The sequence below is a fragment of the Xenopus tropicalis genome, chromosome 4 (assembly GCF_000004195.4).
Source record: "Xenopus tropicalis strain Nigerian chromosome 4, UCB_Xtro_10.0, whole genome shotgun sequence".
Taxonomy (NCBI): Eukaryota; Metazoa; Chordata; class Amphibia; order Anura; family Pipidae; genus Xenopus; species Xenopus tropicalis.
The window spans coordinates 106,736,174-106,844,584 of record NC_030680.2 but is presented as its reverse complement, the minus strand read 5'-3'; the positions used below and the strand labels follow the sequence as shown (position 1 = coordinate 106,844,584).

The following is a 108,411-nucleotide window of genomic DNA, read 5'->3' as shown; positions in this document are numbered from 1 at the left end:
TCTAAAGGTATAGCTCTTTGACAGGTACAGGAACTGTCCAGCAGGTGGCGGTCTTGTTACAAAATTAACTATATTGGTAGTTATTTAAAACTTAAATAGTGTAGCTCTAAAATTGAAAAATATAATGAAAAGCACCCTGAGCAATTTTACCTTCATTATTTTAAAGGTTTACTTACCCTTTTAACTGGTTTTATAGATCCCTAGAAGAGATTTCACAGAACTGGTCCTAGTCAATATTAAATTTACTTTAAGATCTTGAATTGCATTTTTTTTTTTTTAAATGGCTTGTTTTAAAATGTTACGTACTTGCAGCCCTGTATTTCTATTTAATAACACTTAATTTTACAAATGTAACCAATCATTTAGTTTTTTGTTTTATTTTTTAACCTAAGTAATAAAGTAATCTTATTAAAAGTAAAATATTACTGTTTGTCTCAGGTTGGCCTTGCTGTGGTGAATGGACAGCTAATGGCAGTAGGAGGCTTTGATGGAACAACATATTTAAAAACCATAGAAGTGTTTGACCCTGATGCTAACACTTGGAGGTAAGTTCTCTAATTTGCTACTGCTTTAATGTATATATGGTAACTGAAATCAGTGATTGTTTTAGATTTGAGCTTCAATTCACCTTGTAGAAATCCAATAAACAAATTCATTGCATTCAGTAAAGATACGGTCCTTCTCTTGCACTTTTATTATTTTGTATTTATCACATGACACCAAAATACAATTACACTGTGCAATTTTAATACATTAGGTTGATCTGAGAAGTAAACAGTTGCACACATAAGCAAAAGAAAATCGTATTGCAAACCCTGCTTGTTAGCCTAATTTTCAGAATGATTTAAAAAGAAAAAAAAAAGTTACTCAGTTAACACAAATCATTTTAAAGATTTGAAGACCTCAATAGTAAAGTTCAACTATAACAAAATGAGCAGAAAAAACCCTCTTTATGGTCTCTGTGTGAATACAATATAAAGTGCATATGCTTTATGTATACATTTGATAACTGGTGATAAAGTCACTAGTGCTCAGTCAGTGCTAAAAGAGACTCTTTGATCCCAATTTCCAAGTAAATTAATTGAATAAAGATTAAGAAGACTGATAATTAGAAAAGTGATTGAATGGTGTATGTATATATATATATATATATATCGAACCAAGGATGGCACACCGCTTCAATTCTTGTCCCTGGTGCACGGTAACAAAATTTAAGTATTGAAAAAAAGACCAGCAACACCGGATCTATTGTGAATAGGAGATTATATTAAAAAATGCATGAACAGCCAACGTTACGTTTCGATCCCCATCGGGACCTTTCTCAAGGCAACTGTTTGATCCCAATTTCCAAGTAAATTAATTGAATAAAGATTAAGAAGACTGATAATTAGAAAAGTGATTGAATGGTGTATGTATATATATATATATATATATATATATATATATATATATATATATATATATATATATATATATATATATATATATATATATATACACACACACACACACAGGGGACTTAAAAAAGAAGTGGCCGATTTACTAATTCGCGATCGGATCGAAAGCGTCCAAATGCGTTTTTTTCGTAATGATCGGTATTTTGCGATCTTTTTTTTGTAATTTGTCGCGACTTTTTCGTAGCCGTTACGACTTGCGCGAATTGTCGCGACTTTTTCTGGTTCTCACTTTTGCTGGTTGTGTTTTGTTCGGTATTTATATTGTATTCTGTGCATAAGGGCAGCTACATGGCAATTATTTTGGAATGAGGTGCTGTCATGTGGACTTTTTTTTATATATATATATCTATATATCTATATATATATATATATATATATATATATATATATAATATATATATATATATAATATATATATATATATATATATATATATATATATATATATATATATATATATATATATATATAATATATATATATATATATATAATATATATATATATATATATATAAAGCTCTTACTCCTCTTTGATAAAGGCAGTTTTGTTAATAAATTTCGTTTTTTCATCATAAGACCTGTGAGTGCGGTACCTTCCTACTTTATATATAGATATATATATATATATATATATATATATATATATATATATATATATATATATATATATATTGATATTGTGGGAGAAGGCAGGAATTCTAGAGCTTTGGTCTCCGTTTCACATTATACCCTAGGTACCTTGAATACTAGAAGGAAGGAAGAATAAATAAATTGTCTTGAAATTCAATTAATAGATTGAATAAAAATGACCAGTATAAATCATGTACAGGTGCCTGCCAATAGCTTTCCATTACCTCAGTGTCTGGCAATTCATAAATAATACATTTTAAAAACAAAGTTATTTGATCTCACAAGATTATACACCAAAATTTGCTATTGTTTGCTGCTTGACATTTTAATCTGTTGTTGTTTTAAAATCATGATGCTTACCAGTATCAACAAATCTTATGTTTGCTTATATTATTTTAACTTCAGTATGCTAGTAAAACTGTATACTTATTTATCAGCTGTTATTGACTAGCATAAGCTAATCCTTTCCTTATGTTACTACATATCTCCTTGTGCATTATTTTCAGCTTTTAAATTCTCAGTTTCGTTGTGTAAAACTGCTTGTGCATTGGATAGATTTCCCTAATCTTCATTTTTGTTCTCCCTTCCTTGTCGGTAGGTTGTATGGTGGCATGAACTACCGAAGGTTGGGTGGAGGTGTTGGAGTTATCAAAATGACACACTGTGAATCTCATATCTGGTAAACTATACAAAGTGCATTAGGACCTCTTCCCCAAGCAAGCCTCGGACATGGACATCCGGCTCCACGATAAGAAGCTTTCATCTTTAACAAGTCGCCAAGGAACATTACTCATTATACATAGGGGCACATTTACTATGGGTCGAATCCGAGTCCGAATTGGAAAAATCTGATTTGAAAACGAACATTTTTCGACTTTTTCGTATTTTTTGCGATTTTTTCGGTAACGAAAAAGTCGCGATAATCTTCCGAAAAAATCGCAAAATACCGATCATTACGAAAAAAACGCAATCGGACACATTCGGCCCGTTCGTGGGTTAGTAAATGGGCCCCATAGTTTTTTTATTTTCCAGTTTATTTGAAAGCTAACTTTAAGAAGCTACTCCCTATAAACACAGGTGGTTTATAGGAAGAATGAAGTATGCATTATTTGGAGGACATTTTGTCTCCTTTAGGCCAGTTGCAGTCATTGTTGTGGTGTCGGTGGTATTGTCAGTAGGGCCATATGCATTGCACCTTAATTAAAGATGCCTTTTAGACCTCCATATATTTTTAAAAACCTAATACTGGGATGGGTTTCTGTGTCCTTCAGATGTTACTAAATGTAATATTTGGACATTTGCTCATTGCCCTTTAGGGGCAACATCTGGAGAGCTGTAGGTTTCCTATCTTTGAAAATATATACATGAATTTGATTGCATACAGTTGAAAATGAGATGCAGAGGAAATGCTGATAGGGCAAATATGCCCTATTTAAAGCATGGTTTGCATTTATCTTTTCTATAAACTTTCAATAGAATAAACTGGCATGGGTTATTGTGCACAGGGGGCCTTATTTATATAGATATTTACATTTACTACTATTCATGGAAGCCACGGTTACTCTGACAGAGTAAGCTCATCCAAACACTTCAGTAAAACAGTGTCCTGTGATCAGTCCAATAGCTCTCTAAGATATTACATGCATCTTACAGGAGGAAACTCTGATATTACTGTAGAGGTTTGGAAAGGAATATGTTAAACAATATAGGGTCCTTGAGTTGTCAAACAATTCTTTATTCTAATGGCAAAAATATGTCAGGTCCTGAAATACATTACTGGAAACATGCATAAGTGTGAAAAAAAAATTAAGTGGTCATGTGAGCAAAAATGGCATTGCTTAACTTGACCACAGTTGCTCAACCTAATCATTAAGGGGCTCAGCCTGCATCTAATTTTACCACATGCAAAGAGCCTGTTTTTTCTGTTTAATGTACATAATCAATTGTTTTCAGTCAGACAAATGGCTGGACCACTGGCGGTACTGGTAGACTGAGCAGTTAAAGGAGAAGGAAAGCTACTTGGGTATTTTATTGCCAATAGATTAGTCACAATAGTGCAAGCTCGAACACTATATTTATTCTGCAGAATGCTTTACCATACTTGAGTAAACAGCCCTAGAAGTTCCTTCTGTTTTTTTAAGATAGCAGCAGCCATTTTATCTTGGTCTAACTTCACTTTTAGGCAGGGAACAGCTCTGAGCTCAAATTACAGCAGAGAGGGGAGGGGAAGCAAACTGAGCAGGCTCGTGCCATGTGCCCTGAAGGATTTTTCTAAGAGAAGGAAGTCTGACACAGAAGATCATGTATACAAAATAAAAGGAAAGAATTGGGGTGTTTCTTTTCGCTGAGGACTCAGAGTACCAGTTCTGTAAGTGTTTATTGGCTGTATTTACACAGACCTTTCTGATAAAGCTTACATAGTTTTTGCCTTTCCTTTTCCTTTACCTTTAATAACAGCATATACCAGCCAGTGCGATACGCATACCCCTTTTGCCAGTGGGGTTGTTTTGGGCTATATTTGGAATGAACAGAACAGGTTAATGCAAAATGAGGCTGCTTCTCTACCTGCGTATAAACACAGGCAGAGATAAAGCAGTCCTGGTCCTATTTTTCTTGCACTGAAATTCACTCTGTGTGTCTTCACACAGGCCAACGCCGTACCTAACAGATAGGAGCTGATCTGCGTTTATATGCAGTGGATAAACAGCCATGTCTGGCATTAGCCATGCTCTTGACCATAAAGTTTATTGAGCTAAAACCTTTTAAGGGCAATGCACCTTAGTTTGAGTTGGGTGGTGGAGACAAAGTGCTTGGCTTTGCTTCTATGTCTATGTCATTTTCAAACATGGGTGCGATTACTTGTCAGGTGAAGACTTTGCTCTTGTGTTTGTAGGCGATTGCAGGAGCAGTGAATGGTAGGCTATTTAGAGTTTCTCAAGTTGTTCATTGTTGCTGGGATAAAACTCTTCAGATCATCACATATATCTTCGCTATTAAAGCTGGCAGTCCACAGACCTGTTCCAGTGCAGTACGTAGTTGTTCATTCAGTAGGATCATTTATACCTGCTTTTCTAAACATGCTTTGCAAAGGCATTGGTCTCCATTTTCACACTCCTTATTGCGAAACCAAAATAAAGAAAAGTACTGTCGTAATGATTATTGCAATGTATATAATTTTATGAAGGTAATGTTGCTCTAAGCTTATAACTTATACTTCCACTCTGGATCATACAAAAGGGCTCATCGCCCCAGGAGGTGAAAGTACAAGAGCGCACACTTAGTGCTTATTTAAAGGAGAAGCAAAGTTACAGTCACTGGGGTTCCAAATATTAGTATCCTCCCAGTGTTTGTAATCACTTACCTGATACTCCAGGCAGTTGCTCCTTTTAGCCAAAAACTGCACCGGACCAAGCTCCATGCATCCGAGCAATCCTCTTCCATCCCTCTTCTATATTTTCGGAATCCCGAGTGAAAAAGCAGACTTTCTTGTTTAAGTTCGGCTTTTTACTCTACTGCTCATGCACAAGCGGCGTGAAGGCAGAAAAAGGAAGAGGATCGTTTGATCGCAGCTACCCCAGGCTGGTGCATTTATTTTGTTAACAGGAGCAGCTGCCCGGGTAAGTAAATGCAGTATCTAGAGCCCCTAGTGATCGAGACTATCCTTCTTAAACAGAATTTGTGCCCACCACAGGGTTGTTGCTCTGGGTGCAGGTAAAGGTATCCATAGAATTAACCACAGTATCACACTCAACAGAATTGTTAATGATATTGTGCAAAGAGAGTGTTGTATTGTGATTATTTTTATATAGAGCCCTCCACTGACTTACACTAAAATGTTTTAGTCTGACCGGTGAACTTCTGTTACATGTAAGTCTGCACCTTCTCTTTCACACACACACATATATATATATATATATATATATATATATGTACATGGACTTATATTAAGCAATAATTGCACACTGTCAAGGTCTCAGTCAGACTGAAACATTTGAGTTTTAAGTCACAAAAGCCTTTTGGGCAGCATTTTGAATATATTCTGAAATATGTTCTCTCCCCTCCATTATATAAAGAGAACAAAAGAACATCTGAAAAAAATTGCTTGGTGCTTTAAATACACTTTAGAATTTTTTTTTCATGTGTCATGGGGAATATTTGTCAATGCTGCATTGTGTTGCAAGGAAAATGTATATGCCAAAATGCCCAGGTATATATCTATACTATTACCATTTGTGGATAGTTATTTTGTGTGTGTGTATAATGAAACGTTAGGAACTGCGCAGATTATCTGCTGCATCCTTTGGATTGCCACCTAACTAAAAGTATGAAGGAGGAATTTGCCTACTTTTGTGTTTCATTTACATTATGGAAGTAAAAAACTTATTATGCCCTAGGAAGACATGAAGTATATGAAGAAGATATCTTTACATTGAAATGCATTGGGAAAGAAAGAGACGTATAAAACGCAGAAGGCTGTGATTTTGCCTTTACGTTTTCTATAATATGGAGGGCTTCTTGCATAGTATAAGATTCTACATTGGTTACTTTCCCTTACAATGTTAAACACTAATGGCACCCATAGTTTTGTAGGATGATAGCAGGCCCGTAATTATGGAGAGCAATGTTCTTTCTGGAACGGCTTCAGTAGTATATGGCTAGGCATTCTGATATAGTACAGTTTACTTTGGCTATCACATTTAGTGTTGCCAAATGGGCCAGACTCAGGATTATTGGGGGGGGGGGGGGGGGGGGTTCTCATTTTTATTTCATACTGCTTTTTTTTGTATGTCCATGTATGATAGCCATTTGTGTGAGCCAGATGCTGTGACACATCTGAACATTTCACCTGTTTCCCTACTTTCATCCTTGAGATTTATGTTTTCCAACCAGTGAACTAATAAGTACAAAATGTACACATAGCGACCACAAACTCCGGTGTCAGGGATGAAACGATTGCGTTCTCTGTTGCAGCTGTCAAGATACATATGTATGTTCATGCAATAACCCTTACTATTTTAAAATGTTTACAATAAATCTTTGTAGGATTGAAATAATATGTTACCAGTTTGTATACTTTCTTTACTCCGTTCTACTGTATGGCAGTGCAACTCATTAGTGGATTGTGTCTTGTGCAATGCAGCCTGACCTTGCCTTCTGATACTTCTTCCCAAATGCAACAAAATGTCATACCAGATGAGCAAAAAAGCATGTGTACAAAACCGCAAAGTCTTTTCCATTGTTTGCACCTTTTTATAAAGTGTTCTGTAAATAATTTTGTCATTGAGAATTTTTAGCATGTATAAATTGTATAATATTAATGTTAGTGTAAAATAAATGTCCTTTTTTAATTTTGTTTCATTTCTGGTTCTGTAAATTTTTTGCATTTTTTTTTATCTCTTCAGTACTAAATGTGGGAACCTTTGCTATACATGAATCTGTACTGGAAAATGGTTTGGTTGCGTGGTGTGCACATGTGTGCATGGCATTTATTATAGAGCTAGCAGCTTGCATGGTGCCCATAGTTATGGTGGTAAATAGAATCTTTCTTTATGCTTTTCCCTCTAACCTGGATGTTTGAAGTTAGAACTTCACTTTATAAATGATCACATGCAGTAGGCTTACTGGGTTAGTGAGCAGTATGTCACCTAGAGATATGTGCACCAGTACCCCAGTTTGACGTGAGGCTCATTTTCTAATATACCTTCATGTAATAAAAAGCACTAAGTTTGCCCAGTAGCAGTAACCTATAGCAACCAATAAGATGTTTTCTTTTAAACAGGTGACCAGTAGATTCTACCTGCTGTTTGGTTGGAGTTACTACACCTGGGCAAAAATAGTGCCTTTTATTACATAACCCTGATAGAATCTAAATTGTGTTAGGGAAGTTATTATAGCGACCAACTGCTGCTTAGTTAGAAATTAAAACCAAAGAGTATCTGTTATGCCCCTAAGACGAGCATAACATGTTCAAAGTGGCAACTGAGTGCAAATAAAATGCAAAATAGACTAACCAGCATAATCAACTATACCCATAATTAGCCTTGCTTTGTCTTCTAGCAAAACGCCTTTCACAAATAAAAATAAATTCACCTGCCTCAGCTTCCTACTTCTGGACTTTCACATTCTCACCTATTTACCATGTATTTCCCACTAACCTTGCTAAAAAAGCCAGACAGTCAGCTGGTGCACCCCTTTAATAACATGACAGCGTGACTATTCCTATATTAGCACCACTACTAAAGGAAGTTCAGACTGATGTAATGTTCTATCAGGACAAGTAGAAATATTATGATTTGCATAAGTAACAAAGCACAAGTAGAAATATTATAATTTGCATAAGTAGCAAAGGGCACACTATATGGCAGGTCAAAGGATTGATTTATTGGTCCCCGTCTATCTATAGCTGTATTTCTCAATTGCTATTATTGTTCTTATAGCATGTAATGTGCTACTATATTTATTGCTACTCATCTGTGCTATCAATGCACTGCAAATATGTACAGCACTCTGGGTAGTTATAAACATAAAGGGGTCTGCCTATACATTACGTTCCACACATGACTGAATCATGGCCGATTGGACATAAATGGAAAGGCCAAGGTTTTGGTATAAAGGTTTATATCCTGTAAGCTATCAATACGAAGTTTACATTTTCCTTTTGGCACATTTAGGTCAGCTCCCAGCTCACAGCATATTACATTTTACAAACAATATCTTTTTCTCTGGAAAGAAGGGTTTACCCTTTTTAAGAATGATTACTTTCTACCTGCATGAAAGTTAATGGTGGCATGGTTAGAATGTAAAACTGGCTTATTGTGATATCGCTCTATGAGAGTCATTTACTAACATTTGAATTTTTTTTCCACAATTAGTATTTTTTGTGACAAAATATGATTTTGTTGTGGGAAATTTTGTTTATTTTTTTCACAATTTAATATGCAACAAACGTGAAAGCAAAAACACACCACCTAAAACCTGTCGAGATCATGGAGAAGTCAACTGGAAGATCTTTCTTTGCTTTTGGTTTTATAGGTTTTTGGGGTTTGTACTGGCTATGTAGTAAAGAGCACTGCTGTTACATTAAAGTTAGTCTTTTCATATAGGAAGACATGTTCAGTTGGCTTTCTGTTAAGCTTCTTGAGCTACATTTGTAATAAAGAAGTAAGTCCATACTTAATCCATTTTAAACAGTAGTTTAAAAGTAGTCTATTTCCATTTTTAGACCCCTTCTTTATGAGTGTCAAGGCCTAGAGGGCCTTACCAGGTTGAAGTCTGGACCAAAGAGGAAGCTGAGTTTAACAAAGTCCAAGGGTTATCCAAGGGGTTAAGAAGGCTCAAAGTCGTAATTCAGGCAAAAAGTCAGGCAGACAGCAATCAGTGTAGTTAGAAACAAACCAGAAAGTCAGGAACCGGAAGAGCAAGCCAAAACGGCAATTTAGGCTCACCCAGGAACTTCACGAAGAGAGACCTATTTATTTTGATATTTTGCACTGAAGCCTGGCACAATGATGTCTTGCTGCACTGCTGTGCTACACAATGCACCAACATGATGTTGCGCCCATGGGCACCTCCATCTTGACTCAGAAGCGGCGTGCTGACACTGAGTCTCTTTTGCCTCATTACCAGAAGCAGTATTGTTTTAATTAGCCTGGCACAAAAACCTGTTAGCAATTTGCTTGCAATAGTAATTGTGTATTTACATGTGATAGATGATTTATTACTTAATGATCTCACGGGATTATTCTTTAAAATAATACTTCAGCAATATTTGTTTATGTTATATGCTTCCATGCAGCATGCAGTAAAAGAGACAAAGTTCTTTTTCGTTTTTGACTTTCCTGGGCTGCAACATGGATTTCCTGTTTATCTTACTATATAAAAATCTCTTTTAGCCTTTTTGTACAAAAGCCAGACTGCATTGGCATAACCATTAGGGGGCCATTTACTAACATTGGTGCATTGTGTAGCGCTGCAGTGCAGACATCATTTTGCCAGGCTTCAGTGCAAAAATTCAAAATAACGTCAGAGACCTTTGTGACTTTTCTGCAACTTTACTCGTGCTGACTTTTTCATTTCAGACTTTTCAGTAAATGTAAAACATTTGTGGTCTCAAGTGAGTTTTGTCTTGTTCTTTCCAGAAAAAAAACTGTGTGAGTATTGCTTTCTGCACTCTTAAAATAAGGTAGTGGAAGTCAGCTCTCCTCTTGCCAAAACTATTTCTCACTATGCCTCCCATACTTCTTTACAGATTTGGTAATCAGATACATTGTATCAATAATCAGGAGAACCATCAGAGCATAGAATTATAAGGGGCAGACAGGCACTGCTTTTAAGAGCAGGGCCATTTTGACCTATGTGGCAATTTGCTATGGGGCAATTACATCCTTTAGATCAGTGCTGTCTTGTGGTGCCAAGGGCCGGAATTTCTCATTCTCTGCCTGCCCTTATCTGCATGTGTGTGTCATGCTGTGTTGCCCCCATGCTGCCTGTGTGTGCCATACCCTTCCTGCTCTTAGCTGCCTGTTTGTGCCATACCCTCCCTGTCCTACCCTGCCTGTGTGTGCCATACTCTCTCTGCCCTATGCTGCCTGTGTGTGCCATGCACTGTCTGCCCTATGCTTCCTGTGTATGCCATGCACTGTCTGCCATATGCTGCCTGTGTGTGCCATACACACAGGTAGTACATACAATGACACAATGCTGGCACTGCACCTACACTCTGTCTGAGGTGCGAAGAGGTGAACAATGTGATGCTTAAAGCCTGAGCCTGTGGTGTGAACACTGCTGTGTGTACCTTACTCTGCCTGTCCTATGCTGCCTGTGTGTGCCATGCTCTGTCTGCCCTATGCTGCCTGTGTGTGCCATACTCTGTCTGCCCTTAGCTGCCTGTGTGTACCATACTTTGCCTGCCCTTAGCTGCCTGTGTGTGCCATGCACTCTCTGCCCTATGCTGTCTGTGTGTGCCATACTCTGCCTGCCCTTAGCTGCCTGTGTGTGTCATGCTCTGTCTGCCCTATGCTGCCTATGGGCCATACTCTGCCTGCTCTTAGCTGCCTGTGTGTGCCATCCACTGTCTGCCCTATGCTGCCTGTGTGTGCCATACTCTGCCTGCCCTATGCTGCCTGTGTGTGCCTTACTCTGCCTGTCCTATGCTGCCTGTGTGTGCCATACTCTGTCTGCCCTTAGCTGCCTATGTGTGCCATGCTCTGTCTGCCCTATGCTGCCTGTGTGTGCCATGCACTATCTGCCCTATGCTGCCTGTGTGTGCCATACACACAGGTAAGTACATACAATGACACAATGCTGGCACTGCTCCTACAGTCTGAGGTCTGAAGAGGTGAACAATGCGATGCTTACAGCCTGAGTCTGAGGTGTGAACACTGCAGGTGAACAATGTAGAGATTAAAAGGTGTGAACAGTACAGGGGATTACATGTTTAAACAATGCAATACAGATTACAGCCTGAATCTGAGGTGAGAACCATGCAAGGGGCCAGTTAATCTCAGTACTGATACCATTTAAAGTTTACACAAAGGTAAGCCATCAAAGCAGCCAGACAGGTGGGGTGCCACACAGAGGGGGGTCGTGGGCTGCCAGTTGGACAGCACTGCTTTAGATCAACACAAAGAAAAGACTTATGGAGTTCAACGTAAATGATAAAGTAATTTACTTAAGTCTGACTTCTGTATTTGTGGACTAAAATTGGCAGGCAGGTTTATGTGTGTACTGCTTTCTTTTGTAAAACGTGTTACATTTTAGTAATCTTTATTATATTTAGGAGGCATTTACTAACCCGCAGCGTATTTGTGTTGGGGTCTTTGACACGGAAATGTGTGCAGAAATTCCCTGACACCTTATCTTCAATCACATATAATCATTTAGGTAGAACCTTTCCGGTATAATTATGGTCATACACGTTTACATGATTTCACAATTCTCTTATCTAAGTGTTCCACTTTCCCTTTTGTATTAATGCATTTCAGTCAAATAAATGATTACTTAGTAATGTATACTTAATTCTACTCTGTTTTGGTCATTTTAATAATTCATGAACTGTGTTCAGGGTCGGACTGGGGGTGCTGGGCCCACCTGCAGGTGCCCCCGCTGGCCGCGTCCCCTAACCTCCCCCCACCGCAGGGGCCCCCACCAGACGTCCTACCCTGAGCGAGCGTAAATTTAACACATCAGGGGGAGCGCCGCAAGGGTCAGGTCTGGGCCGCTGGGGCCCACCGAGGGCCCAGTCTGACCCTGACTGTGTTTCTTACTTGCTTATTGAGAGATGGGACTTTTAAAGATTTATAGTGCCAGACCTAGCAGAATATATTTTAAAGGGGTTGTTCACCTTTAAATGAACTTTTAATAAGATGGAGACAATGATAGTCTTCTTTCATTTTTTGAGGTTTTTAAGTTATTTAGCATTTTGTCCAGCAGTTCTCCAGTTTAGAATTTTAAGCAGCTATCTGGTTGATAGGGTCTTATGTACCTTAGCAACCTGACATTGGGTTAAATGAGAGACTGGAAAATGAATAGACAAGGGACTGAACAGGAAGATGAGTAATAAAAAGTAGCAGCAATAATAAAATTGTAAGCTCACAGAGTAATAGTTTTTGGCTATCAGGGTCACTAACGCCCCCATTTGAAAGCTGGAAAGATATAGAAGTGGAAGGCAAATAATTAAAACATATAAAAAATAAATAATGAAGACTAATTGCAAAGTTGCTGGGAATAGGACATTCTATAACATTCTAAAAGTTACCATAAAGGTAAACCACCCCTTTAAGCCCTGTAATTGCTTAATGAATCTAAGGTCTTGAACAAATAACTGAATGAGGTACATACTGTAGGAAGGTAGTACAGGTGCCCTGAATTTATCCCTTCCCAGGAACAACATAGGGATTGTAGCATGAGTTTGTCTTCTGCGACACAAGCTTCAAGAAGCCGGACGCATTTGCTTCATGTTTCTTGTAGACTGTGTGCATTGAGTGAAAGCAGTGGGGGGGGGGGGGGGGTTAATCATGTAAATATTCAATTTAGCAACTGGCACCACACACTTCTGTGCACATCAGCATGGAACTAACAGCAGTGCACAGTTCTGGGTAATAATGATGGCAAACCAGTGTTGTTTGTTTCAGGGAAGCAGATGTCTTGCAATAAATTTCTACTTTTGTTTATTTTGGAGCATTCAAAGCTGTTTCCTAATTTTTTGGGTATTTGTGCCTTGCAAACTGTGTTTGCTTGTATGCAGAAGAGTTACCCTGCCCATGAAACTTATATATCACTGCTCTGTAGACCATAGTAGCAGTTTTGAGGGATAACAGCTATTATGGCTCAAGGTGGCCATGAATGCCAATTCACATTGTTTAATGAAGATCACTCATAACAAAGAGAGCAATTAAGCAGTTCTCAGGATCCATTAATCCATTTGGAGAAAGGATCTATCTTTGCTTATTGATTAAATGCCCCCTTTAAAATATAAATACTGATCCATACTTCATTTCTGCCTACCTCTACTTACATGTATCATGAAATCTGTGAAAGGTCAGTCCTGCAGTAAGTGATCCATAAATATTAACTTACTGCCTTCTGTTACATTGCTACCCTTACAAGATTCAAAGCTATTTTAACTTCTTTACATGGGGAGTGACTCGGTTTGGCAATGCTAACGAAACATGGCAAAGTCCATTTAAGATAATAGATAAGGGTTTGGAAAGGTGGTGTGTCTGTATATAAATGTGCCTCGAGTAAGCCTACATCCATCCATTCATTGGGTAGATGAAAAGTGCACAATGTCTTTTTGTAATTTTTTTACATTAATTTTAACTTTTCATCTTTTCTGTGTATCTGGCACTTCAATGGTCAAACTTCAAAATGGTGGCTATGAAGACCTTGTTTTTGCAATTAATCCAGGACTGCGAGAGAATGTCAAAATTATTGACAATATTCAGGTAAGTTCAAACTAAAATCTGTTGTCATATTCTTATATCACTCCCATGTTTAGGCCGTACTGCCTAATTATTTAGTGTTTATTTCAAGTGCTTTTAATGAACATTTTCTATAGAAGGATAAGGATAGTGTCACATAATTCCCATAATTCCCATACAACAGACAAGTTGCTGTTTTGGTACATGCAGAAGGGGGGTTTGTTGAAAAGCCACTAGGTCTATATTGGTGCCCATCAAGCTGTGGTTTAAAGATAGGCAAGAGATTAATTACATAGTTACATAGTTACATAGTTACATAGGGTTGAAAAAAGACCATTGTCCATCAAGTTCAACCCATCCGAGTAAACCCAGCACACAACCTATACTAACCAATCTATACACTCACATACATAAACTATATATATACAACCAGTAATACTAACTGTAGATATTAGTATCACAATAGCCTTGGATATTCTGCTTGTTCAAAAACTCATCCAGGCCCCTCTTAAAGGCATTAACAGAGTCTGCCATTACCACATCACTAGGAAGGGCATTCCACAGCCTCACTGCCCTCACCGTGAAAAACCACCTACGCTGCTTCAAATGGAAGCTCTGTTCCTCTAATCTATAGGGGTGACCTCTGGTGCGCTGATTGTTTTTATGGGAAAAAAGAACATCCCCCAACTGCCTATAATCCCCTCTAATGTACTTGTACAGAGTAATCATGTCCCCTCGCAAGAGCCTCTTTTCCAGAGAAAACAACCCCAACCACGACAGTCTAACCTCATAGCTTAAATCTTCCATCCCCTTTACCAGTTTAGTTGCACGTCTCTGCACTCTCTCCAGCTCATTAATATCCTTCTTAAGGACTGGAGCCCAAAACTGCACTGCATACTCAAGGTGAGGCCTTACCAGGGACCTATAAAGCGGCAAAAATATGTCCTCATCCCTTGAGTCAATGCCCTTTTTTATACAAGACAGCACTTTATTTGCTGTAGTAGCCACAGAATGACACTGCCTGGAATTAGACAACTTGTGATCTACAAAAACCCCTAGATCCTTCTCCATTAAGGATGCCCCCAACACACTACCATTCAGTAGATAGTTTGCGTTTATATTATTCCTACCAAAGTGCATAACTTTGCACTTGTCAACATTGAACCTCATTTTCCAGTTTGCTGCCCAGTTTTCCAATTTTGTCAAATCGCTCTGCAAAGCGGCAGCATCCTGCATGGAACTTATAGTTTTGCACAATGTAGTGTCATCAGCAAAAATAGAAACAGTACTCTCTATGCCAACCTCCAGATCATTAATAAACAAGTTAAAAAGCAAAGGACCAAGGACTGACCCCTGCGGTACTCCACTAACCACACTGGCCCAATTAGAAAATGTTCCATTTACCACCACTCTTTGTACTCTATCCTTCAGCCAGTTTTCTATCCAATTACAAATATTATGTTCTAGGCCAATATTCCTCAATTTGATCATTAACCTTCTGTGAGGTACTGTATCAAACGCTTTAGCAAAATCTAAGTAGATGACATCAACTGCCATTCCAGCATCAAGGTTCCTGCTCACCTCCTCATAAAAGGCAACTAAATTAGTCTGGCAAGATCTGTTACGCATAAAACCATGCTGGCACAAACTAATAGTATTGTGAACTGCAATGTATTCAACTATCCTATCCCTTATTACCCCTTCCAGAAGCTTTCCTACTACTGATGTCAGACTAACAGGCCTATAGTTTTCAGGCTGAGAACGAGATCCCTTTTTAAATAACGGCACCACATTAGCAATCCGCCAGTCTCTCGGCACCATGCCAAACCTCAACGAATCCTGAAAAATTATGTGAAGAGGCTTGGCAATCACAGCGCTCAGCTCATTTAATACCCTGGGATGAATCCCATCCGGTCCTGGACCTTTGTTTACCTTTACATGTTCAAGTCTCTTTTGAATTTCCTCCTGAGTGACCCATGCGCCAGTAGCTAAATTACTAGCACTGGGTATATTAAAAGGGAAGCCTTCATTATCTGGCTCCTCAGATGTATAGACAGATGAAAAATAAGAGTTCAAAATTTCAGCTTTTTCCCCGTTCTCATCAACCAACGTACCTCCCCGTGATAATAAAGTTCCCACCCCTTCTTGCTTCATTTTTTTACTATTCACATAATTAAAAAATAATTTTGGATTCTTTTTACTCCTAGCTGCAATATCCCTTTCCATCTCTATTTTAGCTTGCCTGATAGCTTTTTTGCATGCTTTATTTGCTTCCTTGTACCTGATGAAAGTTTCCGCTGTCCCAGCTAACTTGAATGCTTTAAAAGCACGTTTTTTATTACCAACCTCGACCTTAACTCTTTTATTCAGCCATAAGGGTTTTGCTTTGCGATGCCTCTCCTTGCTTACAAGGGGAATATACTGTTGTGTATACCTGCAAAGCAATGTTTTAAAGATGTTCCATTTTCCTTCTGTGTCTAACCCCATGAAAAGCCTTTCCCAGTTGACACATTGCAGAGATGCCCTTAAACTGGCAAAGTCTGCACGTCTAAAATTGAGCGTTTTAGTTACTCCCTTATAGAGCTGTCTCTGTAGCATTATCTCAAAGGAGACCATGTTGTGATCACTGTTCCCCAAATGCTCACCCACACAAATGTTAGAGATAAGTTCAGTATTATTAGATATTACCAGGTCCAAAATAGACTCATTCCGAGTAGGTTCTTGAACCACCTGAAATAAAAAGTTGTCATTTAGCATATTTACAAACCTACTAGCTTTTTCTGACTTAGCCACCCCATTACTCCAGTCAATGTCCGGATAATTAAAGTCCCCCATAATAACAACTTGACCCAATTTTGAAGCCTCCTCCATTTGCAACAATAGCTGGGCCTCATCCCCCTCATCTATACGGGGTGGTTTATAGCATACACCAATGATCATTTTCTTTGTGACCTTCAGCCCTACTGAAATTTCTACCCAAAGAGATTCAACGTTTTCATTGGTAATGTCTTTATTACATGGCTTTAAATCTGACTTTACATAAAGACAAACCCCTCCACCCTTTTTAATCCCTCTGTCCCTCCTAAAAAGCGTATACCCATTTAAATTCACTGCCCAGTCGCATTTTTCATCCCACCAGGTCTCAGTGATACCAATTAAGTCATAATTTTCAATACATGCAATAGCCTGCAGCTCCCCTATTTTTCCCGACAAGCTACGCGCATTAGCCAGCATGCAGCGGAGATTACTACTTCTTCCTCTACAGCTTACATTAGCTAAAGGACAGTTAGAGCTAAGGTGAAAATTAGTCTGTTTCCCTTGTAACAATGGAAGCTCCTTATCTGATAAACTATATGCCCCCCTCACTCCTCCCCCACAACCCTTTACTGGTCCCACTGCCCCATCTACACTAGCTCTCCCATAAGACTTTATAAGTCAATATGAATTGTAAGGCCATTGGCTTAGGTGCTGCACAATGCTTTATCCTCCACTAGTATTTTAAACATTAAATAGAGGCCTTAAACAAAGTCTGACTCTTGATTATTTATTCCTTGTACATTTCATGACTAGCAGATCACCCTGTGTCACATAAGCTGATTTAAAAATATAATTTTACCACTATTTTACAAATGTGTGAAAATGTCAGTTTATACTGAAATTCATTTGACGCTGCACAGGCGAAAGCTACATTTCAATATTACATATATGCAATATCTTTGAATCAAGCTATACATCTTAAAAGGAGTTGTGAGGTTACAAATACATAAATAAAGGAGGCATTGTGAGGTTACAAATACATAAATAAAGTTGTGTGAACCATTCTACTATAGTTGCAATAATATCAATGTTCACCTGAAATCTCAACTTTATTCGTCTCGTCTTTAGGCTTGTTTTATAGGAATATTTAGAACCTAAAATAAGCATGCATTCCAAATATCACTCTGACTGGCCTTCTGACTGTACTGCCCCCATTCACCTCTCAGACCCACCTAGAACGCCAGTCCCTATTTAGATATGAATGCTTCCATCAAACATAACTTAAACACAATTTGATACTAATATTTTAATTTTAGTCTATTAAATGAACATTTTTTCTCTCCATGTTTGATGTGTCTTCTAGAATATGATAACAGAGGCTTCTCAGTATTTGTTCAGTGCTACAAAGAACAGAGTCTATATAAGAAATGCAAAAATCTTAATTCCTATGGCCTGGTCAAATAATAAATATACAAAGGCAAGAACGGAAACCTATGATAAGGTAAGTTTCATAAAAAAAATTAAAAGAACAATTAAATCACACACACACATTGCATCGAAATATCCACCAGATATGTGCAGATGTAATAAAGTAACTTGAAGTTTGTCTATGAAGATTTTCATTCATCCAGGTCATGGTATATCTAGTATAAATAAATTTGAAGCAACTGGACTTGTTTAGTAATCATTGAAGACGTTTCACTACTCATCCGAGCAGCTTCTTCAGTTCAACTGACTGGTATGGAAAGTCCTCAGCATATATACTCTTCCACTAATCCAATCACAATGGCACTATGTAACTCTTCAAAAAGGTGACATCTGAAACTCACAGAGGTGTGAATGCTGTGGAGTTACTTTGAAAGGATTACCAAAGTATCATGCAACTCTTCAAACAGGTGTTACTTGTTAGAGTTGCATGAATGGATGTGTGAAGAGTTCTGAAACTGCCGGGGTACAGATGTTAGAACAGCATTGTATGTAGCAGACAGATGGTGTCGAAGTCCCCCGCCTCTGTTGAGGGATGGTTTCTCCACTTTGACATGAATGGTCTCTTTTACACCTCTTTCAAACCAGCGGTCTTCTTTAGCCAAAATTTGGACATTGCTATTTTCAAAGGAGTGTCCCTTGTCTTTTAGGTGTAGAAAGACAGCAGAGTCCTGGCCTGTAGTGTTCGCCCTCCTATGCTGAGCCATTCGCTTAGAGAGCAGTTGCTTTGTCTCACCAATGTAAAGGTCTGTGCACTCCTCGCTACACTGGACTGCGTATACAACATTGCTTTGTTTTTCCTTTGGTGTTGGATCCTTTGGGTGTACAAGTTTTTGTCTCAGTGTGTTGCTAGGTTTGAAAAACACAGGGATGTGGTGCAACTCTAACAAGTAACACCTGTTTGAAGAGTTGCATGATACTTTGGTAATCCTTTCAAAGTAACTCCACAGCATTCACACCTCTGTGAGTTTCAGATGTCACCTTTTTGAAGAGTTACATAGTGCCATTGTGATTGGATTAGTGGAAGAGTATATATGCTGAGGACTTCCCATACCAGTCAGTTGAACTGAAGAAGCTGCTCGGATGAGTAGTGAAACGTCTTCAATGATTACTAAACAAGCCCAGTTGCTTCAAATTTATTTATACTAGATAACTTGAAGTTTGCATAAGTGACTTCCAGATCAATACTGAAGACAGAAGAGATAATCTGATTTGCTAAAGCAGCAAACAAGTGCAAAGCATTTTGTTTTTACTTCTGTTTTAGAGCCTGGGCATATGGAAGGGTTGCCACCTGCCTGGTTTTGACCCGGACAGCCCAGTTTTTGGGAGGTCAAAACCTCCTGCCTGGGTTTTCAAACTAGGAAAACCGGGCAGAAATCACTGAGATTGATGTGGTGATCAGCCAATCGCCGCATTGTAGCCCTGCCCAGTGACATCACTGCCCACCCCCATGACATGACACCTGCAACTTAGAGTGTATGCTCCTCTTCTCTCATACTGTGTTTTTCCTTCAGGCATAGAGCCTATGCCTAAGTACCCTCTAGGTACAAAACGCGTAAGGCTACTGCTGTTGTTGTTTTATATGGATTGAAATAAAACATTAACTTTTATCAAGACTACAAGCTGTCTTTCTAGACTTTATTCACATTTTTCGGATACCAGATGTGCCTGCCTGCTGTTTTGTTCCTGTATATCTGCTTAAAGCAGTCAGCAATTTTTAGTCACACAATTATATTTTTGTTTTATTTAATTTTTAGCCTCACAACTAAAAAACATCCTTCTGCTTTAATAAATGTACCGTTTGTTTAAATGGTATCCTTTAGGATTCCCTAGTTCAAATGTTCTTAAATCTGCCCCACATATGCTATGGCTTTATAAGGTACTGTACTCTATAAGGGAAAATATATTACAACCAATAAAATAGTTAGTTTTGCCTTTGATACTAAGAAGAATACACAAGTGTTTGTGCAAAAAGGAAATTACACAGATGTCAGATATTTTAGTAATAAACTGTTAAAAGTTCTTAGACTGTTTATAAATGATCTTGTGCTGACTGGTCTTAGATAGAGATGGTCAGTTAAGCTGGCCATACACGCACCGATAATGTGTATGGCAAGTCGGCGAGTCGACCGGTATCGCCGATCGGCCAGGTCAAAAAATTTTGATTGGGCGCCATAGAAGGCGCCTGAGCAAAATCTGCCGTCAGGGCTGAATCAGCAGAAGGAGGTAGAAATCCTATTGTTTCTACCTCCTTATCTGCCGTTTCAGCCCTGAAGGTTAGTGACGGGTCTGACGATCTTTTGTGCGACCGATGGTCGCACGAAAGATCGCAGATCGCCACGTGTGTGGCCACCTTTAGTTAAGTTTGTAGCATTGAAATTAAAATCTCCTGTGTGAACTCTTAAATGCATAAATCGTGTCAGGGCACAACTCCCTTCCATGGCCAGATTATTGCAATTTGACCATTTATATGCATGACCAACCAGCGCACAGCTGACTCCTGGTGGCCATTTGGTTGTGTCAGATTGGCCATAAATTGACATATTTAGGTTTTGTTTGGTTTGTCAAGTGGGATGTTCAAGTTAGCGATTGAGGTCTCCGCAGAGGACAGTAGGCTTATTTACAAATGGGTCCACAATTGTGGGTAATCTAAAATGCAAACAATGGAGAGAATATATTGACATAATTTATCAAGGTAATTGTGACCAAACATGGTCTTGCACTTTTACATGTTTGCCAATGCATCTATCCTGCCTCTTTTGGTAAATGGTGCATAACTGTGCTTATTGACATTGGGGAACCCTGGATCCACCTCCACCCAGGACCTTGGGTAGCTCTAGGCATTCCACAGTAAGTTTCTTCAATGGCGTAGCAAGCTTGTACCCACTAAAATGACACTGTTTTAAATGCCTGCTTCTGAAGTGATGCATGTTAAAAATGCATCTGGGTCAAATGGAATTATAGGAGCAATGCAATCTGGGTCAAATGGGTTTATAGGAACACTCTGCATTATGTGTAACAAACCCAAAGCAAAATACATTTGAAATTTTACTTTTCACACTGCATTTGCATTTGTAAATGTCCCTTCAAGTTACTGATCAAACACAAACCAAGATGTTTTAGTGTAGGTGTTTGCTGTAGGCAAGACACATAACTAACAAGCCCTATATAATATTTTATTTGTGTTTCAGCTGACTAAAATGGGAACAGTTCAAATAATCATCATATATTAGAATTTCTTTAACATTATTTTAATCATAAATGTTGTATAATACAGAGTAATGCCATTATTATAATAAGAGTTACATATACATAAAGAAAAGTGTCATTCTTTATTTCCCTGCCCAACAGGCAGATGTGATCATTGCCAGCTCTCACGTCAAGTTTGGAGATGACCCATATACCCTGCAGTATGGTAGATGTGGGGAGCCAGGAAAATATATTCATATGACACCAGACTTCTTGCTAAACGACAGTCTGATTTCAACTTATGGACCTCGAGGTAAAACATCTATATTTAATTTTTATTGGTTTTAAAAACATATAAACCGATTTGAAATTAGAGATTTTTGACGATCTTGAAACACAGAATGCATTTGTTAGCTCAGTTTACTTTTGTTTATCCCTACTACTTTCGAAATCGCAGCTACTCTGCCAGTCTGTTTATGAAACCAGGCCTTGAGCTTAGTTACAGATCATAACAGGCAGCCTAAAGCTGGCCATACACACACCGATATAACATAGATTCAAACGGTTTTCGGAGCTCAGACTGGTTAGGAAATTTTGCTCAGATAATGATAAAATCTGTGCATGTGACAATATCCTTGGGGGACCTACAGTACATTTCCAGGAAGTCACTTTCGTACGATGATGCCAAGAATTTCATGTTCAGAACATCCTCCGATTTGTTATTTTTAGGACGTTACTTTAAGAAGCAAACCTGCAATTAAGATGTCATAGGGGGTGATACCATTGCCTCAAAGTGCACCATGTACAGTATATGGTCTAACAAACAATGAACATGAGATTTTACATGCAACTGACTGCAGGGAAATTGCAGGTACTGCACTTGCCGATGTAAATAAGGCCTTAGGTCTGTTACTTAAGTCAGCTACTGTGCCATTTTGCTTATTCCAATGTGTTTTTTGTCCTGCTTGTGGTTGGTTGGAAACAGACCAAATTGTTTTGCATGCCCTGTCCAGTGGTTTTTGTACTTTTTTTTCAGTTCAAACCCTGTTTGGGATTTAACCTTTGATTAGCATATATATCAGTTACAGACAATAAAACACTGCTGTATCAGCCATTCACCCATAATTCAAAAGAAACATTTTCTACAAATCTCACCCTTTATGACCTTCAAGCTGGACTATCTATGAGAGTGAATAAATATTCTCCCACAGTCTAATGGATCTTGATCATATTTTGGTTTGTTTTTCATAATATATATTATCCAGGATGTTGAGCCTAGAATCATGCTGAACCTGCAAAAATGCTTTTAGTTCTCCCACAGCATTTTATACCAGTCCAACTCTCTAGCTCACTTTTTGTCAAAGAGTTCATTTTCACAGCATTGCCACAAGATAACAGCACATCTGACAAAAGGTGGCATATATATATATATATATATATATATACTGTATATATATATATATATATATATATATATATATATATATATATATATATATATATATATATATATATATATATATATATATATATATATATATATATATATATATATATATATATATATAGGAACAATGTGCATGATATACAAACATTCAGTGTGCAGAACAAATGGATGGATACCATAAAGGGGGCCACACACATGGATTTATTGTGCCAAACACACAGGTGGGTGGGCAATCAGACTGCTTGGCCACATTTCCACACCAAATCTGAGTCTGTATAGCAAGTCTTATATTTTTGTTGATGGTTCTTATTGTTTAATAACTACCACCATTAGCCTGTTTGACATTCTCCTTACTGTACTGGTACAATAAAAAAGCAGATCTGTTGCTTAATAAGTTCTTTAATTATTATTTTGTTCTTATTATTTAGTTTTAATGTGATAATTACTATACTGTGCATGGGATGAACAGGCTGTTTTCTTCCAAGCTGAATTCATGAAATCTTGTATTGAAGATACAATTAAATACTGTATGTATTTTTAGGTAGAGCATTTGTCCACGAATGGGCACATCTACGATGGGGCGTATTTGATGAATACAACTATGAAAAACCTTTTTATATTGCTGGAAATAAGAATATAGAAGCAACAAGGTATTTTATATTTTACTATGACATAGTCACATAGTGAAATTAAGTAAATGCTAAATTATTTTTATCTTATAAATTATTTGAATTGCAGTGCTTTATAAATTTGATAAACATTTAAGATTAAGAATTTTAATGGGAGCTCTAGGTTACTTGCCACTATAGAGGAATGCCTGCGCCATTGAGCTTACGAATTTATATTGGAATTATCCATGCAACCGAGTGCCTTCTGGATGCACAGTCCAACCATTGTGCTATAATGCATTACATTGTAAGTAATGTTGAAAAATAACAGACTGTAAAAGCCTTACTTAAGAAACCAACTGCAACGTGCAAAGTACACAAATGAGGGCACATTGACATTATTCTGAGAGGGTCTTTTGCCCATACACATTCCTTTCAGGCTTGCAGAGAGCCCCTGCCTTCATTAATGCAAGGGATACCTTAGTTTACCATTATCCTGGATTCACCTACTTTATAGCAAAGCCATTGTGCTATTTCCTTCTAACGAACAGTTTGATGCCTAGTATGCAAAGATTTACTTATGTGGCTTTTAAGAAAACTTTTGCAGACACAGCCCCTTGTCTGTGTATTGTGTGTCTTAACACTGTACAACCCCATGATATTCTATATCATTCGACATTATACAGTATATATATATATATATATATATATATATATATATATATATATATACATCAGGAGAGAGCCGGCACTCACGTCAATCGGGTCACTATAGCCTGGGTGCAGGTCCAGGTGAAGAACTAGATACAGCAACGAAGAGATTCGCAGTCACAGAGATTATAGAATTAGTATGGTGTTTACTGAGAAGACTAAGTCTTCTCAATAAACATATTTATATATATATATATATATATATATATATATATATATATATAATGCACAGAAAGATAGGCAATCACATTTAAGTTGACAACTTTGCCTGGGTGCAATCAGCGCTGGATTTCACTATAGGGCGCCCATAGGCTGTCCGCCTTCTCTGCCCCCACCCCCCTCCTGGGTGCTATTTCACAAATATAAAGAAGTGGAGGGATAGTATTCCACTGTATCCCTCCCCAATTCTAGCACTGCTTTAATCTTTGGGATTTGGATGTTTGGGTAGTCAGGGTCATGTAAAAACACTAGGCAAATGTGTACCTGGGCAGTAAACCATAACAACCAATTAGATGATCGCTTTCACTGTTCAACCTGCCGCTGGATGAGAAAAGCTAATTGGTTTCTATGGGTTACTGCCCAGGTTCTAATTTACCCTCTGTTTATAAATGAGCCCCACAGTGATGATTTGAGTGATTATCAGTGATAGTCATGTTGCTATACTGTAACTCTACAGTACAACTTTCTTAAGTTCAGGGAGAGATGACCTACCAGAGTTCCCATAACTAACATAAAATAGAAATCTGTTATAAAGATTAAAAAAAAGCCATAAACTAGCCATGTAATCACAGTTCACAATAATTGCACAATTAGTTTTTTGCCTGGGTTCAGATTTGACTGTGCAGCATAAAAGCTGGAGGGCTCTTTGTTGCATAAATTTACTGCACTCATTATAAAGTTGAAGGCAGCAGGTTCATTTATAACCCATATAAGTGATGTTGTGTTTCCAACAATGACTAAACATTGTTTAACCTTTATTCCCTTCAACAGTAATTTATTCTTTGTATTTATATGTATATCAGTAACTGCTGCTCCGTTACTATTGCTTTCTGCTGTCCAAAGGTCTAACTGCTATTATCTAGCAAAAGTCAATCACGCTGTATATTTAGGGGGGCATTAGGCGTGCAGGTTCAATATGGATTTGAAAATTGTTTTAGATTTGAAAACAATTCTAAAAAATGAAATGAAATGAGTGTTTTCCATCCCTATCTTTGCACCCACCCTTGTTTGAATTCTGGATTTGGACTAAGCTAGAGGAGAATGGCTTCCTTTACTCTAGTCATACTTCTAGAACCCATTGCAAGCATGGATAATAAGTGTATCTGACCATGACCTCTCACCGTTCTTTCTTAGGCATAGCAACAAGTTCATCAGACTAGAAATTGTGAATTGGACCAATGGACAATAAGTGACCTTATGTTGCAGTACTCCCTTCTGCCCTGATAGATCCACAGAACCTTCCTTCTTAGTGCACTGCTATAAATACACACTAGAAGACATTGTCAGTCAATTGTCAACCAAACTAGCCAAAAATGTTTATGTATAGGAATCCTAAGTGGAATCTGCCTGTAATGCCAGGTGGATGTGTTTTTAACTCTATATAGTAAATCATCATTATCACCACATTTATACATCACCAGCTAAATGGGTGTTTTCACTATTGCCATTGCCACTATTTTCTTGTTTAAACTCAAAGTACCATGTTGATCCAGGGACCAGGTGATATAGCAACGGTCTCTTTTCCATTCTAAGGCAAGTAAGCGGCAGCTTTATTTTAGGGTTTTAGCCTTCACGTGTATCATTATAAGCTAGCTATGAATTATTTGATTGCAGATTAGGAGAATTAAGTTTCAGTTATGGCGGCATCATCTTCCGCTGCCGCAGCTGGCAAATTGTTTGCTTTTCTTCCAAAAGCAACTTCTCCAATAATTTTTTATTTATAATGGTCAATCTAATAGAACACAGAGTAAAATCTTTCTTTTCTTTTTTTAGATGCTCTGCTGATATTATTGGTACCCACATTAAACAGTGTCAAGGAAAAACCTGCAAATGCGCCCGTGACCCCCAAACAGGCCTTTATGAAGATGGTTGTGTCTTTGTACCTGACAAGAACCAGGTTCCCAAGGCATCTATCATGTATTTACAGGCACTGCAATCTGTGAGTAAAAAAAATCGTGTGATGAATATTTATCTTGCTGCCCTAGTTCTCTTCCTGCCTTTCTTTTTGTTTCTTTAGTGTAAGGGGGTTCCTCGGGGTTCTGTAGTTGGCCCTTCACTGTTCTCCCTTAACAGGGAAACCTTTTTTTCTCATTTGGCCTTAGATATCACTCATATGCCGATGACACCCTAATATATTTAGACACAACTTCAAATACAGTGAACCTCGCTAAAAGGGAGCTCATCATCTTTCTAACCAAACCTGTCCCTTCACCTGCTTTTACCATTACTACTAAATGGCTTGTGCCCTGTTAATTCAGTACACTGTCTAGGAGTAATTTTTGACCAGATCTAATCCTTTCACGATCATATTAATGCCACTGCAAAACCCTGACATATTTATCTTCACAATATTGCCAAGATGCACCCGTTCTTCCTCAAGCAACTGCTAAAACATCTATAAATGTCCTTTGTAAAAGTTTGCATGCTTTTGGATTTGTGTTAGACGCAGCCTGGACCTGACTGTCAGGAAGCCACCTTTTCAATCTACAGTATTCTTAGTTGCTTTAGTATACAAACAGCTTGGTTAACTACAGCCAAGTAATTTTTGTTCTCAAGTCCCAAAAATAGATTATAAAAAGTAGGAATAGGGCCTCCAAGGCACAAATTCTACTCACACTACTGTCTACAAGTGTATAGCCATGGGCGTCCACAGAAGGGGGCAAGAGGGGGCACTTGCCCCCCCCTGGAAAAGTAGCAAAAAAAACCTTACTTTCTGCACTGTCTCCTCAAGCCCGTTTTTGCTGTGCTCCGATTGGATCTTTCTTCTTGTGGATTCTCCAATCAGAGCACAGCTTCCTTGACAGACAGTAAAATTGACCAATCAGAGCACAGATGCACACAGGGATCGGGAGATTTTGCAAACTGGAAACAAATGAAGACTGAAAAGAAGAATCTGCAGCTGTAACTTTACCTGAGAACCAACTCTCAACTTTTGCTGCAGATTTCATCCCACAGGCACTATACACAGGTACTATACACAGGCACTATACACAGGTACTATACACAGGTACTATACACAGGCACTATACCCAGGTACTATACCCAGGTACTATACCCAGGCACTATACCCAGGTACTATACCCAGGTACTATACCCAGGCACTATACCCAGGCACTATACCCAGGCACTATACCCAGGTACTATACCCAGGTACTATACCCAGGCACTATACCCAGGCACTATACGCAGGCACTATACCCAGGCACTATACCCAGGCACTATACCCAGGCACTATACGCAGGCACTATACCCAGGCACTATACGCAGGCACTATACGCAGGTACTATACGCAGGTACTATACCCAGGCACTATACACAGGCACTATACACAGGTACTATACCCAGGTACTATACCCAGGCACTATACGCAGGCACTATAAACAGGTACTATACCCAGGTACTATACACAGGCACTATACACAGGTACTATACCCAGGTACTATACACAGGCACTATAAACAGGTACTATACCCAGGTACTATACACAGGCACTATACACAGGTACTATACCCAGGTACTATACCCAGGTACTATACACAGGCACTATACACAGGTACTATACCCAGGTACTATACACAGGCCTCTGTTCTGCCTCTATACAGATTTCAAATGGGGGCCAAAAATATTGCTCTGTGAGGCTACAATTTTATTATTATTATAATTTTGTATTACTTATTTTTCCAAGTAGGCCCCTTAACTATTCATATTCCCATCTCTTGTTTAAACCACTACCTGGTTGCTAGGGTAAATTAGACCCTAGCAACCAGATAGCTGCTGAAATACCAAATGGAGAGCTGCTGAACAAAAAGCTAAATAACTGAAAAACCATTAAAAATAAAAGTGAATTTGAATGCGAACTAGCCCTGATCACAAACACAAATGTTTGCAGATCCCCTCACAGAAATGCGCGTATAAATACTTTAACATACTAAACATTTTAGGGTAAAAACAAAAAAGCCCCCCCCGCACTTTTGTACAGTATCCCTGGGAGTCAGTGGGAACGGCAAGAGGTAGTTGGGAGGTTAACTTTTTACGCCAGCAGCGAATCCACTAAGTGTCACATTAGCTGTAGGTCAGTCTGTGTATGGGCCATCTTTAGCCTCCCCTAGTATCATCCTGCAAAAAAAAAATATATATTTATATATATATATATATATATATATATATATTTGTCTGTTGCAGGATGATACTAGCTTACTTGCCCCCCCTTGGAAAATTTTCTGCGGACGCCCATGTGTATAGCCATTGAAATTTCAAAATGTCCATCCAATGATAATCATAATGACACTGGGAAAAGAAGGAAATGACAAGACAACATAAGGATTAATCATGTAGGGAATTTCCACTCCCACGTTTACCTGTACCTTATTTTGCACAACTTTATTGTAGGTTTTAACTGGTTATTCCTACTGATAACAACATATGTTTATGAGCATTGAGCTGTATAGAACACCTTGGGACTACATAATGACAGCTAATATTGCAGTAAAAAACAGACTTGTAGGAGAAGGAAACATATATATATACTTTTCAGGCAAAATGGTTTATCAGTTATAAGTTACCTGATAAGGATTTTTCTTACTTAATTTGGATCCCATTTCCTTATAACTATTGCAAAAAAAATCAAACATGAAATAAACCCAGTGGGATTGTTTTACCCCTGTTATGGATTCATGCAGCATAGTTACCATCAATTTGAATAGTCTAGTAATCCAGACCATGTTTGCTTTCAAACAAGTGACCAGTGACTTAGGTTCCGAGCATTTTGAATAACAGGTCCCATACCTGAAGTAGGTCTAATAATCCAGACCATCAGGCCCAGATTTGTGGCAAGGCCACAAAGGCCCGGGCCTAGGGCAGCACTGGCAGGTGACCAGTGAAAGTTACATTCTGAATGGTTTCTACAGGTTACTGTCCAACTGTGTGCTATAATACATTACATTGTAAGTAATGTTGAACATTGTTGCATCTGTGCATCTGTCTGTACCTCCAACAGTATCTGTATGTATGAAACCATCCATTTTGTTTATGTTCTTTTATTTGAAGGGACTCTAATGGATTTTATATCTCTATCCTCATTCTATATACTCTTCACTCACAAAGAAGTGCATCAGTTGTTTTTTTGGTTTTTTTTTAAACATCACTATTTAAATTTAAACCATACAGTAATAGCTGCTTTTGCTGTTTTCAGGTTACTGAATTCTGTGACAAGAACCATAACACTGAGGCTCCAACATTACAGAACCGGATCTGTAACTCACGTAGCACATGGGACGTCATTATGAACTCCACGGATATAAAGTCCACTCCTCCACAGGCTGACTCTAATCTCCCAGCAGTCCCCTCCTTCTCGCTGCTACAGAGTTCTGAAAGAGTTGTGACTCTGGTGCTTGATGTGTCTGGAAGTATGGCCAGTGTAGGTTTTCCTCTAGTTAACTTATTAACTGCCAAAAGTAATCTGTATGCGCTGCCCCTCGGCCAGGCAGCCTTTGTGCTACATTAGTAGCAGAGCTGAAATTTGCAGAACTACAACCTGCTGATTCATAAACTTTAAGGCATAAAAGTTTTTTTTTGTTACTTTTGTTGTTTTAGAATGAATCCACTTTTGCATTAGCAAACGCATTTAAATAGCTTTAATTCTGTTATAAAAGGGGAAAATACACCCCACTCACTCATAAGTTAATTCATTGGTATTATGTAGAAAAGGTGCATAAACGCATCTAAACTGCCAAAAGTTAATATGAATGTATATTTTTTAAACATGCTTAATTAAACAAATTGAAAGAAAACCTTGATACTCGTACAAACCATTTCCCACCTCCCCTTAGAGTTACACTATGATGCAGCCCCTTTCTCACCTTGCTCCAATGTTTAGTGAATAATTCCCTCAGTGTAATGAGTAAATGAACCCTACCATAACCATTCAGGATACGATTTCTGCCCATCCTGGTTAAGGGGTAACGGGTCACTTGAGATGTTCAGGTTTCCCTGTACCTGGTTCATCACTCCCAACTCTTTCTCACTCACTGCAGATCCCAGTGAATAAATGTTTTATTGTTTTATTAGTTTTTTTACCTAAAGCGCAACATCCCCTGGTCGTACAGGAGAACTTTTCCAGAGTCACTTACATCTACATGTTCTTTAAAATTTAGTAGTTTAAAGTTTTTATGTGCAGGGTAGGTAGGACTGGGAATGGAGACTTGGCCAACAGATTGAAAACGAGGTCTGTGCAAAACTAAAATTTTCACTCATCCCCAACCTACTCACCAGGTAGGGGAGCACTAAGGACCTGAACTATTTTAGAGAAAACTCCAGACTAGGAAAAGATGTAATCAATAATAAGGGAGCAATTTTTATTGACATCTGTAGATACGGAATGTCAGAGATTATTTTTATCACCAAAACATTGGCCATTGTTGCAGGCAGAAAAGCCATTAAAAGAAGTCTGATTTATTTAAACTAAAATGGAATTAAACTGGTCTGGTCTGCATCTGACAACGTTTCTGCTTTGTAATTTTATTTTATTTACCAACATATCATTTTCCCTATTCTCTGCAGGGTAATCGAATTGGGCGGCTGTACCAGGCAGCAGAAGTGTTCGTTATGCAGATCGTTGAGATGGGCTCTTATGTTGGGATTGTGCAGTTCGAAAGCACTGCATCTGTCCGTTCCAGTTTGTTGCAAATAGTTGATGACACTCAGCGGAATCGGCTAAAGTCTCTCCTCCCAAAAACTGCGACTGGAGGAACAAACATTTGTGCAGGAATTCGTGAGGGCATCAAGGTAATGACTCTTTTGGGCATAAAAAGGTTGGGTTATGGTGCTATCATTTTCTGCAATCATCTTTCCTTTAAGGATGCAAATCTAATCTAAAAGTATAATATTTAGAAGACATTTACAAGGAGAAGAAGTAGAAAGTAGAAGTAAAAATCAAGCAAAGGGCACAACTTCAGACTTGTCACTTAATCTTAATCTAGCCAGTGGCCACTCACTGCCTCAATCTGCTTCTATAATTGTGCCTTCTCTGCCCTAGATGTGTGATCATTGTTTTTGTTGAATGGCCCCATCAAGAAGCCTGATATCCCCTGAGATGATTCAAATGAGGCAATCTTTATACTGTAACACTATAGGACAGGGACTTTGGAAAATTTGGAAAATTGGTAGTGCTAAAATATCATGAATTATTTCTAAATGTGCAAAAATCCACACAAATAATCTGCAAAGAAAATGTGCAGAGTATAAGGAGATTTATGCAATGTTCTACATATCTAAAAGTCATTCAGAAGTTTGCAGTGGTGTTTCTATGTACTCCAAATGCTCCAAAGGCCCAGGCCCCCAACCACAGATTGTACACATATCCCCACTCTCCAGCTTGGATTTCTACTGGGAAACTGGTTAGGCCATTGCTAACACTGACATTTCTGGTAGTGCTTGCTACAATGCCCTTTATCTGGTGCTCAAAAACCCCTGTGTTGATTAATACAAAAATACAATTTTAAATTGCAGCAATCTGTAATAAATGCATTTTTAATAACTAGAGTGAAAAATGTAGCAATGATGATATCTGTCAAAATGTTCCAATTCCAAATATAGGTAAACAAAAAATATGATGGATCCTCATACAGCACTGAACTAGTCCTTCTTACAGATGGAGAAGATAATTACGCCACATCTCTTTGTTTTCCTGATGTAACCAATAGTGGATCGATAATTCATGTCATTGCTTTGGGTCCAAATGCAGCCAAGGAACTTGAAACGATTGTAGACATGACAGGTAAAGAGCTAAACTTGTAACAAGAAAGGAATTTATCCTATTATTGCATTTTATAGTATGAAAATAGGGTACCAATTTTGTTACTGTAGAGCAGGATCCCCAACCTTTTTTTACTCATGAGCCACACTCAGATGTAAAAAAGTGTTGGTGAGTCACACAAGCAAGAAAAAAGTTCTTTGGGGATGCCAAATAAGGACTGTGATTGGCTATTTGGTGGCCCCCTGTGGCCTGCTGGCCTGTAAGAAGCTCTGCTTGGAGCAAAACTGCATCTCTGTGCTTCCAAAACTTGTCTCCAAGCCAGAAATGTAAAAATGGCACCTACTTTGAGGCCACTGGGAGCAACATCAAAGCGGGTGGTGAGCAACATGTTGCTTATGAGCCAAGGGTTGGAGATCACTGCTAGTGTAAGTCACATTGAAATATTCCTTTATTATTTTTTCTTTACAGCTTATAATGAGGGCCAATAATGCTTCCTTTTTGCATCCCCTAAGGGGGCCATTTACAAACGGTCGATTTTTTTAGTGCTAAAGTCGCAGGAAAAAGATTTGTGACTTTTCAAAATTTACTTTACAACAAAACTAAAAATCCCAATTCGATAATTTGCCAGCTTAAATTTGTCAAGATCACATAGAAGTCAATGGCAGATGCTCTTCCTTTCCCTGGAGGATCCTGCTTGGCTTCAAAACCTTTTTTTCGGATTTTTTTTTGGATTTTTGCCGCTGTTTTTTGTGAGACAATGAGAAACTAGAAATTAAATAAACGTCTTACGACTTTTTTACAACTTTTTCTAACACTTTTTCTAACACTTTTTCAGTTCAAACGTTATAATAATTGTCAGACCTTTGTGGAAATTAGTTTATTTGCATTTTTAAAAAGAAAAAAAATGAGTAATGTTTTTGTAAATATGCCCTTAAGGGTGTGATTTATCAAAATGTGAGTTTAGAGCTTAATACATATAAAACTTGCCCAAGTTCTATTCATTCCTATGGGATTTTTAGAAGCATATTTATCAAATAGCGAACTCTAACTTTTACCCATAAATCTGCTAAATAAAGTAAGCTAATAAATCTAGACACAATTTCAATCTGCAGAGCAGTCAGATGATATTTTAAATATCAAAATATCAAATACCAAAATGCAAAGATAATTTGAAATCCACAAAATAAAAAGTAAAGAATGCAAAGTCTACTAGGGTTATATACTTTATACTAAGAGGCTTATTTAACAATTTTCAAATTTGTGGATTTTATAGTTTTTTTCAATTGGAATAAACTCAAATGTTTGCTTATTTATTGAGAAATTCAAATGTAAAAAACTTGACTAAATTAATCTGTGAAAAAACTGAAATGCATCAAATTCATATCCGTCATCATTTTCAATGGATCTACAAGCTCTCAAAAGTTTTGCATAGGACAACTTCCCTTGATTTCTACATAAACTCACAAGCTTTTAGATGCCGAAGTTTTACATTCAAGATTTTTTTTTTTTTTTTTAATCTTAATAAATTAAATATCAAACATTCAAGTTTTTTAAACTATAATTTGAATTCATGTGTTTCAAGGCAAAAAAATTCAAATTGGGACAAACATTTGAAGTGGAGTGTTGATAAATCATCCATTTATAGTTAATTTAAAGGAATACTGCCATGGGAAAACATGTTTTTTTCAAAACACATCAGTTAATAGAGCTTCTCCAGCAGAATCCTGCACTGAAATCCGTTTTTCAAAAACACAAACAGATTTTTTCACCTTCTTCATTTCCCAGGGTGCCACAGCCATATGGCCTGTGCTCTGATAAACTTCAATCACACTTTACTGCTGAGCTGCAAGTTGGAGTGATATCACCCCCCATTCCTTTTTCCCCAGCAGCCGATCAGCAGAACAATGGGAAGGTAGCAAGATAGCAGCTCCCAGTAGATATCAGAATAGCACTCAATAGTAAGAAATCCAAGTCTAACTTGGGACTCCTCCAGTTACATGGGAGTAGGAGAAACAATAGGTTACCTGAAAGCAGTTCTAATGTGTAGTGCTGGCTCCTTCTGAAAGCTCAGACTCAGGCACAATGCACTGAGATGGCGCCTACACACCAATATTACAGCTAAAAAAATACATTTGTTGGTTCAGGAATAAAATTTTAAATGCTAGAGTGAATTATTTTCTATGTAAATAGTGTGATTTAGAAATAAAAAGTACACCATAAAAATCATGTCAGAATACCTAAAGATTTTGAATTTTACCTCAAATATTATTCTCTTTTATGAATAAGTGAACAGTAATGTAAAGTATGACACAAGAACAAATGTCATTTCTCAACTACAGGAGGATTACGCTTTCTAGCGACAGATAAAGTAGATGCTCAAGGATTAATTGATGCTTTCATCGGCCTCACAGCTGGAGATGGGGCTACTACCCAGCATGCTATTCAGGTGATAATATTATAGAAATATTATTAAATAAAAGTCATATCAAAACATTGTGAGTTTTTGTAAATATTTACAATAATATTTGTTATCATTACCAGCTGGAGAGCTCTGGCTCAGTTCTTAAGTCAAAGGATTGCTTAACTGGCACTGTCTTTATCGACAAGACAGTGGGGAATGGAACGTTCTTTCTTGTCACATGGGTAAACTTGGTACCAGCCATCACTCTAACAGACCCAAATGGAAAGATATACACATCTAACGATTTTGCCTCCGACGCAACTTCAAAATCTTCTAGACTTGTGATCCCCGGAACAGCTGAGGTAATGAACTCTTCTTTTTGAAATAGGTATTACTGTGCATTTATAAAGTATAAATCTGAGGGAGAGTGAAAACAGAATTAAAAAGCTGGAGGATAATTTACAGTTTACACTCTCCCCAAATTATATTCTTGTGAATTTATACTTATTGTATTATTATTATTGTGCATCATGAGCAATGCTGAGAGATTCTCTATCTAATAGCCCATACCAACAAATCAGCAAACAGTATTTACTGGTCTTGTGCAGGTCTGGACTGGGATTCAAAATATTTTTTTCAGAAAAAAACATATTTTTTCTAATTTTTAGAACTTTTTGTACTGACCACAATAATATTGTTAAAATTACACAACTTTTTCGAGGTTTGCATTAATTTGCACGAAAAAATCATATTTTTTGCAATGACTACGAACATTTCGAAATTCATTCAAGCTTCGGTATCGTGACTTTCCTTGGGCCAGGTTGGAGCTGCAGAGTGCCATTGAGTCCTATGGGAGACTTTCCTTGGGCCAGGTTGGAGCTGCAGAGTGCCATTGAGCCCTATGGGAGACTTTCCTTGGGCCAGGTTGGAGCTGCAGAGTACCATTGAGCCCTATGGGAGGCTTTCCTTGGGCCGGGTTGGAGCTGCAGAGTGCCATTGAGCCCTATGGGAGACTTTCCTTGGGCCAGGTTGGAGCTGCAGAGTACCATTGAGCCCTATGGGAGGCTTTCCTTGGGCCGGGTTGGAGCTGCAGAGTGCCATTGAGCCCTATGGGAGACTTTCCTTGGGCCAGGTTGGAGCTGCAGAGTGCCATTGAGCCCTATGGGAGACTTTCCTTGGGCCAGGTTGGAGCTGCAGAGTGCCATTGAGCCCTATGGGAGGCTTTCCTTGGGCCAGGTTGGAGCTGCAGAGTGCCATTGAGTCCTATGGGAGGCTTTCCTTGGGCCAGGTTGGAGCTGCAGAGTGCCATTGAGCCCTATGGGAGGCTTTCCTTGGGCCAGGTTGGAGCTGCAGAGTGCCATTGAGTCCTATGGGAGGCTTTCCTTGGGCCAGGTTGGAGCTGCAGAGTGCCATTGAGTCCTATGGGAGGCTTCCAAAATCATGCATTGAATTTTCAAAGCCAGAAAGGTTTTTGCGCCGTTTTCGGATCGCAACCACAATATTTTCGTACAACCGCGACACAAATTTTCGTGCAAGTTACGCACATCAGAAATTATTGTGGTTACTACAAATGTTTTTCAGTTGTGCTTTTAATTAGCGAAAATTTGTACTTTTATGAATGGGCCCCTAAAGCTGGCCATACAAGTGGCGATCTGACGATGTTTCGTGCGTCCATCGGTCGCACGAAACATCGTCAGATCCGCAACACAACATTCAGGGCTGAATCGGCAGGTAAGGAGGTAGAAACAATAGGATTTCTACCTCCTTCTGCCGATTCCGCGCTGAAGGGAGATTTTGGTCAGGCGCCTTCTATGGCGCCCGATCAAAATTTTCAAACTGGTCCGATCGCCGAGTCGGCCGATATCAGCAGCTTCCTGCGATATCGGTCAACTCGCCGACATACCATACACGCACCGAATATCGTACGAAACGAGGTTTCGTACGATATTATCGGTGCGTGTATGGCCACCTTAAAGGGACAGTAACACCAAAAAATGAAAGTGTATAAAAGTAATTACTATATAATGTAATGCTGCCCTGTACTGGTACAACTGGTGTGTTTCCCTTAAGGTGGCCATACACGAGCAGATCCGCTCGCTTGGCGATGTCGCCAAGCGAGCGGATCTTCCCCCGATATCCCCACCTACGGGTGGGCGATATCGGGGAGCATTTAGGTAAAAAAAATAATAATCCGATCGTTTGGCCCTGGGGCCAGACGATCGGATTATGTGGGCGGCAATGGGGCAGTCGGATCGGGGACCGCATCAACGAGCCGATGCGGTCCCCGATCCGACCAGATTTTCTAACCTGGCCGATCGAGATCTGGCCAATTTCAGGCCAGATATTGGTCGGCCAGGCCGATCTGCTCTCCCCATACACGGGCCGATTAGCTGCCGAATCGGTCCAAGGGACCGATATCGGCAGCTATAGTCGGCCCGTGTATGGCCACCTTTAGAAAGACTACTATAGTTTATATCAGTGCTGTCCAACTGGCGGCCCGCGGGCCGCATGCGGCCCGTGACCCCCCTCTGTGTGGCCCCCCACCTGTCTGGCTGCTTTGATGGTTTACCTTTGTGTAAGCTTTAAATGGTATCAGTACTGAGATTAACTGCCCCCCTGCATGGTTCTCACCTCAGATTCAGGCTGTAATCCCCCTGTATTGTTTAAACATGTAATCCCCTGTGTTTTTCACACCTTTTAGTTTCTGCATTGTTCACCCCCTGCAGTGTTCACACCTCAGGCTCAGGCTGTAATCACCCACATTGTTTAACTATGTCTTACTATGCTGTTTAACTATGTTTAACTATGCTGCCTGTGTATATGGCACACACAGACAGCATAGGGGAGGCAAAGTATGGCACATAGGCAGTATAGGGCACGAAGGTATGGAACACACAGTCAGCATAGGGTAGGCAGAGTATGGCACACACAGGCAGCATAGGGCATGTAGAGTATGGCACACATAGGCAGCAGAAGGGAGACAGAGTGCTGCCTGTGTGTGCCATACTCTGCCTGCCCTATGCTGCCTGTGAGAGGTGAACCTGGCAGGGGTGTGTTCTGGGAGTTTGTTAGTAGTTGGAAACAGCCATTAAATGGTCCCTAAGGTGTGTAGTTATGTTGCTGGGGGTTGCTGTGCTATCCACAGGGGAGGAGGAGGCATATGGATTTAAGGGTGTGTCTTAATATGACATAATATAATTCTTTCATATATGAATAACTGTGTATATCCGCGCAATGAGGACCACACATTTGGGTTTTTGCTGCACTACCACCATTGTGATAAAATGGGTTTGGTTTGAAGTGGGTGTGGTTCAAAAAAAGGGGAGTGGCCAAAACTGGTTTCCATTAGCGGCCCTCCACCATGTATGCTAGAGAAATTCCGGCCCTCAGCACCGCAGAAGTTGGACAGCACTGGTTTATATAATAAAGCTTCTGTGTAGCCCCGGGGGCAGCCATTTACAGGAGAAAAGGCACAGGTTACTTAGCAGATAACAGATAAAACCCCATTATATTCTACAAAGCTTATCTGTTATCTGCTATGTGCCTATGCCTTTTCTCCTTTTTCCCAGCTTCAATGGCTGCCCCCATGGCTACGCAACAGCTTATTATATATAAACTATAGTAGCGTTTCTGTTGCAAACTTACCAGTTTTACCAGCGCAGGGCAACTGTACATTATATTTTAATTACTTTAAAACACTTTCATTTTTTGGTGTTAATGTTCCTTTAAGTGTCTGAGGCATCTTACAAGTGGCGATCCTGGGGCTGCTGCCTCCGCTTTTACAACTTTAGCATTGGAGCAGGTCCACAGGGGGCTGAATTGCTAGTGCAAAACATGCTATTGTGCTCTCTTCACTAGTAGAGCTGAAATTTTGTTTTTAAAATAAATTTGGCTCTTAAAGTTACAGGGACAGCTTTTTGCCACCCCTGATAACTGCCGCTCACTGCAGCATGAGGCAAGGTTCTTACTTTTCCTCATGGCAGGAGTGACCCTGCATCTTACAACAGGTCCTCTGGCATTTTCCAGAATCCACAGATTGCTAGTCCACCCCGGGTCTTTGTTTGAAATTAAAAATCTTGTTGCTATGGGCTACTGCACCTGGGCAGATTTTACCACATTAATGGGCTACAACAAATGAAAAACAAATTTTCTTATCTTCTTCTTTGTATATAAGACATTACAATACTCAAAAAGTTAAAATAATACTTAGGGATAATTTGCACCTTACTGTTTTAGAGATAGGACATGACTTGTGAAATTGTAAACATCATATCAGGTGTTTTCCAGGATTATGCATTTTCACTGTTTTATCATTGTTGTTTTACTAGAGAGGAGCTTGGCAGTACAACCTGTGCAATACTCACACAGCAAATCAGGCCATAGGCTTTGTGGTGACATCTACAGCAGCGGATGAAAATGTACCTCCAATTACAGTGAATGCTCATATGAATCAAAATACAAATAACTTGAAAGAGCCAATGGTTGTCTATGCATCAGTAAATCAAGGACTATTGCCTGTCATAGGCGCCAATGTAACAGCCATTATTGAGCCAGTAAATGGAAATCCAGTCACTTTAGAACTCTGGGACAACGGAGCAGGTAATGTAAATCTCAAAGCCACATGTACGTGTGTATTGTTCTGACACATTAAATTTGGTGTACAATTGTGCACTGACACTTAGGGGCAGATTTATCAACATTCGGATTTAAGTGGATTCGGATTTAAGTGGATTCGGATTTTTTATACCACAAATAAACTAATTTCCACTAAACCATGAATGCTTAGTCATTTATTTAAATATCTGAACTGAAAAAGCATAACTAAATTAAAATGCACAACAAAAAGAACACGAAAACCACACATTTTTCATGGTTTTCCTATGAATCTTTGTGGACTACGCCCCCCCAAAAAAACTATTAAGCCTCTTAAGCTACAAATTAAATAAAGGATGTTACAATTTGCCTAGGACAGATCCAATTGGCTTCTATATGACCTCTACAGCTTTTAGCTGCTTTTAGTTTTGTCTTTTTTTTCATGGTTATTTTCTCTTAACAAATCATACATTTTTTGAGTTTTAAATAGTAAAATCCATGAGTTTTAAAATGATAAAAATACAAGCGTAAGTAAATGGGCAGCACAATGGCACAGTGGGTAGCACTTCTGCCTTGCACGGCTGGTACTTTATAGTATTAGTCAATAACTAGTTATCAATGTCTTTCATAATCCTACGCTATGTATAATTTAGTATAATGTCTTGCAATAATATTTGTGCAGTATGGAGGATATGGCCTGCTTGTAATACATGTGATATTCTAACTTAAATACCTGCTGGCTTCTAACTTACAATCAATTTAAAAAAAAGACTGGGATAACAGAGATGATCTGGGAAAGAAAGGTACAGAAAGTGCTGTAACAAAGGTAGCAATGGTGAACAAAAGAAAAAGTATCAACTAGAAAAAGGGAAATTTGGAAAACAATGAGGGCTCATGTATGTGTGAGTTATTCAGGTGAAAAGGTTGAGGATAGCAGGCAAGTTAGGTGCAAGTGAACAGTAAGGGGGAGATTTACTAAGGCACGAACGCTCCGAATGCGTTTTTTTTGCGACAATTTCGTTGCCATCGCGACTTTTTCGTATCTTCCGCAAATTTTTCATCGCTGCAGAGTGCCATTTATTCCTTTAGGAGGCTTCCAAAATCATGCACAGAAGGATCAAATTCGGAAAGGTTTTCCCGCCGTTTACGATCGTTCAATACGAAAAAGTCGCGATCTTCAGAAATTATCGTATCCAATCCAAATTTTTCCCATTCGGGATTCGAACTCGTGTTTTAATGAATCGGCCCCTAAGTGTACAATTTTTATTATTATTAACATTTATTTATAAAGCGCCAACATATTCCGCAGCGCTGTACAATAAGTGGGTTTCATACATTGGACATACAGAGTAATATATAAAGCAGTCAATAACCGATACAAGAGGTGAAGAAAGCCCTGCCCAAAAGAGCTTACAATCTACAAGACAATGAGGGTAATAGTAGTAGGGTCCAGAAATAAACAGAAGGAAGGTTTTTGGTACAGAAAAGACCCCTGCATTAGAAAGCCAAGTTGTGTTTTTCTTTTCTTACAGCCAAAACATGGTAAGTTTCAGTAAGCGGGAACTGTGAGGACACAATCACTGGTTCTGTAAAGAGGCAGAAGACTGAATTGCTAATAATGTAACCATTCTGGCTGTATATTAGGCAACAAGTTAATTATAGGTCAGGCTGCACGTCTCCACTAAGCCAGAAACAGTGGTTAGATGCCCATTTATGAGCCATGAGATATTTTCTTTCTGAGGACTCTTCACATGGAAGTATGAATTCTCTAGTCTCCCTTTTTCTTAAGCTTGGGTCCTAAATGATTCAGAACTACAATTTCACTACAATTAGTATGCCCTGTCCTTTAATTCTATGTTGAAAAAATGCTAGTTATAAAAAAGCAGCTGGGAATCCAATCCAAGGTTAAGAAACAGTGCTTTAGCCTCTAGCAGAATGCTTCAGGAAAATATGAATGTGTTTATCTCATACATGTAACATTTAGCTGCACTTTAAATAAATATGTGTGTGTGTACTGTGCATTTATGTATAGGTACATTACATTTGCCTCGATTTGCCTTGATAAAATTCTTCAATCTACTTAGATAAGTAAGATAAGATAAATGCTTCTTAGATAAGATAAGTTCTATGGGTCAGGAACCTCCATCCTCCTGTGTCTTATAACATGTCTCTTAATCAGTATGTCTGTTTATTTTCATTTGATGCAATGTTTTGCTACTTGTTTGCACTATAACTGTACTCTAACAATATACAGTGCTAGGTACAGTATATAGTAGTACTATATAAATAAATAGAAACATCCATTTACAAAATTGGATTCCTACATTCTTATCTATACCTCATTCCTTGCTTGATATTTTGTAGCCCAAAAGCCAAGATCACACAATTAAAACCCTGTTTATTTATATCTTCACACACAATGTACAAAGTAATTTTTGTCTTTGCTCTTTCAAGGTGCTGATATTGTAAGAAACGATGGAATCTACTCAAGATATTACACAGCATTTCAAGGAAATGGAAGATATGGTTTAAAAGTGCGAGTGGAAAACAGCAACAAAAAAAGCCGACTGGCACTGCCAAGGGGCCGAGCTCTTTATATTCCCGGTTATTTGGAGAATGGTAATGAGAACTTTTTTTTATTGATTTCCCTAATGAACAATACTATTTTTTAATTTCTCTATGTATTCTCTGAAATTTTGGATTTGCACATGTAACTTTTAAAGGGTATAACAGTTTTTTAAAAAGGTGCAAGAATTTGGATGTTGAATGTTATATTCTAGAGCAAATATATTAGCACTTATGTATTGTGATTCTCATAAAGAGCTTATTACTGCCATTTTTCTACAGGATGTTGCACTCAAAATCAAATCTTTTACTGATGTTTTACAAAATCATTTTGCTGAAAACATTTTCAGAATTCTTTGTCTTTTTTCTTTAGGGCAGATAACATTGAACCCATCACGACCAGTTATTAATGATGAGGACCTTAATCTGGGGGAATTCAGCAGAACAGCTTCCGGTGGCTCTTTTGTAGTATCTAATTTACCTTCAGGTCCTCAGCCAGACTTATATAAACCTGAGAAAGTAACTGACTTGGAGGCAAAAATAGAAGAGGGTACAGTTGTGTTGACCTGGACAGCAACTGGGGATGACCTGGACCAGGGAACTGGTATGTAACTGGATTTCTTATATTTTTTTAAAAACTGTATTTTAAGGACAAGGAAAGGCAATTGATAGTTATGAATATTGGGCATTGTGAATTGAGTATCTATAGTATAACTCACTAAGGCTAATTTATCAACACTGGGCAAATTTGCCCACGAACAGTAATCCATAAAAAACAATTATTGACCCCTTTTTTAAAGCCGCTGCAGGTAGAATAATTAATGCAATGGTTGCTTTGAGTTATTCATTCTCTATTTTTTCTAAAACCAGAAGCAACAGAACAGGAACATCTGTTACTGAGTTCTGTTTCTTTACACAGCAGAAACATTCATTTATTAATATGACTGGAGGTTTAATCAAATTTCCATATTTCAGTTTCAGGATACGACTTTAGAATGAGCACAAATCCCAGTGAGCTCAGGAACAATTTTGACAATTCTATAGCAGTCAACACTTCCAGTCTAACACCACAGATCGCTGGATCCAGTGAATCATTTACATTTGTTCCAGATGAGATAACAATAGAAAATGGCACCATCCTTTATTTTGCTCTCATTGCTTTTGATAAAGTTGCACAGAAATCAGATCTGTCAAACATAGCACAAGCGGCTCTGCTTATTCCTCCAACTCCTGCTCCTACTACAGTTCCTACTACAGTTCCTAATACAGTTCCACCCTCAAATGGCAGTTCTGGGAGCCTGGACATAACATCCCTGTCGCTGATAGTTTGTTCATCTGTCATTGTTATTTGTATTATTATAAGCATTACTGTGTGTGCTGTGAGATGCTGTGACAAGAAGAAACATAACCCAGAAATGAAACTGTAAACAAAATACAGTATTACAGAAAATAACATTTGGCAATATTAAACACAAAAGATGAATTAATAAATGAATAGCTACTATTGCAGCCAGAGCCAGGCTTTGTTCACTCATTTTATACACCAAGAAGGCGGTTATATTGCAAAGGGTCGGTAGTGCCTCTCCTACATTGGACTTCTGGTGGCAAATGGTTAATGGTTCTCTGCAATTGATTAAGTTAACTTATGAGGAATATGTAAATTGGGCAAAAGTTGACAAAATTAAGGGACCTTGGTATGACCCAGCCATCTTGCCTTATTATGCTCGAAATAAGGCAGTATCACCACTCAGTGGAATTCAAGGGAATCTATGCCGATTGTGCGAATCTCATGTTGATTTTGTTGTGTATTAGTGCAATTGTACCATTCAAATTGATGCAATGCATGTATGTATGGTTTTATGTAACAAAAAAATAAAATACCTTTAGAAAAAAGTCTACATGCTTTAGATTGCATTGGCTTCTGTGGAACAAGGTGGTATATTGCCTCTTTATAAATGAATATGCAGGTTATCCAGTTAGAAGACCAGCAATAAAAGGTACAGCCTTTGGACTTTCACAGAGAACAGTGGCAAAGATAAGGCATAATAAAACAGGGGCAATGGTGGAGGAAAAGACCCAATTCTCTGCTGTGTAACTAATCACTGCAGGATACAACAGAGAAAGAGTTAGGAATAAACTGATCAGATATCAGTGAAAGACTTAAGTAGATCAATTTATCAAGTTCTATCCACTAGAAAGAACATTGAAAAGGAAGATTATATGGTTGTGCTCTGATATATAAGGCCCTTTGGACTTCAAGTGAAAATGACATGTTGAAAGGGAATGTCTATTTTATGACCAGATGAGCTATCTTTCATTGTGTTCAGAGATGCATGAGTATCTATGCTGCACAGCAAATAGAAACCTTGAATACAAGTTTCCCATGAGTTTTGCAGACTTTATTTTGTGCACCTATTTTTAGCATCTGTAAATGCCTTACAGAATATATGATACTATGCACTGGAACTATTTTAATGGTACCTCGTGGTGTTCCTTGATTTGGATGATTATAGACAGAATGTCTTCAAAGTTCAGACAGGAGTAAGCCTTTGTCAGTGAAAGCTACTGTATCTCCAGATGATACATGGCTTACTGTCACTCAGGAATGTGTTGGCATAGTTTTATTGTAGTATATTTTCATCAAGCCCATTTATTACATTGGGTCCTTTAAATGGGACAGTAATACCAAAAAATGAAAATGTATCATTACCATACACTGGTAAATGCTGTGTGTTTGCTTCAGAAAAAAGGAGAAAAGGCACAGGTTACATAACTGATAACAGATAAGCTCTGTAGAATACAAGAGCTCCTCAATTTGTGCCGCCCTAGGCCCGGGCCTATATGGCCTTGCCACAAATCGGGGCCTGGTAATCTACTATGTAACCTGTGCCTTTCCTCCTTTTTTCAATTTCAATGGCTGCCCTCATGGCTACACAGCAGCTTTGTAATAAATTATAGTAGGGTTTCTGAGGCAAACACATAGCTTTTACCAGTGCAGGGCAATCGGTGCATAATATATTAATTACTTTTATACACTTTCATTTTTTGGTGTTACTGTTCTTTTAAAAAGCTATATTTTAATCTTTCTCATCATGTAGACAGGAAAGTTCATTATATACCATTCTCTGACTCAACCAATTATAAAACATTGTTACTGCTTCATGAGCATGACTAAATCGTGTAGTGTGCATGTGTAGTTTCCAAAAGCAACCAACCAGTAGTTAGTTCTGAACACTATTTAATACACAAATTTAGAAAATGAAATCAAAGATCTGATTAGTTCCTACTGGAAAATGCACTTGTGTAATATTGTACCTATGTCAGTAAATCAGTGCTCTTAACACATTTAATAACAGCGCCTTCATAAAATATTACCATCAAATAATGGTTGTATTTGGGCTAAAAGCAAACCAAAGTGCTTTGGGGTAAAGCATCACAAAATCCGCTGAATCCATCAAAAACCAGCACAAACCAGCACAATGAAAATTCCATGGATATTGTAGTATAAATGAGTTTGCAGCTATGGGTTTAGTTTGGTTTATACAGCTCTGAATAATAGAAAAGCAAGTTCTAACTTGATGGCAGAGCTGAGCTGTATTCAGGGCCTAACAATAAAACAGAACCATCACATAATTTTAGTGACAGGGTCAGTGATCCGAAATCCGGATAGCATCTTCAGTTGCTGGTTGGAATTAGGCAGAAAGTAAAAAGTATGCTAAAGTAGCTTTTTCTAAATTATAGAAGTGAATGAAAAGGTGACATTCCCCTGTAAATCATTGTACAGTAGTTGTACAGATTGTATTTCTGTAAGCAATGTATATATTATAAGATAACTGTACTCCTGGTAAGTTCCTGCAGGTTTGTGCTACTTGCAGTGTAATATTTCATATTAATATGAAATATAATACAGGTATGGGATCTCTTATCTGGAAACCCGTTATCCAGAAAGTTCGAATTACGGAAAGGCAATCTCCCATAGACTCCATTATAAGCAAATAATTCTATTTTTTGAAAATGATTTCCTTTTTCTCTGTATTAATAAAACTGTACCTTGTACTTGATCCCAACTAAGATATAATTAGTCCTTATTGGGGGCAAAACAATCCTATTGGGTTCATTCAATATTTAAATGATTTTTAGCAGACTTAAGTTATGGAGATCCAAATTCCCAAATATCCCTTATCCGGAAAACCCCAGGTCCCATGCATTCTGGATAACAGGTCCAATACCTGTATTCATAAAGGCACTTTATGAATACAAAGGCAGGTTGAAGGATCAGTATACAGAATAAACTAGTGTATATATTTCCAGTTCTAAGCTGGATTACAATGGTAATATTTAATTTGAGATATTAAAAGTTTATGTTGAACATATCCTTAATATTGCTTCCCTCTCTTTCCTACCATGTCTGTTTTTAAATCATATGCCCAGGACAGGAGTACCAGCCAGGGATATCAGGTAAGTGATTGCAATCACTGGGGTGCCTAACATTTGGAACCCCAAATTAAAAACATTAGAGCCTTATTGCCGTGCGCGTTTTGGGTACTACCACCCAAAGGCCTGTGTCCCATATGGGAGCTCTTTAAAGGAAAAGTAACACTAAAAAATTCATTTCATTTGAAATAGGGCGATACAGCGATGCAGGGCCAAATCCACCATGCGTTGATCGACTCCTTCCTATACAGAAGAAAGGCTAGGATCGATCAATCGATCGTCGCATAGAGGATTCTGCCCTGCATCGCCTTATCGTCCTATTTCAAATGACCGGAAGCCAAGTTTTAGCAGGTATTTTCTAATAAAGCATTCAAAATAATAAATGGTGTGCAGAATAGGGCAATTATTGGGGCAGGGTAGAATTGATTTTTTACTTAAAAAATTTTAGTGTTACTTTTCCTTTAATGCAATTTGTGTGCTATCGCCATCTTGTGGTTACATTTAAAACAAGAAATAACATATTTTAAAGACCATAGAACAATATATTTCAAAAAAGTCCATCAACACATGTGACATAACAAGGCAATATGTAACTTGGGCTGCACTTTCTTCCCCAGGTCCCAGTGGAACCTGCAGTTGTACTTGTTGAAGTTATAGCTGTTGCTCTGTGGCCAAGTCTTCCTGCTCTGCCAATATAAATTTTAGAGGAATATGTTAATTAAAAGGCCAGATTGAAACACTTATTACTATGTCAACCATTCACATTGCCAGGGCTGCTTAAGAAATGTATGGAACTTTAAACAGGTCTGGTCTGGGGGGTGGGTAGTGGTATTTTTGAAAAAAGGGAATCAGGTGCTTCTCCTTTCCGTGTGATAATGACAAGGTCTTATAAATTATAGGGATTGTTACCTTAATTGTTGAGAAAGTTTAGATCTTCTGTACCCACTGAAGCCTATGGTTAAGGGTTTTTCCTGAAACACGCCTGGCTGTTTGCTTCACAGTAGCCACACATGTTTTTATACTTAACGCAATAAAGGACTTTTTTTTTTTAGAAGAAGGAGTGTGGATTTTTCTTGTTTTACTGTATTATAGCAGCTATGGAGAGCGGCATGTAAATGGACCTGCATCCATCTTCAGCTTTTTTCCCTGTACATTGTGGCCGCACAGAGCTACTGTTTTATTTTCCCACTGAAGTTAGTACTTTCATGGTGTTAAAGGAGACATATTGCATCATATTCATTTTTTGGTAATATGTTCCCCTTTTAGTAAAATGTGGTTTTAAAAACGTTTTACCTGCTAAAAATTTAATTATAATAAAGCTGCAGAGAGATCCTTGCTCCCCTGCGTCTAAGCTGAAATGAGGACTGGGTGTGCCCTCTCATTCTGCCTCAGGGAGTGCAGGACAGAATGGCACAGCGGTGGGCAGATAGAGGTGATCATCAGGGCTGGCTGGCAGGCGAGTGGCTGAGGGTGCGAATCTGTGTGCAAGCAAATACAGACTGCAGTAAACTAAGGTAAGTCTATCCCAGCTGTCAATCATATATCGCCATCCACGTCCCTATGCCTTAGGGATAGAGGCAGAGCAGACAGTTACCTTCACTTTCTATTCAGCATCCACTTTCCCCCTTCCTCTTCACCATCTAAATGTGTAGCCAGTGTATGTGTATGTGGGCATCAGGTCCTCCATTCTGGCACATAAACTAGAATTTGGGGCGATACAAAGTTTGTCTTAAAGGAAAGTCAAAATCTATTAAGCACACTATTAAATAGTACTACTATTGCTATGTAAAAACGCTATATTTCTGGCTTGCCTAATGAAAGATTTACAGAGATACACACACCACTTGCTTGCCGCTTGCCTCTCCCCACCTTGCCTCTCCCCCTACCAGCACCGGCTTGCCGGCTGTCTTCTGTGCCACTGCCGCTTCTGTTCTGTGCCACTGCCGCCATGGCAACCGGACGCTAGGGGGGGTGCGCATGCGCCGCCTACAGTCCCAAGTCGCCAAGTCTGGGAAGGTGCGTTGCATTATGGGAATCTTCTCTACCCAGCTCAGCGTTTTTTCTAACTGTTTGGCTTCAGATCTTCTGAATGGGAGAAATATGGGGAGACTTAAGGGCACTATTGAGAGAACTGAAGGTATGCCTGCAGCTTGAGATTAACTCTTTACTTCTCCTTTAATTACAATATCCACAAAATGGCACCTGCCTGCTTGCCATGATTGTATAATTCCAAGACTGGAGGAAACAAGATTTATATTATTTAAATAGTGTAAGTGAATTTGACAAACACAATAGAAAAGAATTTGAAATTATTTTTTTAGTATGACAAATCCCCTTTAACATAGCATTTAACACAGATGTCTACTCCCATGGGTATAGACCCAAAGGATAGACTGAGATCTATTGCTGTTTGCTGTGTGTAATGGAATGCATAACAATCCACTAACCTCCTTGGGATGTATGTTTAAATTAGGTACACGGGACAAAAATAATGGAAAAATGGAGGTTCTGCCATTAACACCAATCAGCAAAGCTGGAGTTATAATCTCACGTTTCCCAGTCCCAATCTGTTCTCACAGAAGCAGATATCAACCCTGAATGCAAATGAAATAAATATTTCCAACTATATGGTTTCCCTATGTACTTGTCACTTCAGGACACGGTGAGTAATATTGCTGTAATTTAATGTCATTTACTGTTATAATACATGTTAATGTTTAGTGAATGAATATTATTTTATTCCACTACAATAAATCCTTATGATTCTGCATCACGTGAAACTGGGACCTTGCAGTCTCATAAGACTAGTAATATCAGCAGGATGAAGGCCCCTTTGCTGAATGAATATAATTTAGTTAAAATAGATTTTACTTTTCATAACTATTCTAGGACAGCTACAAAATTCGAGAGAAATTCAGATTCATGACAGGTATTGTTTAAGAACTTCAGATTAACAGACAGACAGAAAATATTTTTCACTCAAACTCAAGTTGCATTGCATTGAATACATTTTAAATGGCTGTTTGAAAATGAAAATATGAATCCTTGTGAAACCATCAATCTTCCCCTATTAACAAGTCTAAAACACTTACTCAGGCCACCTGAAAGTGGATAATTGTGCTTTCTTTTTGTGTCTGGGTCTTCATAAAGCACCTACCTGACCCTCCCTCAACCCTCCCACCTGCTCATGTCCCCCGCTCCCCGGCCTCTTGCACTGGGTATATAAGAGATCGGTTGGGTAGGGCCCTCCGGGGCCTATGACCCTGCTTCCACTATAGTTACGCCACTGCTCCTGCTCCAGTATACAAAACTTCTACTTTTATCAGAATGTGACATTATGGCTATTTCTGTATAAGCAACTCCACTACGATGTGCATGGAGAAGTAAAGTTTTACCAGATCAAGATAAAACATCTAAATGTAATTTGTGTAAGTGACAAAGGGCACAAGAAACACCACAGACAAGGGTAAGGCTGTGAGTCATGGGGCTGTCCATTATAAGTTATTTTATGGTTCCTCAAGCAGCGTTTCCTGCTTCCTTCTGTGTCTTCTGTCATGTTTCATTTTTGTTGTTGTGGTGTTTGTTCCCCCTGTCTGCTATTAATATATTGTAATAAAATGTACATTCTGCTATCATTCAGAGCGCAATTTCTGCCACAGTTCACCATAATGCAACTTTTTTCCCCACAATTTAATGCTCAAATTGGACATTTTTATGAATTGGACACAAGTGCGCTCAAATTTGAGCTCAAATTTTGAATCTGCACGTGATTCTATGGGCACAAGTCTCCTGCATGTATTGACACTGCATGTAGTGGGAACCCTGGATTTTCCATCACATTCAGGGTGGTTCCCTTGTGTCAATAGGTGCACAGGCTTACAATTCATAAGAACATACTAGATGAGTACAATGGGGCCCAAACAAGTGTTAAGAGCATGTTTAGGTGCAAACACCTTATAAATGTCATCAATATGTGCAATAATTGTGTTTATTATTGTGCAACTGCTATTGCGGCTGCATTTGTAAATGAGCCCTTGTTTTCTGGATGCTTATGATTTAAAATAATTTATATAGTGCTACACGAATGCATTAACTGAAATCTCTACTCCAATTCAATATTTCCAGGATAGCTGTAGATGTTTCTTGTCAGACTGACGCAAAAACGTAGGACTAATATACATTATTTACATTGGTGGGCAGATATATATATGATAGTGATTTTATTACATAATGATCTCACTTGTTTATATTTTAAAATAATGCCTAACCTCATAGTTTAAATCTTCCATTCCCTTAACCAGTTTAGTTGCAGTCTCTGCACTCTCTCCAGCTCATTAATATCCTTCTTAAGGACTGGAGCCCAAAACTGCGCTGCATACTCAATGTGAGGCCTTACCAGGGACCTATAAAGGGGCAAAATTCATCCCTTAAAGGAAAAATAAAGTCAAAGTCACTTGGGGGTGCCAAAATGTTAGGCACCCCCAAGTGACTTTGACCGCCTACCTTTTACCCCGGGCTGGTGCCCCTGTGAGGAAGGAACAGCACCAGCCCGGGGTAGCTGCCGGCGCTTCCTTTTCCTGATTCGCTGCGCGCGCATGCGCAGTAGAGTGAAAAGCCGAACTTTAAATGTTAAAGTCGGCTTTTCACTCTACTGCGCATGCGCCCACCGCTGGCACTCAGGAAAAGGAAGCGAGGAAGACGGAAGCGCTGCGCTCCAGGTGCCCCGGGCTGGTGCTGTTTTCTCCTAACAGGGGCACCAGCCCGGGGTACAAGGTAAGCGGTTAAAGTCACTTGGGGGTGCCTAACATTTTGGCACCCCCAAGTGACTTTGACTTTCGTTTCCCTTTAAGTCACTGCCTTTTTTATACAAGACAGCACTTTATTTGCTTTAGTAGCCACAGAATGACACTGCCTGGAACCTTGTCTTTTATCTTACATACTCCCAAATTGCATGTTGAAACAAAAGAGACAAAGTCCTATTTCTTTATTACATTCTTGGCTGTAGCATGGGTTTGATTTCTGCATTCCTAACTGATCCTAACTATATTTAATCTCTTCCTTGTTTTTTTTTTTCTTTCTTTTTCCTTTTTGAACAGTTTGAGTCCAAACTGTATGTTTATTACATGTATTGGTCCTGTTATCTAGAATGCTTGGGACCTGGGGTTTCCTGGATAAGGAGTTTTTCTATCATTTGGATCACAATACCTAAAGCCTAGTAACAAATCATTTAAACATTAAATAATCCCCAAATGATTTTTTTCCTTTCAATAAGCCATTCATTATATCATGTACAAGGCACTTTTTTATAATAACAGAGAAAAAGGAAGTGATTTAAAAAAAAATGAATTATTTGATTGAAATGGAATCTATGGCAGATGGTCTTCCTGTAATTCAGAGCTTTCTGTGTAATGGGTTTCTCGATAACAGATTCTATGTAGTATCTAACCATATACTAGGAGCATGATAAAGCTCTCTAACTATGGCTAACTGATATACAGATGTTTCCAGAACTGTGTGTGTATAATATTTTATGTATATTTTCATAATTTAAAATGATATTTGCATTTGAGAATTTTACTTTGCAGTATTAAAGCTGTCAGGGAGGTTTATGTCTACACTACCTTTTCTGCGAATACCATTTATTGCATTCTTATAATCTTTGTTTAGTTCAACGTCTTCAGTTCTTGCCTTATTATACTTTGCTCTGCCTTTAGTTCCATTCCTCATTCAGGCTCAGTTTTACTGTAAAGTAAATGGTGCCACAGGGTCCCCTTGGATAACAATGCACAAACAACTTTTTTTTTGTAATACTTGTTTTATAGTTTTCCTGTAAATGTCAGGAATATTTAACCCATGGTGCCTCTTCAGCAAGAAGGTCAGAACATTCTGAATTTCCTATTTTTTCCACTTATTCTGGAGCTCATGGTCCCCTCCTCTTATCCCCAACACTGAAAACCTTAAGGTTCTTGACTAGAAAATATATTTAAATATATAATACAAATATATATATAATACAAATTCTATTTACAAATGGGGTCAGTTACCGACAAAAAGGCAGTGTGCAAAGTGCAAAACACTATCAGTGCTGCAGTTTACAGGGAATCTTGAAGACAGATAATATATGTTTGAAATGAACAGCAAAGGAAGTACTTCTCTGTAAATCAACTGACGGTATATAAAAAAGCATTTAGATTTCAGTTTGGGTCATAGGGCCACTGTGCTATTTTCCATGGCCAGAATCCCTATACCTAATTAATATACAATCCATACCCCTAGTAGAACATTTCACAAGGACCATCCAAAGTTACATAGGGTTGAACCATCATAACCTTCCTCCTGTACATGAAAATGAGCCAACCTATGATGCAGGTTGCTAAAGCACATGTATCTTGTACTGGGTGGCATGCTCAGTATCTGTTGTGCTCTAGACCTGGAGAAGGTGGACTATGCTAGATTATTTAAAAAAGTAAAGTAGCCTTCACTGGGTTTACTCTACTGCACATGCATGAACAGAGATTTTTGCAAGAGATGCCAAATAAATAAAACATTTGGAACTCCAAATAAAACCATGTACATGAATGTTCTTGCCTGCCAACTCAGCTTGTGCAAACAGAGCCCCCTGAATGCATATTATGTGTTATGTGAGAACCTTTAACAGTTCAAAAACCCTAGAAAGTCATATTTTAGAAAATCCAAAATGGGAAATCCAACATGGGAAAATATGTCTTTATTTCCAAACTATCAAACTGCAAAGCGATACAAAAACATGTAAGAACAGTAAAGAACATTCCAAAAAGCATACAAAATATCAGATTGTGTCTGCTGTTTGGAGGTGGGCTGTGTGCAGATTGTTCGCAGGGCTGTCATAACAGCACCCTTGACTCATTGCCAAGGGGGCTGCCATTACTCTAAATTCTTTGCACTGGTGCCAAAAGCAGACAGTAAAGGGGGAATACCTGCAACTGCAAAAAAATGTATCAGATAAGACCTTGGCAGTTAGAGCTTTTGCCTACAAGCATGTAGGATGTGCTTGGCAGAGGGTTAAATGATTTGCAATTCAATCCCATTTTCTTTTTATTTACATTTTACACAGTATCCCAACTATTTTGGAAATGCATTTGTAACAGATATTGTTTGATTTTAAGCCATCCTTCTGAGGGCCCACAGACGCAGGAAATCAGTAGCAGTGAGGACAATCCAACTGCATGAAGCGTTACTTTCTATTCCTTCCTTACAGTATTTGTACAGCAGTAACTGAAATTGCAGCCAATAATGTAATTCTGTAAAATGAGTAAGGATAGTAGCAGGCATATACAGTAGTGTTTGAATCTGACCGTTTTTGCCTTCCCACTGCGCAAACTCACGTTAAGTACTTTCTTTACTTATTAATGTTATGGTAAAGGAAAGCCCTGGAGCTATAAGCACAGGGGCTGCATGACAAGGGATCCGAATAACCAGCAGCCAGATTACACTGGTTTATGTTTAGAGATTGGCAGAACCAGGTGCAACTGTGATTAGGTGAGAAGGAAAGAGTTAAGGCAGGAGAAAGCCGTCCTGGGGGGCGGAGAAAGAGAGGGATGTGATGTCAGAAAAGAACTCACTTCCTTATCTTCTGAGCAGGTAGAAACATCCCACCAACCCTCCCCATTTTTGCATATTTTGCAAAATGTCAGGAGTTTCTCTTCTTTTTGTTTTCATATTATCTATTAATAACTGAATGTGGATGTTTTCCTGAATGCATTGTTATATTGTGCTTTCTGTATCTTTATACAGGATAAACTTTAAAGTCAGCATTGTATTTAATTCATGTTAACTATGATTGCTTGATCCAGGGAATGTTTCCGATCGCCAAGGGGGTCAGGAAGGAACTTTTTCCCTCTTGAAGCATAATTGGCTCTAGCTTCAGGTTGGGTTTTTTGCCTTCCTCTGGATCAAAACAGTGGATATATGATAATATATTTTAAGTTTTATTTGTCATAGAAGCGGTAGGACCTTGCCAGAGTACTGCACAGGTCATTTTAGCAGAGGGAGAAAGGAGGTTCTCTCCTGTGACTGCACGGTGGATTGATAGATACAGACGCTACTACTGCTTGTGCTAGGTGACAGCCTGCTTGGATTTCCTATCATCGAAACACTGCAGATCCAGGACTGGCAGCAGGGCTGCTGAACTTCTCTCATGGTTGGTAATGCAGCTCCTGCTGGTAGCAGAGTTTGGGGCCATCCTCTCTGTAGGTAGAGGCAGTCTAATACTCATTCAAGTCTTCAGCGAGGAACGGCAGAGCATAGTAGCGACCTCTTATGGAATTATGGCTTTAGAATATTGCCTTGGGTTAGGCTGGCAAGGTCCTATTTATTTGATAAAATGTGAATAAATGCTGTGGCCATTTTCTCCATCTCTGTCTCCTGGTGTTTCATTAAGGTATGTAACAAGGGGGTTCAGTGGGGTGCCTCAAGGCGAAGGGTCAATTGAAGAGTACCCTTGTCATGAACAATCATAATTGTTAATTGCAAAAAATAGTTTGGCAAGTTGTAACATATTGGTGGTGCTTTCTCAAAGGTGAACATCTTCTTTAAAGGACATGTAAAAGTCTGTTTCACTGGGGGCTGCTAAAATGGTACCTCCAAGAGAAACAAGTTTTCCTTTGGGTGGTGCTCCTTTTGGGAGAAAACTGCATTAGCCAATGGAAAAAATACCAAAGTGCTGCACTTATCTTATATCTTTGTTTGTATGGTGTTTGGAACAGTACAGTAGATTTCACTGGATTTACTCTACTGCACATGCACAATCAGCCATTTCTGCAAGGGACACCTTGGACGCCTGTAGGAAGGTTAGTAAAATGCCAGGGTAGCACTAAGGCAGGCCTGTGCAGTTTTGTTCTAACAGGAGCACTGGCCTGGGGAAAATACTTAGTGATCTATTTCACTGGGGATTCCCTAATATTTTGGCAGAAAGAACTATCAGAACCATAAAGCACATTGATCCTTATTTCATTTTATCTACTTATATTTACCAGTGAAAGGTCAATCTTGCATATTAGGGCAGATATAATCTTCCTTATGCTTCAGTTTAATTGCAGCCACTACATAATTACACATCATTTGCATTTCCTTACAGAAAGGATGACTCTCTTTGGAAATTCTATAAACAAGATATTGCAAAGTCCATAAAAGATATCAGATAAGGCGTCAGCAAAGTGTGTGTGTCTGTCTTTATATAGGTTGTCTTAACCTAAATCTACTTAGATTTATTAGACACATTAGAAGAACACAATGTCATTCTCTAGTCTCTTTGCATTAGTTTTGACCTTTAATGTTTTCTTAGTATCTGGTACTTCAATCAAACTTCAGAATGGTGGCTATGAAGACATTGTTATCGCAATTAATCAAGGATTGGGAGAGAATGTCAAAATTATTGACAATATACAGGTAAAGTCAGACTAAAATTTCTTTTGAAATGTGTTTCTTGTCATTTTCTTATTTTAAACCAGGCAGCTGCAGTCAAGCTTATACAGGGGATTCACAGTAAGGGGGAAAATAATTACGCAATCAAGTCTTTTCGTTTACTTTATTTTTTTGTAAATAATTTTGGAAACTATGTCTAGTTTGTCCACTTCAGTATATTATGGACCACTTTGTGTAGATCATCTGTACAAAATCCCATTTAATGATATGAATTTTGCTGCAAGGTACTGTACTTCTTTATATTCATATCAGGTCAGAAGCCCCCTTATCATATTATTAAGTTACAAATAATTCTGTATCAGTCACCCTTTAGCTGCATTAATATCCAGTAAGTGCTCCCAAGTCTTACCTAAACTGGTCTTCAGGTTTGGCTTCTAACTGGCCATCCAGCTCTCCTAGATTGGGTCCAGCCCCACAATTGGAACTTATGCTCAAATGAAGAAGATGAGTTTTAGACCATTTCAGTGATACAAACTGATATTGTTTATCAATGCTTGTATTTCATTAATTCATGAATTTCCTCCATGTCTGATGTTTCTTCTAGAATATGATAAAAGAGGCTTCACAGTATTTATTCAGTGCTACGAAGAATCGAGTCTATATAAGAAGTGTCAAAATCTTAATTCCTATAACTTGGCCAAACAACAACTATGCAAAGGCAAAAACAGAAACCTATGATAAGGTAAGTTTCATTAAAAAAGAAAAGACTGGTTAAATATAAAATAAAAATAGTATGAAATCATAAACTAATTATGTTGGAATACCCATAAATAAAATGCAGAGGCATTAAGTCAAGGTTCTTATCTTTGCATTACAACCAAAGAAAAAAACATTAACAATATATAGGATTATACAGAAAACAAATTTCTGTATAATTTTTTTTAATCCACACTCAGATTGAGATAGCCAGTCAATCAGTTTGTTGCTTGGCAGTGTAAATCTTCATGCTTGCGTGAGTGCATTTTACTTATCAGAAGAAATGGCTGCCCATGAAAACACATGAAGGTGTATTTATTAATATTGGTGACAAACAATACCGGTGATGTTGCCCATAGCAAGCATTTAGATATTTGCTTTTGTTTTCTAATGTGTAGGCGACCATTCAAATCTATTTGCTGATGCTATGGGCAACATCTAGGGTTTGTAGCAAACAAAAAAAAAACATCTAGGGTTGCCACCTTTTCGGTCTTGACCTGAACAGTTCGGTTTTTCTAAAGTCTATTTGGGCCTCAACTGTCTGTTCGTTTTTCAGCCTTGTGAAACCTGAACAATAATCTGGCAATAAATGAAAGAGAAATATTAAGATACTCACCTCAACATGGCTTAGTTATCATCAAGTCCAGTTAATTTCTTATTATTAAAAAAACAAATACAAAGCAAGTCGATCAATTAAAACATTTTTAAACTTAGCATTTCTGTATTTCAAAGCTTTCTCGATAACTAATTTCTGTATAATTGATCCAATACTTTTAATTAAAGGATTGGATTTACTCATCAGGCGGAATACAGATAAATATACAGTTGCCACCCATGTGGTTTTGTACTGGACAACCCAGTTTTTCAAAGGGCTGTCCAGTTCAAAACTTTCTCTCCAGTTTAAAACACTAAGAAAACTTGACAGAAATCCAGCCAATTGCATCAAATAATGCAATAGCCTTACTTCAGCGTCATAATCCTGCTGACATCATTGTGCCTGCTTCTGATGGCATCATGCCCATGTCCAACATCACTGCCCTTCCCCCTCTGGCAAAGGTGGCAGCCCTGGCAACATCACTGGTAATGTTTGTCTCCAACATTAATAAATACATCTCCTTAGCCTGTGTCCTGATCGAGTTGATGAAATTTGGCTATTTACATGTATGGCCAAAAAGCACCCAACTTACCCTAACCTGATGTTTTAGACCCAACACAAGATGAAGATATTTGAGGTTTACCACTATAGTGTTTTGAATAGAAACAGGTGAGATACTAAACAAGTATTTAATGTGCCTAATTCTACTGCATTAAAGGACATGTAAACCCCACACACAAAAATGTAATCAGTGAACAGCCTTTTTGAAATCTTTCAATACCTGCCACTCTGGTTTTCCAGAGGTTAATAGTAAGGCTGCAGCATCCCCTTAATCACTTAGATTTCCATCTCCTCCTGTAACCCACTCAGCCCCTCCCTCAGGAATTTGCTTTGACTTCTGGATTGTGGGCATGCTCAGTTGTTCTAAGCTCAGATTACTAAACACCCCTCCCAGTGAAGAGATGGCATTGCTGGTTCCCATAGAAACTCAGCTCTAGCTGTCTGCTTCAATTTTTTTCTCCCAACCTCCTCTCCTGAGCTCAGTTCAAAAAAGCAGAACTTTTATCAGAGACAGTTCTGCCTGTGTGAGCCTGTATTCTTTATGCAATGTATGCTGAATAAGGGTCTGTGCGTGTGTGTATGCTGTTTGCAGATTTAAATGTAGCTGCTATTTGTTTTAGGAAAATGTGATGGTGCTGGCAAATGGAGGGGATATATGCAGTACAAATGATTCCATTTGGGTGGAGGAGACATGCCCAACTGATATACATTGTAGGCAAATGTAGGGTTTAAATTACATTTTTAAACTAGTATGGGTTTGAACTTTCCATTGACTGTCTAGAGATACCATAATATGAAAAGATACTGAATATGATCTAAAATAGCATATACAGTGGCTTGCAAAAGTATTCGGCCCCCTTGAACTTTTCCACATTTTGTCACATTACAGCCACAAACATGAATCAATTTTATTGGAATTCCACGTGAAAGACCAATACAAAGTGGTGTACACATGAGAAGTGGAACGAAAATCATACATGATTCCAAACATTTTTTACAAATAAATAACTGCAAAGTGGGGTGTGCGTAATTATTCAGCCCCCTTTGGTCTGAGTGCAGTCAGTTGCCCATAGACATTGCCTGATGAGTGCTAATGACTTAATAGAGTGCACCTGTGTGTAATCTAATGTCAGTACAAATACAGCTGCTCTGTGACGGCCTCAGAGGTTGTCTAAGAGAATATTGGGAGCAACAACACCATGAAGTCCAAAGAACACACCAGACAGGTCAGGGATAAAGTTATTGAGAAATTTAAAGCAGGCTTAGGCTACAAAAAGATTTCCAAAGCCTTGAACATCCCACGGAGCACTGTTCAAGCGATCATTCAGAAATGGAAGGAGTATGGCACAACTGCAAACCTACCAAGACAAGGCCGTCCACCTAAACTCACAGGCCGAACAAGGAGAGCGCTGATCAGAAATGCAGCCAAGAGGCCCATGGTGACTCTGGACGAGCTGCAGAGATCTACAGCTCAGGTGGGGGAATCTGTCCATAGGACAACTATTAGTCGTGCACTGCACAAAGTTGGCCTTTATGGAAGAGTGGCAAGAAGAAAGCCATTGTTAACAGAAAACCATAAGAAGTCCCGTTTGCAGTTTGCCACAAGCCATGTGGGGGACACAGCAAACATGTGGAAGAAGGTGCTCTGGTCAGATGAGACCAAAATTGAACTTTTTGGCCAAAATGCAAAACGCTATGGGGCTGATTTACTAACCCACGAATCCGACCCGAATTGGAAAAGTTCCGACTTGAAAACGAACATTTTGCGATTTTTTCGTATGTTTTGCGATTTTTTCGGATTCTTTACGAATTTTTCGTTACGAATACGATTTTTGCGTAAAAACGCGAGTTTTTCGTATCCATTACGAAAGTTGCGTAAAGAGTTGCGCATTTTTCGTAGCGTTAAAACTTACGCGAAAAGTTGCGCATTTTTCGTAGCATTAAAACTTAACGCTACGAAAAATGCGCAACTTTTCGCGTAAGTTTTAACGCTATGAAAAATGCGCAACTTTCGTAATGGATACGAAAAACTCGCGTTTTTACGCAAAAATCGTATTGGTAACGAAAAATTCGTAAAGAATCCGAAAAAATCGCAAAACATACGAAAAAATCGCAAAATACCGATCATTACGAAAAAAACGCAATCGGACTCATTTCGACCCGTTCGTGGGTAAGTAAATCAGCCCCTAAGTGTGGCGGAAAACTAACACTGCACATCACTCTGAACACACCATCCCCACTGTCAAATATGGTGGTGGCAGCATCATGCTCTGGGGGTGCTTCTCTTCAGCAGGGACAGGGAAGCTGGTCAGAGTTGATGGGAAGATGGATGGAGCCAAATACAGGGCAATCTTGGAAGAAAACCTCTTGGAGTCTGCAAAAGACTTGAGACTGGGGCGGAGGTTCACCTTCCAGCAGGACAACGACCCTAAACATAAAGCCAGGGCAACAATGGAATGGTTTAAAACAAAACATATCCATGTGTTAGAATGGCCCAGTCAAAGTCCAGATCTAAATCCAATCGAGAATCTGTGGCAAGATCTGAAAACTGCTGTTCACAAACGCTGTCCATCTAATCTGACTGAGCTGGAGCTGTTTTGCAGAAGAAGAAGAATGGGCAAGGATTTCAGTCTGTAGATGTGCAAAGCTGGTAGAGACATACCCTAAAAGCCTGGCAGCTGTAATTGCAGCAAAAGGTGGTTCTACAAAGTATTGACTCAGGGGGCTGAATAATTACGCACACCCCACTTTGCACTTATTTATTTGTAAAAAATGTTTGGAATCATGTATGATTTTCCTTCCACTTCTCACATGTACACCACATTGTATTGGTCTTTCATGTGGAATTCCAATAAAATTGATTCATGTTTGTGGCTGTAATGTGACAAAATGTGGAAAAGTTCAAGGGGGCCGAATACTTTTGCAAGCCACTGTAATACAATATAATGTAATTGAAATAGTTTTACTGTACTTTCCTGCAGGCAGATGTGATCATTGCCAGCCCTCATCTCAAGTTTGGAGATGACCCATATACCCTGCAGTATGGTAGATGTGGAGAAGCAGGAAAATACATTCATATGACACCAGACTTCTTGCTGAATGACAATCTGATTTCAATTTATGGACCTCGAGGTAAAACATTTATGTTTAGCTATTAGTGGTCTGAAAGAAACTTTGAAATGGAAATATATTTCTATAATGAGAGAGAGATTTATTTCTATTGGGATATATTGATAAATGTATATTTATAATTTAGAGTGTTGTAGAAGGACCTAATCTTTCCAATTGGTCTTTTTTATTACTTATAGGTTTTGAATTATTTGTCTTTCATTTTTGTCTTGCTCTTTCCAGCTTTCAAATGAGGGAAGTCAAAAAACTATTGCTCTGTGAGGCTACAATTTTATTGTTTTTGTTACTTTTTATTATATATCTTTCTATTCAGACCCTTCTTCTTTTCTCACTGAAGCCACTGCCTAGTGTCTAGAGTAACCTAGACCTTAGCAACTGCTGAAGTTCCAAACTGGAGAACTTCTGAACAAAAAACTAAATAATTAAGAAATTAAAAAAGCACCAAATATAAACAATTAAGACAAATTAATCTCAGAATATCACTGCCTACATTATAGTAAGGGCCCCATCTACTAAACAATTTTGTGATAAATTCATATTTTTTCTAAATTACAGAACATTTCGGAATGTATGCAAAAAGCTTGGTAAAATTCCACAAGTTTTTTGTAGTTTTCGTTAAATTTCCACAAAAAAATCGTATTTTGCGCAAAGAATACGAACATTTCGCAATTCGTTAACGTTTTGGTTATACTTTCATTGGGACTATATTTTCGCTAGGTTTGAGGTGTCAAGTGCCATTGAGTCCTATGGAAGGCTTCAAAGCCACAACTATTTTTTGTGTTGTTTACTTTTCGGCTCGAAAATTTCATGACTTTTGGAACGTGATTTCGATATTTTCGTACAAACAATAAAAGCATTGTCGAGACATTTTAAAACTAGAGAAATTACCTTGGTTACTTCGAATTTATACCATATCGCATTTCAAGGCCAGAAAAAAAAACGCATTTTAGTAAATGTGCCCCCATAAGTTGAACAACCCCTTTAACATTGCTGTCACATACATTGCCCCTGAGAATCTCCACTACTCCGAAACAGTACCTATACATTATGATGGCACACTTCAGTTTGCTCTATGATTGACAATGTTATCTAATCCTTATAGCATTCCTATACAAAAAGTGGAAGATCAGGAGTTATGTGTTGCTTAATAAACATTCTCCTATGCACAGGAGGAGCAAGCTGTTTCCTTCGAAGCTGAAGTCATAAAATCCACAGATACAACTCAATACTGTATGTATTTTCAGGGAGAGTGTTTGTGCACGAATGGGCGCATCTAAGATGGGGCGTGTTTGATGAATACAACTATGAAAAACCTTTTTATATTGCTGGAAATAAGAATATAGAAGCAACAAGGTATTTCTATATATTATAAATGTTTGTAGTATTTAGTATATTATGTAGCTTCTTGCAGTAACAATAAGTGGGGCCCCATGGCAGTCATTGCTTCAAGCCTGGCATGAAACTATAACATAAAGTCATTTATTACATAAGACAAGTGACATATTTATCATACAGAATTAGTTTAACTAGAATTCTATATACATTAGTTAAATACTTGTGTAATTTTAATGGGTATGTGGTGTGTAAAGACAGCAGGAGTTATATACCTAGCTCTGGATTGTTCAGAATGTTCACTATTAATGAATGCTGCCCCAAAGAGCTGACACACTACATTTGGAGCCAAAGCACAAGGATATCATGCCATAAGGAACTAGTTTTGGAATTAATCCTAGCAAGGTATTCATAGTCCAACCACTATGTTAGAAGTTAGCTTCCATAAATCATAATTATGGTGATAAAGGCATTCTGTACATTCATTATGTTTAACCATTTTACAATTCTCTACAATGTTCAAAAATATGCCACTTACAGTGGAAGTCAGTTTTGAATAATTTCTGCAGGGGCCCAAGAAGCAGTAGCCCCGGTGAGCCCTGCACCCCCCAGTCCGACCCTGGTCTTGAGACACACTGCCTCCTTTACATTGTGTTTTTGAAAATTTTAAATATCTGAGATTTACACATTTTAATTCATGTATCTGAAAGTGTTGTTTCTCGAAAACAGGGTATCCATATATGTAACAACTTTGCTTGTATGGTTACATTGCATAGTATATATGAAATATGTGTCCCATCCTTTGCCAGCATGTTTACTTAATAAAGAGGCTAAATGCTTTTTCAATCTCATAGTACAATGCTGATCTAGGGATTGGAAGTTAACAAGGAGTTTTTTCCTGAAAAAAGTGGAAGCCCCTTTATAAGGGGTATCTCCTTTCTTTAAATCACATAATCTAGTTACATATTATTAGAGCAAAAAGTCTAGTTTAAATGTTAAATATGTTAACCTGTGCCATTACATCTCTAAATCTATACACTGCAGAACAGAATTATCGAAAACAGAATTATCATCCCCCAAGTTTCTCAACTTTCATTTCTTTGTCACCATTTATTTTTTATTTACAAAGCATGAAATGCCATGCAAGACATATTTTTAGAATGAATAATTCGTCAGCCTAAAGTATCTTCAACCATGTCTCATAGATTCTGAATGCTTGAGATTTATAAATTCTTGAAAGTACACTGAAGTTTTCTTTCCCTTGTCAGATGCTCTGCTGATATTATTGGCACCCACATTAAACAACCTCAAGGACTACCCTGCAATCGTGACCCACAAACAGGCCTTTATGAAGATGGCTGTGTCTTTGTACCTGAACAAAACCAGGCTGCCAAGGCATCTATCATGTATTTACAGGCACTGCCATCTGTGAGTAGTTGACAATAACAAGAAAATCGTCTGATGAATATTTATCTTGTTGCCCTACAATGCCCACCTGCCATATTTTTCCAACAGGATTTTCAGGATTGCAGGTTGTTACTTAGCCTCTCACTATTAGAGATGGGGTGAATGTCTGTTTCAAACACTAATATGTTTGTTCATTCAGCAAAAGCTGTATATTAGTATCTAGATTATAAGGCACAGACTGCTTTAAACAGTTCAAGAAGGAAGGCAGGCAAATCACAGCTAATATTGCTGTAATAATCAGACGCAGGGCACATAAAAAGAGAAATACATTTTTTAACACTTGAAGAATAGTTTATTAGTTAATCTTCCAGAGTAATACAGTACTCTAGTTTTAGAATATGCTGCTCATATACCTGTTAATCTTTTAGGTCATGGGTTCTATTGGCAGCAATTCTAAGGGGTTCATGTAATAAAAATTGTAAGGTTTGCTCCAGGTCTAGTAATTCATAGCAACCAATCAGTTGTTTGCTTTAAAAACACGTGACCATTGCTACTTTATATTTGGTTGGTAGGGGAACTAGAACTGGTTCAAACTTTGTAAATTTTATTACATTACCCCCCAAAAGGCATATTATCGATTTCTCCTACTTGTGGAACTGTGAATGAATGTTTATTGCAATAAAATCCAGAATACAGAACAAATTTAAAAAAAATTGAAAATTGTATTTTTTTTTCTGCACAGTCAATCCAAAATATTGATTTTGTAACCATTTCGCCAACCTAGATATTCTAGTTAAGATTCAGGTTAAAGGAACAGTAACACCAAAAAATGAAAGAGCTTTAAAGTAATAAAAATATAATGCACTGTTGCCCTGCACTGGTAAAACTGGTGTGTTTGCTACAGTAACACTACTATAATTTATATAATAAGCTGCTGTGTAGTCATGGGGGCAGCCATTCAAGCTGGAAAAAAGGAGAAAAGGCACAGGTTACATAGCAGATAACTGATAAGCTCTGTAGAATACAATAGTGTTTTATCTGTTATCTGCTATGTGCCTGTGCCTTTTCTCCTTTGAATGGCTGCCCCCATGGCTACATAGCAGCTTATTTATATAAATTATAGTAGACTTTCTGAAGTAAACACACAACTTTTACCAGTGCAGGGCAGCAGCACATTATATTTTAGTTACTTTTATACACTTTCATTTTTTGGTGTTACTGTTCCTTTAACTCAAACACCTAACTAAAAGAGTCGATCAATAATATACATTGGTAAAATAAGCTCCTCTTCTTCCATTACAGGTCTTTAGAAAATTAAAAGACACAGGAATTTAATTTAACCATCGATAAGGTCGTTAGCAGACATGCTAAGTCTAATTTTACAAGATGATGGATAAAGCTGAGTTTACAGATGATAAATTCATGAAATATTAAATAGATACCTCCTTAGCTAGACTTATGGTAAACTTCAGGGGTCAGAAGGCAAATTAGAACACAATCTAAAACATACTGTACATTACTAAAAAAAGAATATCCACAGACATGAATATTTGTAGATGAAGAACCCTGAGTGGTTTTTATATTATAGAACTCTTCCTTTATTAGACACATATTTATGGGACAATTCAGGCAGTGAGCTTTTATCTTTTTTATGATGGGAAAGTCTGGTGCAAAATGCTGTGTATAAGGCATTGCAAACAACCCTGAATTGAACACAATGCTTTCCCATTTAAAAACTCGTCTTATATGAGATCTTATTTTCCTGTGATTTTTTTCTAAATCCCTACTTTCAAACAACATTGTTTTATCTATATATCTGTCTATCTAATACTTCCAAAATTATCTACTTAACCACCCATTTTATTCTTTTACTGTTTCCAGGTTACTGAATTCTGTGACAAGAACCATAACACTGAGGCTCCAACATTACAGAACCGAATCTGTAACTCACGTAGCACATGGGACGTCATTATGAACTCCACTGATATAAAGGCCACTCCTCCACAGGCTGACTCCAATATCCCAGTTCCTACATTCACGCTGCTACAGAGTTCTGATAGAGTTGTGACTCTGGTGCTTGATGTATCTGGGAGTATGGCCAGTGTAGGTTTTCCTCTAGTTAACTTTATTCTCAGTTGAGATATCATTATAGTGTCAGCCCCATGGGAGGCAGCCCTTGTGCTACTGCTGTTCCAAAAATGCATTATACAGAAGTACAACCTGGTGGGCTGTAGTGGATGTAGTTCACAACCAGATTTAGGCAAAAAGGTTATTTATACATGAGCATGTTTTGAAATGCATTCGTTGGTTATATTACCAAAAATGCTTTCAAATAACCTTAATGTTTTTCATTGAAGAACTATGAATGATAAATAATTTGGTTGCTAAAATAAAGATATGGACAAATTCATATATTTATAGATAATAGGAGTGATAACATTCCTATACCTTTTGCTAGTTTGACTAGTAAAAAGAAAAACTAATGTAGATTAGTATAAAAATGTGCCTCCCTTGTACATAGCATAAGGATAAAACCCTACCAGGCTGTAGTTCTGCAAGTAAGTTTTATTTGTTACTTATGGAAAAAAGTTTGAATAATATTTAGGGTATTCTTTTCCGGGTATCTTTCCCCCTTCCTTACCTACAATAGGGGAGAGAGTGCAACCCTCATCGATACAAGGTGTGTGGACAGAATATGTAAAGTCTGTAGGAATACTGCTAATTTTTTTTACTTACCAGCAACCCAGTCATGCAGGGGAGACTCAAGGACATACACTATTTAAGAAGTTTCAGGGTATACGCATGAAAAAAAGAGAGCATAAGTAATTTACAACAGTACATCTGAGTGTGAATAATTACAATGCTATATGGATCCATTTAGAGATCCATCAGAGGTTAGTGTTAATGTAGCAGCACAGGACAGTGTTGCAGAAATGCATCTTATTGAGTCTGATTCACTTCAGCCAGAATGGGTTTTAATTGATTTGATCAGTTAAGTGTATTTCTTGCTATATGGCAACAATAACCATGGCTCCATCAAATGTAACTAAGTCTGAAATTTGTACAAAATGCAAATGGTTTGTAAACCACTGTATATAATTGCTTTAAATTGGAATTTCAAAACTGTTTGGCAGCTTGTATGGAACGCACCAGTATTTACCAATCCATATAGTACTTTATGAACACATTTTCTTGAATAAAAATAACAACAAATATTTTTACAATCCGCTATTGGTAGGATGGTCGAATTGGACGGCTGTACCAGGCAGCAGAAGTGTTCGTTATGCAGATTGTTGAAGAGGGCTCTCATGTTGGGATCGTCTCATTCTCAACCTCAACAACTGTCCTTTCCAAATTGGTGCAAGTAATCGATGACACTCAGCGGAATCATTTAAAGTTTCTCCTTCCTAAAACTGCAGTTGGAGGAACAAACATTTGTGCAGGAATTAGGGAGGGCATCAAGGTAATTATTCTTTTGTAGGGAAAAAAATATAAAAGCTGGATTATTGTGTATGATCCTTACTTCAAGTATGCAAATGTATTTGACATTACAAGGAGAAGAAGTGGAGAAGAAGAAAGAAAGCATTCGGTATATGGCAAAATATTTGGCATGTTATTTAATTTTCATCAACTTTATTCATTAAAACCTAAGACAGCCAGTGGCCACACATTGGCTAATCTTTTTATAAAACTGGATCATGCCTGAATTGTATGATTGCAATATTATCTACAAGAGTACCTTAATGTCAACTTTTTAAAATAAAATTCTGTAAAACTAAGGGGCAGATTTGTCCAAATGTGAGATCAGATCTTACAGCAGAAATTTTCACTTGCTTTTTTTCATTCCTACAGGATTTTACTTTCACCCACTGATAAATATGGTATTAAAATTTCTTAAGAATGAATAAAAAGTTTTTCTGTGGTGAGCTCTAATTTTCATCCATTGATAACTATAGACAGTACAGAGAGTGCAGAGAGTACAGAGAGTGCAGAGGTGGTGAGAATTATAAGGCTGTGTGAACTAGGGAGTACCTATGGGCTCTGGTTAGGCCATGTCTGACCTGGCATTTGCTGGTAGCACTTTTTGAAATAGTTCTTCACCTGATGCCCATAAATAAAATTACAGCAGGCATTTACATCAATCTGCAGTTAATGCATAATTAATCATTGTTGTTGAGTAAAACATGTATCAAATAATTTATTATTTCCAAATGTAGGTAAACAATCAGCACGATGGATCATCATATGGTACTGAGATTGTATTACTGACAGATGGAGAAGATAATTATAACACGTCTCTGTGCTTTCCTGATATATTCAACAGTGGAATAATTGTTCATTTCATTGCTCTGGGTCCAAATCCAAACCCGAACCTTGAAACGATTGTTGACATGACAGGTAAATTGCCATTGCCACAGTGCAATATAAATTATTTTTTTTCTTTACTGTTTTAATATAAAATAAAGCCGGACTTGGATTTTTTACTATAGAGTGCTATTCTGATATCTACTGGGAGCTGCTATCTTGCTCCCTTCCCATTGTTCTGCTGATCTGCTGCTGGGGGGGAAAGGGTGGTGGGTTATATCACTCCAACTTGCAGCTCAGCAGTAAAGTGTGACTGAAGTTTATCAGAGCACAGGTCACATGGCTGTGGCACCCTGGGAAATGAAGAATATGGCTAGCCCCATGTGAAATTTCAAAATCTTTTTGTGTTTTTGAAAAACAGATTTCAATGCAGGATTCTGCTGGAGAAGCTCTAATAACGAATGCATTTTGAAAAAAACATGTTTTCCCATGACAGTATTCCTTTAACCAAAAATTTATGGATGTAAGAGTGCTTCTATGAGCAATTTTGCAACTTACATTAATGTTCCATTTTTAGCAGTTTCTGATATATTAGCAGGTCTAATACCAGACTTTTGGCTCAGCAGCTTTCTGTAAAGAGAGACAGCATCCCTATGGCTAACTAATTATACAAAAGGTTTATAGAAAGTGTATATACATTTAGGCTCACCTACACTGTAACCTTTAAAGAAAATTGTTGAGCTGAAAGCCTGCTTTTAGCAAAAAAATAGAAAACGAATGTGCTCAGAACACCTCTTAATGAGCTTATATCAGTTTAATTTTTGGGTTTAGATCCCCATTTGAAAAATCTGCCATGAAGTTATCGTTGGTTTTCGGATAGGATTTAAGTCTACTGTATAAAAATAACTGTGTACACAAGCAATTTTTATCTAACTCTTTAAATATTGTATTAAACCTGGTAACTATAGTCAATATGCCCAGAAAACAGACATGTGTAATCTGTTACAATCTGTTGTTATGTTAGTATACTTTTCCTCATTTTTAATAAAAGGCACTAAGTTTGCCTAGGAGCAGTAATCCATAGCAACCATTAGGATGTTTACTTTTAAACGGGTGACCAGTAAATTCTACCTACTTATTAGTTGCTATGGGTTACTGATCATGAGAAAATTTAGTGCCTTTTATTACAAAACCCCTTTTATGGACATAGCAGTATAACATAAAACACAAGACAATGTTTTTGTTTTTTTTGATAGGAGGATTACGCTTTCTAGCGACAGATAAAGTAGATGCTCAAGGATTAATTGATGCTTTTAGCAGCCTCACAGCTGGAGATGGGGCTACTACCCAGCATGCAATTCAGGTGACAATATTACAGAGATATAATTAAACTCTTTGCAAACTATTGTGATTCCAGTATTAATATGGAACTGGATTTTATATCAAGTTAATGTTTTTCTAATGACTCAAATATTAACCATCATTGTTATCATTACCAGCTGGAGAGCTCTGGCTCAGTTGTTAACCCAAAGGATTGCTTAACTGGCACTGTCTTTATTGACAAGACAGTGGGGAATGGAACGTTCTTTCTTGTCACATGGGTAACCTTGATACCAGCCATCACTCTAACAGACCCAAATGGAAAGATATACACAGCTAAAGATTTTACCGCTGACACAACTTCAAAATCTACTAGACTTGCGATCCCCGGAACAGCTGAGGTAATGCACTCTTTTTTTTTAAATAGTATTATTGTGCGAATATAAATCTGAGTACATTTTTTTTTTACATTTTTGCTAGTCGAGAAAATGTTCATAAATCTGTACTAGAATTTAACCATGTGTTTTTCTCATCGGAAAAAACACAATAAAAATGTTATTGCCAACAGAGTTTTACATTATTTGTGCCAGAAAAACCTCCAACAGCATTATTAGAATTTCTTCATGCTTTTTTTTTGATGCAATAGGAAAAAACGCCCAATGGTTCTAATGCATTTGGGACAAGAATAAACCCTTATGGTCCTCTGGATAGTATGACAATGCGAAAATTGCCTGTTATTGTGTGCCTGCATTTAACAAAGTGGATATATGCTTATTTGCTGTTACAGTAGAAGGAAAGGTAAAAACTCAGTAAGCTTTATCAGAAAGGTCTGTGTAAATACAGCCATAAGCACTCACAGAAATGCTGCACTGACTTCTCTTTAAACACAAATTTATGTCCTTCTATTTCTATTAACATTTGTTTCTCCCTCTCCCACTCCCTCCTCCCCCTCCCCTCTTTGCTGTAATCTGAGCCCAGAGCACAGAGATGCAAGCATGGAAGTCAGACCAAGCTAAAATAGCAGCTGTTATCTTAAACAAACAATGGGAGCTTCTAGGGCTGTTTACTCTGGTATAGTAAAGCTTTCTGCAGAATAAATATAGCATTCTAGCTTGCACTATTATGACTAATTTATTGGCAATAAAATGTCTCAGTAGCTTTCCTTCTCCTTTAACCCCTGGATGTGTGAATAAAGTTACTGTGTTGCATGATCAATTGGAAGCCTGTGTGCCATTCACATTGTGGAAGTGTGTGAACTGCTGGTTTCCCTCTCTATAAGCAGATAATAGACTTTAGGGCCAATTCACTAAAGTGCGTGAAAACATGTGCTATTTATAGCATGCGGTAAAAATTTTATCGCGTCTAATTTTTTTGCGTCTTAACGCATGATTCACTAAAAGCATACTTGCGTTAATTTAGACGCGATGCTGTTTGCGTTATTTAAGTCGCGAAGACTATTTTCGTGCGGTATTTGACGGAACGCACACTAATCAATGCATCGCGCAAAAATAGTCGCCGTGTGCGGAAAAACGCACGCCATATTAGCCATACACGGCATTACTTTCGTAAAACTACTTTACCATTTCCCTGCAAACTGGCGGCTGCATCACTCTAGGGCCAACACTTGAATAAATAACACTGCAATCCCAAGTGCATATTTTATTGCCAAAAGCTCATTAACTGTACTTTTCTATAATTATCGCCTGCCTCAAGTAGGTGTTATTTTTCGCACAGACAAATGCGATATTAAGCGCGTCTAAGTGTTTGTGAATCATGCGTTAGTATTATTTCTGCAAGCTAATTAACGCAATGCTGTAAAATTAACGCATGCGGTAGCGCGAAATTTAACGCATGCGATAATGCACGCGTCAATTTTAACATAAAAAAGCATGCAATATGCGTTATCGCACTTTAGTGAATCAACCCTTTTGAGGGAGAAGCATTTATCAGTAGCAAGATAGACATTTCCCAAAATGTATAAGTTAAGCTGATCAAAAATCTATATTTTCTATAAAAAATAATCTGGAGAGTAATGTATATTTTGCAATACCCCCAATTCTTAGCATTCTTGAGCAGAGTGCATGTGAGCTTACAACTGTGTCATTATCACTCTACTCTATGCAGACATTAGACCAGGGGTCGGGAACCTTTTTGGCTGAGAGAGCCATAAACACCACATATTTTAAAATGTAATTCCGTGAGAGCCATACAATATGTTTGGCTGTGGGGCAAGGTAGGGTGGGTCCCAAGGATGCCGGATGCGATGCAGAGGAGGGCATGGCCTGCGCTTGGCGGATAGAAGAAGTGTTCTAAGGCTTAAAACACGTGTTCTATCTGCCGAGTGCAGGGGCAAGGTAGGGTGGGTCCCAAGGATGCCGGATGCGATGCAGAGGAGGGCATGGCCTGCGCTTGGCGGATAGAAGAAGTGTTCTAAGGCTTAGAACACGTGTTCTATCTGCCTAGTGCAGGGGCAAGGTAGGGTGGGTGCCAAGGATGCCGGATGTGATGCGGAGGAGGGTGTGGCCTGCGTTCGGCAGATAGGGTGGATGCCGGATGTGATGCGGAGGGGTGTGTGGCCTGCGCTCAGCGGATAGAAGACGGTTCTAAGGCTTAGAACACGTCTTCTATCTGCCCAGCGCAGGCCACGCCCCCCGTTATTTTTTTTTATTAAAGATTTGGCAGAGAGCCAGATGCAGCCATCAAAAGAGCCACATCTGGCTCCCGAGCCATAGGTTCCCTACCCCTGCATTAGACTGTACTTGTGCCTTGTGCCAATTTATATGGTTCAGTTCTATTCCCCTGCTAAACTGTAGTAGTGTTTTTCCATTTCCACTGGGTCCCTAGGACCACAAGACTTCTTTGGTTGTAAAATGTCAGTATGATCTGAAAGAACATATGTAGTGATGGGAAAATGTTTTTGCTAGGCATGGATTCGCAGCAAAATTCAAACTTTGCAGTCGCGTCAAAAAAAGCCACGGTTGCATCAAAATAGGCAGTCACATCAAAAAAAAGGCCAGCTAGCGTAAAAATAGGCATGTCAAAAAGTTGCAAAAAAAGACACACAGCACCTGTGTTTCATGGATTTTCCACTGTTTCGCACATTTTTCTGTACTTTCGCTAATTTTTTGCCAAAACGATAGACAGATTAGCTCATCACTAAACATATGTTGCTTAACTTTTTTAAAATATTTACTATACTAAGCAACACTGTCTATCTTGCTACCCTCCAGATATTGCTGAACTACAATTCCTGCTAATTGAGGCACTATGATAGGATAATAGAAGTGTAAGCAATATTTGCAGTTTGTAAGTTTGACTTCCCCTGAACTGCAGATTGTTTTCCTGTTAGAAATGACTGCAGAAACTTTTTCGTTTTGTCACATGAAAACCATTACTTTTTCATATTGTTGTACAAAAGCCTGCAACAAAAAAAACCTCAAGAACCTCTAAAATCATGAAGCAAAGAAAGATCTTCCAATTGTAAAAGGGACGTCTTCTATTGACATCTACATGATCTTGACAGTTTTGATGTCGTATTTTTGCATTCAGATTTGTTATGGTTTTGTTGCATAATAAATTGTGATAAAATCACATTATTTCTAAAACAAAATCATATTTTGCCATCAAAAAACCTGAACCAAAAAAATTGAGCGTTAGTAAATGCCCCCATTAGTGGCTTACTGTTTGAAAACATGTACTCCATGGTGGGTTACTATAGATGTGTTACAAGGAATAAAGGACCAGTTAATGCATAGATCTTTGTTTCTCTCTGAGAACAGTTTCTCTTTCTTAATGTATAGGAAATTACAATACTCAAAGTTAAGTCAAAAATAAAAAAAATAGTTAAACAGTGCACATCATATCGTGATTTTTTCAGGATTATTTATCTTTATCTTCACTATTGTTTTACTAGAGAGGAGCTTGGCAATACAGCCTGTGCAATACTCACACAACAAATCAGGCCATAGGCATTTTGGTGACATCTAGAGCAGCGGATGAAAATGTACCTCCAATTACAGTGAATGCTCATATGAATCAGAATGCAAATAACTTCCCTGAGCCAATGGTTGTCTATGCATCAGTAAATCAAGGACTATTGCCTGTCATAGGCGCCAATGTAACAGCCATTATTGAGCCAGTAAATGGAAATCCAGACCCTTTAGATCTCTTGGACAATGGAGCAGGTAATGTAACACATTATATTCAGTGTACTATAATAGTTATATAGTGGCAAATATTGATAAAATCATAAATAATTACCCAGGTCTTTCATAATCCTGGTGTAGGTACAATGTATAATGTTGTGTCTCATAGTGATATTTGTATGTGCTTTACAGTGCTTGTTACAAACCTATATACCTGGCTTCTTATTCATCATCACTGTCAGATAAAGAATAACAGGTAACAGAGAAGGTGCAATTAAGGAAGGTGCAGAAAACAACTGCAGCAATGAGGAGCTAGAGTAAAGTAAAGGAGAGTCTGGAAGTATAGGGACAGCTGGAAGTGGTTTAAAACAGAGGCAGTTATGGGAAATTAAGTAAAAGGTTAGTGGGAGTAGTCAGACTAGGTACAAATAGTGAAGGTAGGGATAGAAAGGATAAACAGCAAACAGCAAATCTGTGGTGAGAATAAAGGGTAAATAATAGGAGGGTCCAGAAAAAAAAGAGAGGGAAATATACAGTAACTTTTTGTGCTTAAGGTTCTGTTGCATTGTAGTCTAAGAGTTTTTTTTATGAAGATGTTGAGTTTCTGCTTAAGAGATCAGTGGTGTTAGAGGACACAATCATTGGTTCTGTAAGTAAGCAGAAGACTGAATTGCTAATCATGTAACCAATTAAGCTGTTGGTTAAATAACATGTCATGAGATCATATTCCATGTATGATATTCTGTAATCCAAAAGCCAATGCTGTGTCATTAAATACAGTGTTTATATCTTTACACGCATAATAAAGAGCTGCTTTTGTCTTGGCTGTTTCAAGGTGCTGATATTGTAAAGAATGATGGAATCTACTCAAAATATTACACAAATTTTCAAGGAAATGGAAGATACAGTTTAAAAGTGCGAGTGGAAAACATCAATAATAAAGGCCGACTGGCACTTCCAAGGAGCCAAGCTCTTTATATCCCTGGCTATTTAGAAAACGGTAATGAGAACTGTTTTATTCATCTCCTAAAAAAATACTGATTTTCCATTTCACTAAATATCTTATGCAAAATATTGGACGTTGTACTGTTTTAATGCATTTTGCAGAGACCCTGCTGGGTGTAATTATTAGAATAGTTTCATTTCCAGAAGTTTTTCAGACTCCTGTACAGTTTTTGTGGTGCAAACAAGTACAGGAATGGGATGCGTTATCCGGAAACCCGATATCCAGAAAGCTCCGAATTACAGAAAGCCTGTCTCCCATAGACTCCATTTTAATCAAATAATTCAGATTTTTAAAATTGATTTCCTTTTTATCTGAAAAAATAAAACTGTGCTTTGTATTTGATCCCAACTAAATTATAATTAATCCTTATTGGATTAAAAATAATCCTATTGAGTTTAATTAATATTTTATTGATTTTTTAGCAGACAAGTTATGAAGATCCAAATAATAGAAAGACCGCTTATCTGGAATACCTTTGATCCCAAGCTTTCTGGATAATGGGTCCTATACCTGTATAACTTAATTTATATAGTTACTTTTTATTATTAAAAAACAACAGAAGAGAAAAGATTAATGCTTGTTTTATAAACATGTATGTTTTTTTGTATTTTGCTTAAAATATTCTCAGAATTTCTCATGTCTTTTTCTTTAGGGCAAATAACAATGAACCCATTACGACCAGTTATAAATGATGAGGACCTTAATCTGGGAGAATTCAGTAGAACTGCTTCGGGTGGGTCTTTCATAGTAAATAATATACCTGCAGGTCCTCAGCCAGACTTGTATAAACCAGAGAAAGTAACGGACTTGGAGGCAAAAATAAATGGAAACACAATTGTGTTGACCTGGACAGCGACAGGGGATGACCTGGACCAAGGAATAGGTATGTGACTGGATTGGGTAGTTTTTCTTGTACCTTCTAAAAAAATGTTACTTTTTTCCAAATCAGAAGTTTGAAAACATTTATATATTTGTCTGACCAATTATAGATCGTATTTTATTCTGCAGTACTCAGTTCCCAAATAGTTTTTTTTTTAGCATTAAAAGACATGTAAAGCATACATTTTCCTGCCATGTATATCATTTGGGCACATCTCCCCCTCCCAAACCACACTATTTGTACTGCATAGATTCCCTCTTATCGCTAGTACCATCACATTTTCCTAAAACAAATAGCAGATTTTATGCGGTGGCCATTTTCCCTCTTGCACATTTTCTGCGACATTTATATCCGCAAACAGCATGTATGCGCTGTTAAGTTCATGCAATCAAGGATGCAAGCTTACACAGGCAGAATTTAATTTGATAAACAGTTCTGCTTGGATTGAGCACTGTAATGCTTAAGCTGAGCTCAGGACAGGAGGTTAGGAGAAATAACATGTTTCTCCAGCAGAGTGCACAGCTAGAGCAGAGTTTCTATGGAACCAGCAGTGCCATCTCTTCATTGGCTGCTAGACTGAAGGGTGTATTTGGTAACCTGAGTTGATAAGAACTGAGCATGCTCCGTAGGCAACAGCCAAAGTCAATTCCTAAGGGAGAGGCCGAGTGGGTTAGATGAGGAAAAGGAATCCTAAGTGATACTACAACCTTACTATTAACCTTTGAACAACCAGACCATCAGGTATTTAAAGATTCAAAGAGGCTGTTCACTGATTACATTTTTGGTGAGGGTTTACATGTCTTTTAATAATGGCCTTTGTGTGCATAGTATCTCTTTGTTTTCACTTATTATGCAGAAAAAACTGGTCTTACGTCCCCCTTTTTGTCTTTGAAGAGCAGAAACCTTTCTTTGATCAAAATTACTGGTTAAATTCATTTTTTATATTTCAGTTTCAGGATACGACTTGAGAATGAGCACAAATCCCAGTGACCTTAGGATCAATTTTGACAATTCTATAGCAGTCAATACTTCCAGTCTGACACCACAGATCGCTGGATCCAGTGAATCATTTACATTTGTTCCAGATAAGATTACAATAGAAAATGGCACCATCCTTTATTTTGCTCTCATTGCTTTTGATAAAGTTGCACAGAAATCGGATCTGTCAAACATAGCACAAGCGGCTCTGCTTATTCCTCCAACTCCTGCTACAGTTCCACCCGCAAATGACAGTTCTGGGAGCCTGGACATAACATTCCTGTCACTGATAGTTTGTTCATCTGTGATCATTATTTGTATTATTATAAGCATTACTGTGTGTGCTGTGAGATGCTGCGACAAGAAGAAACATAACCCAGAAATGAAACTGTAAATAAAATATCTATTATAGAAAATAAATTGTATCAAACTTCTATAAAGCATTACTGCCTTTCATTTTTATATTCTAATCTTTAAACAAGTGGTACCATGTATTTTTAAAGGTAATATGATTGTAAAGTGCCATTCAGTGGTCTAATAGTGTGGCAGGGACCAGTGGGTTAGAGAAGGAGAAGGAATCCAAAGGCTGATGCCACACCTTGCGTATGGTGTATATTTTCAGCAAGCCAAAAAACACTTGCCAAGAATAATCACCATCCGCTCCTACTGTACCTGTGCCTGCACCCGAATGAATGGAATATGCTCGGGTGCATACATATGTAGCGATATACTTATAAAAACATAAGAAAATGCAACATCTCGCATTTTTATATGGATTTCACCTACAAGTGCCTGCACCCGTGTATATTCCATTAATTCGGGTGCAGGCACAGGTAGGAGCATATGGTGTGTATTCTTAGGCTTGCCGAAAATATGCAGCATACTCATCGTGTGGCGTGATTAAAGGGATGCTGCAGCCTTACTATTAAACTTTGAACAACCAGAGTGGCAGGTATTTAAGGATTTTAAAGAGGCTGTTCACTGATTTTTTTTGTGGGGGGTGGTTTGAACAACACTTTACTGTACCAGAACCAGGCAGTCCTGTAACAGTAATGATCCAGGACTTCAAAGTTGCCCACAGCAGCTTCCCATCTTGGATCCTGTTAGGCCATCTGTTAAGTGTCAGTGACATGGCACATGCTCAGTGCGCTTAGCGCTGCTGTTGAGAAGCAAAGTTTACGGGTTGTGGGAGATCTTAGCAGCTCTAAGTCTGTAGCTTCAAAACTTCACATTTTAAATGTTAAAGATGCTTTACAAAATAGTTTTTTTCTCACAGGGGCTTTCCAAATTCAGACTATTGTCTGATTGTGAACATCCCCTTTAACAAACACTGGGAAAGAAGTTGAAGTAAGGGGGCTATGGTGCTCTGCAGGAAAGGATCTATTTTAAACACATTGAAAAAAAGGATACAAAGACCTTATGAGAAAAAGTGAGCAATTTAGACAGTGGGGGGGGGTGCCTGAAATACTGCAACCCAAAGCCATTTTTGATTTTATGACACTGCTATGTAATAAAAATGAGCTAATGTTTGTGTTTAAACTGTTTACAACTTCTCCCCCGTTTCCCCATATTTATAGCTTTAGTACACAGTGGGGAACATTAATGTGATGTTACGTGAGTTTACAGTTACAGTAAATGTTAATGTTTAGTGAATGATCAATAAAATAATCTGCTACTATATATTCGTGTGATGATTAAGGCTCCTTTTCTAAATGAATATCTACTTAAAACAAAGATTTTACTTTATATCACTATTCTAGCACAGTCACAAGATTAAAGAGAAATGTTGTATATTTTGCATCAGATGTTCAATATATATATATATATATATATTTATATGCACAGGACTTATAAACGTACAAAAATAATTTATTGAGCCTTTCTCAAAGTTACAAATAGAAGTAGTAGTAGTAGTAGCAAGCAGTAAGAACACTGTTAGATGTATTTTCCAACAGTGTTAAAGATGTGGCACCAGGGAAAATGCCTGTCTTTTTTAGGCAGGAAGCCAACTTGCCTGTGTTATGAACTCCCAGAGGAGTTGGGGGTGCTGCCTGCCACTGCAAGGAGCAGAGGGAGCCGTGACCACGTGTATGAGTGCCGGAGTGACAAGGCTTAGTGAGTAGCCCAAGTGTTCACGAGTGTGAGAGGCACTGTGAATGTGTAAAGGTCATTGGGGATGGTGAGAAGCCCCGGGAAAAGGTTCTAGAGTGTTAGAGTTAACCTGGAAGGTGAGAGCCCCAAAGAGGGGACAAATCATGAATGGGTTTAATGAACTGTTTACTGATGTTTATGTTGGGAGGAGATTACCCCAAAAAAACCTGTGAATTTTTTGCCCGAAGAAGTGGTGTCTCTGTCTTTATGTTCCTGATCCTTTGCTACCCTTCCTACCATAGCTAATTTCCCCAAAAATGTTATGTACAGGCAAAAGGCATCTCACAATATGTTAACTTAATAAAGTATTTAGAGATTGTATATTGTGTGTACTGATCCATCTGTAGTGAATCCCATCACAACTTGGATTGTTCTTTTTCAGCTACAGTGGTAATTATGTATGGGTGGTCTTTGTTGGAGGGGGAGTTACGTCACAGTTCATGTTGTGTCAGAATGTCATGTTTTTGTTTCTCCCACCAAACACAGTATATATGGAACATTATCACTTACAAGGCTGCTGCTACAGCCGAAATGTCAGTTTCTCTGGTTCAATAAATTATTTTTGTACATTTTTAAGTCCTGTGTGAGTGGTTCCTACTTTTCAGAATACTTATCTCTCTCTCTTCGCTCTGATTTTTGGAGATCAGCCATTTATCAGGGCACCTCACATGCACCTATGATTTCTTCATTGTTTCCTGTGACAGTGTGTTTGGCCTAAAAATGTACAGGAAAGTGTTCATTTAAGGTGCATGGATATGCAGGGGGATGCCTAATGGAGATAGGGTTAATATTTCCTCTCAGCCAGGCAATAAGATGGCAACTGAGAGTGGAGATGCTTGTAGTGGTGAAAGGCAGGGCCAAAACAAGGGGTAGGCAGAAGAGGCACATGCCTAGGAGGGTGCTAGGCATGTACCTCTTCCTCCTATCCCTAGTCTGGACCCTTGCACCTCCACTGCCTTCAGGTCCCCCCACTGCTTGAATGCCTGCATTACCTCCCCCCATCCTCAGTATGACCCCGCAAGCTAATTTGTGCATGCCTGCTCACGTGCGCAGGTGGGTAGGGAGGCTGGCTGGGTTGCCTAGGGCACCTTGTCCGCTTGGCGTCGAGCTGGTGATAGGGGTGTGCTCCAATACCTGTGGGTACTGGCTGTTTCCAATGTGGGAGTGTAAGCCAGAGAGGGAACTAAGAAGCTTGTGTAGTCTTAAGAGAGAGAGAGAGAGAGAGAGAGAATGCCAAGGGGCCTGTATCTGGAGAGAGACAGTGCTTTGAGAAGTATAGAAGTGAAGCTGACTTGGAAGTAGGCTGTGTGGTCTGGCTGATAGGGTGAAGTAATCTCTGAACAGTGAGTAACCAAGTACTAACATTGTGGTGATCCAGTGACTGGGAGAGAGTACAATCTCATGTGTAAGAGATTCATATATTTTTATGCTGATTAAAGGCAAGCACCCTGTTAATGTGTTTTTGAGTGAATACAGTACAGTAAAAATTCTTTTCTGGGCATTTTTTGTGTCCCTGTCTCTTCTCTGCATATAAAATATGCCTGCCTACCATTTCAAAAGCAAATCTTCCCATAATACATACACTATAAACTAAAGTCTCTTTTTCTAAAGGTAAATCCTTTATCTATCACTGTTGAGGCCCTGCCTTAGCTCATAAGTTGTAAAAAGATTCCAAGTATTTGAAAACTTTACTATATTAGTCATTCAGCAATACTTCCAAAAATATCTACCTCAACAAATTTCTACATCTTTATTGCCTAACCATAATTTAAAGGTGAGCCTCTTTTACTGAAGGTGAGTCCTCTTCCTTATCTCGAGGAATGCACTTTTACTAATAAAATAAATGTCCCTCAAGTAACACAGGCACGTTTTGCACGCAATCTGCAGTTGCTACTTTAGCTGCACAAGGTGAAAGTGGTGAAGATGAGGAGGGAGCATGTGTGTGTGTGTGTGTGTGTGTGTGCGTGTGTGTGTGTGTGGAGGTTGGTTTTGCAGGGGCAGAAAGAGAAACTCACCTCAAGCAGTAGCACCCCTGAGGTTCCCACCAATGCAATTTTTTGACTAAATGACCCCTCCAATATCTGGTATCTCATAACAAGGTTCCACAAAAATATAACTGTATTCGTCAGTCAGCCTGTCAGGGCTGCAAGGCTGTGGGATCAGGAAATAGGGGCCAAGGAGGAAGCTGGCAAGGGGGAACAGAAAGATTAGGCAAAAGTCCAAGGTGAGTTGCTAGAAGAGCTAAACAAATACAAAGTGCAATGTCAGGCACAGGTCAGGGCATGCAGCAATCAGAACAATCAGAAACAGGCCAGGGGCCAATGAATTCAAATGCCAAATAAAGAGTTCACCCAGGAACATGGCATATAACACCTTCACTTGAGAAAAAACATACTCTTGGTTATTGAGCACATCAGGGCCACAAGACTTCTGGGATTAAGAAGTATAGAGCAACGAGGAAGCATACAGATTAGGCAAAAGTTCAATGGTGAGGTATCCAAAGGGCTAAAAATTCCATAATTCAGTTTCAACCACAGATCAGGGCAGGTAATGATCAAAATAGTCAGAATCTGCTCAGGAGTCAATAAACCAAAATTATTATCACAAATTTATAAAGAACCAATATATTCCACAGTGCTGTACAATAAATAGGCATATACTCTGAAAATGCAGATTTACACATAAAAAGAACCAATAACTGAATTTTTATAAAGCAAATGGGCTTAATAAAACAAGGGGAGTTGCAATACCTCGACAAATTAGCTTGAGGGATTCACATAAAGAGGACACATCATTAACCTTGTGTCTTACAAAATTAGATTTAACCAACAAATAATGCTTCTCCAAAATAAACTGGCAGTCCTAGAACAACAAGACAAAAAAGCACCCACCCCTTTATTGAGAACCCAACTGGCTAACCTTAGGACCAAATTACACCTACTTCTGTCTGCTGCCTCTACACTGCATTGGAAATCCCAGAAGTATTATTCACTAAGTAACAAACCTACTACACTACTTGCAAACAGACTAAACAAACCCCTGGCTCCAGCTCTTGCACCCTATAAAATCAGTAAGTCCCAAGGGGACGTCTCTGGAAATCCTGTAAAAGTTTTAAAGAAATTTGGCAAATTTTACCTTTTTTTTTAATTCTACCTTCCCTAGAGACAAAGCTGATAAACTTGTTGGACCAACTAACCTTCCACGCTTACCTAATTCTCAAGCAAACATCATGGAAAATGCAATTACACAGGAAGGGACGCAATGGGCTGCTGGCTTTTCAGCAAAGCATTCAGTTCTGCCTCCCAGCCATACCTATATTATGTTGAAAAAATGGGGATTCAAAAAAAATTCTGACACGTAATTAAAGCTTTATATAGCCATCCTTCAGCCTACGTTCGATGGGGCCCTTATTATTTAGATCCCTTTCCCCTCAAGGGTGTACATTATCCTTAATCTTTCTTATCTTAGCCCTGGGACCATTAGCCGCATTAATCCAAGGAAATGTTGACATTACAGGCCTATCCTTGGGCTCAACATAAACTGTGCCTATTTGCTGATGATATTCTAGTGCTAATCACAAAGCCCCTTACAACCTTACCTAACTTAATCCACATTTTTAATAAATGTGCAGAGCTATCTGGTCTTACCATAAACTACTATAAATCTTATGCCCTAACCATTAATCTCCTGCCCCTAACTGTCAAACTCCTTAAATTATTTTTGACTTTAAGTGCCAATCTTCCCACATATAGAGGCACAGTTACTAAAACTCTATAATGTCTCATTAATTTAAATTTTTAAACTCATTTCCTTTGAATGTCTAACTTTTATTTAAAAAATCTAATAGGAAAAGTCCATGCAAGAAAAAATTGCAAAAAACTGCAATTTTTCGAGTTGACTTTTTGAAAATCGTGACTTTTTCGAATTGTCACACAAAAACCAGCATCAAAAATCTGAAAATCTAAAAAATCTAAAAATCTAAAAAAGTTTTGAGAAAAAAGTAGGATCTTCCAGGAAAGTGAAGGGATATCTGTCATTAACTTCTACATGAACTAAGGAAGTTTTAGATGGTGAATCGTGAGATTCGGATTTTTAGAAAAAAACATGACTTTCCTTATTCTATAGGAGTTCTCTCAATATTAGAGGCATATTCAACACCTATTTTTCCCTACATGAAAGTCTGGGAAAGGGAGCCCTGGAGCCTGGTTGTCCAACTTCTTTGGTACCAAGGGCCGGAATTTTTCTGGCCTACATACTGGAGGGCCGATAATGGAAGCCAGTTTTGACCACTCCGGTTTTTTAAACTGCACCCACTTCAAACCACAACCATGTTATCACAGACCATCCCCACATTAATGGTGGTAGCGCAGCAAAAACCCAAATATTTTGGCTCACTGTAGGGATATCACTCATCATTCATACGAATTATATTATGTCATATTAAGACATACCCTTAAATCCATATGCCTCCTCCTTCCCTGTGGATAGCACAGCCAGGGACGGGCCAAACCGTCCGGGCACCCTAGGCAACCTGGTCTGCCACCTCACTCCTGCACCTTGCTCCATTGCCCCCATCGAGTAATTACAACCGGCAGGGACAAAAGAAGGGAGTGGGGCTAGGGGTAGGCAGGAGAGGTACCTGCCTGGCGCCCCCCAATCATTGCAACCTAGGCAGGTGCTTTTTCTGCCTACCCCTAGTTCTGGCCCTGAGCACAGCAACGCCAGCACATAATTACACACCTTTGGGACTATTTAATGACTATTTACAACTTCTAACAAATTCCCAGAACAAACCCCTACCAGGTTCACTTCCCGCAGGCAGCATAGGGCAGGCAGAGTATGGCACACACAGGCAGGATAGGGCAGGCAGAGTATGGCATACACAGGCAGCATAGGGCAGGCAGAGTATGGTGCACACAGGCAGCATAGGGCAGGCAGAGTATGGCAAACACAGGCAGTACTCTGCCTGCCCTATGCTGTTGGTTTGTGCAATACTCTGCCTGCCCTACCCTGTCTGTGTGTGCCATACTCTGCCTGCCCTATGCTGCCTGTGTGCGCCATACTCTGCCTGCCCTATGCTGCCTGTATGTGCCATACTCTGCCTGCCCTACCCTGCCTGTGTGTGCCATACTCTGCCTGCCATATGCTGCCTGTGTGCTCCATACTCTGCCTGCCCTATGCTGCCTGTATGTGCCATACTCTGCCTGCCCTACCCTGCCTGTGTGTGCCATAAATTGCCTGCCCTATGCTGCCTGTGTGTGCCATACTCTGCCTGCCCTATGCTGCCTGTGTGTGATACTTTACCTGCCCTACCCTGCCTGTGTGTGCCATGCTCTGTCTGCTCTATGTTGCCTGTGTGTGCCATAGCATAGTGCAGGCAGTACATACAGTGACACAATGCTGGCACTGCTCCTATAGTCTGAGGTGTGAACAGGAGAACAATGTGGGGCTTACAGTCTGAGCCTCAGGTGTGAACAATGCAGTGGGTGAACAATGTAGACACTAAAAGGTGTGAACAACACAGGGTCTTAAATATGTAAACAGTACAGGGGATTTCATGTTTGAACAATACAAGGGTTTACAGCCTGAATCTGAGGTGTGAACAATGCAGTTAATCTCAGTACTGATACAATTTAAACATACACAAAGGTAAGCAGTCACAGCAGACAGAAAGATGGGGGGCCACACAGAGGTGGGCCGTGGGCCGCCAGGTGGACAGCACTGCTCTAGAGTCCGCTGTTTCTGGGGCAGAGTCTACAAAATAATATTTTCAGTAACTGGGATAAACTTACGCAAATCCCCAGAGCATGCCCTAACAGAAAATAATTCTTATCATACATTCATAGCTGCCAAGTTGATAAAAGTCTTCAATTTTATCAATACAACAACTAAAATGTAAAAATGAAACATAGAATTATTTTAAATGACAGACAAATACAATTCCAAAAAATTTGGGATCCATGGATGCATTATGTCACCCCATCTGATTCAAGTCATGCTCTCCTCTCCAATTAATTAATTAACTGATTGATAGGCTAACTCTAAAGTAAGATACAATGACACTGGATGGGGAGATGGGACCCCCCAAAACCCTGGACTGAACTTTACAAACCATCCTATTAATGGAAACCACTGTGGTTGTGAATACATGATAGGAATTATCTGTGATGTTGGTTCAGCAATGGAGGAGAGCGAAAAGGAGGCTTATATTATTTTGTTTGATTTTTTTGTCTTGTTTTATACTTGTTCCATTTTTATTATAACTCTGAATTACCTTCTGCAAGGTTTTCTATCCCCATGTGATTTGATTCAAGTACGTGACTGAATATCAAACTGATTATGCTACATATAATATTTACTGCTGTACATTCTGAACTGTAACAAATAAAAACGTAGGACAGAAACCCAAGAGAGTAAGGAATTCCGCCTACACCCAGTTCCCGTCACATTTCCCCCTGACCCCTCCCACAGGACACTATGTTTATTCAGCAAAATCATACTGTTCAATATTTTTTTTGAAAGCTTGTATGTCTGTTGTACTCTGGAGAAAACCTGAATAAAAAAAAAGAACCAGTAACTGATACAAGAGATAAAGAGTGCCTAAACAAACTTAAAACCAAAAAGGCAGATACACTGTAGATAGAGCACACCTAGGGACCTAACAAGTAAGATCATTTCTGGCATTAAACCCTTGTCTGAGCCATGACACAAGTGCTATGATTTTGTCACCCCATGTAGCTGCTGCAAACCTCACTAGTAAGTCCAGTCCTACCATTTTGGAATGACTTTGTTTAAAATATACAATGGTGGGGTGTGTCATTTTTGTCTGTCTAAGACCTTAGTATTAATAAAAACAGGGATAACATATTGTCCAGTTCAAGAATTCAATAACCAAATAATATGCAGGGAATCGTTAATTAATATTTGCAAAAGGGAATCAGGTAAATTAATTGTGTTCTTCATGTTCTAATCTAAGATCTAAGATCTTGTTTTTCAAAGAGATACTGTCATAGTTTTTATGGTGTACTTTATTTCTAAATTACACTGTTTACAGTGCAAATAATTCACTCTATCATGTAAAATGTTATTCTTGAACCAACAAATGTATATTTAGTTGTAATATTGGTGTGTAGGCGCCATCTCAGTGCATTGTGCCCGAGTCCGAGCTTTCAGAAGGAGCCAGTGCTACACATTAGAACTGCTTTCAGGTAACCCATTGTTTCTCCTACTCCCATGTAACTGGAGGAGTCCCAAGCTGGACTTGGATTACTTACTATTGAGTGCTATTCTGATATCCACTACTACCAGTCCACATAATTTAACCCAACACATTAAGGCTCATTTTACTGAACTAGATTGCACACATAAATGATGGTAGATCATTTTAAGGCGAAGATTCGCATAGATATTAGAATAGAATTTCAATGAATTTCTGGCGGTGTCATTACCTTGTATTCTTCAGAGAGGTTTAGGCAAATACAGTACTGAAGCTGAAATGTCCAGAATGTTCTTGACCAAAATCTGAATGAGCTCTGAACCCCAGGATCAGGCAAACACTTCTTGCTTTGTTGCTTACTACTATTTTGGAAATGATTGATTATAATGCTCACTGTAAAAATATTTTTTTCAGAAAGTCTCAGATATTATCTATTTGTCAAAGATGAACATCAACCTTAAAGAAAAATGATCCATAAAGTCCATCGATCCATGTTTCATTTCTATCTGTTCTATTTCCAGTAATTTCCATTTCTATCTGTTTTCTATTTCTACCAAAGGTCTAATTCTGTCAAAGGTTAATTTTGTTGCATTTATGTAAAAGATATTACCTTTCTATCTTCTGCTTTACTTTAATTGTTACCCCTGCATAATTCAATATCATTCCAGTTTCTTGCTGGAAGAATGACTCATTTTGAAAATGCTGTAAAAAGACATTGCACATTCTAGTGGTGTGGCTTGGATTTACAAGGTTTGTTTGTATATATACATACCTAACGTAAACCTTCACCCATCCATTAGGTAGATGAACACAATGTCTTTCTGTAGTGTCTTTGCATTATTTGTAACATGTTATCTTTTCTTTGCATCTGGTACTTCAATCAAACTTCAGGATGGTGGCTATGAAGACATTGTTATTGCAATTAATCCAGGACTGCGAGAGAATGTCAAGATTATTGAAAATATTCAGGTAAAGTCACAAAACCATTTTTCAATTAGTCTTGTCATTTTTTTTTATTTTCAAACCAAACAACAGCATTCATTGAATATTTTTATATATTTTCTAACTATTATTATGACATTGTAGAAACAGGTTCATAGGATTTATTTAGATTATTTATGAGACAATGGGACATTAATTGCACACAGTGGGATTCCATTCTATTCATTTAGACTTTTCAAAATTTTGAAAAAAAAAAATTCCAGTTCAAAATATGAATAATATTTTTGTAAATTCCAGGGAAATCCATTTCCCCCTAGAGGACTTTACTGATTCTATCACAATGAAAAGTGGAAAAAATGTACAATAATATCCAATAATTGTTTACCCCAAATCTAATGTTTATTCATATGGTCTCCTCTTCAGGTTTGGGTTCTATAAATCAGAACCCAACAGAGAATAAGCACGTATTTCATATATCAACTGGCCCCTGTGACTGAGCTGCCCCTTCCTCACATTTAGGAACCTATACAATAATCAAGAATAAAGTAAACAAGATTTTTAGATTAATTTATTGTTACAAACTGGTATTATGGACCAATAAGTTATAATAAACCAAATGTTTTTTTCTCTCCTTTGTTGATGTTTCTTACTAGAATATGATAAATGGAGCTAGCCATTATTTATTTAATGCTACAAGGAATCGAGTCTATATAAAAAGTGTAAAAATCTTAATTCCTATGACTTGGTCAAACAAGAGCTATACCAAGGCAAGAACAGAAACCTATAATAAGGTAAGTGTCATTTAAAAAGGAAGGTGCAGAAGGTAGAGACGGTGGAGATGTTTAGCAGATAAGTAATATTTAATGTTGTGCATTTTACATTCCTCCTTCACAGATATGGTCCTAATCTTTGCATTACAAAGAAAAAAGATTACAAGGTTATTTTTAATAATTATACAGAAAATAAAACATATATTTTGCTATGACAGCTATTACAGGTTTTAACAGCTTGCAAAAATACCCATTAACTTTTCCATATAAGACAATAAGGCTAATTTATATTTAGATATTTTATTTACACTGTACAATGTTTTTATTTTATTTTCCATTAATTGTCTTGAAAGAAAGCCTAACACTATATCAAAAGGGAACCATCAAAATGTTTATGCAATTTACAATTAGTTTAAATATTTTTTCTCTCAAACAGCATATAATGTAGAAAAATTAGTGTAGTAATTATTATTTATTTATTATTATTTTATTTATTTATGCCACTACTAATAGCCATATTGTATACTAATATCATAGTCATACAGTACTTCCCTGCCCAACAGGCAGATGTGATCATTGCCACCCCTCATCTCAAGTTTGGAGATGACCCATATACTCTGCAGTATGGTGGCTGTGGAGAAGCAGGAAAATACATTCATATGACACCAGACTTCTTGCTGAATGATGTCCTGGTTTCTGTTTACGGACCTCGAGGTAAAACATTTCTATGTATTTATTAATAGTTTGAAAAACCCTTGTAATGTCAGACTTATATCAACAGATTTATGGCATTTTGATAATTGTAAACTGGTCAATTAATCTTGAAACAGAGTACATTTTTTAGAATTTCTTTCTCCTCTTATTTATTCCTTATACAGGTTACCATGGGCATCCCTAGAGAGCAACTCAAAGAAATGATAAATGGGTTTAAAAAATTCTGCATATGCAGTAAAGTTTATGACAACCTGAAGCCTTGGGCTCCACTGCTTCCCACTGAGCACTGTGCCCACTGAGTGCAGCTACTCACTACTCCTCTATACATTTTTGACACATGAAATAGTCCATTTCAGAGTGGGTCTCTTATTCATTTTAGGGCTAAGACAGACAGGAATAAAAGTTGTTGCTGCTTGTAGTTGGTTAGATCTAATTGATTAACATGCCTGATCCAGTGGTTTTAAGACTTATTCAGTTCAAACCTCCCCTGCAAACTTTGATCATTGCCTGCTGTAGCTTATAACATGGTCACAGATATATAATATCTAATCTATATTCTGTCATTTCTGTTACCAATTGTTTTAATAATGTATGTCACCAAAGATTATTGTATTGAGCGTGAAAGAATGACTTTGATACTCCTGAGATATTTCCTTTTTCCATCAGCTCACCCTTTATAAACTGGTGGTTTGAAGTCACAGTGAAGTTAATGATTTGCAGTTTCCAGCTGCCTCTGGTAGGCTTATGTGGCACAATGTCATTTTGTCCACCTGGCTTGAGTAGGTAGCTAAAAGGTGGGAGTTATGCTGATACAGTAGGTAGAGATTTAAGTGGTCAGGCACTGGGTATGCCAGTAGGTATCCCTAAAATGTCTTGGTGCAGGGCTGAACAACTGACGTTCCATATAATAACCCAAGGGATTATTATGGCCCCTAGTTTTCTTAAGCACTCCACAAACATCTTTTAGCTTGTATGAGTAGCAGGTCATGGCTGTTTGTTGTTTAACATTATGCATCCTTCCAAGCTGAATTCACAAAGCCATCATTTGAAATAAATACAATTCAATAATTCATGTATTTTCAGGGAGAGTCTTTGTCCACGAATGGGCGCATCTACGATGGGGCGTTTTTGATGAATACAACTATGAAAAACCTTTTTATATTACTGGAGATAAAAATATAGAAGCAACAAGGTATTTCTCTCTCATATATTTTTTGTATATTTAGTAAATTATTTTGTTTCTTACAAATTGTAATAACAAAGTGGGCGCTATGGCAGTCATTACTTGAAGCCTGGCGTCACATGGCGTCACATAATGCCATAAAGTAAGTGCAACATCAAATTTATGTTTTAATTAAGTTTTCATTTGTGAAAAAATGCTATTTGCTGTGTGAAGCAGAAATGAGATACCCAAGTAGCTTTAAATATTTCAGTGATTTAAGCCTGAGTGCACAGCTGATTTGTGCAACCAGTATAATCCAGTATAGTGTAACCAGTATAATCCAGTATAGTGTATTTGAGTCTAACATTGACCCAACTGATTTTGATAAATAAAGAGACTACACTCCTTTCAAGGATCAAGACAAGTGGAGCATAATCATGTATTTAATGTTACCCACATAAGTGAACTCTGTGCAAAAGATATTTTAAGTCATGTATGTGTCCTACTATGATGATTAATTCACAGCTTTTATATGTTACAGCTGTTATATTAGTGTATTTCCATCCTAAATTGCACTGATCTGTACTGTCCAAATACCCTTAAAGAAAACTACATTTATATATAAATCTCCCTTATCTCTTTATTTTAAAGGGCAAGCATACAGTGTATATATAGCAGGACACTATGCATCTATGTGTAGTTTAAGACAAATAAATACAAATATGGCTTGTGTTTAAAACGTGTTCTGCGTATTGTTTCACATTTTCTATCCCTATACCCTGTAATATATTTTTAGGGAGGTGGGATTAATGAAAATAACATGACTGTCTCCACTCCTCTTTATTCCCCTAAATCCCTTATTACTTCTGAATTTGGACCAAGCAGGAGGAAATTTCGTTTTTTCTATGCTCTGATTGTAGAATCTATAGAGGCACTGTGCAAGGGTGGTTAGTAATCTACATATAATGTATCTGACCATCGCATCCTGGCATCCTTTATCAGGCATAATAAAACTTCATTATTAAAAAGGAGACTGCACTGGGGTAAAACTGAGACCAATAACTGACTTTTACTCTCCTCACGATGACACTACAATCTGTAGATGACTGATTCAATCAGCTTATTGTTAAATTCAATCAATTCTAATGTTTCACACTATCTGGTTAACTTAGTATAGCTCACCAAATTTTTTTATGTTTAAGCTGTCTAGATATATTGTCACTGTGTTCATTTTTACAGTATTCCAATGGATACCCCCCATTTATACTATATCTGTATCATAAGACTAAAAAGTGAATTAAATACAGGTATGGGACCTGTTATTCAGAATGCTCGGGACTTGGTGTTTTCCAGATAAGGGATCTTTCCGTAATTTGGATCCCCATACCTTAAGTCTGCCAAAAAATCATTTAAATATTGAGTAAACCCAATAGGATTGTCTTGCCTGCAATAAGGATCCATTATGTCTTAGTTGGGATCAAGTACAAGTTACTGTTTTATTATTACAGAGAAAAAGGAAACCATTTTCAAAAATTTGAATTATTAGCTTATAACAGAGTCTATGGGAGACGGCCTTTCCATAATTTGGAACTTTCTGGATAACGGGATTCCAGATAACGGATCCCATTCCTGTAACAATATACATATATATGAATGCATGCATAAAACTTATCACCTGCTCTTCAAGGGTGGTTTTATGCCTTTAAAAATGAAAGCTGAGCTTGGAGATCTCTCTGATATAGCAGGAAGAATGATCTTGCTTTACTAATACTAAATTAGTAATATAAAACATGGGGCCAGTGCATTGACCAATCTCTTTTTTTATTTATGTTAAAGCAAGTTTGACCAGGTCTCACTTTCATAATATTCTACTTTTACTTTAAGCTTATGGCAGGCAGGGAGATTTGTCACCACTAAGTATGTATTATTAGAGCAAAATGTTGACGCTTGAATATGCTGGGAGAAATAATTCGCATGTATTGACTACAGATATGGAATTATCATCCTCCAGTGTACAAATTGACCAAATAATTGCTTAGCTTCACTAAGCAAGAATAAGCATAAGAATAAGCCAGAAATTATTTTTTGTCATGCAAAACATCTTTTTAACATGCATAATTGGACAGTCTAATGTATCTCCAACAATGTCTCATTTATAGATTCTGAACTCTTGAGATATACATTTTTTTGTTAACACAGTAAAAACCAAGTATTTCCTTTCCCTTGGCAGATGCTCTGCTGATATTACTGGCACCTACATTAAACAGTGTCAAGGACAAACCTGCAAGTGCATCCGTGACCCACAAACAGGCCTTTATGAAGATGACTGTGTATTTGTACCTGAAAGGAATGGGGCTGCCAAGGCATCTATCATGTATTTACAGGCACTGCCATCTGTGAGTAGATAATGCATTGCATGCGTAAAAATAGAAGTATAGTCACTGACTTTGATATTCTTTAAAAGAAGCTCAGCCTCTTCTAGTCATAATGCCAATGACACTGGGTAGAGAGGAAAATAATGGTAATTGTTCCCTTAAACATACAGGATTAGTCATTTAGGAAATGTTACCACTCACAGGTTCAATATACTTCAATCATTTTCCTGACATTGCTCAACCTTATTGTATGGTTTGCTGGCAACGCCAGTTGATATCAGTATCAAAGAGTATTAAACACATTGGGACCTGGCCAAGCCACAGCTAATATTCCTGTAAAAATCATACTTGAACTTTATGTGTGAGCGCTGGGATTTGCTGGGAAGTGTTGAACTTGATGGACTTTGGTCTTTTTTCAACCCAACTTAACTATAAAAACTATGTAAGTAGTATATCTTTTTTAAATTTGAAGAACAATAGTTTATTACTTATCATTTTGGAACAACACAGTACTCTATTTCCAGAACCTGCTGCCTATCTACCTCCAAGGTAATAACATAACCAATATGCAGATAATCACCCTGCATAATGGACGCCTATCTGTGTCCTGGTAATCTCATTATCTACCTTGCAAAGACCAGTAGCTTCAAGCTTAAGGCTAAGGGCACATGGAGCACTGGCTGCTCTCAGCTTGCCTTTATTCTGCAAACTGAGAGAATCGGATCTGCTCCCTTCACAGCTCTGTTTATTGCACTGAAAATTACATTACATTATTAAAACCCCCGAAAATGCTTGCTTTCTTGTTTTTTGGGGTTGATCTCTGCTCCACTCTGTGTAGCTGCACTCAAGCAGAAGCTGTACTTTTCAGTGCAGATACACAGATATGTGGAAGGGAGTTGATCCGCTTCTCTCAGGCTTCAGAAAAAGGAGCAGCTGAGTAAACGCTCTGTGTGCCTTTGGTTTAAGCTTCAGTTTAAGTTTATCTTAAGAAATAAATAAAAATAATAGTTTAAAGAAAATAGGCAAAAAGTAAGTTCAGCAGAAGTTGTTAAACTAAAAGAAACCCAAGCAAGGACCAAGGATGGAGTAGCTTTAGTTTCCCTGTTTAGCTCAAGAGATAACAAAAGTAGAAAGCAAAATTTTAGTATAAGATAAAATACATAAAGCTCAATCACATGAATGTCTATGGGCACAAGCCACTGCTACTTAAAAATACATGCGGTTATAAAGGTAAGTAATTTATTCCACACTAGACCTAGTACTGACCGCTAAAGAACAAATTCAGGCAGTGAACTTTCACCTTTTTACAGAGGGAAAAGCTGATATAAAATGCTGTGTAAACGGCACTGCCTTTTTTATACGTTGTTTTTCCCCTTTGAAAAACAATTTTTATGTCTGATTTTACACACACACCTGCACACTCATAAAAAATCATTCTAATCACACAAGATTTTACACAGTATACAATGACCTTAAAGTGCCAATGTAAAGTGTAACTTTAGTTTATTTGCCCATAGTGGCATCACTGTCTCATAATTTTAGCAGTTAGTTCTTACTTTCCTGAGGATTGTTTCTAAATTTCTTTTTTTCAGCAACATTATTGTAATCAAAACGTCTACCGGTCTTTTACCTTCAACAGTATCTGTCTAACATTACTGCCCCACTTTATACTCTCTGTCCATATCCTTTATAATCTTCATTCAAAAAAGGAAAAGTTTATTTTTATAAATTGTTAAAGTCATTTTTTTGGTTTAAAATGTACAGTAATATTTGATTTTGCTGTTTTTAGGTTACTGAATTCTGTGACAAGAACCATAACACTGAGGCTCCAACATTACAGAACCGGATCTGTAACTCACGTAGCACATGGGACGTCATTATGAACTCCACTGATATAAAGTCCACTCCTCCACAGGCTGACTCCAATATCCCAGCAGTCCCCTCCTTCTCGCTGCTACAGAGTTCTGATAGAGTTGTGACTCTGGTGCTTGATGTGTCTGGAAGTATGGCCAGTGTAGGTTTTCCTCTAGTTAACTTTATTCTCAGTTAAGATATTATTATAGTATCAGCCCCATGGGAGGCAGCCCTTGTGCTACCACTGTTGCAGAAATGAAATTTACAGAAATACGACCCAGTGGAGTGGTAACAGGTATAGTTCACAAGAAAATTAGGACCTGAGCATGCCTTGAGATGCATTCAAAATAACCTATATACGGTATTTCAGTGGAAGAAATGGGGATGATAGATAATTTGACTGCTAAAACAAAGACATGGACATATTACTATATATACAGACTATAAGGGGCAGATTTACCAAAGCACGAATTAGAATCCCGAATGGCAAAAATTCGTATTGGAAACGAAAATTTTGCAACTTTTTAGTCGCTGTCGCGACTTTATCGTATTTTGCGCGACTATTTTGTCGCCTTCGCGATTTTTTCGTATTGAACGATCGTAAACGGCGGAAAAAATAAATGGCACTCTGCAGCTCCAACCTGGCCCAGGAAAGTCACGATAACAAAGCTTGAATGAATCCGAAACTTTCGTACTCGGCGCAACAATACGATTTTTTCGCGATGACGACGGAAAAATCACGGAAAATATACGAAAAAGTCACGGCGGCGATGAAAAAGTCGCAAAAATACCAATCATTACGAAAAAAACGCATTCGGAAGCATTCAGAGCGCTCGTGGATTAGTAAATGTGCCCCTAAGAGTGATTACATCCTTACATTTCCCCTTGAATCTGACTAGTAGGAAGAAAAAGTGGATTAGTAAAATAATTTGTCCTCTTGTTGTACATAACTTAAAGGGGAAAAAATCCCACCAGACTGTAGTTCTACAATTTGCATTCATTACCTATGGACACATAGGTTTAAATGTAGATGTCACTTGCCCCCTACTACCCTGTTTCAGATCCCAGTGACAGAAAATGTTTGATTATTAATTTATTCTCTTATTCAGGTACAGACAGGGCCTTTCAGGAATCTCTCACACCCAGTTTTCTATTACTTCCTTCCATATACAGCCTTGGGTAATGCAGGGTCGAAAGGAATGGCCGGCAGGTCTGACAGAACCTTGCACAATATTTTTACTCACCAGCAACCCAACCAAACAGGAGAGACTTAAAGGAACAGTAACACCAAAAAATGAAAGTGTATAAAAATAATTAATATATTATGTACTATTGCCCTGCACTTGTAAAAGTTGTGTGTTTGCTTCATAAACACTACTACAGTTTATATAAATACCCTGCTGTGTAGCCATGGGGGAAGCCATTTAAATTGAAAAAAGGAGAAAAGGCACAGGTTACTAAGCAGATAACAGATAAGTAGCATAGATTCCCATTGTATTGTACACAGTTATCTGTTATCTTCTTATATAACCTGTGCCTTTTCTCCTTTTTTCAATTTAAATGGCTGCCCCCATGGCTACACAACAGCTATTTCTATTAACTATAGTAGTCTTTCTGAAGCAAACACACAGCTTTTACCAGTGCAGGGCAACAGTACATTATATTTTAATTATTTTAAAACATTTTTATTTTTTAGTGTTACTGTTCCTTTAAGTGCATGAACTGTTCAAGATGGTCCAAGGGATTAGCATGAACAGAAGGAAACATAAATAAGTTACCAGTTGTTTATTTTATATATCTGCTCAAAACATTTCTTTTTGAGTCGGAATCACTTCAGCTAGAATTGATTTGAATTTTTTGAGTAGATAAGAGTTTTTTATGCTGTATGACAACAATAACTGGGGCTGCATGAAAACAAAATCCAAATTTGAGAATGCACAAAGGTCAGATGGTTTGTTAGGTTTGTGCACACTGTGTATAGTTGCTTTGAAGCTGGAATCCCAAAACCTCCACGTAGACTGCATGGGATATGCCAATATTTTTCATATTTACAAAAGTAAACAATCCGTACAATATTGCAAGGACATGTTTTTTTTTTAATTAAAATGACAAGAAATATTTTTACCTGTTTGTAGGGTGGTCGCATTGAACGGCTGTACCAGGCAGCAGAAGTGTTTCTTATGCAGATTGTTGAAGAGGGCTCTTATGTTGGGATTCTCACTTTCTCAACCTCGATATCTGTCCTCTCCAAATTGGTGCAAGTAATTGAAAACACTCAGCGGAAACAACTAAAGTCCTTCCTTCCAACAAATGCATTTGGTGGAACAGACATTTGTTTGGGAATTAGGGAGGGCATCAAGGTAATTACTCTTTTGTATATAAAAAATATCTAAAAGCTAGATTATTGTGTATGATCTTATTTAAGGATGCAATTGTATTTTGAAAGTGCTCAAATAAGGTGACATTGCAAGGCCCTAGGCAACCCGGTCGGCCAACTCCGCCCAACTCCCCGCCCCCCCCCCGAACGGCGCATGCACGCCAAAGCACAGGAGGCGGTGCAGGGGGGTGGGGCGATTAGATCAGTCATTGCCTCCACCGGTAATGACAAGCGGTGGAGGCAATGACAAAGTAGCACTAGGGGTAGGCAGGAGAGGCTCCTGCCTGGCGCCCCTCAATCGTTGCGCCCTAGGCAGCTGCCTCTTCTGCCTACCCCTAGTTCCGGCCATGTTGCAAGGAGAAGAAGTGTCTCTTAGCAAGACTCTGGGACCTGATTGAGACAATACAGCATTCTGCACATGGCACAACCTTAGGCATGTCGCTCTATTTTAAATGAATACTGTCATGGGAAACCATGTTTTTTTCAAAACGCATCACTTAATAGAGCTTCTCCAGCAGAATCCTGAATGGAAATCTGTTTTTAAAAAAGCAATCATATTTTTTTATATTTAATTTTAAATTTTCACATGGGGCTAGCCATGTTCTTCATTTCACAGGATGCCACAGCCATGTGATTTGGGCTCTTATAAACTTCAGTCACACTTTACTGCTGTGCTGCAAGTTGGAGTGATATCACCCCCCTCCCTCTCCCCCCCCCCAACAGTCGATCAGCAGAACAATGGGAAGCTAATCTCTCTGAAATGCCTTTCCACTGGCAACACAGAGAATCTGGTGGAAAGGGCTACACATCACTTCAGTTTTCCAAACTCGTGCAAAGTCTCCTTCAGAAAACTGAAGCGATGAATGGGCCTTTCCACCAGCAATTCCCTTTGTTGCCATTGGAAAGGCATTTCAGAGAGATTAGTCACCTGCAGAATCTTAGATCTATCGCGTGTTACTAATGTCTCCGTGGGACATTACCCTAAAAATGGTAGATATCAGAATAGCACTCAATAGTAAAAAATCCAAGTCTGACTTGGGACTCCTCCAGTTACATGTAGGAGAAGCAGTAGGTTATCTGAAAGCAGTTCTAATGTGTAGCACTGGCTCCTTCTGAAAGGCTCAGACTTGGGCATATATACATAAGTTGGTTTAGAACAAAATTTTAAATGGAAGAGTAAATTATTTGCTATGTAAACAGGGTAATTTAGAAATAAAAAGTACACCATAAAAACCATGACAGGATCCATTTAAGCTGGATATCCCCAAAACTACATTGTAAACTCAAAAGTACATGGGCTTTATTAGAAAAACAGCCAAAATAATCTCTAAGTGTTACGACTCTTTATTATTTATAGGAGGTTCAGAGATATCAGCAATTACAGTGCTGTGTGGGTACAAAATAATTCGAGCCTTTGCTGTAGAATAAAAGAAAAACTGCAAAGAAGATTTCACTGATGCTTATAATAGCCCCAGAAGTACAGGCTCTCAGCCACACACTGACAGTTGGTACACACACTTACTCAAATTACCCACACAGGCTCTGCTTAGGCCATCTCTAACCTGGCATTTTCTGGTAGTGGTCTTTGAACATATTTGATGCCAATAAGTAATAAGTGAAATCTACATTTGCATCAGTCTGTAGTAAAAGCATATCAATTATTGTTCTTAAAGGAAAAGTAACACTAAAAATTTTTAAGTAAAAAATCTATTCTACCCTGCCTCAATAATGGCCCTATCCTGCACACCATTTATTATTTTGAATGCTTTATTAGAAAATACCTGCTAAAACTTGGCTTCTGGTCATTTGAAATAAGGCAATATGGCGATGCAGGGAAGAATCCACTATGCGAAGATCGATTGATCGATCCTAGCCCAACTCCTTCCTATACAGAAGGAAGGCTAGGATCAATCAGTTTTAGCAGGTATTTTCTAATAAAGCATTCAAAATAATAAATGGTGTGCAGGATAGGGCAGTTATTGGGGCAGGGTAGAATAGATTTTTTACTTAAAAAAAAATTTGTGTTACTTTTCCTTTAAAGCAGACCTATTGTGTAAAAAACAAAAATATGCCAGTGCATTATACTTTTTTAATATAGAAGAAATGTGTGTTTGTGGCTGATTTATTAAACATTTCTTCAAAAACCCTACTAGTCCTGCCCATCTCTTTCACTTCCTGCTGCCTCTATTCCCAGGATGTGCAGGGGATCCAATGGCACTCAGCACATGGCACTGTAGGATAGGAACCAATCAGCAGCTAGGCTGACCTGATAGGGAACTGAATCCTGCCATTGCCTGTGCGACTGCATTGCTGTGATTGGCTATCCTCCTCCTACTGTGGTTCTGGCACGGGCAGTAAGAACACGCCCACCCCTTATTTGAAACAGAACCGGGACCATAACAGATCTATAGGCAGTTCCAATAAGGGGGCCATTTTTCATGTTAACGATAGTTTTTAGCCCGGAATGAAAGCAGCACCGTACATTATTCATTATTTGCCTACAATATTGGGGAGGATTTTCTGTTATGCCATGTGTCTCCTTAACTGTAAAATTGAGCTAATGATGTATTTGTCTAACATTTTTTTAATTCCACACATAGATAAACAGACAGTATGATGGATCATCATATGGCACGGAACTAGTCCTCCTGACAGATGGAGAAGATAACTATGACACATCTAAATGCTTTCCTGATATAACCAATAGTGGAGCGATCATTCATGTCATTGCTTTGGGCCCTAATGCAGCCAAGGAACTTGAACAAATTGTAGACATGACAGGTAAAGATATAAACTTGTATCATGAAACAAGCGTATCACATCATTTTACGATTTTATAAAAAATGAATGTTCTCATTTTGTTACTATAAAGCTAAGGAATCCAGATTGCAATATTTATTTTTTCAAATGATATACATTGAATCTGCCTGTGGGGTTGCACTGTACTGTTTGGATTAGAATGTTATCAAGCTTATTAAGTTTCCTTTTCGTGCACTGCTGGTTATGCCGGGCAGTTTTCTGTTAATCCAGACACCCAGCTTTGATAAAATGACATTTTTAAAGGAACAATAAAACCAAAAATTTGCATAAAAGTAATTACAATATCATGTACTGTTGCTCTTCACTGGTACAACTGGTGTGTTTGCCTCAGAAACCCTACTATAGTTTATATAAACAACACTGCTGTGTAGTTATGGGGGCAGCCATTTAAGGGAAAAAAGGTACAGACACATAGCAGATAAATGAAACCCCATTATATTCTATAAAGCTTTCTTGTGCCCTTCTTAATGTCCGTTCCTTAACTTACAAAGCTACACTAATCCATGATCTGTTCTGCTCTAAACCATTTCATCTCCTTGCACTAACAGAAACCTGGCTGTTACAGAATGACACTGCCACTGAAGCTGCGCTCTCTCATGGCGGTCTGTCTTTCTCCCACACCCCCCGGACCAATGGACACGGTGGGGGAGTTGGAATTCTCCTCTCCTCCCTTTGTCAGTTCGCATCTATTCCTATTCCTCCAGCTTTTTCTTTTAACTCATTTGAGGTGCATACCCTTCAAATCTTCCATCCTCTCTCTGTACGGGTGGCTGTCATTTACAGGCCCCCGTCAGCCTCCTCCCCTGCTACCTTCCTCTCTGATTATGAAACCTGGCTCTCCTTTTTCCTCTCTACTGACGGCCCTGCAATCATCCTTGGGGACTTCAACTCCCACATTGATGATCCCTCGCAACCCTGGCCCTCACGTTTTCTCCGCCTAACCTCATCCTTTGGTCTCCAGCAGTGGACAAACGCTCCGACTCATAAGGATGGTCACTTTATGGATTCTTTACTAAAAACCTGTCCCTTTCCGATTTTAGCAGTGTCCCCTTCCCCTTCTCTGACCATCACCTGGTTACATTTTCTGTCTCTCACTCTCCTTTCCAACCCGCTCCTTCCCCTGTACTAATTCGAAATACACGTGATGTAGACCTCCCGGCCTTAGCTCGCTATTTCAGGTCCAGTCTCTCCTCCTTTAACGATATGTCTGACCCTGATACCCTGGTTAGCGAGTACAACAGTATACTAGCCTCCATCATTCACTCATTTGCACCCCTTCAGCCTAAGTGTACTGAGGCTTAAAACCCCCGCCCCTGGCTGAATGTGCACACCAAATTCTTACGAGGCGAGTGCAAGGTCTGTGGAACGTGTGTGGAGGAAATCCCATACACAAGCGGATTTTATCTATTAGAAATTCCTATTGGCCTGCCTCAACTCTGCCTTGTCGAAGGCTAAACAGGAATACTACAATACCCTTATCAACAATAATAAATCCATCCCGCGACGCCTGCCTATCCTTAAAAAGGCCACGCTCGACCCGTCCTGTCTCTCTAACTACCGTCCTGTCTCGCTTCTACCACTTGCCTCCAAAATCTTAGAGAGTATTTTTTCTCCCGTATTACTAACTTTCTTAACGCCCATAATTTATTAGACCCGCTGCAATCTGGCTTTCAGCCTGTGCTCTCTACTGAGACAGTGTTGTGCAGAGTTACAAATGATCTTCAGGTTGCCAAAGCCAAAGGTCACTTTTCTATACCAATCCTCCTCGATCTATCGGCTGCGTTTGATACGGTTGACCACTCCCTCCTGATGCAAATTCTGCATTCGATTGGTCTCCGTAGTCAGGCTGCATCCTGGATCTCTTCCTACCTCTCTAACCGTTCTTTCACTGTCTCCTGTCTCCTAACAAAAACTAAACTAATGATCTTTCCACCTAAGCCTGGTTCTACCCCCCCCTTTTCTGTCTCTATTGATGGCACCCTCATCAACCCTGTCGATTCTGCGTGTTGTTTGGGGGTGGTCTTTGACTCCAGTCTCTCCTTCTCTGACCATATTAACACCACTGTCAAAACCTGTCACTTTTTCTTACGCAATATTGCCAAAATCTGTCCCTTTCTTTCTACTGCAACAGCTAGGCTGCTCATGCATGCCCTCATCCTATCCCAACTTGACTACTGTAACCTGCTACTAACCAGCCTCCCTAACTCCCATCTTTCCCCCATACAGTTTATATTAAACACCGCTGCCAGAATTCTCCTCCTCTCATCCAGGAGAGTTCAGGCCCTTCCCCTGCTAAAGTCCTTATCGTGGCTTCCTATTAAACAAAGAATATCTTACAAACTCCTTCTCTTAACCTTCAAAGCCCTCCATTCCTCTGCTCCTCTTCCTCTGCTGTAGTCAATGTTAAACAGGCATGTATCAGAATGGAGTATGGATAGAATATTGCCAAAGGAAAATTGTAAAATAATAAGCAAGAATAAATAATAACAATAAAGAATAAATCTACACATTTGCACAGATGGAAATCATTTAAAAAAAATAATTATTTAATTAATCTATTCATTGTTGTAGGTATACAGTATGTGCATTTAAAAATGTAATTTTTTTTTATTGATCTGTCCCATAGAGGGATTACGCTTTCTAGCAACAGATAAAGTGGATACTCAAGGATTAATTGAGGCTTTCATCAGCCTCACAGCTGGAGATGGGGCTACTACCCAGCATGCTATTCAGGTGATAATATTACAGAAATATTATTAAATAAAAGTCATATCAAAGCATTGTGAGTTTTTGTAAATATTTACAATAATATTTGTTATCATTACCAGCTGGAGAGCTCTGGCTCAGTTGTTAACCCAAAGGATTGCTTAACTGGCACTGTCTTTATGGACAAGACAGTGGGGAATGGAACGTTCTTTCTAGTCACATGGGTAAACTTGGTACCAGCCATCAATCTAACAGACCCAAATGGAAAGGTATACACAACTAACAATTTTACCGCTGACACAACTTCAAAATCTTCTAGACTTGAAATCCTGGGAACAGCTGAGGTAACGCACTCATCTTGCTAGAAATGTGTATTATAGTGCATTTTGAAAGACTGAATTAGAATAAAAGGCCTTTATCAGTGGCAAGACATTTTCCACAATGTATGACATTAATTTGATTTGCTTTTATTTAACCACACTTTAATCTGATAGTTAGAAACCTATTTTTTCTTATCCTTGAGCATAATAATGTAAGGAGGTGAAAAGTAATTTGTTTCAGTGCTAATAGTTGTTATAATAGTCTGGCCAGTTGGGGGGGCAACCTATAGGGTTGGCCAGTAAAATAGTTCTTTCAGAAGTGTAAAGCAATAACGCTGATTAGAACAAAAGGGAATAAAAGAAAGAGGAAACAATTTTGGCAGTGTGAGAGTCAGGGACAAAAGCCTATATGATGGAGATAATCTGTGTTTTGCAAGTTATCAGGCAGTTGCAGGACAAAATAAAAACTGAAACCTGGTTAAGCAATTGGATCTTCATTATCTTTCACTTGAATTTTACAATGTACTTCTAGCACCAATGAAGGGGGTGGACTGGAAGGATGCCCGAATTTATGATAATTCCCTAGTGCAAGGTAATAAGTTAACAATAACTATTTTAGATAAGGTGTTATTTTACAGCTAAGCCACTAGGTGGCACCAGTATACCAATTATAGAAAAAGAGTGTAATATAAACCCTGGCCACTAGAGGATGATAGAGAACAAACAGTATAAAAAGGAGTGATTCACCCAAGCCAGAGTTCTTCTTTTCTGGCACAGAAGTTAGACAGGAAGGGTTTCCCGTGTAAGAAGTAATAGGTACTCCAGGTAGTCAGGCATGGACCCCAACAAGGAGGTAGGGGCTTAAGAGCCATGGCTAAGCCACAGTTAGGAACTGAGAGTCAGTGTAGGGACCAGGGGGAATAGCGTTTGGCAGGAAGATGGAATGCCTATCTGGAGGGGTACTAGGAGAGTACCGGACTGCTAGGACCGGAAGGTGGTGTAAAATTCTCTGAGGGTGAAGCTGGTCTGTAACAAGTTTGATAATGTGTTTGAGCTCTTGAACTATATGTATGCCTGTGATTTGTTTGGAATTGATGGGTCTGCAACCTGGCTTGGATGTGACTGTTACCCCTGTGCTGTAATAAAGAATTGTTGCGTAAAGTATCCTGTGTTAGTGTGAATTGTAAGTGTACCTGTACTACACACTTTCTGGTTATTAAACCTACAGCCATCAGGTGCTAGCTTAGTATTATAGGTACTAGAGGCAAGGGAAACACATTGACACAGAAGTAATGCATGTATATATAGTACCCTGGTACTGTATAGTTGTCATTTCCTATGGGTCCCCAGGATCACAAGGACTCCTTGGGGGTAAATTATTGCTAAAACATTATTATGTTGTTTACAATACACAGCAAGACTGCTGATCCTGCTACCCTCCAGCTACATTTGCCAGTATCCCAAAGGCAGCTGATTACAGGATGCAGGGAGTTTGACCAATATCTAGAGGTTGTAGGTGGGATTTCCCTTAATTGCATATTATTTTCTTTTGGAATTGCGGCAATTCTTGGACCTTAGGGTTGCCACCTGTCTGTTTTTGACCCGGACAGTTGGTTTTCAGAAGAGCTGTCCGGGTCATGTGATAACACCGTCACCCCCTGCCTGGCGAAAAAAGCCTGCAGAGGTGGCAACCCTATTGGACCTCCATATCTCTAACACCTACCTGACCTCAAAAGGCCACTGTTTCAGTTTGTCCTGCACTTCTAGGTAGGTGGAAAACTGAAACTGGGAACTGCCTAATTATATGGGCAGAAGTCTTTATAAAAATACTCTTTACATTATTTTTATATTACAAGTTAGTTTAAAATAGTGTGCACTAATGTATCAAATTGCTAATTAGGGAGATATAATGGCAAGCATAAACTTGACTGTTTAATCATGCATAACAACAACCAACAGGTAACGTAGTGGTTCACTGTTTAGAAGCAAATATTTAATTGGTTATTATGGGTTACTGGACCAGGAGCAGATTTGCCAACTGTTATTTTCTTACCCAATAATTTTGGTAGAATGATGAAAGACAAATTAATACTGTATGTAATGAATAAGTAATTAATTGCCTTAAATTTTAGATTGGATCCTTATGCATGAGGATAACTAGTTGAATAGTGAACAATATAGCATGTGTTTTCCAGGATTATGTATTTTCTCATTTATTTCACAATTTTTTTACTAGAGAGGAGCTTGGCAGTACAACCTGTGCAATACTCACACAGCAAGTCAGGCCATAGGCTTTGTGGTGACATCTAGAGCAGCGGATGAAAATGTACCTCCAATTACAGTGAATGCTCATATGAATCAGAATGCAAATAACTACCCTGAGCCAATGGTTGTCTATGCATCAGTAAATCAAGGACTATTGCCTGTCATAGGCGCCAATGTAACAGCCATTATTGAGCCAGTAAATGGCAATTTAGTCACTTTAGAACTCTGGGACAACGGCGCAGGTAATGTAACACTCAAAGCCACATAAATGTGTGTATTGGTCTGTCACATTTTATTCAGTGCACTATAATGCTGATATAATAACACAAATACATGCAATAAATAATTTCATAATCCTTATGTAGGTATAATGTTGTGTGGTATAGTGATATTTGTATGTGGTATGTAAACTGCTTTATATTGCTTTAAACAAATAAGATATTCCAAACATTATATACTTGGCTTGGTGTAAGTAAGAAAGTTGCACAAAACTACAGTAGCATTAAGGAGCTAGAGAGAGAAGAAGTGGTAGTAGTAGACTGGGTTGCTAATCATCCAATCAGGCTGTAGATTAGGCAAGTGTAATATAGACTCCAGGTGATTATTTAGGTGGTGGGTGCTAAAGAACATGTGTTAGATGGCCACCTGTGAACCAAGGAGTATTTCCTTTATTTGATCTCCACCTTCTCTGATATTGAAAGATACATTTTCTAGTCAGTGACAGAATACATGTTCTGATATATAATTAAAATCAGTGCGCAATTTAGTGCCTTGTAGTGCTTTTGCATTGGAGTCTGGGGCATAGGTTTGTAAATTGGCCCTCTGATAATGCTCTGCATTAATAAAACGTTGTTTAGGAAATTGTATTCACATTTTGTGATCCAGGATTAACAAAACAAAGTTTAAAGGGATACTGTTATGATTTTTATGGTATCCGTTTTATTTCTAAATTACACTGTTTACATAGAAAATAATTCACTCTAGCATTTAAAATGTTTTTCTTGAACCAACAAATGTATTTTAGTTGTAATATTGGTGTGTAGGCGCCATCTCAGTGCATTGTGCCTGAGTCTGAACTTTCAGAAGGAGTCAGCGCTACATATTAGAACTGCTTTCAGGTAACCTTTTGTTTCTCCTAATTTCATGTAATTGGAGGAGTCCCAAGCCAGACTTGGATTTCTTATTATTGAGTGCTATTCTGTTATCTACTGGGAGCTGCTATCTTGGTACCTTCCCATTGTTCTGCTGATCGGCTGCTGGGAGGGGGGTGATATCACTCCAACTTGCAGCTCCGCAGTAAAGTGTGACTGAAGTTTATCAGAGCACAGGTCGCATGGCGGTGGCACCCTGGGAAATGAAGAATATGGCTAGCCCCATGTGAAATTTTAAAATTAAACATAAAAAAATCTGATTGCACTTTTAAACAACAGATTTACGCGCAGGATTCTGCTGGAGAAGCTCTATTAAGTGATGCTTTTTAAAAAAACATATTTTCCCATGACAGCATTCCTTTAAGTAACATGCCATGAGATCATATTCCATGTGTGACATGGATCGTACAGTAATTATATCTTCACAAACATAATGAAGTATTTTTGACTGTTTCAAGGTGCTGATATTGTAAAAAACGATGGAATCTACTCAAGATATTACACAGAATTTCAAGGAAATGGAAGATATGGTTTAAAAGTGCGAGTGGAAAACGGCAACAAGAAAAGCCGACTGGCACTGCCAAGGGGCCGAGCTCTATATATTCCCGGCTATTTGGAGAATGGTAATGAGAAATATTTCCCTAAAAACAATACCATTTTCTTAATTTCACTATATGTCTTTCCTGCAATATTGGATTTTGTACAAGTCACTTTTAAATGCATTTTACAGTGTTTAAAAAGTTGCCAAACTTTGGACTTTGAATGTTATAGTGCAGTGCAAATAAAATAGCCCTCCTGTATGGAAACACTCCTGGGCTTAATACTGGAAAAGTTTTATTGGCTCTCCTGAATATGCCTGAGAGGGTGCAGACAGAATTAACCAAGTTAACATTAAATATTAAAATATCTTTCTTTTTTTTGGTTTCCTGTTTTAATTTTGTCTATTTTTTTTTCTTTAGAGCAAATAATAATGAACCCATCACGGCCAGTAATTAATGATGAGGACCTTAATTTGGGGGAATTCAGTAGAACAACTTCTGGTGGATCCTTTGTAGTAAATAATATACCTGCAGGTCCTCAGCCAGACTTATATAAACCCGACAAAGTAACTGACTTGGAGGCAAAAATAAAAGGAAACACAATTGTGTTGACCTGGACAGCGACTGGGGATGACTTGGACCAAGGAGTTGGTGTGTGACTGTATTTTATAGTTTTTCTTATATCTTCTGAAATGATTATCTTAATTTGCTTTTTTTCTGAAAGCAGTTGTTCACATGTATGTCTGGTCAATATTCCAATTTCTACAAATTCTAAAATCCTAATTTTGGTAACATATTAACTACTGCCTTTGTGTGGGTGTTATCTAAAAATTAATAAATTACCAGTTAAATAGAATTTTTATATTTCAGTTTCAGGATATGACGTAAGAATGAACATGAACTCCAGTGATCTCAGAAACAATTTTGATGGATCTACGAGAGTCAACACTTCCAGTCTAACACCACAGATCGCTGGATCCAGTGAATCATTTACATTTGTTCCAGATAAGATTACAATAGAAAATGGCACCATCCTTTATTTTGCTCTTATTGCTTTTGATAAAGTTTCACAGAAATCGGATCTGTCAAACATAGCACAAGCGGCTCTGCTTATTCCTCCAACTCCTGCTCCTACTACAGTTCCTACTAAAGTTCCACCCTCAAATGGCAGTTCTGGGAGCCTGGACATAACATTCCTGAGTCTGATCATTTGTTCATCTGCAATGTTTGCATTACTGTAATTATTATGTTGTGTACTGTGAACTGCAGGGAAAACATTTTGAGAAATGTGAATGTAAGAAAATATAAATTTTATAAAATTAATTGAACGCAATTAATTAAATCAATATTACTATACTCTAAAACATTAATGACTCTCATTTTTATATTTGAATCGCTAAACTATTGCCAGCAATTATTCATATACACTGTAGTTTGTTGTAAAGTGGTTGTAAAGTGACATTCAGTGGTGTACTATTAATGGGACCAATTTACTTGTTAGATTTAGGCCAATGACACATGAGGAGATTTGTCGCCCCGCGATTAATCTCCTCTAGCTGTGGCAACTAATCTTCTCAAATGCTTTCATATCGGTGAGGATGTAAATCGCTAGTAGGAAAACATATGTGTTGCTTTGGCTTTCTAAAGTCGCCCCGAAGGTGCCTCGCGAGGAAACTTTGGGCGACTTTGGAAAGCTGAAGAAACACTTATATCTTATAAAAGCGATTTACATTCTCACCGGTAGGAAAGCATTCAAGGAGATTAGATCAGTGACAAATAGTAATGTTTCTATGGTAAAACAGAGGGACAGCTGTTAATGAAAGCACACATTTCTCATACGTGATGTCTGTGCATTGTTAGAAACGAAGGAAAAACAGAGGAGCAGCTTTCTATAAGCAGATATAATTTCCTACTATCTGTCATTGAGTTGCAATGGATAATACCTTTGGTACACCTAGAAATTGACTTTGAGTAAAGTGTCACACTTTTAGGTGAATGACGATGATATAATGAGAATTAATATTTGTGGTGCACAAAAAAGCCTTGAATGTATGTTTACCATAATAAAAAAAACTGCATCTTTGAACTGGTGTGATTTGCATATGTTTAGCATCTACTCAGGGTTATTGTAAATGGTAATAAATGGCAATAACCTCATCTAAAGGGCATAATTTACTAACAGATGGCTTAGTGATGATGAAAATCATGCATATCATATACCCACGGCCATCCAAGTTAGCACATCATAATAAAACCCTAGCCCACAAAAAACCATTTGAGTTATTATGCAACTTTTTTGTGGTCACTACCATAGATGAAATATCAGTTGATGCAATTTCTCTTATATGTCACAGCAGTTCCACAGTTCAATAAGCACAGCAGGCTTGCGCCCAGTAAATTAGAAGCTATAGCTGTATTTAATGCATGCTCCGGAAATGACATAATATACAATCTTAAGATGCAAGCCACTTGGACCTGCCTTGTGGTCGTATGCACTCCTAATTGTATCTGTTTTGATGCATTGGCTGCAATTGTGGCTGCTGCATTTTCCTAAGTAGCTGCAATTTCGGAAATTATTATTATTTTTTTGAACATGTATTTATAAAATGCAAACCTATTCAACAGCACTGTACAATATATTCAATTTATATTCAAAATATTCAATATTATGAAAAAGTCAGACCCTGGTACCAATTTCTGTCCCATCCACACATAACAGCCCCTTCCTAAAAGTATAACCTACTATCAAGTGAATGGTTGTAAAATGCACAAATTGGTCATTGCAATGTTTTATGACTAAGGTTCTAGTCTCCTTTATAATAACTTTGACCTTAACCTGTCTAAGCATTGCAATACTAGTCACCTGCCCTGGACCATGGCCTTGTAATGTATTGATTTTACCTCTTTTGAATGTTAATGCCCCTGGTTTTCTGGTGCTCCTATGTTTTGCCCATCTGCTGACTTAAGAGCAGTCAGATCTCTGTGGGTTCCTCAGCTGAAAGCCGGGACCCAAAATGGTATTGGTGAACATGGGCACATTAGGAGAACTCTTTGGTTTCTGA

General features: G+C 38.2%; 3 protein-coding genes across 3 annotated transcripts; all 3 read left to right on the top strand.

The window, feature by feature from the left end:
- The first annotated feature begins 13,861 nt into the window (after nucleotides 1–13,861).
- clca1.1 (chloride channel accessory 1 gene 1) lies at nucleotides 13,862–43,635 on the top strand. The gene is given in 14 exon segments (NM_001197200.1): nucleotides 13,862–14,033; nucleotides 18,130–18,267; nucleotides 21,603–21,753; nucleotides 23,429–23,537; nucleotides 26,199–26,364; nucleotides 29,617–29,841; nucleotides 30,984–31,208; nucleotides 32,019–32,199; nucleotides 34,518–34,624; nucleotides 34,720–34,941; nucleotides 38,908–39,178; nucleotides 41,627–41,791; nucleotides 42,111–42,341; nucleotides 42,713–43,635. Coding segments are annotated over 14 exon segments (2,802 nt in total). The 5' UTR covers nucleotides 13,862–13,874; the 3' UTR covers nucleotides 43,165–43,635.
- Nucleotides 43,636–55,417: 11,782 nt separating this feature from the next.
- On the top strand, nucleotides 55,418–76,519 carry clca1.2 (chloride channel accessory 1 gene 2). The gene is made up of 14 exons (XM_002934155.5): nucleotides 55,418–55,597; nucleotides 56,178–56,315; nucleotides 60,467–60,617; nucleotides 61,859–61,967; nucleotides 63,215–63,374; nucleotides 65,235–65,456; nucleotides 66,592–66,816; nucleotides 67,571–67,751; nucleotides 68,915–69,021; nucleotides 69,158–69,379; nucleotides 72,892–73,162; nucleotides 73,959–74,123; nucleotides 74,782–75,012; nucleotides 75,960–76,519. Exons 1-14 carry the CDS (start codon nucleotides 55,442–55,444, stop codon nucleotides 76,379–76,381), a joined length of 2,760 nt encoding a protein of 919 aa, XP_002934201.2. The 5' UTR covers nucleotides 55,418–55,441; the 3' UTR covers nucleotides 76,382–76,519.
- A 9,643-nt stretch (nucleotides 76,520–86,162) lies between these two features.
- Nucleotides 86,163–107,435, top strand: clca1.3 (chloride channel accessory 1 gene 3). The gene is made up of 14 exons (XM_012962455.2): nucleotides 86,163–86,323; nucleotides 86,950–87,087; nucleotides 87,630–87,780; nucleotides 88,864–88,972; nucleotides 91,173–91,338; nucleotides 93,107–93,331; nucleotides 95,307–95,531; nucleotides 98,149–98,329; nucleotides 100,995–101,101; nucleotides 101,197–101,418; nucleotides 103,631–103,901; nucleotides 105,269–105,433; nucleotides 105,770–106,000; nucleotides 106,220–107,435. Exons 1-14 carry the CDS (start codon nucleotides 86,168–86,170, stop codon nucleotides 106,588–106,590), a joined length of 2,718 nt encoding a protein of 905 aa, XP_012817909.2. The 5' UTR covers nucleotides 86,163–86,167; the 3' UTR covers nucleotides 106,591–107,435.
- Nucleotides 107,436–108,411: the final 976 nt, after the last annotated feature.

Bases quoted from the DNA above. Each gene is read 5' to 3' on its own strand.
- clca1.3 (XM_012962455.2), top strand. From the start codon at position 86,168: ATGTCTTTCTGTAGTGTCTTTGCATTATTTGTAACATGTTATCTTTTC. The intron at 88,973-91,172 runs GTATTTCTCTCT...TTCCCTTGGCAG, and splicing joins AAAAATATAGAAGCAACAAG to ATGCTCTGCTGATATTACTG. The intron at 101,102-101,196 runs GTGATAATATTA...TATCATTACCAG, and splicing joins CTACCCAGCATGCTATTCAG to CTGGAGAGCTCTGGCTCAGT.
- clca1.2 (XM_002934155.5), top strand. From the start codon at position 55,442: ATGTCATTCTCTAGTCTCTTTGCATTAGTTTTGACCTTTAATGTTTTC. The intron at 63,375-65,234 runs GTGAGTAGTTGA...TACTGTTTCCAG, and splicing joins ATTTACAGGCACTGCCATCT to GTTACTGAATTCTGTGACAA. The intron at 74,124-74,781 runs GTAATGAGAACT...CTTTTTCTTTAG, and splicing joins CCCTGGCTATTTAGAAAACG to GGCAAATAACAATGAACCCA.